Source organism: Macrotis lagotis, chromosome 4 (genome assembly GCF_037893015.1).
Source record: "Macrotis lagotis isolate mMagLag1 chromosome 4, bilby.v1.9.chrom.fasta, whole genome shotgun sequence".
NCBI classification, from domain to species: domain Eukaryota; kingdom Metazoa; phylum Chordata; class Mammalia; order Peramelemorphia; family Peramelidae; genus Macrotis; species Macrotis lagotis.
Window position 1 is genome coordinate 43,810,394 of NC_133661.1, and position 139,272 is coordinate 43,949,665.

General features: G+C 37.3%; 3 protein-coding genes across 9 annotated transcripts; 1 reads left to right on the forward strand and 2 right to left on the reverse strand.

Annotated features, from left to right (window-relative positions):
- Nucleotides 1-14,567: 14,567 nt before the first annotated feature.
- On the reverse strand, nt 14,568-24,082 carry LOC141520797 (uncharacterized). Of its 5 annotated transcripts, none has more exons than XM_074232638.1 (4): nt 23,905-24,082; nt 21,668-21,817; nt 19,461-19,562; nt 14,568-17,240 (listed from the first exon to the last, which is right to left on the reverse strand). In XM_074232638.1, the coding sequence occupies exon 4, from the start codon at nt 17,135-17,137 to the stop codon at nt 16,460-16,462; it is 678 nt and encodes a 225-aa protein (XP_074088739.1). In that variant the 5' UTR covers nt 17,138-17,240; nt 19,461-19,562; nt 21,668-21,817; nt 23,905-24,082; the 3' UTR covers nt 14,568-16,459. The 5 variants fall into 5 exon arrangements, with proteins under 5 accessions (XP_074088739.1, XP_074088743.1, XP_074088741.1 ...); XM_074232642.1 differs by having other exon boundaries at nt 14,568-17,385; XM_074232640.1 differs by lacking the exon at nt 23,905-24,082 and adding an exon at nt 23,465-23,615.
- Nucleotides 24,083-39,057: 14,975 nt separating this feature from the next.
- Nucleotides 39,058-111,675, reverse strand: RASSF4 (Ras association domain family member 4). 3 transcript variants are annotated; one of them, XM_074232649.1, is made up of 12 exons: nt 111,599-111,664; nt 88,891-89,017; nt 81,792-81,890; nt 80,509-80,584; nt 61,598-61,740; nt 59,448-59,536; nt 58,721-58,887; nt 47,744-47,845; nt 46,527-46,578; nt 45,107-45,228; nt 43,994-44,091; nt 39,060-42,549 (listed from the first exon to the last, which is right to left on the reverse strand). In XM_074232649.1, the coding sequence occupies exons 3-12, from the start codon at nt 81,851-81,853 to the stop codon at nt 42,480-42,482; spliced, it is 981 nt and encodes a 326-aa protein (XP_074088750.1). In that variant the 5' UTR covers nt 81,854-81,890; nt 88,891-89,017; nt 111,599-111,664; the 3' UTR covers nt 39,060-42,479. The 3 variants fall into 3 exon arrangements, with proteins under 3 accessions (XP_074088752.1, XP_074088751.1, XP_074088750.1); XM_074232651.1 differs by lacking the exon at nt 43,994-44,091 and having other exon boundaries at nt 39,058-42,549; XM_074232650.1 differs by lacking the exon at nt 88,891-89,017 and having other exon boundaries at nt 39,059-42,549; nt 111,599-111,675.
- DEPP1 (DEPP autophagy regulator 1) lies at nt 68,424-70,239 on the forward strand. The gene is made up of 2 exons (XM_074232652.1): nt 68,424-68,616; nt 69,519-70,239. The coding sequence occupies exon 2, from the start codon at nt 69,521-69,523 to the stop codon at nt 70,208-70,210; it is 690 nt and encodes a 229-aa protein (XP_074088753.1). The 5' UTR covers nt 68,424-68,616; nt 69,519-69,520; the 3' UTR covers nt 70,211-70,239.
- Nucleotides 111,676-139,272: the final 27,597 nt, after the last annotated feature.

The window sequence follows — 139,272 nt, forward strand, 5'->3', positions numbered from 1 at the left end:
GACAGTTTTTTTCTTTTGATCCTACTACTCATTCCCTTGAAAAAAATGCTTATTTCTGAACCTATTGCATCTACCCCAAGAGAAATTTAAGCTCCTTGATGACAAATATGAACTTTCATTTTATTATTCTTGTATCCCCAACATCTAAAATGGTGCTAAACATTTAGCAGGTGTTTAAGAGTATGTGTGTGTGTGCATGTTACTCCTTTCACTTTTTTCTTCCCCTACATGGTAGTATGGGAGAATAGGGCTTTAGCTAGTCTGTAGGAAACTAGGAGAAGATATAGCATTGTAACAGAAAATTGCTAACCTCAGTTCAGAAAGAACAAGATGCTGAAATTACCATGATAGAATTCCCACCCCGCACCTTGCTGAAGTTGATCCCTGAATCCACAAATGATGAACTAGCCATTACATAGTCATTAGATATTCCTACCAGAGACAGGGTATTGAATGGAAAAACATTGACCTTCAGATTTTCAAGTTTGACCAGATCTCAAATCCATGCCCAAAGCTGGCAGAGATGCTGAATTCTGAGTACCTGAGTCTTTATCGAAAACTGGTCATTGAATTATTACAGTGAGAAAATGAAGAAGAGAACTTGAAACTGAAGCTGAAAAATGAAATTTAAAAAATAATAAAGACTAGCCCTTCTGGGTGTGGGAGTTGAATTTCAGTTGCAATTTATCTCAGATTGTTAACTCTCCTTTGGTCAGTGTTAGGAGGAATAGTTGTGGGATGCTGAAGGAATCACTGAATTTAGAATTTAAGTAATCCCAGGGAACTGCCTGACCTCAGAGAGATTGGGATTGGAACAAAGATTCATGGTATTTAATTGTGTACTGATAGTTTATTATGTACTATTCATTGCATTCATTGATTATATCAGAAGAATAAAATAGTTGCATTCATTTGCACAAGTTTTCTCTCTTTCTTTAGGACATAATTGTTGTACTAATACATAACTAGAGCTTTAAAAAGTACAAGATAGAAAAAAGCCAGGGTCTTGGATAGCTGGGGTCTCAAGAGCTGACTCAGTGTGTGACAAAACAATCCACATAACAATAGAGTGGGTATGGCCACCCAGAGAGAAGTAATGCTGGATCAGAGGTCATCTATTCCTTGAGAACCAGAGAGTCCTGCATATTCCCACTATTCCAGATAGCAAATTATACTTATGAGAGAGAGAGAGAGAGAGAGAGAGAGAGAGAGAGAGAGAGAGAGAGAGGACAAGTATAGTTTTCAATGAAAATTCATTTAATAACTATCAATATCATCTGCTGGTTCAACCTGAACTGAAATGAACTAGATTGGACTGAACTGAGTAAAATTCAATTCTTCAGTATATGAGTAGACCCATTTTAAATGCCACAAATGCCCATAAAATAGAGATTATTCTATCATGAGAAGGAAAATAATTAGTCATCTTTGAAGTAAATACATTCTTTTTAGAGATTAATTAAAAGTTCATTGGTTCAGGAGGGAGAGGAATTCAGGGAAGCCTGGAGGGATTTGCATGAACTGATGCTGAGTGAGATGAGCAGAACCAGAAGAACACTGTACACTCAAACAGCAACACGGGGGCGATGATCAACTTTGATGGACATGCTTGTTTCATTAGTGCAACAATCAGGGACAATTTGGGGCTGTCTGCAATGGAGAACACCATCTGGATCCAGAGAAAGAACTGTGCAGTTTGAACAAAGTTCAAGGACTACTCCCTTTAATTTAGGAAAAAAACTGATCTCTTATTGTCTGATCTTGTTATCTCTTATACTTTATGTTTCTTCCTTAAGGATATGATTTCTCTCTCAACACACTCAATTTGGATCAATGTACAACATGGAAACAATGTAAAGAGTGACAAATTGCTTTCTTGGGGGGGAGGAAAGTAAGATGGGGAGAAAATTTGTAAAACTCAAAATAGATAAAATCTTTAATTAAAAAAAATAATGTAACTTCTGTAGTTTCCTAATTTTGTTCCTCCTTTTCTAGAGGACCACTGTCATTACAATCTGATGGGTGATAATTTGCCCAGGAATTGGATTTAATTGAGGCAAAGTTGCAGAGTCATCAGCCTGACTCTAACTTCCAGAATCATTGAAGTTCAATGAGATCAAAAGTGGATGAAAACCACTGAAAAGAGTAAGCCTTCATACCAAGAAAAAATAGGGGCAGCTAGGTGGCACAGTGGATAAAGCACCGGCCCTGGAGTCCGGAGTACCTGGGTTCAAATCCAGTCTCAGACACTTAATAATTACCTGGCTGTGTGGCCTTGGGCAAGCCACTTAACCCCATTTGCCTTGCAAAAACTTAAAAAAAAAAGAAAGTAAAAGGTGTAATGCAAGGGGAAAAAAATAACAGAGGATTGATGTATAGATAGCATCATGGAAACAGCAAACATGAACAGACTTTATGAGATAGTGGAGAATATGAGGGTCAGGTGTATTGTGAGTCGTGAAGCATTGGACATAACTAAATGAATAAACAACAACAAAGTACAATAGACCTGACCACCGGTATTTTTTTACTGTATGTTACCAGTAAGTGTTCTCAACTGCTAAACTTGAACTTTTCTCAGTTTTCTTTCTTATTAATCCCTTAATAGCTTTTTATAATTTTTACTATCCTTTCTTACTATAATTTTTTTTCTCTTTATTTCCCTTGGCATTGTATTCTTATGTCTAAATTGTCATTTATTGCAATAGTTTCAGTTACTCTAGTGGATTTTCTCTTCAAATCAATAATGTATTTAGTCATTTTAAAGAAATGTAATATCAGTGTTTTAAAAGCCAATAAAAATTGTGTCAATAATCACAAATTTGGGAAATTTTAAAAGATTATAATAATTTTGGAATTAGCTGATGGTTAAATATTTGCCAAAATGAAATTGAGAAATAAAGCAATTATTGTGATCTATTTTTACTTCTACACAAACATTAACTTCAAATTTATACATGTCTTGTTCAATTGGATCAATCAACACAATACAATTCATTTTTAGGCTGAAAGTAGCTGATAGTGATGGTGGTAATTCTTACCTACATCAAAATTCTACACTGACACAAATTTGCATTTGTGCATATCATATTAAGTAATAAATTGCTAAAATAACTATTAGTTGAATGAAGTCATAATATTATAATAACTTTTCTTACTGTTTATCTGAATTTTGTTTTCATGCGTAAAAGTGAATGTAAAAACATTGGGCAAAATTTTTTCAGTGTTTCTGGTCATTATCTCTTTTCCACCCCTGCAACCACAGTTTGTGGAGGCTATTCCATACATCAGTGGGTAGAAACCTTCAATAATTAATTCACAGAATATATATAATATATGTACACAAAGATACATCTATATCACATGTATACATATTATCTAAGTACATTATATGTATACAGAAACTCTCACACCAATGTGCTTGCATTCACCCATGTATGATGTATATCTATATGTGTGTATGTACTCATATATGATGCATACCTATACACATATACAGGTGTCCACTTCCATACAAACATGCCCACACAATTAGTTCAGACCTAAGATTTCCTTGGTATACAGAAGGAAACTCTATCTCATATTACAATGAAATATGACTCAACCAGGATAGAATAAAGTCAAAGCTTTAATCACGGCTTCCTATTCCTGAGATCAACTTACTAACTTCCATATCACATGGCCTTTCATTGAAGAGTCTCTGGGTAGTAACACATACCTATAATACATCTGTTATATTATAGGCAGTAATCTGATAGTACCAAAAATATATATACATGCCATAGGATGACAGAACTACAGAGTTTTAAAGAATTAGAAGTCTAGTCTAGTCCATTAATAAACAAGAATACACTCTACAACATAACTCAGAGTCTCTTCCAGCCTTTGATCTTCCTCTTTGAGGGGAAGGCACCAACTATTAAACTATGGAAAGCAGTTTATTCCCCTTTAGAAAAATTCTGATTATTAATTATTTTTTGCTTACTTCAAGTCTAAATTTGCCTCCTGCTACTAATTCTCCCCCTCCCCCCCCCCAGGAATAAACCCAAACTAATCCCAGTTCCATATGATAGCTCTTTAAACATTTGAAGGGAGTTATGAAGACTCCCCCTCTTCCCACAGTATTCCCTAAGTCAAAGTAATTTTTTTTTTTAGTTCTAGCAAGTAATACTAACATAAATCTCTAAGCACCACACCATCTGGTGAGTTTTCTTTGGATGGTCTCCTTCCTAAAATGTAATTCCCAGAATTAAATATAATACCCAAGATATGATCTGACAAGAACAGAGTTCAGTAAATCTATCTCTTCCTTAGCCCTGGATACTATGCTTGCCTTAATTTAGGTTAAGAAATTATCTGCATACAGAGAAAGAACTGAAAAATAGAAATAAGATATAATAATTTTATAAGTACATATATTTGTATCTAATGGTAACCATTTCAGGAATGGGTGGAAGGATTAAAAAAAAAAGAAAAAGAAGAAATTTACATACTAAATTTATTATATATTTAAAAGGAATAGAAAGTTATACCTAATAAATTTGCAGTTTCATGTGGACTTGCCTTACTATTTTACTATATTCTTAAAGGCTTGTTTTATTTCCTAAATTAAAAGAAAGTAAAGAAAAAGGAAAAAAAGAATATATTAGTTGGGACTAAGGGTAAAGCCAAGATGGCAGGGTAGAAAAAACATTTAACTAGCCTCTCTCAACATTCCCCTCCAAAGAGGGAGAAATAAATACATACTTTCTAGAGCAAAACAGATTTCAGAGGAGGGCAGGATAAAAAAAAGAAGATAAACAAAAGAAAATAGGATGGAGGGGAAGTCATGGTAGTCCTGAATGTAAATAGAATGAGCTTCTGTAAAACAGAACCAGATAGTAGAATGAATTAGAAACAGTAATTCAACAATTTCTCATTCACAAGAAATACATTTGAAACAGGGAGACACACACAGAGTTAAAATAAGGGAATGGAACAGAATCTATTATGCTTAGATGAAATAAAAAAAAGGCAAGAATAGTAATCTCAGACATGTAAAAACAAAAAATAGAACAAATTAAAAGTGATAAGGGAAACTAAATTTGCTAAAAGGCACCATAAATAATGAAATATCAAATAGTATTCTAAACACATATTCACAAATCTATCTATCTATCTATCTATATCTATATCTATATCTATATCTATATCTATATCTATATCTATATCTATATCTATATATATATATATATATATATATATTCAATCTCTGAAAGACATAACTATTGGGAAGAAAGCCCTAAGCCTCTGGATTTACACCTAGGAGTAGATTACTTCTGCTTAGAGTGTTAACAGCATCTAATCTGGATGATTTGTTACACCATTCATTGGAATTGAGAGTGACCCTATTTATTAACGAGAAAACCAACCAGAATGGTCTGAGTAGAGATGAATTTGTCTGCCTAGATTACTGAAGGTAACTGAATCTCATGACCAAGTCAAATTCTCAGCAGGAGGAGCTAAAGACCAGCTCCTGATTTTAAATGTCCATCAATCAGGATACATTTCTCTTGCCAGAGTCATTCTCTTTCAAAAAAAAATTGAGACACTCAGTGTTCTCTTTTTGTTTCTTTGGTATTAGTGAGAAACCACTGACTATCAATTTATTGATTTTAGCTACTGATTTAGCTGATTTTCATTTATTTTAAATTGATTGCCTTTCAAGTGGTAGTGGAAAGATGGCAAATAAGATAATTTGGAATTCAATTTGGGGGGGGGCAAGGCAAATGGGGTTAAGGGCTTGCCCAAGGCCACACAAGCTAGGTAATTATTAAATGTCTGAGGCTGGATTTGAACTCAGGTACTCCTGACTCCAGGGCCGGTGCTCTATCCATTGCGCCACCTAGCTGCCCCCTGAATTCAATTTTTTAAAAAAGAATATTTAAAAGTTTTTACTCCATTGTGAAATATTTAATGAAATAAAGTATATTTTTAAAACTCAATTTTTTTTTATTTTAGTTATGGCTTTATTGACTCTTTTTGAGCTTATAGATCACTAAAAACATCTGATACTTTCCCAAATAACTTGCCACACGTTCTTTATCTTGCACTAGAAAAGTTGACTTTTAAAAATACAATTACAAGATTTTACATATGTCCCTCTTAAATGCCATATCTTTTTTAAGATTGGCTCAGTTTCTAGGTCTGTCAGGATGGTTTTGGATACTTGGTTCTGCTTTTTGACTTTGTGTCATATTCAAATTTGATAATTAAGCCTTCTTTTATATCAAACCTTCAATAATTAATTCACAGAATATATATATATATATGCACAGATACATCTATATCACATACATACATGTTATCTAAGTACATATATTTTTGTACATATAAAACTCTCAACAAGGCCCCAAATCTGTAGAGATTTCAAATAGAAACAGCAAATTAACTACTTTTTGATTAACTATTCAATTAATTAATTAGTTAGGGGTATTCTATAGAATGCCAGCCCTTGAATAAGAAAGCCTCATCTTCATGAGTTCAAATTTGTTGTAAGACAATTACTAACTGTATGACCCTGGACAAGTTGCTTGACCCTGTTTACCTCAGCTTCTTCATCTGTAAAATGAAGTGGAAAAAAGAAATGGTAAACCAATCTGGCATTTTTGCAAAGAAAATATCAAATTGGGTCAAAAAGAATCAGACATGACTGAAATATGACTAAATAACAATTAGAGGCCATATTCCAAGATGTCATTGGTCCATAAATGACTACTCCTTAGACCCAGCCATTCAATACTTCTAAAGCCATTAGTTTATGGTATTATACATCATATATCTCTCCATCTTGTTGTTAAAAATGACAGGAAGCTTTGTCAAATATTTCTAAAATCTCAGTAAATTTTATCTGTAGCATTCACTAAAGTAATGCTTTAGTAATGCTAGGTGGCACAGTGGATAGAGCACCGGCCCTGGAGTCAGGTGTACCTGAGTTCAAATCCGGCCTCAGACGCTTAATAATTACCTAGCTGTGTAACCTTGGAGCAAGTCAGTTAACTCCATTGCCTTGCAAAAACTAAAAATAAATAAATAAACAAATAAACAAACAAACAAACAAACAAACAAACAAATAAATAAATAAATAAATAAATAAATAAATAAAACCTAAGAAATGGACTTGATCCTGCATGGCTTTTTTCTGATGAAGCTATACTCTATCTTTGTGGCTATTTATTCCTTTACAAATTATATATACATATATAATATATATATATATATATAATATATATATAATATATATATGTATATGTATATTCTAGAATTGTGCCAGAAATCAAGGACAAGCTCTTAGGCCTATAGTTTTCAAATGTCATCTTTTCAGTCGTATGACCCTTCTCCAACTTTTCATCAAACTTTAGTAATCACAGAGAGTAATTTAGTTATCAAACTGACAGTTCTTTGCACCCTATTTATCAGTTTATCTATCCCCAGTGAATAGATTGAGTGAAAAATATATCAAACTGGTTATTTGGAGATATATGCATCATAGATTTAAAAATGTTTAATGGAATTTTTGACTTTTTGTAAATAGAAATATAAAAGCTCTGAACATATTTTAGAAAGCTAAGCTGAATGTCAAATGAGAATTTCTTCCCATAATAATAATTGACTGATAAGATATTTTACAAATATTCATCTTTCTTGACTTAATAGTTTTATAAATATTTTATTAGTATTTATTAAATAACTGCAATGACTAGGCCAAAAATGAAACATTGCATATGTGTACATATATATGTGTATATACATATATATTTGGGCAAACAAAAATATTTAAATTCTACAGAAAACATCTTTCATTTAATAGAATTTTGCTATGCCAACATCATAATATTACAGAGCTGCAAGGATCCTTAGAGGCTATTTAGTTCAACTGGTTCATTTTATAAGCAAAGGAAATTGAGACTCAGCAAAGGTAAGGGAATTACCTAAGATTACAGAGGGAGTTAAAAGCAGTTTTGCTATCTTACAGGCCAGGGCTCTGTTAGTGAGAGAAATTTGACATAGATTAAGTCCATCTTGGATACTACATGATGGCCATTATTTATAGCCCAAAAATTTACATTATAAAATAATTTCAATAATAAGATTCTCCTCTGGTCTAGGATAGTGTTATACTGAAGGTAGAACCAAAGTATTTATTTCTTAACTTTCCTTAATTTTGAATAAGAATAGAGGAGATTCATAGAAGTAAAGAGGAAAGGTTTTGTTATGATCTCATGAAAGAGTATTTTTTCTCTCCCCCAAACATTCCATAAAAGGCATCCTGTGAGATAAGAACTCGGATGTAAGCTTTGAATATAGGAATATATTTGAGAATTGGACATAAGCCCAAAATGTCAAAGACAGACTGAAAGGTCTTATAAATGCCAAAATATTCATAGGGGCATTTATTTATGATATTAAAGAGAAAAAAAATGGGTTCTCTACTGTTTGGGGAATGGTTGAACAAATTTTGGCATATGACAGTAATGGAATATTATGACTCCATAGAGAAATATGGATAGTATTTAGCATAGGATAAAAGCTAACAAATACTGGTTGTAGTAGATTGAACTCTTAAGAGTTAATGCCAACTAAAGAAAAGAATCTGAAGAATAATTATACATATATATATATATATATATATATATATATATATATATATATATATATATAACTAATCAAGTAAATGAAATGACCTTAGAAGTCAAACTCAGATTAAAGACAATGAACATTATCTGTTCCAGATGACTTCTTTTTACTTAACAAGTTTTCTTTGTTATAATGTAGGTTTTCTTGCAAGGGAAGAGGAAGGGTATGTACTTCAAAAATTGTGACATGAAAATAAATATATTTTTGGAGCTCAAATCATGATAGCCAAGAAATACAGAATGAGTAAGCAGTTTCACACTGACCAATGTGTTGATTGATTTTGCAAAATTATCATAAATTTTAGGGGAGTGCTTCAATTTGGGGGGGGGTCCTGTGAGTAGTGAATGAAATAAAAAAATCAGTATAACATTTATAAAATACACAGGAAATATGTTTCTTTTTAAGGCATCTAATAGAACAATTTTGTCATGCTACCTTATTAATTTTTTTAAAGTTATATGTAAAAAATCTATTTGACACTACTTTTAGTCCCCTTTACTGCAGTTTTAGATGGTCTTGAGACCCTAGTCTGCTAGGAGGAAACCCACAATCCAAGACTGACCATTTAGATTTTAGTACCAGCTCAGTTAACTTTCAGGGTGACCTTGGTTAAGTCACTCCTTTCTCTATACTTCAATTTATTAAAAGAAAAGGATTGGATTAAATGATTCCTAGCATTTCTTTCAGCAATAATATCAGATTATTTTTTAAAATATTAAGATACCCTAAAACAAACTTTCATTTTATTCACTATTTTTTTCACTTAGTGGTAAAGATTCCGTTGTTTTTTGAACCTATAGAAGTGAATCATTTTAATATTCAAGATTCACTGGATCCTTGGGAAATTTTCCAGGGTAAACAGATAATGGTAAGCAAATGATTCTCTATCTGTTTAATTTGCCTTTTTCGCCATCTACTGGTCATTCCCATAAAAAGCAACCTTTAAAAAATTTCTAAAAGATTTTTAAGCTCATTTAGCAAATATTTGTGGAGTACCTGATAAGTTTCAACATTCAAACTAAGTTCATAGTCCTCGGATTTCAAATAAGGGCTAGGGACTTAAACTTTTGACCTATATCAGTCACAAAACCCATTATAATCAAGATCAATGATTAAACTCCCACTGGATGATGACATCTCTCTTGGGTATCAAAATACTTCAACATTTGTGATTTCATTATTGTGGTGTTTTTATTTTCTCAATTCTCAATTCACATCTCAGACTTGATGAGCTGCTGGTACAAAAAAAATTCAAAATTTGGTGATGATGGAAGTAAAGCTCATTATCAGCTGTCTTCTATTAATAAGCTTCCTCAATTTAGTCCTCAAAAAACAGACCCACTTATCTAGGCCTGTCGTCAAACTCTTGCCGAGCTTGGTAGGGCCTGTCTAAGCTTATGCTTAACCAGTACAACCTTCAAGAACTCAAGAATTGTAGATTGAAAAAGAGGAAACGGTTTAATTTTTAAGGGTAGAGGGAGGAAGAAGACGACAGGGTTGTCATACTACAAGTCAGTGTTATTGACTTCAATTCCCGGCAAAATTCCAAAAGATATTGTTGGTTTCTCTATATGTAATGGATTAAATAAATCACGGAGAACTAGCAAAACTTCATTAAAAACATGTCATGTCAAATCAATCTAATTAGGAGAAGATGGGAATAGTAAAAACCTGGATTTCCACAAAAACATTTGACAAGGTCTACTAAGCTACCCTTACTAACTACATATAGTATATATAAAGGACATATATTAACAATGTTTTCAAGCACTTTTTCAATACCTCATAAGCTAAGGAGTTAAAATTGCTATTTTAGATTTATATACACAAACTGATATTCTGAGTCAAATGATATGCCCATGAACATGCTGCCAGTGTCACCAGTCAGATTCAAAGTCAGGACTCTGGATTCTAGATGTCCTATCTATGACATCACACTTTTTTTTTTTAGATTTTTACAAGGCAATGGAGTTAAGTGGCTTGCTCAAGGCCATACAGCTAGGTAATTAATATTAAGTGTTTGAGGTCAGATTTGAACCCAGGTACTCCTGACTCCAAGGCCGGTGCTCCATCCACTGCACCACCTAGCTGCCCTGACATCACACTTTCTTAGAAGGAAATGTGAATTTTCTTACTGCTGAACATATTTTTCAAGATATTCTTTAATGAGAGACAGCCTCCCACCAGAGGAGACTCTCTCCATCCCATCCATTTCCATAGTACAGTGCAATTCAAAGTATAGGGTCATTGAGTTCTATAATCCATGGACATTTTTTCCTTAAATTCATCCCACCGATAGTTACTGGATACTTACTCTGTGCAAAGTTCACTATGAAACATTTTGGAAAACAGCAATAAATACTCTTTCAAGGCAGAAGTGGAGAAGGCAGATAGTGAATTTGATAGCCCAAAGTCAGACATCTCTGATGTTTATTTTTCTATGCATCTGAGGGCAAGCTATTAATTTCCTGGGGGCCTCTGTTTACTCTAGATGCCATGAGAAACTATTGGTGAAATTGTCTGGGCTTCTAAATACTACTGAGAACTTTTCACATAATAGTTTGACTTCTCCCATGAAAGTAAAAGACTGACTCGTAATTCACCCCAGACCTTCGGGTTCCTAAAGAGCAAGGTCCCCACACAACTTAGAAGCTCATCTGGCATTGGACTTCTTGGGAGAAACTTTTATTCTTTGATTGGCTATTTGTTAGGGTAGTAACGGATTTAATTTTTCTGGGGAAGGAGGTGGCAGTGGATATACTTTCCAAACTCATCACTATAGAAAAATGGACAAAGATAGAGATTGGTTAAGACTCTAATAGGGGCCAAATTTGCTAGAAGTTGGCAAATAGAAGTTTTATCTCTTTTTCTCCTTGATTCTTATTTTTAGCCTTTTCTACTCTCTCTCTAGGTGGCACAGTGGATAGCACTCCAGCCCTAGAGTCATGAGAACCTGAGTTCAAATTTGACTTGGACACCTGATACATGCTGAGCTTGTGTGACCTTGAGCAAGTCACTTGATCCCATTGCCTTGAAAAACAAACAAAAAAAAACAAAAAAAAAGGAAGAAAAAGGGGTTGTTCTCTTTACCCATCCCTTCTTCCAACAACTCACTACTTGTCTCAATATAGGATAAGTCTGGGAAAGACCTCAAGATCAAGGCAGTCTCCCTTTTTTGTTTCTTTTCTAGGTACATTATAGGAATGTTACTCCCACCCTAGAACTCTAATACTTACCATGGAAGTTTGAGAGTTATGAGATTTGAATTTTTTTCAAATCACAAGTCCTTAGATTTCCCCAATAGCATGACCCTCTGAGGGAGAAAACTAGGAGATAATCCTTCAATTAAAGGATTTTGAAATGGACACTGCAACAATACTGAACTTCCAGTAGATAGAGCACCAGTCCTGGAGTCAGGAGGACATGAGTTCAAATCGAGCCTCAGACACTTAATAATTTGCCTGTGTGATCTTGGGTAAGTCACTTAACCCCACTGCCTTAAAAAAAATTCAAAATTAAAAAATATATTGAACTTTATCACACCTATGAGAGAAAAATTGCACAAAAGATAATGAAAGGATGTTATCAATAATATGTATTTAATAATATAGAAGTAATATTAATACAGTAACCATCTACTCTCTTTGTCCAGATGAAAGAAAAGTCTGATGAGCTATTTGGGGGGGGGGGGGTTGCAAAGCAATGGGGTTAAGTGACTTGCCCAAGGTCACACAGCTAGGTAATTACTAAGTGTCTGAGGCTAGATTTGAACTCAGATCCTCATGGCCCCAGGACCGGTGCTCTATCCACTTCATCACCGAGCAGCTCCAAGAAATTTTTTAATACTTTGGTCATGAATGCCTGTGAATTCTTTATGTCAGTTAATGTGGTAAGACTTAAAGTTTGTCCCTATACTTACATCCTATATGAAACAGTACTTCTGTGGGAGCTAGGAACCCTGGTGCTCACTTTGAGGAAAATTTAAAACATAAGGCCTACCTGTCTTTTTTTTTCAGATATCCATGAAGTATTCAAGGTAGAAGGTGGAAAGAAATTGACCCTCTTAGCTCTTTTTTTTTTTTTGTGAACCCAAAGTCCAAGGGACTCCCTATAAGCTCCTTTACCACAGGAAATAGTTTTGGTTTTCATTTGGTTTTATTATTGTACCCACTTAGACTCATTTAAAGTCTATTAACCAATGGAAGGAAATGGACAGGCTAGTCTTTAAGTTCTTTCTAGTTGAGAATTTGTAATATGAATAAAATTTCCTTATGTGTATTATTTTGGGAATGAGTCAATCAACAAGTTATTGACAGTCTAGGAGAAAAAAAGGCAAAATAATTTGCATTATTGCAAGATTCGTATTCAGAACTCTGATTTAACATTTAAAAAATTAACTATAGAATTAGTTGGAAGGTGAGCAGAACTTTCCTATCATAGATTATTACCAAGTGGCATATCCCTGGGGTTTTGTACTTTAACGACATATAAAAATAGATAAGATATTCTAAGTTTTTTTTTTTCACATCCCACCCAATACAAAAACTATCTAACATGATTAAAAATAGTCATCTAGCTTAAAACTTTCAGATCAAGGGTGGCTAGGTGGCGCAGTGGATAGAGCACCAGCCCTGGAGTCAGGAGGACCTGAGTTCAAAATCCAGCCTTAGACATTTAATAATTACCTAGTTGTGTGGCCTTGGGCAAGCCACTTTAACCTCATTGCCTTGCAAAACCCTAAAAAAAAAAAACCTTCCATATCAAATATTCATTACTTTATACAAAATATCTTTTTCTTTGATCATTCATTTACCTTTGAAGGTCATGGCATCACGGAAACATCATGAGAATACTTTTTCTCAAAAATACTGAAACAAATGCTTATACTCATTGCTTGGGAGTCACATAAAGTTTGATAGGAAAAACAATCTCCAGGAAGATCTATGATCAAATATGATCACAGAATGTTAGATTTGTAATTGGGACTCTGAAAAGTAATCGAGTTCATTTGTTTTACAAATAAAATGACACTTTACCACATTGCATAAGAGGTAAATGGTAGAAACATAGTAGAAAGTGCATTAATTTAAAAACCCAGAGTCTGAATCTCAAATATGCCACTTACTGCTCATGTGGCCTTGGATAAGACATCTCATCTGTTTTCTCATCTGTAAAATGAGGGAGTTAGACTAGACGGCCTTAGATGCCTTATAGTGAAGGCTGACTTTGTCTTGACCTTAATTTTTATAAAAGGGGCTATTTACTAAACTTTAAGCAAGATGATGTCCAAGGTATGTTTTAGCTAAAACAATGATCTGTACTATACCATGCTGACCTTAGTGCTTTGGAGCTTTGTTTAGTTGTTTTACTCCCATTAGGCCTTTTCATTCCTATACCAACAGCAAAAACCGCATGATATTCACTTTTCAGAATAAATTTAAAACTTGTGCCATTCTTTATAAGGAATAGTTCTACTGAAATAACTGCACTATAGATCTCTGACTAGTTTCACTTTCTCCAGCAATCTACAAATATTATAGCTATATAATAAGAAATGGGTCATGCAGGGCAGTTTCTGATGCTAGTAGAGGACTATGGGGGGTGGGGGACAAGCAATTTTTCAAAACCTGAGAAAAGTACTCTGCATCTTAGAAAGTTTGTCTACAGTATATCTAAAACCTGTCAGTATGCCAAGTAACAATGCAGTGTGCACTATAAATGCTTGAAATTGAATAAAAGGACATAGTACCTAATGAGATATAGAAACTTCTAGATTTTTGTTTCCAAGTTTTGTTCTCCATTCATGTATTTAAGTTAATATAATTATTTTACTCTACTTAAAATTCCATTCCAATCTCATTTTGATGGAGTTAAGAGAACATGCCCAGAAATAAGATTGTGTACAACAGTACACACCCTAGATAAATTTGGAGAGTCCCTTCATCAGAATAGTGGAAGGGTCATGAATGCTGGCATCCCCAAAACTTTAAATCTATCAGTGGCACATACCTAAATAAAACTATATATACAATCTTGAAATAGAGAACTAGAGATTTCCTACTTTATCTTTTTAAAGGTACTTGGAATTCAAGTACAATGTAGACTTCCACTTACCCATCAAGTGAATGCAAGATGCAAGAGGTTGACTTTTATATTCAGTGAAATATGCCTTAGAATTCTCAAAAGAAATTTTTATAGCATTTCAATAGTGGCTCAGGAAAAGGCAACAAACTAGAACATGGAGATAGTTAACTTCATTTTTAGATGATTCAGAAAGATGAGGAGTTGGGAGAGAAGGGAACAATGACTACTGGATGGTGAATCAACTCAGTGGAAAAGGACTTAACTATAAACTTAAGTTAAAAAAAACACAAAGACTGGCATTGTACAAAATAGTTTTATTTCATATGGAGAACTGTCATTATTAGCACAGAAGGATATGAAAGGATTACAAAAGATAGAGAAAATTATGAGAATCTCGGCATCCAATAGGAACCAAAACCCTGAGCTTTAAAAGTTTGGCCAGGATGTCTGAAACATGACACTGTTCCCTCAGAAGGTTAGAAACAGGTTTTCCTGGACTTCTAAAATGTTAACTGTGATCTAGAAAGCAGGAAGGGGAGGGGAGGAACATTTCAAAGGAGGAGCCAAACTGCACACAAACTAAGTTAATGGCTTTTGCAGGCAAAAAAAACTTGCTTCAAGATCCAGGTTTCTAAAGTTCTCAAAGTTGAAGTCAAAAATCATATCTTTTTAATTAACAAGCATACAAGCTAATAATAGTTAATAGATCACATAAGAGCATAAGATATTTTGATATGCTATAATTTTTTTTTTACTTCAAGGAGCTCATGAGTTCAAATGGTTAGCTTAAAGTACATTATTGATGCCAAAACCATGTGTGCCAGTATATCTTCATTCTGTTCACAGGATATAGACTATAGTCACAACCCTGGTCTTGCAAATTCAAGATCATGGCCACACAGGAAGCAGAATAAATGCATCACCTCCCCTAGAAAAACTCATGATTTACTAATTTATAATTGCATTATCTTTGAATAAAAGGAAAAGCATGATTAGTTAGTAAAGCAATTTAAACACCCAAGTCCTAAGAATACTAATTCTCATTTCAGCTTTTTTTTTTTGCTGAAAATAGGAGAGCTCTTGAAGCTGATGAGAATTAGAGGGGTTCTATTATACTCTTGTATAAATAAATGATAAAAGAATAATAATGGAAAACTTTAATCCGACATGGATTAAATTGTTCTCCACCAATTAAAAATGAGCTTTAATCTATCTTTGTATCCATGATCAGGCTTTGTAATAAATCTTCTAAGTTTTAAGTCCTTGAAAAAATATCAAACACAACAGGAACAAAATCCATCCAATTGAAGTTAATCCATCAATTCTTTGAATGGAATTCACTTCCCTTCACTTCTACTTTATACAAAGCCAGATCAATTCTAAAACTCAATGACCACCTACTGACATTCGTGTACCCTTTTATTTCATCCTTAAAAGCACCACAGGGAAATTTATAGATGGGAAAGCCAGCAAATCAAAGGACATTGATAGAAGGAATCATAGTCTTTCACACTGATCAACAACTCACAATAAATCCAAGTGAAATTTAAATCATTTTCTCTGGAATGGAGGTAGGAAGGGGTGAAGTAAGAGAGATCTTGGAAAGGAGGTTGATGTCAAGGAGAGTAGGGGTGGGGACAAGAGTTGCAGTTTTTATTTTTATTTTTTCATTAAAGTAGGCCTGTGTGGTGTTTCTGGTTTAGCACAGCAAAGACACTGACTTCCTTCCTGTATGGATTCTCCAAGTTGATACTAAATGAGTTTTCCTTCTGGTATTTTTGCCACGGATTTTATGAGGTCTCTCTTCTCTATGCAGTTTCATATGTTGGCTAAGGTGAGAACTCTGGCTAAAGCACCTACCACATTCAATACACTGATAGGGTTTCTCTCCTGTGTGGGTTCTCTGATGTTGAATAAGATGGGAACTCTGACTGAAACATCTACCACATTCATCACACTGATAGGGCTTTTCTCCAGTATGAATTCTCTGATGTTGAATGAGATTTGAGCTCTGTTTAAATCCTTCCCCACACTCAGTACATTTATAGGGCTTTTCTCCAGTATGGACTCTTCGGTGCTGAATGAGGTTTGAGCTCTGAAAGAAGCTTTTGCCACAATCAGCACATTTATAGGATTTCTCTCCAGTGTGGATTTTTAAGTGCTGAAAAAGAGTTGAACTCTGACTGAAACTTTTCTCACATTGAGTACATTTATAGGGTTTCTCTTCCAAGCTGTTTCTAAATCTACTGAAACCTGTGTCATACTGGGAAGTCATTCCCCATCTCTTCCGTTGCTGTGCTGTCTTACACTGATTCTCAAAGGTTATTCCTTGGCCTGTGCTTCGGGAAATATTTCCTTTGGCTCTTCCTAACTGCATCCTGAAGAGTTTAAAAATAATCTTGCTGACTACTTTCTATTGTTTTTCTCTTTGATCCAATGCTGCTTCACTTTCTTTGTAGGAGAATAAATCCCATAATTTTCTAAAGAAAAAGAATATGCACATCTTAGTTAATTCCTTTGTCAGAAAGAGAGTTGGAAAAAAAAATCTGATAGTGAGTTTTCTTTAAGAATTCCATGGCATGGATCAATCCTATTTCAATGCCCAATCAGAACAACAAAACCTATCTGCAATGAAAGAAAAATATATTAGACATCAAAAATGCTAAGATAAATATATATAGATACATAGATATAGATATAGATATAGATATAGATATGGATATAGATATAGATATAAACATTTGTGAATTCTATACTCCCTGCCACTAGACAAAAATACTAAGAATTGAAATCTTACAGAGGAACACCATATCAAAATTCTAATTTCATTTGTAATTGTCTTTTTTTTTTATTCTGACAATATGGACACTTATAAATGAAGAAAATTGGGAAGGAAAATAAATCTGTCGATGGAATTGTTAACTGGTCCAAATATTCTAGAAAAGAATTTGAACTGTACTAAAAGTCACTAAGCTGATTCAACTCAAAAAGCGCAAAAAGTCACAGAAATGCCACTATGAGACCAAGACCCCAAAAGAAATCAAAGCCAGGGTGAAATAACTCATGTATAAAAATATTTTTAAGAGAGTTTGTTTGGTTTGAGAAAAGGATTTGAAAATAACTAAGTACCCACTCACTGGGAATTAGCTAAAGGAAATGTGGTATATTAATATAATTGACTATTATTTTGCCAAAAGAAATGCTAAATATAAAGAATTGAGAAACAAATGCAAATATAAAAAAAATGAGATTTAATTGGACTGATTTAGAGTGAACAGAACTAGGACAGTTTACACAATAACAAAAATAATATAAAGATGGCTTAGAAAAACATCAAGGGGACAGCTAGGTGGATAGAGCACTGATGATTTAGTCATAAGGATATGAAGTCAGGAGGTCTCAAATTCAGACTCAGGCACTATCTCTGTGATCTTGGGCAAGTCACTTAACCCCACTGCCTTAAATAAATGAAATTTTAAAAAAGGAAAACATCATGACACCCATCAGTGCAGTGACCAAATGAGGATACAAAAACACCAATAAAAAGGCAAGTATCCATTTCCTAATAAATGATGGCACAGAGATACACAATGTGACATATTTTAGTAAGGTGCAAATTATCTGGGATAAACTCATTATTTGTTTGGAGTTGGGAGAGAAAAGTGATGTGGTAGGAAGAAATATATATTTTTAAAAGTACAAACGAAATTTCTGAAGCACAAGAGGCAATCAAAAAGGGATAAAAAGCATGTGCTACAAATCATAAAAAATAAAAAAAACTTCAGAAATGCTGTTTCATATACGATCCTCTTTTTTGTTTTTCTTTACTCATTGTAATATTTGTATTAATGACCAAGATCATAAAAAATTATTTTACAAAAGGAAATAAGGAATAAAATTTAAATTACATTATGCCAAATAAATGGAATAGTAAAATGTAAAAACAAGAAAGAGGAAGATCTGTATTTTCTTGATGTGATTAAATTATTCTAAAAAAAAAATTAAATTCAAAATTTGAGCATTAAAGTATATTCAAAATTTGCCAGTGTTCATTCATGTAGTTACAAATAGGTATCCAATATTTATCCCTGACAGATTCTGACCTAGGTCTAGATTTCATCTTCACCTGGTAGAATGCATGTAACAAGTAACTGGATTAAAGGAGATCTCTGATGTTTCTATGTATACCCCAAAAAACCCAATCTTGTAAATCTAAATTAATAATTACATTAGAATACTTCACAAGAAGGGTTTAATGCTTAAATAAGTGTTCTATATCCTGGTAACATTTAGCAACCATTAGAAGTGAGTTTTGATTTTTTTTTTAATTTCTGGGTAAGAAAATAAAATAAATAATATATCAAAAAAACTGAAGTAATTCTTCTGGGGAGGAAAAAATATTCAAAAATTCTTTGCTCTTCAATGGAGTACTGGGTAGGAAAAAAGGTAATGGGAACAGTAATGGGAAGTAGGTGATGGTGAGGATAATGATGATGGTGGTGATATATCAAATTTACATATTACAAGCAGATCAAAGTTTGTAAAATATTGAGAATTCTCGAAATGTCAAGTCTTAAAATCCCTCAAAATATAAAATTTACAACTTTTATTTTACATTTTACAAAAAAGTCCTGATTTAGTTCAAAACAGTTGTCTTTATATACATTACTAATGGTGAGATTACATTAAATATTACTTACTTCATGTGGAATTGGTCTTCTTCCTGTTGTGTAAAATAATCTTCAATCAGGGTCCACACTATGAGCAGAGAACTATTCTGTGTCAGTCCAAATAAAAGAATCCTAGGAGAAGAAAATGAAATTATATATATATTACTTACTTCAGTTTCTTGATGCATTATTCCTAAAAAATGGACTCACCTATTATAAGTATCTTTTTAAAAACATGAAGGCTCTTGGTGGACATCTTCCCTCACATACACTGCCCCTTAGAATCCCTGGTCACCTTCAAAACTCACCTCAGCTCCTACTTCTTGAGAGTTTTTCCCAGTCTATCCAATTGTGAGTGCTTCTCTGTCTCAATCAAGTAGGTACTCATTTGTTTATTGAAATTTAGTGAGGGCTCCTCAAGGACAGGCTCTTATGCTGTCACTGTTAACTACAATCAATGCAAGACATCAAGCACTTAAAAACCTACTATGTGCTGGGTCCTGGAAATACAAAGATAGAGTAGGACAGATGATGATTTCAAATGTTTCCCGTCTTCTTGAAGAGATAGGAACTAATAGACACGGAATATAATAAAGCTAGATGTGATGAGGGAGAAATGCAGGCAAAGGTATCAAGGAAGCCTTCATCAAAAAAGTGCAAGAGTGAGTTCTGGACAATGTGAGTAGTCTATATAAATACATGGGGGAGGAGAAAGGAGTAAGATTATCCAGTGTTGAGAGTCATTGTAAGGGAAGTGTATAGCCTAGTAAGGAAATGCCTTGTGGAAAGCCCTCCAAGGTAAGGTTGAGGAATAAATACTTACTAAGATGCCATCATTTATTCCCTTTTTCACATGCTCCCCCATCACATTATTTCTTCTTGACCCCTCAATGAATCTAGCTTCTACTGCTGCTCTATCCATCAGCCCCTGATCCCAAATTTCAAGTTTAGGAATTGTCTGAGGCATTGAGAGATCAAGATGTAGCAGGAAAATTCTAGATACAGAGCTGTTCTTTGGGGGAAATTCAAACTCTATGACTTTTAGCCACACCCTTTGGGTTGGGAGAAAAGGCACAGTGAGGGTTGTATTAGCCACTCCTTGGGCACCAACCCTGTGATATGTGCATGGAAGAATGCCTGGAGCCAGAATGCTAAGTCCTTCTCTTTCTCTTCCTCTTTCCCTCCTTCCCTCCCTGTCTCTGTCTATCTCACGGGGTCTCTCTCTCCTTTTCTCTCCTGGACTCTTGCCTGGGTCTAAGCTGGGTTCATATATCCAGACCATGCTGCTGGAACAATATGGTCCCAACTCCATGCAACTGGATCTTTGTTACTCTAAATCTCTTTTTCCTTTTTTCTTTTCACTTGACTGGTCTTAACTTTATTACTTTCTCAAGAAACTACTATGCCCTTACAACTATCTCCTTTAAGATATTCACTACCTAACTACTCCCCTACAGGACCTAATTTGTGAACTTCTGTAGTATTTTGTGAAATTTGCATGAACCTGTGAAATTGGTAGCAACTTGCAAACTCTCCAGTAACCTACGAATTAAAGTCTATGCCTGTTCTTAACTCCCTGAGTCAGAGATTGGTTTTTCCTCAAAAAACAGACCCCCATAAATTGATATTTAAGCCTTTTCTCCCCAGTGCATTTCCTCCTGTCTTCAAAGGGATTTCCCCAATGTCATCCAGTTGAGATGGCAGAGGTAAAGCTTGAACCTGACTTTGAGGCTATCTCTCTGTCCTCCACATGGTTCTTCACTAGCAATGAGTAAATAAACCTAAAGAAATTCTGGACTGAATCATCCAATGACACTAGGTGATTCTCAGTTTCTTCTTCTACAATAGGACCATTCTTAACCTGAAGGAGGGGAGGACGTGAATTTGGAAGAGATAAAAAAATCCACATCTTTATTTTCTCTATCTTTAGTTCCTTGTAAAGTCCTCTACATTTTTTTATGCAATTAAAAAAATTATTGTGAGAAAGGCTCCAATGCCTCCCAAGGACACAAGAATGGGGAAGAGCTATAGTTCTTAAACACTAAGTTTGCCTCAAGTGCTACAAGTTGCCATATAAAGGCAAGAATAGTTAGCAGAGTACTCTAAGATAAGCAAACCTAGTCCACTCCCTCCACCCCCTTAAATATTACCTTCTTTCCTGGCAACAACATTGGGAGAATGGTGTCAGTCCAACATGTAGAGCTTTCCTTATCACAGAGGCATCAGAACAAGCTTACCTCAAATCCTAGAGCACTAACTTCACAGAGTGAAGATGAGAGAACCGAAGCACACTTTAGAACCATAAATCAATATTCCTTATCACTGCTCCAACCTCATCTGTCCCAGAAGGAAGCTCTTTCAAACCTTTTAAGTGGCCAGTGAAGACTCTGTTTAAATAGAATGGAGAAAAAAGCATGACTAAGGTCTAGAGCTAGATTCAAATCTAGTCTCAAGGCATGTAAAGGCTGCATGACTCCTGGACAAGTCACTTAACTGCCCTCTGCCTTAGATTTCCCAGCAGTAAAATAGGAATAGCTCTGGAGGAGAGACTGAGGCTGGTGACTTATCATAGCAACCCCTCATTCAAATCCAATTCATGTGCTTGTCATGGTACTACCACCCTGTCATGGCATCATGACACTTCATCACCCAGGATAATGATGTCTACCTCCCAGGTTTGTTGAGATCCTAAAGAAATAACATTTGCAAAGTAGAAAGTGAATTGCAAACTTTAAAGCCCTGTAAAAATGCTATTAGTTAATATTGATTTTATTGTTAATATTATTACTGTTACTCTTATTTCTATTACCTTTGTTACTGGTATTATTACTGCAAATATTTTCTGCTATTATTATTCCTATTTTAACCTAATATTGCTATTATTACTATTAAAATTATTGTCACTAATGTTAATAACGTTATTATCATTTTTATTATAATTGCTATTGTAGGGGTGGCTATAGCTATTACTATAAATGCTATTATAACTGCTACTGTAGGCGCAGTTAGGTGGCACAGTGGATAGAGCACCAGCCCTGGAGTCAGGAGGACCTAAGTTCAAATGTGACCTAAGACACTTAATAACTGCCTAGTTGTGTGGCCTTGGGCAAGCCCCTTAAAATTTTAAAAAGTAAAAAATATAATAAATATAACTGCTACTGTATCACTATTATTGTTGTCAATACTGCCATTGCTATTATTACCAGTGTGACTATAATTGCTATTGCATCACTATCACTGTTTTTGTTACTGCTGTCAGTCACCACTACTATCACTGTTACTAGCTATTACTAGTAGTGCTCAAACTGTCACTGGATCACTAATTGCTGGTATCACTATTACCACCGTGGCACCTGCTACTATTACTGCTATTCTAATTGCTGCTGTGCCATTATTCTCTTACTATTCTCATTCCTATTATTGCCATTGCTACTGTGTCACTATACTTATTCCTCTTACTGTTATCGCTACTGTTACCATGACTACTGTCAGACAGGTCACTGTGTCACTGTCACTAACATTACAACCGCCACTCTCACTGCCGCGGCGCCCCCGGCTCACTCTCACTGCTGTCACGTCCAGCGCTGCTACTGTGTCACTATACTTATTACTCTTACTGTTATCGCTACTGTTACCATGACTACTGTCAGACATGTCACTGTGTCACCGTCACTAACATTACAACTGCCACTCTCACTGCCGCGGCGCCCCCGGCTCACTCTCACTGCTGTCACGGCCAGAGCTGCTGCAGTGTCACTACACTTATTACCCTTACTGTTATCGCTACTGTTACCATGACTACTGTCAGACATGTCACTGTGTCACCGTCACTAACATTACAACCGCCACTCTCACTGCCGCGGCGCCCCCGGCTCACTCTCACTGCTGTCACGGCCAGAGCTGCTGCAGTGTCACTACACTTATTACCCTTACTGTTATCGCTACTGTTACCATGACTACTGTCAGACAGGTCACTGTGTCACCGTCACTAACATTCCAACCGCCACTCTCACTGCTGCGGCGCCCCGGCTCACTCTCGCCGCTGTCCGGGCCAGCGCTGCTGCAGCGTCACTACGGGTGCTGCCCCTCTTGGGGTCTCCCCGCCCGTTCCCCGGGCAGTCCTCCCGCGGTCACTGTTTTTCTTGCCCCGTTGCTCCGGGCGATACTGTTATTCAGGGCTCCGCTGGACATCAGCCCCCTTTCCCCCTTTTTTGGGGGGGTGGCACGGCACGTAAATGCCGGAACCTCTGTGCCACACCCCGCCCCCCCGCGGCCTTGGCAGGGTGTTTTCGGGCAGGGGAGGGCGCGCTGGGGGCGGGGCCCCCAGGCCCCCCATCTCTCGGGCTCCCCCGCCCCCAGGGCCGCGGGCCCAATTCGCGCGTGGCCCGCGGCCGTGGGTCGGGGCCGCCCAGCCGCCGGCAGCGGCCCCGAGAGGAGCCTGGCCCACGCGGGCCCGGGGAGGCCACGCACTTACCGCCCAGCAGCCGCGGCCTAGGGGGACGCGCCACGCCGCTCCCGCCGCCGGAAGTCCCGGAGAGGCGCGGCCACGCGACTTCCGCTGGGCGCCCTCTAGGACCCGGGAGGTTCGACTCGATGGTGTCCGGCCCGCTGAGCCGCCTGCTGGCGCTGGCCCGGCTCGTGGGCACGGGGGCGGGGCGCTGGAATCATGCCCCGGGGCCCCCCTTTCATTTGGGGCTGCCGACCCGCCTCCTAGGGGCGTAGTGAGGATCCGGTGAGGCCCGCGAGCCTAGCGGGGGAGCTGGAGGGCCTGGGAGGAGGCGGGACACTCACGGGCCTCCGGGGCCCTGCTGAGGGCACACCGCCCCCTTGGGTGGAGCGCAGGGGATTCTGGTCTTCCTTGGCGCCCTAACTGCAACTGCGCATGCTCCGCCTCAGCCGTCCGTGGAAGGGGCGGGGGAAGGAGGAGGGAGACACCTTCACCTTGACCTTGTTATTCCCTTCCAGCGATGCTCCATCCCTTTGTCGCTCCTTCCTTCCTCTGCTGAACCTCCAGAGCAAGAGTTCTTTACCTGGAATCCATAAACTTTTTTTTTCATCCATTGAGGACAGAATTTTAAAGTAAATGATTTGCCCTGGAGTCAGGAGTCCCTGAGTTCAAATTCAGCCTCAGACACTTAATAATGACCTAGTTGTGTGACCTTGGGCAAGCCACTTAACCCCATTGCCTTCAAAATTTAAAAAAAAAGTTAAAATAATTGATTTCCTTTGCATTTATTTCATGAATTCAAAATGTTATCTGAAGGAGTCCATACTCTTCACCATATTGCAAAAAGGGCTCATCCATGCCACAAAGAGGATTAAGATCTTTTCCTCTTATTGGAAGTTTCTGCACTCACTGAAACGCCACAGTCACCAATCAGCCCTTCTTTCTCAAAGAGGACCATAACATCAAGAAGATGACTTGCAAATGAATTGGATTTAGGGGAGGGGTGCTGTGCAAAGTCACCAACCTCAGTCTCTCCTCTGGAGTCATCTGGGTCTAGTGGCAAGATATACATCAGGATGATGGGAGATGGCACTGCCAGTCAATCACTAAACATTCAGTCCCTACTGGCGCCAGTAAGTAAGGAACAGGAGATATAAAGAAAGGCAAAAGACAGTTTCTGTCCTCGAGGTACCCACAGTCTAATGGGAAAGACAACTTGTAAACAACTTTGTACTTAAAAGATATGTTCAGTCCTTTTCAATTATGTCTGACTCATCATGATCCCACTTGGGACTTTCTTGAGCACTTTGCCATTTCCTTCTTCAGCTCATTTAACAATTAAGAGAACTGAGGCAAATTGAGTCAAGTGATTAGCCCTGGGTCACACAACTAGGAACTTTCTGATACACATGATATAAAGAGAATAAATAGAAAATAACCAAAATACTGTCTTAAACTGTAAAATCCAATGGCCTTTTGTTTAGAGCCCATTCTCCACACACACACACAAACACTGAGACTAGCTTCTCCTGGTTTTCCTCCTTCCTCTCTGACAATTTCCTCTCTACCTTCTTTATTTTTTCATCATCATCCATCTTCCAACTTCTAAGCTAAGCAAAGCCTTCCTCCTAGGCTCAGTCCTAGGTCCTCGTGTCTCATTTTGGGCCTCCTTTAGTGATTTAATTAGTTTCTCTATCTTTCTGAAAACTAAGCCCAAATACCACCTCCTCTATAAAGTGGTCCTCTTTTCTCATCTTGCCAAATGTCAGTGCTTTATCCCTCCTCAAATTAACTCATCACCATCTATATATAAATTCCTAGAGCATAGATTTGCAGCTGGAAGGAATCAGAGTGAATCTAGTCCAACCCCCTCATTTTACAAATGAGGAAACTGAAGTCTTTGTAAATTGTCCAAAGTGGTACAGCTAATAATTTTCAAAGTCAAAATTTTGAGTCCAAGTCCTGATTCTAAATCTAGTAGTCACTAACTCCATTGTACTAAGTTGTTTTTTTCTCCTACTTCCCTTCCCTTGTTTCTCTATTGCAAATAGTAGGTGCCTCATAAATGTTGATTGAAGCTGCCCTTTAATTATTCCAGATAAGAAAGTAATTGAGAACATTGTGTCTTTAGCACCAGAAATTTAAAAAGGGAGGAAGAAAGAGAAACTAAACATTCATTTAGAAGAATTTACTAAGTCAACACCATATGCCCATGCAATTTTGAGGGAGGAGACAGGAGAATGCTCATAAAATAGAGAAGACAAGAAACAGAGAACAGTAACATTAATCGGTACCTCCTTTAATAAATGTAAAAATGTAGCCTCAAAATTAAAACAACCTAATCACAAATGGAACATTTTCTTGGACCTCAGTTTCCTCATCTATAAAACAAGAGAATGAATTAGATGGAATCTATATTCCTTCTAGTTTTAAAATGACAAGTAATTCCTGTGTAGCATGAAGTTAAAAGGAAGTAAGGAATAATGGATGGAATACTTGGCCTAGATTTATAATCATGGACAAGTTGCTTCATAGTTCTTCCAATTTATCTCTCAAATAGAAATAAACATAGTACCTACTTAACAGGGTTATTTAAAGGGTTTAAATAATATGTGAAACATGCTTAACAGATGTTATATAAATGTGTTGCTATGAGTGAGGTTATAGGTGCCCTGCGTTTTAGCCCTGACTTTGCCAAATACTAGCAATATTAATATTTGCTTAATATTTGCAAGTCTAAGTAGCTTCATCTAAAAAAATTCCATCTTTAATGTCTTGTAAAGACCAAATGGGTATGGTAATAATTTTGAAAAATACAAAGCTTTGAATAACTTTCAAAAATTATGTGTACAAATGTAAGCTAAAATTATCATAATGCAAACATGTTTCTAAACTAGGGTAAAGATTCCTGGAACTCCCACAGCCCAAACCACTTCCAGCTAAATAGACAAGAAAATATCCTAAATATTGCACCGTAATCCATTGGAAATCAATTTTACCCCTAGGTAGTTAAGCATTCCATGGGGTAATTGACCCAGGGCTAGGGCAACCAGCTCTTAAGCATAGCATGCTTCCCTTGAGCTTTGGCAGTGATTTAGTCTAGGGTGGTGTTATTACTACCAAGAAAGCAAAGAATTGCTTCTTAATAAAAACTAATATGCTAAAATTGATCAAATCAGTGATTATTTTTTTACTTTAAAGGGGCATATATCACCTTTTCTCTATTATTACCTTGAACGACTGCAATAACATAATAAGAAGTATCCCCATCCCTACTAGGTCTTGCCTCTACTCCATTCTTTCTACTGCTGTGATATTAGTATCTTTTGAGCAAGAATATGGTCAGCTCACTTATCTCCTCAAAACCTTCAGTGTCTTCCTAGAACCTACTAGATCAATACCTACATTGGTCTCATTCTCAAGGCCTTCCACAAAATGGCACTATTCTAATTTTCTAACATTTTCTTGCTGCACTTCAAACATTCTATTGCCAGTTCAACTGTACACTATTCAGCATACCATGCTTCTCTTTTCTACTGTGGTTCCTGTCTTGCCAAGCAGCAAGTCTAGATCATTCCACCATCTCTGCCCTTTCTACACCAATTGGGGTCTTGGCAAACAATTATATTCTAAAAGAAGAGATAACATATATAAATATATATAGTAAAAATAGATAGGGAATCAATATAAAAAATATACAAAATAATTAAAACCAAAATAGTTGAGGGCAGAAGCTGTTGAGTGATCATGAAGCAGTTCATACAGAAGAAATCTTTAAAAAGAGAGGGCCTCTTTGAGGAAGAGGAGTAGAAAATAAAGTACATTCCAGAACTGAAGGATGTGCTAGTCACCGAGTAGAAGATGGAGTGTCATCTGAATTCCAGATAAATTAAGTGACTTAGTCAAGATCATCTAAGTTGTATCTGAGCTAGAATTCATATTCATGACCTCTGACTCAAAATTCATGGTCTTTCCATTGTACAACTATGACAATTGACACATTTACGAGGACTCTGGATGTTTTGGCTACTTTGGTGCTAATTCTTTATGATCAAATTATGAAGTTTTACCATAAAAAAAGTAATGTGATATTTTGGCAAGAGCAAGTCAGGATATAAGTGAATTCAAATTTTATCTCTTATCCTTATTGCCTATATGACCATGGTCAAAACACTTAACCTCTCTGAATTTCCTTCCCAAAAAATGGAAATAATAAATAGTTATAGTGCCTAGCTCAGACAGTGGCTATGAAAATGAAATGAAATAAAATAATGTTTTGTAAGGTGCTTTTGAATCCTTACTGTGCTATATAAAGCTCAGCGATTATTGCTACTTGCTGGAGCAACAAGCACTGGGAATGGAAGTCCTAAGGAAGGGGCCTTTAACAGAAGGACAATGTCACTTTCTTATAGTCTATTTATTCTTTCAACAGTTTAAAAAAAGAAGAAAAAAAAAGATAAGAAGCACCTCTGAACGTGAAAAGTGCTGCATAAGCAGTGAGAAGTGTTGTTATTTTGGTCTTGGGGGCTTTGTTTAAGAGGAAATGATTAAGAGATGAAGCCAGGCTTATGTGACCTCTCACATGTCTCCTGTACAAGCCTCTGACCCTTTTGCAATAAGAGCTTTTTTATTGTGTGAATCAAACCTCCCAGGACACACAATGTATTCTGTTCACCAAAGGCCCCAGGCCTTACTTTCTGTTTCCTTTGACTTCTCTGGGAAAGGAAGCCCTTGACATTCCCAGCCCTAAGTCTGGTAGAGCCCTGCCTTAAAACTGCCTACTAGCAAAGTCACTTGTTATAATCATAACAATAGCTCCTATTCACATAGAAATTGTATGCAATAGTATATGGATTATTTTCCCTGTGGAGACAATATCATGATTATTGTCTATGAAGACAATATCCCTCAGTTTTTTAAAATGTTGGTTATATAGCATATTAAGGTTTTAAAAGAACTTGGAACTCATTAGCTCATGTGTTGAGGTTTAGAAATGACAATAGATTTGCTCAAGATCACAAATTCAGATAGGTGACCTTAAATTCTAATGTTAGAATCAAAAATCAAATCCAGATCTTATGAGGCCACGTCCTTTTTCCTTTTCAGCACACTATACTGAAATGGTATTGGAACTTACACTAAGAGCCTGGATGGAATAGTGAGTAATGAGGTAGGAGGGAGTGATGAGACCATGAGTTCAACCCCTTCATTTTACAGATGGGGGAACTGAGACAGAGAAATTGAGTGATTTGCCTTTGCTCACATTGCTATTCAGTGTCTGAGGAAAGTTTTAGACATTCCTTGTGACACAAAATATGTGATATCTAAATATAGGTTCTTGTGCACATCTGACTGTTTACATGTCTTTAGGACTTTTTGGTCAAGGCAAAACAGCCTGTCCAATAAAAAATGAAAGGTGGAGGTTGAGCTACAATCCATCTGGTAAGGTTGTATAATGCTTCTTGCTACAGCTGCTTGGATATTTTCATCTAGCACATGAGTAAAATATTTTTGCCACGTGAAACATGTGCATGTGTGCCTGTGTGTGTGTGTGTGTGTGTGTGTGTGTGTGTGTGTGTGTGTGCACCCACACATGCACGCACTTTAGAGGGTCCACAGGAGAATTCCAGGAAGTTTTCTGGCATTGTGTCACTTACTGAGCTCGGGAATGGGAGGCAGGAAATCTGGGTTCAAATCCTAGCTCTGTCATTTAACTGATGTTTAGCAAATCACTTAACCTCTCAGCCTCAGTTTCCTCATCTTATATTCTCAAGTCATTTTAAGGAAAGTGTTTTATAAAAATGAACACATATAAATATGATTAATAATTATTATTCCTTTTGAATTCCATTGTATTTGACTTTTCATAATTCAATTATATGCTGACTTTAGATGGATTGTTCTTACGTTTGTCCTTCATTCTTGAAAAAGACCATGACAGCAGGTAGGTGATGTCATGACATGCATATGAATTGGATTTGAGTGAGGAGGTTTTGTGCTAAGTCATCGGCCTCGCTTTCTCCTCTGGAACCATGTAGATCCAGTAGCCAGATATGAATCAAAATGACTGGAGATGGCCCTAGAGGAGATCAGATAGATTGTTCAATAATCAGTTTGATTCATGTTGTAGGACTGTTTGCCCCTTAGCTGTTAATGATTCTACCATAATAATCATAATGGTGATGAAGCAAGGATCTCTTGGGGATAGAGAACAAAAATTAAGAACCTACTATCTCCTAGATACTGTGTTAAGCTAGGTGGTACAGTGAATTGGACTCTGAGTTCAAATCCAGTTTCAGACACTAGATGTGTGACTTTGAGCCAGTCATCTAACCTCAGTTTGCTTCAGTTTCCACATCTGTAAAATGGAGGGGAGGGAAAGATGGGGAAAATGAATGGCATCTATCTCAGAGTTTTTGTGAAGATCTATTGAAAAAATCATTGTCAAGTGCTTTACATAGTCCTTGTCACAGAGGAAGCACTATGTAAATATTAGCAACAGTGGGCAGTTAGGTGGTGCAGTGGAAAGAGCACTAGCCTTAGATTTAGGAGGACCTGAGTTCAAATCTGACCTCAGACACTTGATACTTAATAGCTGTGTGACCTTTGGCAAGTCACTTAACTTTGCTTCACATCCAGTGCCTTCTGCAATTGTCCTAGTTCATATCTGGCCACTGGATCCAGATGGCTCCAGAGGAGAAAGTGAGGCTGGTGACTGAGCAGAGCAGCCCTTCACTCATATCCAATTCACTTGCTGTCATGACTCTTAAGTACTCGGTGATGTCATGTTCTTCAGGAATGAAGGAGAAACTTCAGCAACACCATTTGCATCTCAAGCTGTTCAGTTGAAAGTTCACTTTGCATATACTTAGTAACTAAATATGTTTTTCCCCTTTAAATGTGAGCAAATCCATCCTTCAGATGGCTACTTTGGTGAATTTGGAAAAGTTTGATTTCATTTAGGCTAATTTCTGGTCTATTTATTGAAGATCAGCCTCCACCAGCAGTCACATATTCCTTTTGTTGATTTGAAGAAAGTCAACCTCGCCTACTTTTGTGGAAAGACTCAATAAGCTCAAACTGGGGCTGCTGCCATGGCCCCAGAGTATAGCACCATAAGAGAGGCCCTAACCTAAGTGTATGAAGAGAAGAAGGGGTTGAGGGTGGGGTGAGAGGAAAAGAAAGAAGGAATAGGCACTAAACAGTCCTAGGAACTGTGTTAAGCATTTTATAAATAATATTGCCTTTGATCTGCATTACATTCCTTAAGAAGCAGTGGATATTATTATTGCCATTTTACAATTGACAAAACTGAGGCAAATAAGCTGATTGACTTGCCCAGCATTACACAACTAGTAAATGCCTAAGTCCACATTTAATTTCCTGATTGCAGGCCTACCATTCTATTCATTTCACTAACTAGCTGCTTCTGGTAGATAGATAGGTAGGTAGGTAGGTAGATAGATAGATAGATAGATAGATAGATAGATAGATAGATAGATGGATAGATAGATAATTGATAGATAAACAGATAAATGATAGATGATTAATAGACAGGCAGATAGACAGGTAGCTGATAGAGAGTGGAGAGAGAGAGATTAATAATCAGATCAGTAGATAAATAGTCAGGTAGATGATAGATAGATAGATAGATAGATAGATAGATAGATAGATAGAGAAAGAAATGATTAATAGAAAGGCAGATAGACAAGTGGCAGAGAGAGAGAGAGAGAGAGAGACAGAGACAGAGACAGAGACAGAGAGACAGCGAGACAGAGAGAGACAGGGAGACTAGAGACTGACTTCTCTGCCTTCTGGTTTCCCTGGTTTCAAGACCTAAATAGAATTTCATCTTTCAGAGAAAGCCTTTCCCAATCTCTTTCAATTCTAGTGCTTTTTATTAATTTTTTTATATAACATATTTGTTTACTTGTTGTTAAATTGTAAACTTCTTGAGGGCAGAGATTGTCATGCTTCTTTTTGGGTCTCCAGCATGATTCCTGGAACACAATGGGGAGAAGGCAGAAATGGTGGTCTCAGTAGAGAAGTTATGGAGTAGCTGAAGATGCCAAAAGGAGGTGGGAATAGAGATGTTAACACATATTTTTATTCTCTCTTTCATATGAATCTGTTTCCCCAATCCTTCCTCTTTAAGAATTGGCTTATTTTCTGGCTTGGCATTTATTTTCTTTTTTTTTTTATTTCTTTTTTCAAGGCAATGGGGTTAAGTGGCTTGCCCAAGGACACATAGCTAGGTAATTATTAAGTGTCTGAGGCCAGATTTGAACTCAAGTACTCCTGACTCCAAGGCTGGTGCTCTATCCATTGTGCAACCTAGCTGCCCCAGCATTTATTTTCAAAGAAGCTATTTTTCTTAAGATAAGTGGGTGGAGTAGAAAAGAAAATATAGCCAGGAGAAAGGCTGTATAGTTGGTGACATACTTGGAGAAAGATTGGTATATTCTATTACCACTAGGAGAGATTCTTTGACATAAAATTGGAATTTCCAAACAACAAAAGATATCTGTCTATAAATATAATTATATTTACATGTACAAATGTATGTGTGTGTATATATATATATATATTTATGTAAAATAACTTTCTTGAAGCAGAGAGAACACATACAATTATTTCAATCCCTAGATCCAATGAACCTGAAATGCTTGTTGAGGGAAAAATTTGAAGATGAACTTGAGTAATCTTCTGAGGAAAGTTCATATCCAAATTCCCCTTTTTCCTTCCCGTAGTGAGTTGGAACAGTAAACTATTGCCATAAGGGACAGAGTTAAAGGCATTGACTAGAAGGAAAGTCATGCTTAAGGGGAGGAACTATGAAAGCATACTTGTGGTTATATGAGGTAGTCATCATACTTAGAAATATCATTTGTAGTTCGAAGGTAGTGCATGAGAAAGTTTGCTATACTCCCAAAAAATGTGTTGGATCCAGACTTATACTTTCATTCTAGATAAGTTTTTAGTATTACTGAAAGTATTACATCTCCATGCATCATCAGTTATTCTTCAGAGATGGTAATTTCATACACAGAACCAGCAGTCTCTAAGGACTCTGCTTAATAGGGTTTTACCGTTTCTAGTTGGGGATTTCCCATATGTCATGGTGTGAAATTTTGGGATGTCAAGTTTACAAAGAAGAACTTCCTGTCTAAATTAGGGTTTTATCTAATAAGTCAAGCTAAGGTCTTACTTATCCAATAAGACTGAATCATTCTAAATCTCACAAATTAAGGAGGCAACTTATAACATCAGTGATGACCAAAAAATGCACTGATATCACCAAAATACAGGAATTAAATATCTTGTGGGTCAGTTTAGGACCTCCTCCGGTTAAAGAAGATCAGCGGTTTTGAAGTTAAAGTAAGTATTTGCTGTAGCCAAATCATTCTGCCTCTCAAGAACGTCAGTCAGTCAGTCAATAAATAAAGAAATAAATTATCTAAATTTAAAAATGATAAAGAAAATGGTAATAATGTAGACTATGCTTCAAACTGTGCCCAGATTACATTTTTCTTTTGTTCTGGGGAACTGGCTGTTAAACATTTATTAGCATACTCTTGTTCAAAAGGGTCCTTAGAGATCATCCTGTTTGGTGGCTCTTATTTTTTTGTTCTCAGGACCCTTTTGTTTATGCAAACTATATGTATTGATAATTAGTGTATTAGAAATTAAGATTATGAAAATAGTTTTGACCTCACAAATCACCTGAAAGGGTCAGAGAGACCTCTAGAGGTCTGTGGATTACTCTTTGAGGACCACTGATCTAGTTCATCCCTCTGTTCCATAGATGAGCAACCTGGGTAATGGAAATGTTATATGACCTTTCCCAAGATGAGATACTCTGAAATTAAGAGCCAAGATTCAGTCCTAGATTCCTTTCACTCAGTATCTGGGACTCTTTCAAGTTTACTGGTTTCCACTTACATCTGAAGTTATGAAGATAATAGGCTGTACAAGAAGTAAGTGTGCTTTGAGAAAAGAAATTCATCAAAGTAAAACCTAAGACCATTGCCATCATCTGACATCAACATTGATTTTGAACATTCACATGTCTAGAAAACACTAAAATTGTTCTTGCGTGCTCAGATAACCAATGACGATGACTTTGGAACACTGTCAAGAGTCCCCACTGGTGGTTGTAACTTCACAATAGTAGGCAGCTCTAGTTGTGGAGTATCAGTAATATTTCTCCCACAATGTTATCTAGCAAAGGCCTTTTAATGAGGCCATTGTGTTCATCTTTCAGAATTTCAAAGGTTGGCCTACTGTTAGTAATCAGCTGACTCACATCTTCCTTAAGAGGGATACAAACTCAAAACAAACTAATGTGCTTTTAGTCTGTGCTCATAAAAACAATTTGTCCAGAACAGTGGAGGTAACAGGCAATGAGCTTTTGCCAACAGTCAGCAAAATACAGGAAGTGTACTGTGCTCTATTGGACATTGGACTCAATGAACTCTGCCGTCATCAGTCCATATCGGGAATATTGTATTCCCAGTATTTAAGAATATCCGAATTGGAAGTGTCTCAGAGACCATCTGGTCCAAACTATACACAGAAATCTCTTCCAAAGTAAAGTTTCAATATAGTCATTCAGGCTTACTGGAAGAAGGTATCTGTTTTCTCTTGAATCAATTCATACAACTTTCAGGTAACATTGATCATAAGGAAATTATTTCCTTTCCTCAAAATTAAATTTGTTTATAACCTCTACACATTTTTTTTATACTTTTGGATGCTACATTTTAGGAAGCAATATTTTAAATCTATGCAACAAACTAGGGATTCTTACCTGGGAGAATTGGCAGCATAGATTTAGAGCTATACTTTCTAGATACTCTAATCTAATCCCCTCATCTTAAAGATAAGGAAATAGTTTCAGAGAAGTACAAGGATTTGGTTGCACCTATTTTGTTCTTTTTGAATTACTCTAATTCATTATGAGGGAATTTTAAACTTTCTTACTGAAGTCATTCCAGACAATCCTGCACTAGAAAGACTCACTTCCATCCTGGTTAATAACCCACCCCCAGCCCCTGCCTCTTGCTTAGGCTGCTTGGCTTGGATGACATGGGAGTCAGGACCTCCATTCTTCCTATAAGATGGCAAGATGGCATGCAACCAGGTATAACCATCTGCCCTGACATCTCTTAATATCCTCAGGTCTTATCACCTGTCTTGCAGTTTCCTAGCATTATTAGTTCATCTATTTAGACAGTCTGGATTTCTGGGCCTTGCCCTGCTGAATTGTTGGTCTTCTCAGTTTCTTCACCTGTTCTATTGCTAAACTTTCTTTTATATTTTTCCACTAATTAAAGTTGAGTTTCTTGAGAACAGGGACTGTCCCAATTTTTTACCCTATTTTTAGCCCTAGCACTTAATAATGAACTTGGTACATAGTTTCTTGTTCTTAATTTGAAACAAATTGCAATGTGTCCAACTGTGACTGATGAGACCAGTATGAGCCCAGACTGTTCTACCATAGGTTAAGCACAAATAGTCCATATGAACACCAGGGGTGGTGAAGTTGAGATCTTCCCTATCAGACATCCAAGGAGGACAAGGATGTCCAGGGAGAAGGAACTTCTAGAGCACACTGAAATGAAGCACGATTGATCAAGACCTGTTCTAGGGCAAGGAGTGCTGGGGAACATTCCTAGTAAACATGTTTTGGCATCCACACCTGGGGACTTGGCCTGTCCCTGGGTGTTTATCACAAGACACCTGGAGAAAGTTATTGTATTCAGGATCTGAGGATATTTTGATTGAAACTCCCTGGATCACTGAGTTCAGTCTTATAAACCCTTGGACCTATGCCACTTTTGTGTGAGCACTAGAGGTTTTACTTGGAAAAATGGACTTTGGAAGTCCATTCCTTCAGAGAGGATGCTCTGCTGAAGGGATATTCCCAAATGAGACCCCTGGAGGCTCTGTCATGACATCTAGGGACTTCCCCAGCCAGATTTCCAGGTGTGTTGGAGCCTCCTCAATTGGGTAACTATTCTCTTCTTTTATCTTTTGTCTTTCCTTCCTTTTATCTATGATGATATTTTCCTTCATATATGCATATATGTAATTGTATATCTTTTGGGTAGTAAGTATAGTAATTATTAAATTCTCATTTGAATACTTAAGAGAGAGAGTGTGTATCATTGTGGGACAGATTTGAGATGACCAGATTAAAAGTATGTACTTTTAATTTGTCTGCACATAACCCTTTCTGCTATAGGTGGGTACTCTAAACTTACCTATGTCATATTTCCTTTAAGCTGTTTCAATTCTGCCTTCCTCTTAGAGCACAACAGCCTCATTGATGAGGACATGCCATGGTAGATGGTCCTGTCTTCCATGATGTATAATCAATTCTAAAGTTCTTTTGTTTTAGTTTTTTTTCAAGGCAATGGGGTTAAGTGATTTGCCCAGGATCATACAACTAGGTAATTATTAAGTGTCTGAGGTCGGATTTGAACTCAGATCTTCCTGACTCCAGGGCCAGTGCTCTATCCACTGCTCCAGCTAGCTGCCCCTCACTGTGCCACCTAGCTGCCCCCAAAGTTCTTAAGAGAGACCTTCCAGGGTGCACCAGTATCACTTCTTCTGACCCTCTTAGGAGCACTTGCCTTATGTGAGTTCTCCATTAAATAGCCTTTTTGGCAAGCCTGTATCTGGCATTCCAAAACATGACCAGTCCATTGTAAAGTTGGTAAAGTTGGAAGCTGGGCAGTTTAGCTTGAGAAAAGACCAGTGTCTGGAATCTTCTCCTGCCAAGTGATCTTCAGAATCTTCCTAAGATGATTTAAATGGAAACGATTCAGTTTCCTGACATGGCACTGGTTGACTGTTGAGGTTTCACAGGTATATAGGAATAAGATGAGTACAAATGCTTAGTTGACTTTTAGTTTGGTAGTTAGTCTAATACCTCTTCTCTCCCACACTTTGTTTCAGAACCTTCCAAATTACTCTGTCAAACTCATTGTCAATATGTACCTCCCTAAAAAGGACACTGCCAAGGTAAGTGAACTTTAAGGTACTCAAAACTTCTCCATTTGCTGTCACTGATGGTTCCACATATGGATGGTGTTGTACTAACTGATGGAACACCTGAGTTTTCTTGGTATTAATTGTTAAACTAAAATGAGCACAAGCAGCAGAGAATCGATGTATCCTTTGTTGCATCTTAGCTTCATAGGCTGAATTGAGGGCACCATCATCTGCAAACAGAAGGTATTGTGCCAATACTCCCTCCACTTTAGTCTTGGTGTGTTGTCTTTGCAAGTTGAAAAATTTTCCATCAGTGTGTTAGCTGACCTTGAAGCTGTGTTCATCTTCAGTGAAGGCATTTGATAATAAGGCTGGAAACATCATGCTAAAAAGTCTGGGAGCAAGGACACATCTTTGTTTCACTCCACTGGTGTCTGGCAAGTCTCAAGACCATCATCCACTATCCAGAACTTGGGTAAGCATGTCGTCATGAAGCTGATGTACAATACTAATTAACTTCTCCAAGGAACCAGGTTTTGACATAATTTTCCATATACCCTCACAACCGACAGTGTCAAAGGCCTTGCTCAGATCTACAAAATGCTGTATACAGACTTCTGATCCTGGCATTTCTTTGGAATTGTGGGACAGCAACCACCATATCAAGGTTCCTCTACCCTTTTGGAAGCCACAGTGGCTCTCAGGGAAGTAACCGTCTTCCAGGTGAAGGATGGAGGAGGATTCTGGCAAGAATCTTACCAGCAATGACTAAAAGAAAAAACCCTGTGATTGTCACAGGACAACCTATTCCCTTTACCTTTATAGAGATGTTACCATAGAGGTATCTTTGAATTCTTGGTGGTAACCTCTTCATGCCATATAATCTGGAAAATTTCAGTGAACTTTTGGTATATACTAAGCACTTAATAAATGCTTATTCACTCATATTGATAATAGCACATGTTTCTAATGTTATAAAGTGTTTTCAGTAACTGAGTATTGAAAGAACTTAATTCTTTAAAAATAAAGTCTAGTTGTGGAGGATTGCTACTGCATTAGTTAGAACATTACTTAACAAAAACATTACTCTATATGGTGATTGTTTGTGAATGTAATGTCCCTGTTCTAGACTAAGAATTCCAACAAGATGAGGACTGTCTTATCCAAACTTTGTGTCTCCTTCAGCACCTCGACATTCAAAAGGTCCTTAATAACTATCTGTTGAAAAACAAAATAAAACAAAGAAAAACCCACAGAATCTGAATGAATGCTATGTTCACCTTCTAAAAATTTCACTTGTGTTTTTCTTTCCTATTTCACAGTTTGCTTTCTTTTCCCTTAATCCTAATTAATGACTAATTTGTAAAAATGTTAAACATAAATGTATATGTACCATGTTGACCAGACTGTTTGCCACTGAGGGAAGGAAGGTGGGAAGGGACGGTGGAAGGAAATTATATGACTTTATGTGGATGAATGTTGAAAAATCTTCATAACATGTACTTGGGAAAATAAAATAAAATATCAATTGGCAAAAAATGAATATCTGTTGAATTGTGACATCATCTATACACAGTTGATCTGCCTTTGTGATCATTTTGCCAGTACTACTGTTGTATGAGGAAAGGGTAAGCTATTTTTCTAGTACCTGGGACCATGGAATGAAAATGCTGTAACTATTAAAACACCTTAGAAATGTGAATAAATAATATTGTGGATATTTACAAACAGATGAAATTCTCTTTAGGAAACAAAAAAAGTATGGTATTGGGCAAAAAATGCTAGACTTAAGGTCGGAAAGATCTAATTTGAAATCTGTCCTCCAGTTCTTACTGATGTAGGATACTTGATAAATCACTGAAGTTCTCCAGGTCTCAGTTTCATCTATAAAGTGAAGACAATATTAACAACTTAATCACCTATCCTTTTAATAGCTTCAAGTTGCACTAAAACTTTTGGGACATGCTGAAAAAAAAGATCTATATTACAATTAACTATTTCATTCTACTAGACTGCAACTCCCTAAGGGCAGGAACTTTCACTCATCCAAACTCTATTTTATCCAGGGCTTATCATGGTTTTTTGAGGGGTTTTTTTTGGTATAAAGTAGGAACCAGAATTTAGCTTGACACATTGACCTATAGGAAATTTAACATAAGTCTGTTGATTAATGTTTGTTCAATGAATATGTGTTAAATGGTTTGTGTTCAATTAGAAGGGCTTTTGAGAACCCAGGGCCACCTGTACTCCAAGAAGAGGCACTGCTTCAGAATCAAAGGGAATATGAGATTAACTTTAGCAAATAATGAATGAACCCTGGTCTTTTATCAACCAACAATGACCTTGGCTTTCTCTTCTATTCACAGAAGCTCCTATAGTTCTATTCATTCATTCATTTGGCATCTGCTTTGGATACATTGTGTCAGGCCCTGGTGGGGCTGTAAAGAGAAGAAGGAGATGTATGACCCTAGATATAGATTGGGTGGTGCCAATTCCCATAGTGCCAGTTTTCATTACCTTTCTATGACAGTCAATTAGCAAAGTCAGCTTCACACTGGGGTAACCTGCCAATAGTGGCAGCAAGGAAGAATGTTTCTTCTTGGCACAAGTTTAAACTTTCTAAAGTTTATAACTATTGGTTCCTGACATTGAAAATTCCCCACTAAACCAATGTTCTAGACCAAATATATGATTTAAATATTAGTCTGCCAAATATAGTTTAAATATTAGCCTCATATTTGATCAAAAATTTAATTAGTTCACCTCTAAAAAGCTCCTAGATTTATTGAATTTTGAGTCTCACCTGTGGCTGCCTTGGCAGTACTGGACCAAATGATTTTGCCAGTTTTATATAATCCATGGATCAGATGTTGCGTCCTTGCTTAAACAATGGCTATGTCTGCTTTACAAGAGGACTAGGGTGCAGAATGATGAGGGTGAGGGAAATAGGCAGGTGAAGTATTCTGGGATAGCCCCAGGGCTGGGTCCTCTCACTATTCACTACTACCAGGTTCCACAATATCACAGCAATTGCAGTGTTATCCAATATACTTCCACATACTAGAAAACCCATTAGCTGATTGAAGTTTGATGAGAAAGAGAATAAAAACTATTTTAGAAAAATATTGAAGTTTTATTTATATGTATGGAGTAAACAGTTGTATTCAAACACTCAGACTGGTAGAGGAAGAAAGTAATTCACTATTTGACTTTTCTCTTGGCTAATTTTTCTTAATTTTGGACAAATGGATTGTATGAAGTGGAAGAAAAAAGAGGAAAAATAAAAGAAATTAGAGGAAGACCCCAAATCCAAAGACTGATCTTTGCAATAGGCTTCCAATACCTGGAATCTCATAGGACACTTACCCTACAAATCATGGTTAATTCCAGTTACCTTCTCTCCAATATCTCTCAAATAAGACCTATAGATTCGATCTAACTGATAGAAATATGCATAGGCATTTAAAAAAGTTTGTATTTGATCTTTCATAGGGAGAAGAAATGGACTTAGCTGCCAAATATCATTGAACATCCATACCAAGGGGGTAACATGCACAAGCAAACAATAATTTTTAAAAAAGTATGTTCTCTTAACTATTATTTCTCCATATTTACTAAAAGAGATACTCATTCACAGCTTGCATAGATTGAGATCAGAACCAGTTTTCTGGGAAAAAGCTCTTGAAATAGTCTCAACATTTACTGGTTCAACATAACCAGAAGTGCTCCTCCCTATCAGCTACAGGGACACAGAGTTCAGAATGGAATGTTTATTTTACAAGTATTCATAGAAAGGCAATTATAGATGGTAAACTGACCCCAAGATCAAGAAGAATGGAGTTCAAGTCCAGATGCTAACATATTTTCTGTGGGAGCCCAGACAAGTAAACTGATATCTCAGTGACCCAGACAATAATTCCCTTAAATTATAACCTTAAAGGCAGCTACTTATCTGCCTTAGAAGAAGGAATTCACTACAGTGATGAAATCACATATCTGGTTTAAAAAAAAAGCCCTCATATTTTTCCTAAATCTCTTGAGGGCTTTGCCAGGACCAGTGAGTTTCAGATCATCTTGGCTTCTGCTTTCAGGAAAGTTATTTTTATATGTAAAGAAGACAACTACGGTTTTTAGGAGATCAATAAATGATTGTTGACTTTGAAACTCTCAGAAATCCATTTGCACCATATTTGTTGTTCACTTATTAGGGGGAAAGGGTTAGAAAATAGCTGGGGATCCAGGCTATGAGATTGTGGTCCCAAAAGGAGAATCTAGGCAACAGGTTTGATTATGTTTTGACTTAGCATTTCCAGTCGTTGTTCTTTGCATATTTTAGTAAAGGCCATTTCATTCTTGGAATTTTTCCTTAGCAGAAAAATACAAGATTTCTTCAGCGTTGTGTCTCCTGGGACCTTGAAGCCCTTTTCTCCCAATGTAAGCATTCATGGCTTGTAATCACTTTGAAGGAATTAACAAACATTCTACTTACTGATCCAGAGGTAGAAATAGTAGTTTCACACTCCTGGGAAAGTACCTTCTTTGCACTGGGGCCACACAAATGACTTTGTTTGTATCTCTCTGATACCCTTTCATTTAGTATTTTGTCTTTTGGCTATCTGGCCATATTGTGTAAACTGGTCCCTTGGACCTACAGCCAAGCTAGCATGGCATAACACCCCTTTAATGGTGGCGAAACAAGCTGGAAGTGTTCCCAGTATGAGTTGCTGGAAACATGTTTCACAAATCTTATTGTTTTTGTAAAGAGCCAGTACTGGAATGAGCATTTTTATGATTGACATTTTGGGGAGGGGGGAGTAGGGGACGAGAATTTAAATGATTTTGACTTTCAGGTTCATACTGAAGAGATTCGAGACAACCTTGTACTTAAGGCCAAAGCATATTGAAATAGTATTTTTACAAACAGCTGTATTGCAAAATTGACTCTGTCGACCTCTAGTGAGGTTGGTGTTGTTCAGCATGGTGGCACACCTGGACTGTGTGATTTATGGGAATTCATAGTCTGGAGGCAACAGGACAGAGCACAAATTGTGTGATGTAAACACCACTGTTTTTTTGATGACCAGAGGAACAGTGAGGATAGGTGATTCAGAGATATCACCCAAGGCAAAGAACAGATAGTCTGACCTAACACATGGCTACCTGCCATGACAATGGCAGCAAGGATGTGAGCTAGAGGTTCACATAGCTTCTATCAGGCCTCCCCACACCTACCACATGTCCTAGTCCAAATTTCACTACCAGGTAATCAGGAAAGCTGTGTCAAACTCTGAGGAATCCTCTTGCAAAAGCAAGATGCCAGTTGTATTTGCAAGTTCCCCTTACCCTAAGGTCTGATCTAGTTCCCACAGTGATGAGGGAATAACTTCAAGAGACTCCCAAGATATGGTTAATAGCAAGAGACAAGATATTAGTGCCAAACATATAAATAGTGTATCCATCCCCCAGGTGTTCTAGGGAGTTGGTTTAAATGACATTTAAAGGGTGAGTATCCAAAATCCCAGCTGATTGGCTTCAGGTGGTTGTATCCTGGCACCTTTTCACACCTCAACATTGCTATCTGTGGTCTTTCTGGAAACCAGATGCTACACCAGCTCTTCTGGCTCCGTCAGCTGCTCCAGACGCTGCAACATCATTAATCGGAGAGTTCGGAACCTTATGGGAGACACAATGCACAGATCTCACCCCACGGCTTGGCTAGACAGCATATATGCAATAGTGAATATGGGATCTTTGCCCAGGGGAAACCTAAATACTTTGTTATCATGAAAGGTCATGTGGCCCATGAAACTGGATCCTCAAACATTTGTAAATCTTGTCTTGTTTTAGGTTATGCCCTCAATTCTCTGAACTGTTTTCCTTCCCAATAACACCCTTATTTTTTCTGGAGGCTATGTCACAGAGACAAAAGAGAATCTATGATGATATAGGGAGCCTAAGAATTTTACTATATATTTTTTAAAGGCTGTACTATTTTTGTCAAAAAACAATAATGAGAAGATGTGATGAATCTCAAAACCCTTATCTCCAAGTGACTGGTGAATTTTCAACTCAGTTTTGTAAGCCAGGAGGAAAATGCTATTTTCTCTCTTTTACATGGTTTGGAGAGAGTTTTAATTTCAACTGAATCAATTATTTTTTTTAAATCACTACCATATGCAAGGCATTGTGCAAGCTTAATGAACATGGGTGTAGTTCTTCACAAAAATTAAGAAAAATTCAGAATTTTAGAATTTGAAAGGATGCTAAAGATCCTTTAGTCCAGTTCAAACATTCAGTTCAAACCATTTATTATATTCAAGGGACTGGGAAAGTGAAGGTGACTTACTCAAGAACCTATAGTTAGTTAGGGATTTCTAGATAGCTTATCCATCAGTCTGAATTATAAAAGCATTGAATGAACATTCCCCTTGAGTGATACCTATCTTTGGGTTAATATCTACTTAATTGATCTCACCTCACCTAACTTTGAACAAGTCTTTCTGATCACATCTGAAGTCAAATGAAACCAAAAAATTGGAAAATTTTATGTACCTGAGAGCAGTCAGCTAAAAACCTCATTACTTTTCCTTCCAGAAGCCTAAAAACACCATCTGGTGCAATCGGATTTCAACATTTGACTAGCTCCTTTTAAAATATCTATGCCGGAAGTAAGTAGCAGGCTTACAGTTCCTGTTGTTTAAAAATATCTCTTCCCTGGGCCTAACCTACACTTCACAAGAATTCTCATCCCATATTTTTTTCCATAAAGGTCTTTGAATATTTCAAGACTACCACTTTATCACATAATCAGTTTATAATGGGATTACAGAAAGACATAGGAATTTTTCCTCAAGTTCACATTTTCAGTAGCCTCTATTTCCCCTATACCATGTAGATGGGAGATCTGAGGGCTACTTTCCAACTAAAAATAAATGCCATGCAATGGAGCATGAAGGTGGGGGAGACCTAAAGACTCTTTAGGTTATTCTAAAGATTCTCTGGCCACAGAGAATAAAGAGAAAAGCATCTTTGCCATCCTAATGGATGATGCCCACTCTACTATCCATGTGGTGACCCTGATGGATAGCTGCTATATGGATTCTTTGGAGCTGCTTACTTCAGAGTCAGTTTGATTATTTCTCTTTCCTCCTCTTCTTTTAATTTTTCAACAAAACTGTCCAGCACCGGCATTTCAAACTTAATGTACTGAGCGACCTAGAAGATCCAAGAAGATTTAATATTTTTTAAAAATGTTCTTTAAATTATTTGTTTTTTGTTTTTCAAGTATGGCTTCATTGGCATTCCAATGCAAAAAGACATCCCAGTTACCTGTAAATGTTATTCCCCCCACTGGGCCCATGATAAAATCCCTAGGTATCAAGGAATTGAAGCTAAGTAGTGAATACAAAAGAAAAAAAAAATTAAAGGTCCCATTATTATTTGCAGAGAAGCTATTATCCATGAGAGGAAATATTAAACTGAAGACTAGGAAAAGCATTCAATAGTGAAATACACTCACACTGAAGTCTCTCATGGGGAGTGGTTTAAGTCCCATTCTCTTGAACAATGAGAGTTAAACTTGAAATAGCTCTCAGAAGAGTAATGGGGAGGGAGTGTAGTGCAGGGGAGATAGACAACATTTGAACAATTCTGTCTTGGGAATAGACTCTGTGGGATCTACAATCGCCTGATCTTTTTCCCACTGGTAATTTTGGAGATTTGCTAATCATTTGGCCACAAACCAGAATGACGGAGCTCTAATGAGAGCTGACTTGACCTTGACCTTGAGTCCCTTGTTAGCATAATCTTTCTGGGTCGTCCAAAAGAAAAACCCTTTAATTTCAAAGATGTTTTTTTTTAACCTGTGGGGGGCGGATTGAGGGAGGGGGAAAAAGTAAGGCAAAGACAATTTTCCTCCTACCTGGCTTCTTTGTGATACCAATTCTTAGCTGGAGTGGGGATTGGGAGGGTGGGGTAGAAAGTGAACACAACTAAAGAAGATAGCTGACCTATTTCAGGTTATAGAGATGGGGTGACCATAGATTTGAATCTATTCTGGCTGATGGGGTTTTCAAAGGAATATCGGGGGCACCAGTCAAAATATGAATTAGATGAAATGAGGAAGGCTTTTATCTGCTTTGCTCAACTGTCCCTATTGACAGAGAAACTAAGTATTTTTCCTTTTAATGACACATTCTCCTTAGTCGCTAAGTCCCTGACCCTCACTTACATCATAAGGAACTTCTTCTCCCAAGTCTTTTTCCATCAGAAATATTTTGGCAATTTTCTCACACGGTCCATGCAGGATTCTTGAGATCAGTGGATATTCACAGTCTTTTAATTTTGTCCGTTCTGAAGGAAGGAAGGTATGTAAGTTCTAGATGTGATATTTTTTGTTTTGAAAGACCTTCTTTACATGACAAATATTGAAGGGAATGAAGAAAAACAGGCATATTGATGCTCTGTTGGTGCAGCTCTAAATTGGTCCCTCCAGTCTGGGAAACAATTTGGATCTGGTCCCCAAAGCAATGAAACTATAAGTATCCTTTAACTCAGAAATATCAACATAAGGGCTATGTCTCCAAAGAAATAAAAAGAAATTTGTGTGTGTGTGTGTGTGTGTGTGTGTGTGTGTGTGTGTGTGTGTGTAGCAGCAGTTTTTGCATTGCCAAACAACTAGAACTAGAAACTAAAGCTATGAACACCCATGAATTAGTGAATGTTTGAACAAAATATATTTGAAAATCATAGAATATTATTATGTGCTTTAAGAAATGGGATAAGGGTAGCTAGGTGGCACAGTGAATAGAGCACCGGCCCTGGAGTCAGGAGGACCTGAGTTCAAATCCAACCTCAGACACTTAATAATTACCTAGCTGTGTGGCCTTGGGCAAGCCACTTAACCTCAGTGCCTTGCAAAAACCAAAAACCAAACAAACAAAAGAAACGGGATAAAATAAACAAACCTTTGTAACTTTTCAATACAGTTAAACAAAACAAAAATAGTTCTTTTCCTAGACTATAGTACTTCAATCCAGGACAGAAAAATCTGGGAAACTGCCCACCAAGGGAGGTTGGGATCACAACAGGACAAGATAGACATGTATTGAGAGGCTCAGAAAATAGATAGAGATTAAGCAAGCTGACCTCTGTGATTTCTTTGAGGGTAGATTGCATTAAGAGAAACAAAACCCTGAGGTACTACAAAAAGCATGGGAGCTCTTTTTAAATATACACAATCAATCTCTTAGAAATGGATCATCTCAACCTTGATGGACTGGATCATTCCATCAGTGCAACAATTAGGGACAATTTGGGGCTTTCTGCAAAGAAGAATACCATCTGTATCCAGAGAAAGAACTGTGGAGTTCGAACAAAGACCAAGACTATCACCTTTAATTTAGAAAAAAAAATCTGATATCTTTTTGTCTGATCTTGCTATCTCTTATACTTTATGTTTCTTCCTAAAGGATGTGATTTCTCTCTCATCACATTCAATTTGGATCAATGTATACCATGGAAACAATGTAAAGACTGGCAAATTGCCTTCTGTGGGGGGTGAGGGAAGGGAAGTAAGATTAGGGGGAAAATTGTAAAACTCAAAATAAATAAAATCTTAAAAAAGAAAAGAAGGAATGCTTGAAACTTACCCCCTGATTCATGAACTACATAGAGTGCAAACTCACTAGGGCCATTTTCAACCTGCAACATTCAAAACAAAATATTAGCACCAAGACTAAGAAATAACTCATTATAGTATAGGACTTAGTATGATTCCTGGTTTATCACTTCCTTGGTCCTTGACATACCTGTTTTTCCTTCTGGTTCTAGTATTTCTCTAAATTTCATAACCACTTTCATCATCCAAGCATAAAATGGGATCATCTTTGATTTCTTTCCTCTCCCTGGTTCCCAATATCCAAATAACTGCTAAGTTTTGATGATCTAAAACTCCTCTCTACTCTTCCTTTGTAGTCTCACAGCCCCCACTTGACATCAGGTTCCCAATACCTCTCACCTGGTTTGTTGCAGTAGGTTTACTAACTGGTCTGACCTTTCCAAACCATCAAATCCATACATCATACTAAACTATAATTGAGATCACATTTCCTCTATATAAGCATCAAAGAGGCTCATACAGACATGAGTTCTAAGTTGCTTAGTCTAGCATTCAAAGTATTCCATGAGCTCAGTCCAATCTATAGTTTCAATTTTATATCACTCAAATACCACTCTCTTAAAGTGGAATTAAACCAAGACATGTCTGCAGAGCTAGGGCTATTTCATTGCAAAATGGTGCCTTCTCAAGGGCAGAGATCATTGTCTTATTCATTTCCATTTCTCTTTTTGCTGTTCTATCCTTCATAAGACCTTGGACATATGCTCTTGATAAATGTGGCCAAATGAATTGATTAAAAGTATAGGATGTGCCTTCCCTCTTGTACAACCTACCAACACATAAACTAGCTCATTCACCCTGTTCTAAAATCTTGACTTGGCTTTGCGTTCTTCTCCTAAAATAGAGGTGGGCAAACTATGATTCAAGGGTCAAATCTAGCCCACCACCTATATTTGTACAGTAAGCTAAAAATGGTTTTTTATGTTTTTAAATAAAGTTTCATTGAACTTTTCTATTTTATGTGTTTAAAATACACAAAGATTCTTAGCTTACAAGTATGAGATCCAGCCCTGGCTTATAGTTTGTGGACCCTCCTGCCTTAAAAGAACAAGGTTGTCACTACCCTGACAGGGTCCAGATTATAAAACCTCATAAGCCCTAACAAGAGTATGTCTGCACAGACCCAGAATTTTCACAAGCTTTTCCCCTCAGTAGATGTGAACCATGCTTTCGCCCACTCTGGCTTACCCTAAACTTGTTCAGAAGCAGGGTCAACACTTGGACAGTTGTCATGGTGCTGTTGACTCTCACATTGGTCACGGAGCCATAGGCAGGAGTAAACACTGAGGTCTGAGAGAGAGAGAGAGAGAGAGAGAAAGAGAGAGAGAGAGAGAGAGAGAGACAAGAAGTGCTGATTAGATAGAGTAGAAGCCAGATCCATGCTCCTGTCATGGCTCCAACTTACCTTCAGCATGCCACTCTCACATGGGCATCTCTGGAAAATAGGGAGGAAGCTAGAGGCTCATTCACTGTGCACATGGAACAACTATGGACATTTGCTACTAACCTGCTAGAGCACAATCTCTGTACCAACCCCTCTCCCCCTATTCTTCAGATAAACTCAGGTTGTAAGACCTGTAACTGTGGAATTTATATTAAATCTTTTAACCTATTAGACGAACCAGTAGAGAGGCAATAGTGATTTAATGGAGAGAATGTTGACCTTGGACTCAGGAAGATCTGGTTTCAAGTCCAGCTTCTGATTTCAATTTATTTAACCTCTCACTGCCCCAGGCATCTCTCCAGGATTAGAAATTTTCCCGATAGAGAAGTGTCTTCATTTGGAGCTCCATATACTTTTGGAGTTACAGTTTCATGGAATTCTCAGTACTAAAGAAGAAATCTCCCACCAAGGCTAAGTCTAATTTTAACAAAAACAATTGATTGATTCAATCACTCTCCTCTGGATGAGAGAATCCACTGAACACTATCCTTAAGTATCTAAGGTCCTAATAGGAATGCTTCAGAATGGACAATTGAATGAATGAAAAGCATTCATTAAGTCATTATTATGTATTAGACACTGGAGATGAAAACAGATGGTCAGTTTTAATCATTTCACTAACTTTAACCAAATTTCTAGTGCAGAATCCCTAGAACAAGGTATAACAGGCCAAGAAGTAAAACAAAGGAGCAAAGGGACCATTATCATCTCATTGTTAAACAGAAAACTTACAACAGTAGCAGTGGGGGATACAAACAAGAATTATAGTATTATTAAAAACAACAAGCAACATTTCCACCTCTCTATTTTCCTATGTATCTCTGCCTCGCTCTGTCTTTGCCTGCCTGTCTCTCTCCAGCTCTCTCTGCTTCTCTACTTCTGCCTGTTTCTATTCTCTACTTCTGTCTCTAATATATGGCTGTTTATATCTATATTTTCCTATCTAATATATCTCACATTATAGGTGAGACTTGAATTCAGAGTATTCCTATATTATACCAATTATAACCTTGACCACACTGGTCCATTACTTGACATCAAACTGAATACTAGAGAGATGTCAAGGTAATGACCATCCCACTAAAGAAGGTTCCAGGATCCTGATAAAATAAATGAAGTCTCAAAATGTTTATAATTTAGCATCACATCAACCTTGATGGACTTGCTCATTCCATCAGTGCAACAATCAGGGACAATTTGGGGCTGTCTGCAAAGGAGAATACCAACTGTATCCAGAGAAAGAATTGTGGCGTTTGAACAAAGTCCAAGGACTATTCCCTTTAATTCAGAAAAAGAAAAACAGATATCTTATTGTCTGATCTTGTTATCTCTTATACTTTATGCTTCTTCCTTAAGGATATGATTTCTCTCTCATCACATTTAATTTGGATCAATGTACAACATGGAAACAATGTAAAGACTGGCAAATTGCCTTCTGTGGGGGGGTGGGGGGAAGGAAGTAAGATTAGGGGAAAAATTGTAAAACTCAAAATAAATAAAATCTTTAACAGCCAAAAAAAATTAAAAAATAATTTAGCATCACATTGAGCTTGGATTCTGAGATGAATTGGATTCTAAAACATAAAATCTCTCTGTAATTTCAAGATAATTATGTAAAACATGTCACAATATATAGAAGAATGGATTGAATTTCAATTTGGATACTGAAATCTATGATCAGTAATATTATTTTGTTTTGTAGATGTATCATCATCTCCAGCATCTCCAACATCTCACAAATTGCTTCATTAGGAATATTTGGTAACTTCAACAAGGTTTCCTCAGATATTTATTTTTTTTTCTTTTATTGACTGCAGTGGACAGAGCATTAAACCTGGAATCTGGAAGTTTGTAAGTTCAAATCTAGCTTCAAATACTGACTAGCTAGGTGATTCTGGACAAATCTTTGTTTGCTTTAGCTTCATTCACTGTAAAATGGCAATAATCGCATTTACCTCATAGTGCTCTTATGACAATCAAATGATATAATTTGAAGAACTTAAGACTGGGCCTGGCCCATAAGAGGTACCAGTGGTGCTTTTCTCAGATGGAAGTGAGCATCAGCATCCTAAAATAAATACCATGAGCCAGATTTTCAATTTTATTAAAAGTCTTAGTTTTACACAGACATATTTTAGGGGATTGGTCTAATTTTCCTCCACTATTCACTGAGGTACCTTGTTTATCTGCATATGAGGAAGAAATGATTTTCTTGAGCTCAAAAGGTATCAAAGTTTAAACTACATTTGGACCTTGTTCTTCCACATTTGAGGTCAAAACTCTAATCCAGTGGATGTTCTTGTATGGGTAAATAAAAGGAGGCCTAAACAGCTTTATTTCCTGCTGTTTTGTAGTTCTCTCCCTTAACATTTTAGGGGAGAAAGGTTAAAGGTAAAAATCAGAAACCCAAGAGTTCCAACTGTCAAATTCACAAATATTTATTGAGAACCTACCTATTATGTGCCAGAAATTATACTAACTCACCTTTGTCCCTGTTGAACACTAAAAATTCACGGACTAAATCTAAGAGATTCATGTTTAGGTCTACTGGGCTAGAAATCTATTGAGGTCATTTTTTTCAAGATTTAAAATTCTAGGATTCTCTGACAAGGTCATTTTGCCTCTGTCAATTTATATCCTCTCCAAACCAAATTTAGTGTGCAGCTCTGCAGTGCAGTACAGTGAAAACTCTGTGGGAGACCTGACATTTACACAGATTAGTAAATGGAGATCATTTGAGAAAGATAACCACACTTATAGTCAGAGGAATCAGGAAAGGCATCTCCTGGGAGATAGCAACTGCCCCAGGGTTGAATGGTGAAAGAAAACGTAAATTCAAAGTGGGAGTATAGCCTATCTACCAAGAATAGAAGGCTAAAAGGGGATATTAAGGTATAGTTGGATTATCATTAATTGAGAATGCACAAAGGGTGCATAGTACAAGAAATCAGGAGATAGAGTCCAAAGCTCTATTTTTTCAAATGGAGATCATTTAGGAACCTGATTACTATGATCAAAGGAAATGACTTAGAAATGACCAGACCCTTGAATGTACAGAATAAATTAGGTGAATTAGAGAAGGTTTAAGAGTTTTTTTAAAACAAAATTGCTGTGGGAAAGAACTGGGAAGATAGTTTCCTAATATAGCATATGGATATATAGTATACTCTAGTAATAATAATACTATTATAGTATATGAATGAGATGGAATATTATGTGTCAGGAAGCAATGAAAGGAATGGTATCAGAAAACTTGTATGAACTGATGTAGAATGAAATGAGCAGGATCAATAAATCGATTTATACAATAACCAATATATTACTATATATAATATATTATATATATAATATATATAATACAATCTTACTTCCAAGACTTTGAAAGAATTTAATGACAGGCAGAGGACTCATGATGAAACAGGTTGCCCATATTCTGTCAGAGAGATGATAAGTTTAGAGAGTAGAATGAACAATATTTAATGTTGGACATGGTCAATAAGGGAAAATTCTTTTGCTTGATTTTTTTTTCTTAAGGAAGAGGTAGAGGGAGTAAAAAGCAAAGCAATGGATTCTTATTGACTGAAAAAAATGAAATTAAAAATTTAAAGTAAAATCCAATAAAATTAGAGAAAAGTCATTGCAAAAAAGGCATTAACACTGAAGAACAAAGCCATGAAAATGAGACACCCATGCTCAAACAGTGAGGCTGTTCTGCTTTGTAAGAAGAAAGTTCTTTGGCATGAAATATGTTACCGTTATTATTGTTTTCATGTTGCTCTCACATCTAGCTTTAGGAATGATACTTAAATGAGTATTGCCAAAATTAACGTGACAGATTTTCCAGCCAAGACTAGGAAGTGGCACCCAGCTGGATCTATCAGGCAAGGTCAAAGCAGTCGGCTAAGTCACAAACCTTTGCCGATTCTGGAAATTAAATCACCTTTCCTGTTATAAAAATAGTGTTTGGATAAATCTCTGCGTGAGTGAAAGCAGGTCCTACCACTATTATGAAAAAACAAATTACTGAACAAAGATGATTGTAATGTTCTATACTTTCCAAGAATGTCAATTCAAGGGTGATCTCCTAGTGTGAAAGCTCAACAAAACCTATCTATTGTTATATCCTAGGCACCCTCTTACTTGGCTGATAATGGGTGCTGATGCCTAGGTACAAAATGACATGAGAAACAGGCCTTTTTTATGGTATCCACAATGCTCTTCAGGAAAATATTATTCTAGGGAAGTGGTTTAACCCTTCAAAACTCTAGTTCAATTTCCTGGAGAAATTTATTCACCAAAAGGTAACCTGAACGACTCCAATCTCCATTCCATAGGTGAACCTGTAATGCACAGTAATTTATTCACTGTAAAAATTAGGCTCCATAGTAACTATCATTCTACTTAAATAAACTGCTGATCACATTCATGTGAGTGTTTCCCCTCCATTGATGTATGGGTGCTTATCCTGTACAATAGGTTTCCTTGTACCATCATCAGTTGATCATCGGATCACACAGTATCCTACTTCCCTTCTGGTTTTCACTTGATATCACAAAGAAATCAAGAATTGTCTATCATCCTCACTGTTATCATAGGACTAGTCCATCCTCTTTTTGAAACATATCTTTCTTTGGTGATAGTCCTTACACAGTGCCCAGGCATAGTAAGTAAATGTTTGCTGACATTCTTTATTCTATTTCACTTTGTAGTTCCTTATTTGTATGTGATATGGCCTGTTCCCAACCACCACACACCTCTACTGGAACATTTTTGTTTTCAATTCCTTGGAGACTTTGGTACTCAATGTTTCACAATGATATGTTTCACAATGTCTAGCTCATATGATAAAAACAATTTGACAGATGGCAAGCTGAACACTGAATTTCTAAAGCATTTACTTGTCATAATGCTCAAGATTAGATAAATCAAAAATCATTACATCTTGTTCAGTTCACTATGCAGAACTGATTATTATCATAAAAATTCAAGAAATGGATCCAAGGTCCACATAGCCCAAGAATGTACCTATCACAATAGTAAAGGAGACAATAAAAAATGTTGGGGAAGGACACAATTGTCCTCTGATATCAATGAAAGGGATTTAGAACCTAAAATGAATATTGGCATCAAGGCTCAAGCTAAGACTGAAGTCTAGGCACCATTCAGTCTCTCCCAGACAGACGAATCATGACTGATAAAAGATCAATGCCATGTGCTAGTTTTTTAAAGGTAGACCCAGGGATTTGCTGAGTCAAAGCAGGCTGGATAGATTCATTACACTCCTGAAAGATGGCAGGTTTTTAGTTCTGTTGTACAAAGCCTTTGTTTAAGAGTGGTGAACCTCATTTTCTATTGAGAGAGACGGTGCTGTGTCCTTGGAGCTATGGCCTCAAGAATTTTGCTGGGGCTGAGATAGATGGGCATAGGATCCTGATTGCTCCTGAGACTAATCCTAATTATTCCACTAGAACTGAGTCTCAAGCAATAGAACACTGTCCAGGTATCTGAAAATCACAGTCCCTATTCTTTTTTTTTTAAGGTTTTTTTTTTTGGTAAGGCAAATGGGGTTAAGTGGCTTGCCCAAGGCCACAGGGCTAGGTAATTATTAAGTGTCTGAGACCATATTTGAACCCAGGTACTCCTGACTCCAGGGCCGGTGCTTTATCCATTGCACCACCTAGCTGCCCCCAACACAGTCCCTATTCTTGATTGTTCCAATTTAGCTCCTGCCACACATATCTTACTTCTCCAAACAACAGGGTGATGTAGAAGAGAAAACTTTAAATGAATCCCAAAGCAATTGGCTTCCTAAACTATTGCCTTTCCTAGGGCCCAAAATAATCAATAGATATATGTACTAGTTAACTGAATCTTTTAATAATTGTTAACATTTATAGAGAAGTAACTAAGTGTTGAAGCAGACAGAGTGCTGAACCTAGAGTCAAAAAGATTCAGCTTCCTGAGTTCAAATCTGACCTAGATACTAGCTGTTTGACTCTAGGCAAGTCACTTAATGTCATTTGCCTCAGTATTCACATTTGTAAAATGCACTAGAGAAGAAAATGATAAACTACTCTAAGAAAAACCCCATAAGGGGCCATGAAAAGTAAAACATAACTAAAAATGATCAAACAACAATAATATTTTAAATAATACTTTTAAGTTTTGCAAAGTGTTTTACAAAGTTCATCTCATTTTATCCTCTCAGCAACTTGTGAGGAAGCCAGTATGATTTTTCTCATTTAACATTTGAGGACACTGAGGCAAAAAAAGGTTAAATGACTTGTCCAGGGTCATGCTATTAAATGGAAATATCTGAGACAGAATTTGATCTCAGAACTTCCAAATCCCCATCCCCAACTCTCCAACTGCCAGATGTAAACTTCTCAATTAAACTCCTTGGCTCCTTAAAATAGATAGGACAGCTATTCAAGCTGGAAGCATTTTCATTAGGCAATTTTTGCCACAAAATTCAAAATAGCCTTCACCTATGCCCTTATCTTCTGTCTCCTCATTCTATTTATAGTCACATTTGCTTCCCTTTAATAGTTCTGTTGACCAAATGATGCAATCTGCTGAGGTCAGTGGAACATGTCTCAAATTAATCTATTCAATTTACAGAAAGGGTAATGATGGATGACTTTGATATGGCATTCAAGCAAATAATCAACTTGGTTGCTATAGTAACCTCATATAAAATAATCACTTCAATTATAAATCAATTTAGTGTTCACAGATATGGGAGGAGAGAGTAATAAAACACTGAGAGCTTGGAACTCAGAGTACCTAAAACTTGAAGAAATAAAGGTTAAGGAACATAAGGGTTGTTCCAGTGACTTACTGGATGGTTCTGTTTGTATTCCTCTTGGAAGCAATGGTAAACACTGGATAAAATGCAAATTGAATGGCCTACTAGAAGAAATAGCTTATGAATTTGAGGGATACTTCTCCTTGCTGAGGCAAACTAAGTGAAAAGTTAAGAAGAATGATTGGACATGATGAGAGGAGTGAACCAAAAAAGAAAAAAAAGGAAAAAAACTAAGAAGAAAAAATGTTTGGAGAAGGTAATGGAGAATCAAAAAATTATCAACAGCACTGGTGATTAGAAAATTTTAAAAAATTAAAAAAGAAGAAAGGGAATAGCACCCTCTCAAATATAACTTCTATGAAAAATATGAATCCCCATAACTCAATGGATAGCTCTAGATGTTGGGACAAAAAATATTGCTCAATATTTTTTGGTTTAAGAGAAAAGATCCATAGGTACCATCTGGAAAGTGAGATTAAAGAAATTTATGTTTGTCAATCATTATTAAATTCTACTGAATTGTGTGGAGACAAATGAGACTATAAGAGAATAACTATAAATTAATTCTGGGAAATATTGAGTCCTCAACAGACAAGTGAAGACTTGGTGAGACACATGGCCTTCTTACCACATTTTCCAATTAAAGATTGGGATTTTAGAAGAGAAATAATAATATCTAGAAAGCGAATAGCTGGCTAAGACTGTGGAAGAATAGAAATGTGGCTTTTATTGTCCCTTACACTTTATTTTTTTTTGCAAGGCAGTGGGGTTGTGACTTTCCCAAGGTCACACATCCCTTACACTTTAAAACTCTATATTACAAGCGGTGATAGCTTATATTAATATAGCTCTTTAGTTAATGTAAAACACTTTATATACTTACATCTCAACTAAGCTCCACAAGAATGCTTTGGATTTTAAACAATCAATGTTAAGTGACTTGCCCAAGGTCACATTAGCTAGCAAGTGTCTGAGGTCAAATTTGAATTCAAGTTCTCTTGACTTCAGGGCCAGTACTGTTCAAATGAGTCATGTGCAAGAAGTGGAGAATTCCTGATTCAGATCACCAAATGGCAACCAAAATAAAGAATCTCAACTACTGTGATAGCTACTGGATATATCTTTCCTTTAAAAGGAAAATGTGAAAAAAAATCTTGATTTGATGAAAATTTCATCTTTCAGAGAGCAGTTGGGATAACTGAGACCACTGATTGATGGGAATAAATGATTCAGTTGAAATAAAAAGAACTAGAAACTTGGAAGAATGTGATAATATAATTATAGAATATATTGTAACTGATGAGACTTGATGACCATAGTTTGAATTTTTGTAAAGGAAGTTTCAAAAGAATCCAGGAATAAGAGAGTTATGAAATTACAATGGGGGGGGGAGACTTAAGAGGATCTCAAGAATTAAATTATCAGGAAAGAATTGAGAATTTTAACTAATGAGGAAGAAAAGATAAAATTAATAGAGTATAATATACCTATATAAGAAGCTCTGTGAATTAGAGTATAGGAAACCAAGATGGAAATATGAACAAGTTACAATAAACCATAAAGTTTCTAGAAAAGTTAACCATGCGATGACTTAAGGCTTATAAAAAAAAAACTAAACAACAAATTCAGGGATGAGAAAGAAGACTTCTAGGACACAGAGTATTAGGAAAGAGTTAATGTTTTATCCTCAATTGGTATAGGGTAGGTGGGATAAGGCAGAGTTTTCAAAGTGAAGCTTAAGAACAAAGAATGGATAAGCAGGAACTATTTCCTGATTGCTTCTAGGACCAGGATGAGGAAAAAAGTTTAATAATGAGGTTCAACTAGATAAACAGTATGAGTTAATTAGCTGGAAATGACATGAATTTGAAAAGAATTTGACCTTTAAAGTGTAAATGGAGTTAACAGAAAAAAGGGGGTTGTAGAAAGGAAGGATGAAAGGTCACCAGTAGGAGCAGCACACATTCACTCTCTCCCTTGGTAAATTGCACATCTACACAAAATGTTTATATGCTTAATTTGGTTATTATGGTCTTCAGGGAGGATCATGGCAATGGAAGAGCATAGAAGAAAGATGCCAAAAAATAAAAAATAAAAACTTGATCAGGGTAAAGGTCAGACCTGTATGAAGCCAATAGGCTTCTGAAAATGGCTAACCAAAAGGAGAAGAAACAATAACCTCCATCTTGTGCTGGGTCTGACTTCATTAGTTTAGAAAATTCCTTCTAGTAAGATCAAAATTGTTCTGTAATATATAGTCTTAAGAAAGAAGTGTAACCATTCGATTCTGATCTATGCAATTATGATCTATCATAGATGCAAATGTAAAGACTATATCAGATTGCCTTCTTTTGGGGGTGGGGGGAGGGAAGGAAGGGAGGGAGGGAGAAAAAATTGTAAAACTGAAAACTTCGCAAAAAGGACTGGTAGAAAGTACTGTTGTATATAATTGGAAAACAAATAAAATATTTATATAATAAAAATAAAAATAAATAAGAAGTTTGAGAATCACAAAAAAAGAGAAAGAAGTATAACTCTGACACCTAAAATGATTTGCCCAGAGTTGAACAGCTTAGATATGTCAAAGGCAAGACCTGAATTCAAGTCTATCTGACTCCCTAGCTTGAGGAACCTGAAGTCATAAAGAGGTTGGATCACCTACCCAAGACCACAGGAATAGAGAAGAGCTGGATTAAAGCCCAGATGCTACAAATCACTTCACTAATGCAACCATTTTACTTATACATCTCTCCATCATTAGGAGCCAGGGTAAGATCATTATGAGTAAACTATGATAGACAAACTACATTTCCTTTTTTTTTTGGCCAAGAGTAGTTTGCAAGCAGATTTGAGAAATGTTGAGTTAAGTCTGGATTCAGGAGACATCTGACCAAGTTACAGTATTTTTGTCAACAAAAGGAAGTGGTTTGGACTAGACAACAGTGCAGTTAGGTGGATTTGCACCTGGTGAATGATAACACACAATGAGTTTTGCTAATGGATCATAGGACTTCAGTTCTGGTTCTTAGAGGTCAGCTAGTCCAACTGTTCCTAAACAAAAGTTCCTTTTCTACAATATTCTCAACCAGTGATCGACCACCCTGAGAAGAGAAATTTCTTGTCTTTCTTGATAGAGATATCTAGAGCATTGTGGCCTGACCTTGTCATAGGCCACCTCCATTTCATATTTTGATGACTTAGATGGAATCATAAAAGGCAATACCTGATATCTTTTCAGATTACATAAAGTTGACACAGGGGATAATAAAATCAATGTTCAAAAGATCACAAGAAGATGAAATATAATAGGAGTAATTGTATAATGGATTGGAAAAATCAAATACATAAGCACGTGGCCAAAATGGCCAAGTCACATCTTTGGTACATTACCAGAACCATGATATCTACAATTGTGTTGTGTCCATATGCATTAATGGGGAGAATATTCACACCAATGAAGTCATTAGCTCATTGAAATATTAGAGTCTATGTCAGTTGGAAGAGGAATTGACCTCTTTTTAAGAAGTTTTTAAGGGAGCGATTTAGGATGAATGCATCAAATTTATAGGGAGGTTGATTTTGGTTCAATATGAGGAAGATTTTCTAACAATATGGTACCTCATAATGTATTGCCCATATGAGAAGTATACTTTCAGGAATAGGGTCTTACTACCCACTTGTTAGAGTTGCCATAGAAAGGGCTCATACACCAGGCAGCAAATTACACTAAACATTCCTTCCAATCCTAAGATTCTACACACAGTGTTAAAAAAAAATCCTTTTTTAATAATTGACTCTCACAACAATGAACAGATTATATAGTGACATGACCATGTTTTCTTGGTTTCAAATGCTCATTTGTAATGTAAATGGGTTAAATGTATTACAAGAATTTCTGATCCTGAGAGATTACCTTGTGATTATAGAAATGTCCATTGATTGAGAATCTATGCCGCTTTATCTTCTGAGCTTCTCCGAGGGTGCGGCATTTTGATCTGTGCTGAATCATGCAACTTGCATCACTTTTTGTTCGCATGAGCTGTGGTGTCTCCTCTTCACCATTTACAGAATCTGCTGATGCTGGAAGTAAACAAAAACATGAAGATATTGAAAAAATGATGGGTGACAACAAAAAGGATGATACTCTAAATTGTATTTATGAACAAAATGGCATTACGAACTTGTGTGTGTGGAATCATTAAGTACTCCCTTCATTTTTATTAATAAAATTGAATTTAATAATTTTTTGTACAAGAAACTAGGGCACTACTTCTCTTATTTCTGTATTCAAATAGGTAGATTAAGAGACAAAGGTTAAGAGAAATAATTTATACAGTATTGCAGCAATTAGTTCCAGAAGCCCATGTCCACTGGAGATTGCCGGATTTCTGCCCCATCAGAAAGTTATTGACATTTACTGAGTGACCTTTAGTGGGTACTGTGCAAGGAGATATAAATAGAATAGAAACACTTTTTGGGGAGCTCTTGAAGATTAAAGAAGAGAAAAATGAGACTCCAAGTGGCTTGATTGAAGTGATGTCACACTTCTCTCTGTAATTTAAAGGGAGATGTTACATAATATTTTCATGTATCTTTCTTTTCCTGGTTTAGATTGTGTAGATAGGAGGAGCTCTACTTACTTGAGTCAGTGCCAGAGCTTTCCGAGTTCACCACAGCATGAGGGCTTGACTCCTCAACGGTCTCTCTGGCATCTGGATGAAGTCCCTTTCTGAAAACATAGTGACCATGTTAATGCTTTCTGTTATTTGAAAGAGGTCCCTCAGTCTCAAAGAGGCTAAGCTAGGTGGCTTCTCATGTTAGTGACAAAAGAAGGGATTTAAGACAATAGATGCTGACATTTTATAACAGGAAAAATGGAAAGATAAGAGGCCCATAAAGGATGACAGAAATATTATTTGTCTATCTATTCATCTTTCTTTCTTTCTTTCTTTCTTTCTTTCTTTCTTTCTTTCTTTCTTTCTTTTTTTCCTTCCTTCCTTCCTTCCGTCCTTCCTTCCTTCCTTCCTTCCTTCCTTCCTTCCTTCCTTCCATCCATCCTTCTTTTCTCAATAGACTGATACACATGTCCCATAATTTAGGATTCATATAACCTATTTTAGATGAACAAAAAAAGAAAAGAAAATTCAGCTGCATTAATTAACAGCTTGGCAAACAATTCTTGGCAAATTACTTTTCATGCTCCTTTACTAGGAGGCCCAGTGAACAGAGTCAGAAAGACTCAAGTTCAAATTCAGCTTCAGATATTCCATAACTATGTGACCCTGGGCAAGTTATATAACTCCTATTTGCCTCAGTTTACCCATCTGTAAAACAGAGATGATAATCACCCATATCCCGGATTGTTTTAAGCATCAAATGAGGCATTTGTAGAGAGGTGAATCTCAATACATAACAGGCTTTATATTAATGTTATCTATTATTATTTTGATTTTGGAAGAATCAAGGTACTTAACTTGGTCATCATTTAAAGATCAGAATGGTAGGTTTCTGAAACTGTGATGACAAACTTTTCAACCTGATAGCGAGGACACTGGTAGGTCAAGGGAACAGAAAACAGCTTCAGAAAGAAGGTTGTGGCTGCCCCAGGTTAGGGAACCCCAAAGCCTTTGAGGCCATACCTCAGCCCCAGGAGGGAAAACATCCACCTAAGGAAGAGCAATGATGGCTCACCTTTCTGTAGTGTTTTGTTGACAAAGCACATGAAGGTACTACAGAACCCAGAGAATATTTTCTTATTGTTCCTAACATACAACATTCTGTCTCAGAGAGCTGGCTCTTTGGCCTCTCAACTCCACATAGATGCAATGCCCTCCATTCTCACTATCACCTCCTGGCTTGGGTGGGGTATCAACTCTTCCTACACACACAGCCTTTTCTGTTTTCAAGCCCAGAAATTCTCAACCCAGGTACAAGGGAATACTTTTTTAAATTTGAAAACTATGTGATTTCCTTTAGAATCCTAAGCATTTAAAAACATTATTTTTTAGAAGAGGTCTGAAGACTTAGGCTACTGAAGGGATGCATGTTAAGAAAAAAAAGGTTAAAAGTTCTATTTGCTGGTGCCCCCCCCTCAACTCCTGATTCTGTAAATCATCTGGTCTTTATCTTGAACATACTTCTATGTGTGAATATTGCCTCTTCCTATAATAGGATGTGAGCTACTGGATATCTGGGACTATTTCTTTCCTTTCTTTTTATCCCCTGCTGCTTCTACAATGTCCAATATATTGTATGCTAATTGTTTTTGTCATCCTGTGAGGTAGGTAGCATATTTTATTCCATTTTATAAATTGGAAACTGAAGCTTAAATAGGGAGACTCCTGGTCAAGTCTCAAGAAGGGGCATAATGGTAGCATAGATTTGGAATCGAGGAATTGGATTTGAATCCTTTCTCTGTTGATACACATAGTCTGTAAACAAGTCATTTAAGGAGACTAAGCACCAATAAGGATGGGACTATGAGAAGCCTGAGGGCAGAGGGCTATTGCATCTCCAGGGCCTAGCATGATGCTAGGGAACACAGAAAACCCCTGATACATGGTTGCTGAATTGGAATAAATAGTAGACTTTCCTATCACTTTAGGGAAATATGTTTTTTTTTTTTTTAGTTTTCCCAATATATTCTGTTAATTTCCTTTGACTTCTGCAGGTTCTTTCCCCATTTCTACTCTAGCCTCCATCAAGGGAACTGAGCAGATGTCTAAGGTTAACATGTCCCAAGGGACATCTGGAGGGCTTAGGGGTGCTCCCTCTCCCTTGGAACACTCACTGGCTTATGCTAGGCAGGTCTTTCTTCCATGGGGTTGTAGAGAGGTGAATTCTCTCATAATCGTCCTGCATCTGGAGCCGGATGGGTCGCCTCAGTCCCCAGGATATGTTGAGTAGCCCTTCGATGATCAGCTCTCCTTCTTCCTGAAGTGGGAGGTGGGGGAACAAAATATGGATACATTCAAGGTCTGCCTTACCCAGCTTAAAGGGTGGTCTCAGGGCCCAACCAGCGCCACGTGCTGTATGGCATTTGGTACGTGAGAGGACCTAGCAAGAGGAAGCGTGAGCTGTGAACTCTCACATCTCATCCCACCCAAACTTGGCAAGAAAAAAGCGGTACAAGGGAATGAATCTGATGAGTCAGAATTAATTCAGGAACATAGCCGAGGTATAGTCAGTCACGTACAACTTAGGCTGTGAGGAAATAGAAGTCTCAAGGTAGAAGTGTTCCTACACACATGTCCACACTTCCCCTTCCGACCTTGTGAGTGCTCTAATGAGTTACTATTAATGGATTTTAAGCTGACTTCTATTTCCTATGTATGGTCAGTTCAGTTATCTACAAGTGAAATGCCCTCTCCTCCATTTGTTAGTCTAAGAGCAAAACCAAACATGAAAGAGTGACAAGATGAGACCCTAGAGGATGGGTGTAACTGTGCATTAGTATCTGGGTCTGAACAAATCTCTAACCTACGATGTAAAGGCAAGTTACTCAAAGCATGCCTCTGCCCTTAAGTATCAGGGCAAATAATTCGATTTTAACATTACTAAGTTTTATGAGGTCTAAATAATATTTGAAAAATAGGTCACTGAAAGCAATAGGATGAGAACTAATGAATCAATCAACTACCTTATTGTCAGATCCCACAAAGAGATTCTTTTTTTTTTTAAGGTTTTTGCAAGGCAAACAGGGTTAAGTGGCTTGACCAAGGCCACACAGCTAGGTAATTATTAAGTGTCTAAGACCGGATTTGAACCCAGGTATTCCTGACTCCAGGGCTGGTGCTTTATCCACTACGCACTACGCCACCTAGCCGCCCCAAGAGATTCTTTTTCTTAGAAAGATTTTTTAAATTAATTTTCCCCAAAATTTCACTTAATTCATCATCCCCCACTCCATTTTGAAAAAGTAAGAAAAACAAAAACTCTGTTACAATCAAATTCTCTCATTAACCATGTCATAAACACACACACACACACACACACACACACAGATACATATACATAGTCTCAATTTGTACTTTTGAGAAAATCACCTATCAGGTGGGAGATTATAGTATTTCATGTGATGAGCTTTCCAAAGGTAAATCATTCCAGGTTAAAAGTAAAGATTTTCAAAAATGATTTCATTCCCTTCACTTAGCCATCCATCACTTTCCTCGAATTCTGGCACACCCACATCACACCTCAAATGGTAAAAAATTATTTCTTAACTATAATGAGTCTTTTTTTTTTTTTTTACTAGATTTTTCTTTGTTGACTAACTGGGTCTCTTAGAAATCTCCCTTATTAGGGCAATTGACTTTTCTTATCATTTGTTGTGAGTCAGGCTGCTTGGCCCTAGACTGACTCTATTTCATCTTTCCAAAGACCAAATTTAGGAAATATTTTGGGTATTTCATGAATGAACAATTAATTGCCTTCTAAAATACTCAGAATACTGATTGTTCTGTTCAGTCTATTCTGTTCTTCCCTTCCCCTATGCACATTTTGTCCTATTGACTAGTTTCACTTTCTAGGAATTTTCTCATTATAGAAGATGATCAAATAGCCATTAAGAAATTACTGAAAATTGCTATTGTACTACTACTATAAGGAAGAGAGATGATGTTGTAGAAAGAACACTAGGTTTTGAACACCTAACAAGGAGTGGAAACTCATGCTGTTTACTATTTCTGGGCTGATAACTAAGTACTTAATTTTCCAGGGCTTCATTTTCCTCAACTGTAAACAAGGCGGGCACTGAATTAAGTCAAATATTCTTAACCTTTTTGTGTCCTAAACCCTTCTGGCAGAATCATGTTTGGCACCTACATTCATAATTGAAGGAAATGCTTCATTTCAATTAAAGGTTAATGAGAATAAATATATAAATTTTCCTTCCTCCAAGTTCTACCCCAGCATAAAAGATATCACTTGAGTACAGTTTTATCGGAAATAAGGTATTCTTAGAAGTAGACATGAGAGACTGGAGATGCATTATAAAAATGGGGGACATTTGATGCAAAAATGTAGATGTGGGAGAGGAAATCTGAGTGGCATTTTAGATCAATCATACTCTGGATCTAAACTCCCATTGGATTTAGTCAGAAGGGTTTTTGAGATCATCTAATCTAACCTTCATAAGGCAACTAAATCCCACATAGTAAGCTTTAAACAATCTTTCTTTCTTTCTTTCTTTCTTTCTTTCTTTCTTTCTTTCTTTCTTTCTTTCTTTCTTTCTTTCTTTCTTTCTTTCTATATCTATTTGCTTTTCCATGCATCCATTCATCCATCCATGAGTGCAAATGTCTTGGGAATAAATGATTTCTTCTTACTAGAGATTTTCAAGTAAAAGGTTGAATAACCATTTGTTGGGGATGGTGCAGGAGTTTTGTATTTAGTTATTGTTTGGAATAAATGATGTGAAGTCCATTCACCAAATCGCCATCAGAGTCCTATCCTCCACAAAAAGTGCCCCCAATGACTTTTCTGACCTGGTAGAATGTAAGATTTGGTTAATAAAAGGAAGGGACCCTTTTTCCAGTGCCTAACATATAATAGATGTTTATTAATATTGATGGATCTTATTTTCCTCAACATAACTGAAAACAAATAAACAAATAAAACCCTGATTGGATCCAACAGGAAACAGTTCATATTTTTTGGACAACATGACATTTGTCCTAATTAACAAGGTTTCATTGTGTGATTCACTCAGTTCTCTAGTCTGTGAATCAGAGAGATGAGGCTAGCGTAAACTTGCAGCAAGATGCCCTATGTGAATTGATGGATGAGTCAAAACATGAACTTTTCACATGCTCATGTCCACAAGTTGCCAATGGTACCCTGCTCACTCTTGGTTAACCAAAAGTATTTTTTAAATACCCTTTTTGGGGCATATAGGTGACACAGAGAATAGTGTACCAGGGCAGGAGGATGTGCGTTCAAATCCAGCCTCAGATTCTTGAAACTAGCTGTGTGACCTTGCACAAGTCATTTAACAGCATTGCCATAATAATAATAATAATAATAATAATAATAATAATTGCTCTTCTTTTCTTAAGGAGGTGTCTTAGAAAATGACTAGACTCAATTGTAAGCTGTCACTAAAATCTAGCTGTTCTCTATCTGAAACAGGAATCCCCTCTGTACAGTATTTCTGAAAAAAGGGCCAGTTCATACTTGAAACTTCTAGTGACAGGAAATTTACTATATGAGGCAGACAACTCCATTTAAAAGATCACTTGAATTACTAGAAACATATCCTCATATTGTATTCAGATCTGCTTCTTTGCTATTTCTAGCTATTAGTCTTTGCTATGTCCTGTAGGACAAGAAAAGCTACACTTGAAAAATCTGGAAGATTTCTATCATTTCTTTCTTTCCCCATCTTTCCATCCCCTTCCCCAACTAAGTTTGTTCTTCTTGAGGTTGTCAGTTCTCTTTTCCACAGTACCACAATCCCCTATTATTCCTTTTATATCAGTCACCTTCCTCTGGACCTTCCCAATATCTTTCCCAATATGTGAAACTCGGAGTCAAACACAACAATGCAGATATAGTCTGATTAGAAACAACAGCCTCACTCCTTTTAGAAAGACACTAAGTAAAGAAGTAATGTGCAAACAGTATGGCAAGTCAATGAAAGACTTGGAGAGAATTCAGAATTTTTGTTTCCTCACTTACAACTTTCTGCTCAAGGTATTTTTTTTTAAAGAACAAGTGTTTTCTGGCTAGTCCCATCCTGAACCTTGAATGCAAGCCCAGTACTGAATATACTTGAAATACAAAGTCAGTAGTAAGTTTGATGACAGATTAATGGGAAGCCTTGCACAAGAGAACAGTAATGGAACAATAATGGAATAACACAGCATGGACCGAGATGGTTCCTGAAATCCACATTTTGCCAAAGGCTTAAAGCTAGGTATTAATGTAGATACCATGTTCAAAAAAGGTTTGGATATTAGAATAGAAATATTGCTTTTTTTAGAGTTATTGTCGATAGATAGAAAGATAGATAAATAGACAGATGATAGATGATAAAGAGAAAGGAAAAAAAGATGATAAATAGAACGATAGACAGATAATAGAAAGAAAGAAAGAAAGAGAGAGAGAAAGAAGAAAGAAAGGAAGGAAAGGAAGGAAGGAAGGAAGAAGAAAATAAAGAAAGAAAGAAAGAAAGAAAGAAAGAAAGAAAGAAAGAAAAGAAAGGCAAATGATAAATAAAAAGAGATGGACAGATAGATGATAGAAAGAAAGATAAAGAGAAAAATAGATTATAGATAGATAGACAGATAGATAAGAAATAGAAAGGGAGAAAGAAAGAATGAAAGAAAGAAAAAAGATGATAAATAGAAAGATAGGCATAGATGTTAGAAAGATAAAGATAGAAAGATAGATTGTAGAAAGAAAAAAGACGAATGATAAATAGAAAGAAAAACAAATGATAAATGGAAGGAAAGAGGTGGACAGATAGATGATAGAAAGATAAAGATAGAAAAATAGATGATAGATAGACAGACATGCAGACATATAGATGATAAATACAAAGGAAGAAAGACAAATGATAATTAGAAAGAAAGAGATGGACAGATATATGATAGAAAGATAAAGGTAGAAAAATATATAGATGATAGACAGACAGATGATAAGTAGAAAGGAAGAGAGAGAAAGAGAAAGGAAGAAAAATATAGAAAGAAAAAGAGAAAGAAAGTTGATAAATAGAAAAAGACAAATAGATAATAGAAAGATAAAGATGGGAAAATGATAGATAGATGACAGAAAGAAAGATAAATGATATATAGAAAGAAAGATGGACAGATAGATGATAGAACGATAAGAGAAAAATAGATGGATGATAAACAAAAAGAAGAAAGGAAGGAAGGAAGGAAGGAAGGAAGGAAGGAAAGAAGGAAGGAAGGAAGGAAGATGATGGATGAATGAATGAATGGACAGATGGATGAATAGACAGATATAAAAGATAGATAGATAGATAGATAGATAGATAGATAGATAGATAGATAGTTGGGGTGTAGCCTAAAGCATGGAGACTCAAGGATTGCTATTCCTTGACCTAGGAAGGAGAAAAACACTTAACTTTATGCCCATGGGCTCCTTCTTTATCCTCCTAGATCCAAATGTTTGTTCTCTAGGGTGAAATGTGTGGGTGGATCATTGTGACTCTGATTCTCTTGAACACAGGACTCTAGCTCCCATTTCTATGCCTTTCCACACTTGAATCTCTCCTTTTGAATCTCTCCCTCTTATGTTCTTGAACTTCATTTAAGACTCAACTTCCCATAGAAGGACTCTCCCAAGCGCCCTAACTTTCTAAGCCTATCCTCCATATATTTGGCATGTGACTTATAGGTGGCGCAGTGGATAAAGCACCAGCCCTGGAGTCAGGAGTACCTGGGTTCAAATCTGGTCTCAGACACTTAATAATTACCTAGTTGTGTGGCCTTGGGCAAGCCACTTAACCCCGTTTGCCTTGCAAAAAACCTAAAAAAAAAAACAACAGGCAATTTCTTTTTTTAAAATGCTCTCTGTCTGTCTCTCTGTCTCTCTTCCTCTCTCTCTCTCTGCCTCTCTCTCTCTCTCTCTCTCTCTCTCTCTCTCTCTCTCTCTCTCTCTATCTCACTTTGTCAGAGAGGTTGATCAGAAAAAAGATCTTTGGCAGCTAGGTAGATGGCACAGTGGATAGAATTCCAGGTCTGGAGTCAGGAAGATCTGAGTTCAAATCCCACCTCAAACACTCATTGGCTGTGGGGGTCTAGGCAATTAATTCACTTCAGCTCTGTTTACCTCAGTTTCTTCAACTATGAAATTCCTCACAGAGTGCATCTCTCTGGGTTATTGTGAAGATCACTAAGATACTGTCTGGAAATTCCTGGAAATAGTAGGCACTTAATAAATGCCTCTTCTCCTCCCTAGGCAGGACCTTCTAATTCAGACATTCTGTAGAATATCTAGCAAGATTTGAGGGAAAAGGGCTGGAAGTCCAGAAGGAGAAACTGCCTTAAGACAATATCATCCAAACCATCTTTAAAAATAAGAACTGATTCAGGAAAGTTGTTTTTCCACACCAGCTGGAGCCACTGCCCTGTCCTTCTGGTGCCCGGTCCTGAGATCCATAGGGGGCAACCCACCACCGTGTGACCAGCTACCAAGGCCTGGGTCCCCCAGCCACCTGACAGGTGCAGGGTGCAGGGTGCAGGGGGACTTGGCTTGGAAACTGGCCCCAAAAGAGCTTTGTTTCTGTGGGAAAGCAGTACATGGGAACAATGGAAATCAGTTTTTAGCCTATTGGCGGAAAAGCTTTCATGAGCCCTTTGCTCTAGTAGGGGCTGGAGCAGCCTGTGCACAAGCAAGTGAGCCAAGGGCCCAAGGAGCAGAGCCTCCTCCCCCACTCCACCCCCCCAGCAAGATAAACAATGGCTGAATCATTGGGGAAATGAATCTGAAAGACAAACATTGACTGAGAGGTTAGTGAAAGGACCAAACCCAGGCCAGTTCCAGCCTGTTTTTCCTCGTAGAGTCTTCCTGAGTGTGGCTATTTTTAGGCCCCAGCTGACAGTTCTCCAGGACCAGGGGATGGTATAAGAGGCAGCCCGGCAGCCCAGCTCACTCAGACAGCTCCCTGGTCAGCAGGCAGCAACAGCAGCTCCAGGCCCTGTCTTGGCCCTTGGCGCTCGGCCTGGCCCCCCGGGACCTCGGCCTCTTGGTGCTGGCCCAGCCCAGCCGGGGAAGACGATTCCCTTTCAGTTCGTGTTTAGCAACCTCAGACAGAGCTTCACCGACCAGTCTCTGCAGCTGCAGGTGAGAGCATATACTCTATGTACCTTGGCTTGGGTGTGTGTGTGTGTGTGTGTGTGTGTGTGTGTGTGTGTGCACATGTGTGTGTGCTTTAATTTATTAAAAATTACTTTCAATGGGCTCAAAAGACCAGTTAGAGAAGCTAGTTGACTTGCAACTGAGGAAGGCATTGAAGTTTGTCTTAAACATTCCTGTATCCTGCTTTTAGCATGGAAGGAAATTTGAAATTCAAGTCTAGCTATGAATTCATAGAAAATGAGGATGCCTATCTACCTCCCTGGGCCTCCAAGGTGCCTAGCTTGAGAAAGGGGAAGCTAAGAAGCTAATTCTATTTTTTCCCCCATTATAAGTAGCCATGGGATTAATTATAGTAAGGATCAGAGACTTTGAGGCCAGGAAATGACTTGTCAGTACAAGTATCTGAGGCAGGTTCCACAAATGGGGGATATACAGGATAGAGTTCTGGGTTCAGTGTCAGGAAGATCTGAATTCAAATTCTGTCTCTGACATTAACCAGATATAGAGCAATGAATAAGTTACTTAACATCACTGTCTCGGTTTCCTCATCTGTAAAATGGGGATGATAGCAGGACCCACCTCACAGTATCTTAGAAAGATTAAATGATAAAAATGCAATGTATTCTGCAAATCAAAAAGTGCTTTATATAAATGCTCTTATTATTGCCTACCAAAAAAAAAACAATGAATGTCTAGCTAGAAAAGGAAAGTTTTACTAAATTCAACATTGTCTTTGCTCATCCTTCATCTCTTCTAACAGAGAGGGTTGTTAGGGTCATTGATATGCCTCAGGAACTTTTAAATGTTAAATAAGAATGAAAATTGCTTGCATATTAGGCTCTAACATTTCCCACAACTAATAGCTTGATTTTCCCCCCGAAATCAAGGTATGAGGTCCAGGCTTCTGATTTCAGTGGCCCTCCTGCCAACCATAAGTGAGACCTCAGAGATGATGATGCTGGGAGGCACCCAGACCAAAGATGAGCTGCAAAGTGATCTTCTCTCATCACAAAGCCTTGACGACTATGTGAAATCCATCTGTCAGCTAGCCCAGCCCACTTCTGTGCTCGATGGGGCCCAACGTCTACCCTACAACAGACCACGAAAGCCATGCAGAATCAGAGGAAAGACCTCCAATGATGTGGTTTCAGCTTCACTCAATGAGAAATCAACTCCAACTTCATCCCTGCAGGACATTACTGCCCACTTCAGTGGCCAGCAACCTGCATTGACTCTGGGCAGCAACACCGACCCTCTAGACTGGCTTTTTGGGGAATCTCAACCAAAACGACAGAGCTGGAAGGATGCCCTGAGGAGGACCAGCTTAACCACTGACCCTTCACCTCTGCATAAACAGACTGAAACAGGGAAGTCCAGGGTTGCCCGCCGAAACAGAGTCTGTGAAGCAAAGATTCCTGGGGGTCCCCCGACAAAACTGTCCAGTGAGTGGGGTAAGGCTTTGGAGAAAAGAATTCAGCCCTCCATGTTGAACACTGCCTTGGAACATTCCAGGAGTTCCCACCAGGGCAGGATATCCCGGTCTTTGAACTCAAATCTCCCAGTCATTTATGAACTGTGAACTCACAAATAAAGTTTTTCTATAAATAACCTTCTGTTCTGGTGTTTTCCTGCATTACTGGTTTCTCATCTTAAAGAGAAAGATGCATATTCTGCCATTGCTCTCATATTGTCCTCCAGTCCATGCCATGCTGGAGAGTGCTAATGAAGGGAAGAATTTTTCCTTGCTTTCTTTCAATAACCAATTGAAGTAGATAAGATAGACTTTCCAGTTGGATAAACAACAAAGGTAATGATACATCTTAACTATAACTACCATATTGCAAATAGTTACTGTGCTTATTAGAAGGGGAAACTGAGGTTTAAAACTAAGAATCAAAACAAAACAGCCAGGGGATACCATTTTAGGTTGTGTTAATGGACACATGGCAGAAAGGGAGTCTAAGAAAATAGGGATAATCATTCCCAATCGGTCAAGTCATATCTTTTTGGTTTTATGCAAAGATCTGAATATATATAAGATGGGACTGTATATAAATTGTATGATTATGGTTATTAATAGTTGTTAATACCAAGAAAAATATTGAAAATAAGATTAATAATCTAGGAATTAAAAAGAGAAATATAATCAAGGCATAACTGAAGGCAAAATAATAGACTCCCAATGGATTTAAATGTTGTAAACTTGAAAAATTTCAAAAATGTTAAGGAGGAGCTTTGAGCCCAAATTCTTGGTAATTAATCAATAAACCTTTAGTTAGCACTTTCCATATGAGAAGTACTGATTTAGCCAGAGGAGATAGAAATGAAAAAGTGAGATAGTCCCTGCCTTTAGGGAACTAACATTCTACCAGGAAAAACTCACAGATAAAGATATATGTGTGTGTATAGGCACACACACACACAGACACACAGACACACACATACATACACACATATACATAGGTAAATATGTTGATATTTTCTATATATAATATGTATACATACATCCCTATATATAAATAAATATACATATATGATATCAACAAAAGCTTGATTGGTGGAGGTGGGTCAGGCAATAATAGCTAAGGAAATCAGAGAAGGCCTCATGAAGGAGATGGCACTTGAATTAAACCTTGAAGGGAGTTGGATATGAATCACAACTTTGATAACTCCAAAACTCTGAACTTTCTTAATTTTCTTCCTAATTCCTTGACCCAGTAAATAGTATTTTCTAAAGTTGTCAGATTGGACTCTAGGAATTGGGTTCTAACAGTCACAGTCTAGAATCTCATCATATATATGAAGGTTTTCTCTCACTGGTGTTATGCTTCTTTAAAGGGAGGAACTCCCCTGAGAAGTGATACGTAGAAACTATGGGGACAATGTCAACTTTTGGAAACCAGGTCCATTTCTTATTCACTTTAGTCTCTCTCTTGGGAAACTGTGGCTATAGATCAAGAACCAGCCTCAGAATCAGGAATACCAGGGTCAAATCCCAAGTCTGACACATGCTTACTTATGTGATCCTGGGCAAGTTACTTGGTCTTAAAAGGCCTAACCACTTAGAGGTGATCAGGTATAGAAAAAAATGCTAACCTGTATCGGTAGGGGCAGCTTCTTCAATCATGAAGTTTCTGGTACTAATGAAATCATAGTTCTAGTCTTTATATCTTGTCCAGTCATATTTTACTAACTGACACCTTGTTCAATCTCCTGAAATTTCCATTCAAAGCAATCTTATGGAGACTTTGGAAAGGAAGATAAAAAGGAAATGAAGGAAGAAAAGATTCCCTACTCTATCCTTCCCACCATCAGTATGTATCCTCTGCACAGAAAGGGATTTCAGGCAGAATCATGTTATCCAAGAAATGGAAGGAACTTTAAAGGTCATCCAAAATCTTGTCTCTATCCAAAGCAAGACTTCCTTTTGAATTCTTGTCCTGCCAATAATAGGTCCTCTGTACTCTGTTTAAAGATATGTAGTGAAATGACCCATCCCATTCTTGGACAGTTCTGCTGGTTAGGTATTTTCTTAGCATCTGTCATTTCACTGGTATAGAAAATTGCTGGCTGAACACAACCTGCCTATAAGGACAGGTTGATACATTCTTTGTACCTTATAATCTTAGAGCGATGTCTAGAATAGAGAGGTCCAACATGTAGCACAGACCCCCAACAATTTCGACTCTAGTCAGAACCAGATTAAAATGTAATTGGGAAATATTCAGCAAAGTAAGTAAGAATAGGCAAAACCTAATGCTAATTTGTCATTTTCTAAGTCAATATGCTGGCCACATGAATCTTAGATTTGGTTTGTAACTCCCATTTATATTTGAGTTTGACATTACTGTTCTAGAAGTTCTGAGAGTTTAAGGAACTAGACATAGCCAGTATGCACCTATTAGTCAATCAATAAACATTAATTAATAATCTACTATTTTCTGAATACAATGTGAAATTCTGGAGAATCAAAGAGACAAAAGATAGTCCCTATCTCTGCTCTCAAACAACTCACATTCAGAGGTGGGCCTGAATTTAGGTCTTCCTGGGCTATGTATTCTTTCATATTTCTCAATAATTTATTACAGTATTATTTATTTTATTATTCTAAATGGGAAACTGTCTTCTTGCAAATCTCTATCCATCGATTCAGTAATCTGTGCTCTGGAGACATGAAGAATGAGTCTCAGCCCTCTTTCACATAATAGCCATAGAGATATATGCAGACTACCATCACATGTTGGCCTGTCCCCCACTGATAATCATGATCATTTCTTCAGTTTTCATGCAACATAGTTTAGAATTCCCTTATCCATCTGGTTGCCCTTCTTTGAGAACACTGCACCCTGCGCATGTCTTTCCAAAATGTAGCCCCCCAAATTGGATACAATAAACCAAACGTGGTCTGACCAGTTCAGAGTAAAGTAGGACGAGCCCTCACTCCCCATTCTCTCCTCCAACTCTCCTTCCCTTAATTATTTAGTTTTTTAGAAGCCATGTCACATTATTGAATAATGCTTATTTTACAATCTTCCATAATTCCTTTTTTTACTGGGACAAGGCTGGCTACCGAGAGTGAATATTTACATTGTTATTAATAGGCTACGGTGATGAACCAATGAAATGCAATAATCATGTGGCCTGATAGTGGAGTGAGCCATGAGAACCAGTTCCTGGGCACATGCTGACCTCAGAGATGTCGGTTTTCTGTTCTTTGCCTTTGCCCAGAGAAGCTGAAGCAGTGTGTTCCCCACCCCCTCACCCCTCATTCACAAGAAGAAAGGGGAGAAATATGATCTCTAACCTTCCTTCCTGGCCTAAATTTCAATTAGTCATTGATTTTATCTTCATGAATTGCTTTCCATTGCCTGAGGAATGGTGTTAAAGAAATACTGTGGTGCATAGATCACAAGTCAAATATGTATACATGATCATATCCTTTTGGAATTTTCAATAGGGGGAGAATCTCCCTTCAATGGTTATCTAAAATTTACCCAGTACATATTCTATTCATCTAAAATGTCATTCTGAGAAGGGGTCCTTGGTACAGTGCCAGGGACAGGACAACAGGGATACATCTCAACCTCTTCCCCCATGGTTTTTCTTATCTTCTTCTAGGTCCCTTTATTTCCAAAATACTTTATTCCATATGGTTTAGAGATGATAAGCCTTTAGCATGGCGACACTATTCAAAATGTTTTTTAAGTTTTTTTATGGATCAATGTACTGTGGAGGTGATCATGGCCATCAGTACGAGACATAGCAAGCTGGTTCCATTGTGATTTACTGATTGAATTATCCAGGCTATTATGAAGTCTGCTTTTGTTACATTTAGATTTTTTCCACTGGTGGATGAGGAAAGAAGGGAAGGTTTTGATATATGATTCTAGCCAACATGTCATGCCTGGTGCTTTTATTACCATTATTAACAATATTATATTTTATATTATTAAAGAAGCACATAAGATGGAAAAGGAGAGAAAGTAGCTAATATTCTAAAGTTAATGTCTGTTGCTCCCTTCCAGCCCAATAACAAAATAGCTTTGTGGCCAGCAGATGGCAGACTAAGGAAGGAGAAGTCCTTCCCAGCCTAGGACACTGCAGTCCTAATGACTCCAAAGTCCAGGGCCCTGTTTCCTTGCTTCCCCTAAATAAGCAAATTAATGAAACTTTTGCTGTAGTTTTTTCAAGGAAAAGTAAATAAAATCAATCATTTATAGTTAATTATAAATTAAGGAAGCAGTCAAGTGGCTCAGTGGATAGAGCACCAGACTGGTGTGAGAAAGATTCATATTCCTGAGTTCAAATCCAGCCACAGACATTCACTAGATTTATGATCCTGAGCAAATCACTTCACCCTGTTTGCCTCAGTTTCCTCATCTGTAAAATTAGTTGGAGAAGGAAATGGCCAACAAATTCAATGTCTTTGCCAAGAAAATCCCAAATGGAATCACAAAGAATCAGATACGACTGAACAACAAATACATTTAAGAAAGAGAACATCATTATGTGTAGTGGGTAGACATCAAGAAGACAGTATGTTCAAATTAACACAGATTAGTTGTGTGGCCCTCAGCAAACTGCTCAATAATGTCTCAATAATGCCCTGGGGAACTCTGTCAGAGTAAATAGCAAATAAACTATTCATATGTAGCAGGAGGAGAAATTTTCACACAGGGAGTATACCAAGTAGAAATAACAGTATAACAGTTCTGGATAGAAAAAAGCAAAGAGTTGATATTATTTTATAGAAAACTGCCCTTCCAAAGCTCCCTCCTCCCATTTCCAAATTCAAGACATCTCCCCATCTTCTACTAAAGATTTGAGCCAAGTTGCAGTTTAATTCTCTCTCCAAAGTAGGCTGTGTGTGTGTGTGTGTGTGTGTGTGTGTGTGTGTGTGTGTGTGTGTGTGGACAGAATCAGGGAGTAGGAAAGCAAATAAAGCAAATCCTGTACAGGAAACTGCCTTGAGGCCTCATCAGGATGATTCCGGACCAGCTGGCCCAAACAATAGAAGTCATCAAATCAAGGGACCTCTGCAAAGCTCAGGCCAGGCCTCCTAACTCACTCCTAAAAGCATTCTGTGGTTCACAACTTGCATTTCCCCAGAGCATAACGATCACTGATACTTACTTTTAAGTCTATTATCATTCTTACAATGAGTCTAAACACATATTTTAAAGGGAGAGAGCATTTTATGTTAGAGGAAGACTAGAAACTGGAAATGGCCTCAGAGATTTGAGAATATGAGGAAGCAGTAAAAGTCAGTTAAGACCTTTGACTCTAAGAAGAAGCCTGCCTAGGAAGATTTATAGAGGAATATTGCTCTTGAGGGCTTCAGTATATAAAATAAATTTGATGTTCCTCAAATAGATTGCTTTGTTGTTGAATAATTTCTGTCATGTCTGTCTCTTTTGGGACCTCATTTGGGATTTACTTGGTAAAGACCCCCTTCTCCAGCTCATTTTACAGATGAGTAAACTGAGGCAAGCAGGATTAAATGACCTGCCCAGGGTCACACAGCTAGGAAGTATCTCAAACCAGATTAAGACCAGTGACTTCCTGGTACTCTATTTCCTATGGCACCACCTAGCTGCCCTAATTAGAATGTAACAATTATTAACTGTGTCTATGAGCTCCCCTCTCCAGTTTTAGAGCTTTGAGCATAGGACATGTTGAGTAATGTGAATGCCAAGACAAAAACAATGATTAAATGATTAATGATTAAATGATTAAAAATTAAAATGATTAAATGATTAAAAATTAAAATTAAAACTCTCCTATGAAGCAGCTAGGTGGCGCAGTGGATAGAGCACTGGCCCTGGAGTCAGGAGTACCTGAGTTCAAATGGGCCCTCAGACACTTAATAATGACCTAGCTCTGTGGCCTTGGGCAAACCACTTAACCCCATTTGCCTTACAAAAACTAAAAATAAAATAACATAAAACAACAATTAAAATATTCCACCATGAATGGGAAATTCAGCCACAAGCCCCATTTAGCAAGCAGAACCACATTTAAAAAAATACATTTACATTGAAAACTTCCTGATTTGAAATCAGAGATAAATTCCTTTTATTTATTTTTTTTGATCATGTGCAGAATATCTACAAAAAGAGAAAAATAGCTAATCCTGAAAGGCTGCTGGTCACTGTCCATTATCATATTTTATCCTAAAGGTATATTTATTGATCTATTTAACTAACTGCTTTGATCAAATTAACTAAATAACTGATTACTAAAAAGAAATGATTATTTTCAAGTATGTACAATGCTCTGGACATCAGGAATTTTTTAAAAATGATAATTGTTTGTTTTTTTCAAAGGCAATAGGGTTAAGTGACTTGCCCAAGGTCACACAGCTTAGTAATTATTAAGTGTCTGAGGTTGGATTTGAACTCAGGTCCTCCTGACTCCAGGGTCAGTGCTCTATCTACTGCATCACCTAGCTGCCCCTAAAAATGATAATAACACTGCTCTCAAACTAAAAATAATTTTTTAAAAATCTGTATAGATAAAGCTATGGTTTTTCTAGTAGTAATATATGGCTACGAAAGTTGAACTATCAGAAAAGTTGAACACTTTCAAATTGGTCCTTTTGAATTGTGATGCTGGAGAAGTCTTTGGAGAGTCCCTTAGTCAACAAGGAAATTAAATCAATCAATACTTAAAGAAATTAATTCAGGCTATTCATTGGAAGGTCAAATATTGAACCTGAAGCTTAAATACTTTGGCCACATAATGAGAAGATGGCACTCATTGGAAAAGACCCTGATGTTGGGAAAGATTGAAGGCAATAGGAAAAAAGGACAGCAGAAGATATGGTTAGATAGCATCATGGAAGCAATGAACACAAGCTTGGACAGACTTTGAGAGATGATGGAAGATAGAAAGGTGTGGTGTGGTGTGCTTTGATCCATGGGTCACAGAGAGATGGGCACATCTGCATAATATGAACAACAAATATGACACTTTATTAAAACTAAAATGTTTTCCCATTAATTAGTAAAATAAAATATTTTAAAAACATTTATTTTAGCTTTATCTCATACTTTCTGGATGTCTGAATTTAGTGCATGCTTATGATGCATAACAATTAGCACAAAAGTATGTATATGCAAATTATAAATCACTAAATGCACCAAAATAAGGCAGGCATGCTCATTTTTTTTATTAATGGGCCTGTATGATCATAACAACAACCCCTTCACTTTACAGATAAGCAAATTGAGGCCCAGAGAATATGAATAACTTGGCTAAGGTCACAACAGGTAACTCCTTTCCTTCATAAATAAAACTCTAAAAGAGGGGGTGGGAACTTTACTGGTGATTTGTAGTTTGTGACACATAAGGGTAAGAAAGAAAAAGAGAGAATGGATGGAGGATCTTGCATCCAGCTACATAATTCAGACAAGTAATCATCCAGACTCTGCTTGAATAGCTCCAGGGATAGTCAAATCAATCTCATGAGAAAGTCTATTTTAGGGGCGGCTAGGTGGCACAGTGGATAAAGCACTGGCCCTGGAGTCAGGAGTAACTGGGTTCAAATCCGGCCTCAGACACTTAATAATTACCTAGCTGTGTGGCCTTGGGCAAGCCACTTAACCCCATTTGCCTGGAAAAAGCTAAAAAAAAAGTCTATTTTATTTTATTGTGGGTTTAATGATTAGGACCTATTGAGTCCTATCTTAGAGTCAACCTAAATCTATCTCTTTTTAACTATGACATATTGAAAGTTCCTCAAGGACGACATCTATCCATTCATTCAATCCATTAGACACTTCTTGGGGGTCTTACTGCATGCAATGGAGAATTTCAAAGGTAATTAAGACATAGTTTTGGGCAGCTATTTAGCTCTTTGGACTTTAGTTCCTATTTCTGTTATGAAGACCATGTATTCTTGTCCCCTCCAGTGTTATGCAAACAATAAACAGTAAATAGTGTCTGGGTGATTAAAAGTCCAACTAAACATCTGTTGTTTGGATCAGAAGCTAGAAATAGACTTTATTGCAAAACATTGGCTCTTGCTGATTTAAAAAAAATCAACATATTCAGACAGAAAGGGTCCAGTTCTTCAGCAACCAAGATGGAGGGAGGGATTTATTTTTAGCATATAAGTCAGGTTAGCTCTCAAACACAGTGTGCAACTATAGACAAAAAAGAACCACAAAAGGTTGGGCTATAAGCCACAGAGACTTCTCCAAAAGTGTCTAGGGTATTATGATCAGAAATTGGATATTGGGTTAGAAAAGAAGGATTCATATTTCAGAAATCCTGGGGGAAAAATGAGATGCTAAGGACAGATGGAAGCATCATCTATTGGAATAATCACTGAGCTTCAAGGTTAAACTATCTGAGTTTGAGGCCTCAATCTATAGCTAGCTAGAGTAATTTGGGGAACTCCATCTCAATCTCAATCTCTCATCTCTAAGATGGAAAGAATAATGACTGTACCAAAAGAAATACAGAAGTATTATGAGGAAAGCTCTTTGTCAACTCTATGTCACCATACAAATGTAAGCTAATAATAATAGTAATAAAATTAGCATGAATATTCTGATTATATGTGTCAGATTTAACAGGGTGCAATGAAGGGACCTGTCTTGGAATTGGAGGGACCTGAATTCAAGTCCTGCCTCTGATATTAACTCACTGAGTTGACCCTTTGCAAGTTAACTTAACCATCCCCTGAATTAAATCTCTTAAGATTAAATTTCAGAGGTGTTGACAATTCTGGTAGAGAGAATTTCCTCAGCTGTTAGTTCTCCAAACCAATGAAATCACAGGAAACAATGAGAACTTCTTTTTTTTTTTTTGCAAGGCAATGAGGTTAAGTGACTTGCCCAAGGTCACATAACTAGGTAATTATTACATGTCTGAGGCTTGATTTGAACTCAGGTCCTCCTACCTTCAGGGTCAGTGCTCTATCTACTGCGCCACCTAGTTGCCCTTACAATGAGGGATTCTTTACCTAAGAACTACATATCTTTGAAGACTTTATGGATAGATTTTAGGGAAATGAACCTAAATGGGGGAAAATATCTTTGTTTTCACTAATCTCAAATAGATATAAACATTTTTCAATTATTAATGTAATCAATAAAGCATGAATTCAAGAAAGAATTCATAGATTTCACCAAACTACCAAAGAAGTCTATGAAATAGAAATGGGTTAGTATTTTTTTTTTGCAAGGCAATGGGGTTAAGTGGCTTGGCCAAGGCCACACAGCTAGGTAATTATTAAGTGTCTGAGTCTGGATTTGAACTCAAGTCCTCCTGAGTCCAGGGTCAGTGATCTATCCACTGTGCCACCTAGCTACCCCGAAGTCTATGAAACAGAAATGATGAAAACCCTCTTATCTAGACAACCCCTATTCTATACATATACCTCTTAATTACTATTCTAGATTGCAAGCTCCCTGAGGGCAGCAACCATATTTTCTTAATTACATAATGTCTAGATATAACACAACATTTGCATACAGTACCCACTATATGTTTTTTTAAAAATTCCAACAGTTGTCTACTAGACCCCCATATTTTGAGGAAGATGGGGAGCAGTAATTATCATTGGAATAGAGTAGCTATTGGAATGACTCAGGACAACTTAGAAGGGTAGAAGCAAGATCAGCTGTTCTAAGAGAAAAATATGAATCACTGTGGCTGCTTCTTCCTCCCTCCACCCCTTCCTTTCCAACATCCTCCTCAAATTGCAGGTTTCCTTCTCTTCCCCTTCTAGAATATTCTCTCCAAGATAATTTTAACTGTTTTTAAAGCTTTGCAAACCATTGTTGGTAACTCCAGTCATATATTCTTGAGGATGTCATTTGAACTTTTTATGATTTAGTTTACTAAACTATAAAATGAGAGGGTAAGAGGGGATAGGGATCCTTAGCTCATTTTATTTCTGGATCTCCTTAGCAGTCTAGTGAGTCCTCTGAATCCCTTTGCAGAATCATGTTTTTAAATGCACAAAATAAAATATATAAAATTATATAGGCAACCAATTTTAGTGAAATTGTTTTTCTATCTATCTATCTATCTATCTATCTATCTATCTATCTATCTATCTAATTTCAGTTCACAGACCCCAGTTTAAGAACCACTGGTATAGCCATTTTTCTAAGGTCTATTTCAACTTTACTATGCTATGAGACCATAAGATTTTATCTAAAAAAATAAGTGTAATATTGGGGTGAATAAGGAGCATGCAATGTGGCTGACCATAGACCCCGATCTCCAGTCATGGTGGTTCTCTACCTTAGCACAGTTTGTAACTGAGTCCAAGCAAGTCCTTAGTCAGAATATCTGGATTTTCTCCGGGGAATTTTGCTTACTTAGCCAAAATCCTTTTTCAACGTTAAACCAAAATCTTACCTCTCGGTGTCTCAGCTGGAAACTTCTTCCTTCATGATAACAATTGTATGTTTTTAGTAAAGATAAGAGTTCTGATCTGCAAGGGTCAAAACATAAATTTAGGCATGTGACATGAAGCTGACAATACTGGACTAGGAATCAGGAGACTGAAAATAAATAATTTGCTATGTGATGTTGGAGAAGTTAAAATGTTCTGTGTCATAGAGAACATTTGTAAAAAAGAGGCAACCAGGGTCTGAGCTACTGCTTCATAGGCTCAAATGGGATAACAGATCTAACTACTTGGAGAAAGTTCTAAATATGATTAAAAACCCAAGGCATTTCTGTATCAAATGATCTCTCTCTCTCTCTCTCTCTCTCAGAGAGAGAGAGAGAGAGAGAGAGAGAGAGAGAGAGAGAGAGAGAGAGAGCTGGGAATAACTATCATCAGTAGCCAAATCCTTTCCACACATTTTCTAGTTTATCCATTCACATTATTAACTTTTATATTTTTCACAATAAAGAGGATTCTGTGGGCATGTATACATGCAAATTATTTATGAGTAAAAAAGAATTTAAAATGTTGGGATGGAATGGTAGGATTGGTCACAAAAAAAATGGTAAAGAAAAAAAGATCACTAAAAGCAATGAGAGCATTTCTGCCACTTTTTTGCTTCAAGGTTACTTCCTCAGGTCCAACCCCAGACTGGTCCCCTCATTCTCCACCCAAGAACCTTCATAGGTTAATAGATGTAAAACTTGAAGAGACTTTGAAGGTCATCTAGTCTAACATTTTCATTGTACAGTCTAAGAATCTGAGACCCAAAGCAGTTAAGTCAGGCAAATCCTTCATCTCAATTCTATGGAGGTAATCACTTGAAAGGCTTGCCCAAAAAAGACTGGTATAGTTGGTACAGTGTTTGGATTATTATACTTAATAGAATCACAAACTGTCAGGATCAGAAGGAAACTTTGGTGGGTTCTAGTCATCCCCTTCCTCATTTTATAGATGGGGAAACTGAACATCGAAGAGGTTAAGTGACTGGCCCTAGGTCACAGCATTAATATATAGCAGAGAGGAAATTTGAACCCAGGTCTTCTTATCTCCAAGACAATCTCCAAGATAACTTTTCCTCACTTTATAGACAATTCCTAAGATTGGTTATTGCTAGAAGACACAAAATAACCCTTCAAATCTTAATTAAGCTCCTTCCAATGAGTGCAGTAAAGCAATTAGCGCAGAGGACAACTAATGCCCCTCCCATTCCATTACTTTTCCCTTGGTGGAAGAATGAAGCACCTACTTCAGAATTGATTTACTGTCACTGATGAGCACATGTAAATTGGGTAGCAGCTCTTCATCCATCCTGGTCAGCAGAACTGGGGAGGATCTGTGAGTCAATCTGCCAAGAAACCAAAAAGGGCTTCAAAACATAACTTCAAGTATTCAGGTGACCCAAGGGTTATCTGTCCCAATCATTAGAATATTATATTGCCTTCTATCTCTTGTATACATTGTGAAGGAATAATTGCCTGCATGCTGTTTACTCCATTAGGATAAGAGATACTTGAGGGCTGGTCCTATAGTTTTGCATTTCTTTATATCCCAAATCCTTAACCTAGGGCCTGGTCCACAGTCAACAGTAAGTGTTTAATAAGACTGATAGCAAGAGTCAGAATTTCTGAGTGGGGAAAAATGTTTAGGAAGTCATTTAATTCATTCTCCTATCCCAAGAGAAAGCAAGAGATTGTCTTTTATGGAGGACACCAAAAACAAAACCACCATCAAATAGATTAATCAATAAACATTGATTAAGCAACTACTGTATGCCAAGCACTATAGATACAAAGACAGAGGTGAAACAGTACCTGCTCTTATAAGTTTAGGATACAAACAAGCACATATGTAACTATATGCAAAACATACAAAGTAATATATGTTAACATTTTCTAAACAAACAGCAGCTGTGCAGAGGAAGGAGGTATTAATAAAGACTCCAAGCAAGAGGTGGCATTTGAACCAAGCTTTAAAAGAATCTAGGAATTCTTAGAGGCAAAGGTGAAGATGATCATATTTAGCATATGAAGAATGTAATTTAACCAGTAAAAGCAAAATGCTGGCAAAATTCACTGCTTACCATACTCCATGAAACATGTCAACTGGTCTCTTCCTTTCTATAAGCTCCATCCCAGCACTAAACAATGGAACCACATTTCTATCTCCCCAGAACTCCTATAATTAGCCATGTTTCACTCCTTCAGCTCTCATGATTAAATAAACTCTAAGGTTGTTCCTAGAAGTATGCAAATATACTCAAAAAATGAAACTATTCACCTTGTTGGTAAGCTGTCCAACTCAAAGCACCCCATTTAGAACACTCCTCTCATTTAAGTCATAATATAGAAAGAGAATATAGATATAATTTTATATGAAATATAGTATACATGTTATATTAGAATGCATATAGAATATTCTCTTTTGAAATATTAATGAGTTTATATATACATTTTTGTCTATTTGTGTATATAGATATATAAACATATACATATGTGCGTGTATCTGTGTGTATGGAGAGAGAGAGAGAGAGTCAGAGAGACAGAGAGAGAGAGAGAGAGAGAGAGACTCTATTTGAATGTAAGTTCCTAGATGGGAGATACCTTTTTCTTTGCATTTGTATTCCCCATGTTTAGTACAGTGCTTAGCATATAGAAATTACTCAAGAAATACTTTTTATTTTAGTTTTTTTTTGTAAGGCAATGGAGTTAAGTGGCTTGCCCAAAGCCACACAGCTAGGTCATTATTAAGTGTCTGAGGTCAGATTTGAACTCAGGTACTCCTGACTCCAGGGCTGGTGCTCTATCCACTGTGCCACCTAGCCATCCCAAGAAATACTTTTTCACTCATTTAATCATTCATTCATATTCATCTTCATGTCTACCTTCAACATTTTCCACACAGCATAGAACCATGATCACTGGTCTTACCAGAGCCAGTACCACTCCTATCTGACTTCCCCAATATGAAATTGTCCTTTAGGGATTTGCTTTATGTAGGAAAGCTTTATACTCTTTAGAATGAGATTTGTAGATAAGATTATTCTTTCTGTATACTGGAAAAAACTTTTAATGGAATTGGATACTCTCCTGGTATCTGAGATTCAAGTGAATTTGAGTTTGCAGAAAGAGCAAACTATCTTGATCAAGGAGAAAGATTAAGCAAATCCTAAATTGGCCTAGTGGGGGAAGTGATGGTGAGTGCCAATGACAGCATTTGGGAATAGATCAGGAAGTGGGTTAGCCTGGCATGGCAACTTGTCCTTGATGAACCCCTGTTGGCCCTTTTCAATCCTTGCTTGATTGTCTTTGGAAATGCTTACAAATTAGTCCTCTAATAATAAGTTTGAGAACGTGAGCAGTATTCAAAATCTCGAAGCCTAAAGTTTGAAGACATCATCTCTCTTCACTCCCCACTTTTTTTTGGAAAAATTGAAACATTACAATTTTTTTAAAGATCATGAAATATTTAGTTTCCATCAAGAGCAATCATTAATAGCAGCCACTCTCTGGGGACCTGAAATCATGAGAGGAATGAAAGACAGAAGAGTGAGTCCACAAGGGGAATTTTAGCAAAATTATAGAATCATAGATTTTTGACCTGTGAAATACCTTAGAAATTACCCAGTCCAACCCAGTCCTATGACTTTTTAAAGGAGGAAATGAAGTTCCTGTAATTATACAGGAGAGCTAAGTAATGCCACAACCACAACCCCCATCTCCTGACATTTAGTCTACTGTTCTTTCCAAACCACAATACTGAAGGAAGAGCTGCTATATCTCATTGCTGATCTACTGAGTTTGTAGTCCACCAAATGAAGAGAGTTTTTTTCCCCAAATTTATCTTATGATGCTTCTCCCTCCCATTCTTGTATAAATGTATTCAATAGCTTTTTCAAATCCAGGTGTATAATTTTACATTTACACTTCTTCAACTTCATCAAATATGAATTAATAAATAATAGCAATAATAATAGCTCATATTTATATAGTGAATTAAAGTTTGCAATGAGATAGGCACTATTATTTATGTTTTACAATTGGGGAAACTGAGGCAGAGATCTTGTGATTAGTCCAGGACCACCAAAATGATAAATTATAGGAATGTATATTGTGGTGTCATCTTCAGACTCTAAGTGTCTCCAGATCAAGGGAAGAGCATTGATTTGGGGGGTTACTTCCAGTGGACTCTGTTCTTTAAAGAAGACAGGGTCCTTGAGCTTGATGAGGCTGGGGATTTATATAGAGCACTTTGCTGATAAGCTCTGTGGACCTGGTCCAAACCAAGATCCCTGATCATGGAGGCAAAATGAAGCTATGAATATGGCTGAGCATAATGCAAACAGAAAGTGAGAAGTCAAAGGAGGAATACGTTTTAGAGAAACTTGACACACTCCGCTTTGAACATATTCACTTTAAGATGCTGGCAAGGAAGGGAAGACATCTGGTCAATTGACAGAAATGTGTGTTCAGAACTCAGGAAAGAGGTTGTGGCTGGAAATGAAAATGTGGGAATCATTTGCATAGATGTGACTTTTGGGGACTACCAAAGATCAGAGAGTAAAGAAGGGAAAGAGACCAAGGACAGAATTTTGGGGAATGCCTGCATTTAAAAGGAAAGTGACACATAATAAGAATTAATAAAGAAAAGGAGCAGTCAGTAAAATGGGAGAACCAAGAGAGAGTAGTCATGAAAGCCAAATGAAGAGAGATTATTAAGGAAAAAGAGAAATTTAGTGAACATCAAAAGCTACTGACTAATCAAGGTGAAAGGGGACTGACAAAAAGCTGTTGGATTTGAGTATTGGGAAGTCAGTCACAACCTTGGAAAGCAGTTTCAAGAGAGTGACAGAGATTTTTAAAAAATGTTTCATTGATTAATAAATTGAAAAAAAAGAGAGTGACAGAGATTACAGTCATAATACAATAAATTAGAGGGAATGACAAAAGCAGAATAGGAGAAGGGTAGCCCATGTGTACCAGGAACACCCTTGGACAGACAATTCAGCCTCTGGGCTTCACTTCTGCAATACAAGCTCCTAGAGGAGGGTGATTCCATCTTATTCAAAAATTCAATTCTTTTCTTTACAGTTATATTGATTTTGAAATAAAGTTTCAATTCCCTGTGGTAACTTACTTAAGTCCATTTCAGATTCTGTATTGGTTTGAGGTGAAAAAAAAAAGTTTTCAATATCATTTTCCCCTCTATTTCTAAATGTTTTCTTAATGCTTTGGGATCTTTTAAGACTACTTTAAGACTGGTAAGAAAGACAGGAAAATAGTTATAGTGATAAAAAGGTGAATTTCCTAATCTATGGTTCCCAAGGGCTCACAGTAAACTTTAAGCAAGCCTCAAATATAAATGTTGAATTTCCATACAAACTGATATTCTTCTGGTCTCCAGTTTTAAGGAGGACCCCACCATTCTTCTAGTTAATAGCTTAAATTTAGTTTCACTAGTCCCCAATTCAGATGCAAAAGTTTGATTCTATTAAACCCTTCTATTCCCTTCTCTTATTCATAGTCATCACTTAAGTATAAGTCCTTATCACAACTTGACTAAATTATTGCTATAGTTATTAAATAGTTTCCCTGAATCTGAAGCAGAGGAAATATTGGGCAGAGAAATGTTTTATAACGAATCTGTTCCCTCTGTACTGACCATGTCTCTTACATTTAATATTGCATAAAGCAATATAAACCTCTACCCCATCCCATTATCTAAGTTATTGAAATGAGGTCAACAAGCTTTTAATTAAGAACCTTGCCCCTCCCTGGCAAAGACAAGCCCCTATCAACTAAACAAGGAATCCCTGGCCAAGCTGAAAGGATTAAATCTTTGAGCTACTCCCACTCATCAATAGTTCCCTCATTACCTTTCAGTTAGCTGCTCTTTCCTTACTTTTCCCTATGTATCCCTTAAAAACTCACCCTTTAGGGGAGGCTAGGTGGCACAGCAGATAGAGCATCAACCCTGGAGTCAGGAGTACCTGAGTTCAAATCCAGCCTCAGTCACTTAATAATTACCTAGCTGTGTGGCCTTGGGCAAGCCACTTAACCCCACTGCCTTGCAAAAACCTAAAAAAAATGAAGGACAAAAACTCACCCTTTAGAAAGTTGAGTCACTCATCTTCTGGGGAGTTTGCCTGCTCTTGGGGAGAGTGATCCCCCAGATAGCTTTTCATGCTCCTATACCTTTTCTTACTTCTTATCCTCTCATAGTAGCTTATGTTACTGCTGCTTCTGTTGCTTCTGCTGCTGCTAATTCCTTTAGGGGATCAGTGATTTCCAACTGTTTTTACTCTTTCTTCCCCTTAGCTTCTGCTAACCATAGTAAGACTAATATAAATTTTTCTGTCTCTAAATTTCTTCTGGTTCAGAGTTGGTCTTTTAAATGAATTCTTTCATGTTTGCCCAAATCTTTAGCCAGCTATATTTTCTCTGGTATCAAATCTAATCTGTCCATTCTCCACTTCAAACTTTACACAGTGGCTTCATTTACCGTTCTATAGAATGTGTGTGACCAGCTAGGTGGTGCAGTAGATAGAGAAGTCAAGAAGACCTGAGTTCCAATCTGTCCTCAGACATTTATCTCATTTTAGTATGTCATTCTCTTTAAATATCACTCCCACCTGTGCCTCCCATGTGCCAATCTGGTTCTCTTAATTTAGTTTATGTGATATTTAGAGTTACATGGCATAGAGTAAAGAAAGGGGGAAATCTCTCTCATCTGAAACTTAAGATGCCTGGGAAGAAAATGCTAGAAGGGAGGAGGTACTAATGTTGGGACAAAGAGCTCCTAGTCCAGTCCTTGTGCTCTCCATTGCCTATGTTGTGGCTGGGAAAGCAGAGATATAGGAATGGCCACAAGACCACTGGTCTAGACTAGTGGTGTAGACTTCTAATGCAAAAGCTGATGCAGTTGAAATGTGATGCAACACAAGAGAGAAAGGAAATTGAATAAGTTCGTGGAGTGAAAGTAAAGCAAGCCAGATTTATTGAGGGGAAACCTAATAGGAGGGGATGGTCAAAGAGATGGAAGCAAGTCAGGTCCACCAGTGTTCTAGTTAGAAAGGGGTCCAAAGTCAGGTGGGTTTTTAGAGAGTTTTTGCCTAAGTCAAATAAAACTAGGCACTGGGGGTGTAGGACAGGAGTCTGGACCAAAGTATTGGCTAACGGATCCTCAGATTTCCCCCTCACCCCAGAAAAGGAGTTTTGGTCTTGACTGCAGATTTTACTTTTAATGGGGTGACTCAAGGGATTTGAACTTCCTTAGTGGCTTCTTCTGAGCAAGGCAGGAAGATCATTTGTTGTTTCCCATACATGATATTTTTCTCTTTGCCTGACTTTTAGAACTAATTATCTTTAAGGTTCGACAACTATATATAGTCTTTATATTTATTCTATGTGACATCATATATAATTATTATATTTATAATGTATATAACATCATGTTGTTATAATACAATATATAGTTGTGCTATATAATCTACATAGTATATATATATATGTATATGTATATATATATATATATATATACTTGTCTTCCCCATTAAAATATGAGTGCTTTGTGATAAGAAATTGTTTCATTCTTTTTTATTGGCAAGGTAATGGGCTTAAGTGACTTGTCCAAGGCCACATAGCTAGGTAATTATTAAGTGTCTGAGGCCAGATTTGAACTCAGATACTCCTGACTCCAGGGTCGGTGCTCTATCCACTGAGCCACCCAGCTGCCCTGTTTCATTCTTTATATTTGTAAACTCAGCATGGACCAGCAAATCTTGAATTTAGTGGGTTGTCAGCATGTGTTGTTGACTGAAAACTGCAAGTAAGTCATCTAGAAGAGGTGAATGGCAGAACTGAGATTAAACTGAGGCCCTGACTCCTGACTATTTTTGCTATACCCTCCTGTTCACTAGGTTTCATCTATTCCCCCTAAACTCAAAGTCTTTAAGGCATATTATTTTGTGTTTAGCACAGGGTCTGGCTATACAGTAGGTCCTTAATATATGCTTATTGACTTGAGTCGACTAACATTTTTATACTGGAGGAAATTTCTTTTTGAGGAAGAACCAAGAATGGCATGGGGGATTTTTTTAATCTCAAAATTAGAGGGAACAAAAGATTATCCCAGTAAGATCCAGTATAGAATTTCAAAGTACAGGTTCATAGAATTTAGAACTGGAGATTATCTCAATTCTAATCTAATCCTCTAATTTTACGGGTATAAAGGCAGGGTTGATTCATTATATACACCACTCCCACCCCCAGAATTAAAGGAAGCTAATTGTTCTAAAAGGTTGCAATATCAATAAGGAGGTTGAAGCCTAGAAAAGTTGAATGACTTACCCAAAGTTAAATGGGAATAGATTGTAGAACTGGTGTCTGGAGTCAGGAGACCTGGGTTCAAATTCTGGCTCTGTCACTGATTAGTTGGACAACTTCAGTCTTATCATGGCACTTCTAACTTCTTCACCTGTATAAGAAGAGTATGGAGCCCATGTTCACTAAGTTCCCTGCAAGCCCCAGAATCTAGCCACCTCTATGGTTTGTGTCTATCACATTTGCTCAGATTTCCCAACTTCTAGGCAAGTTCTGCTTTCTATTTGAGTGCCATTAATTAGCCTTTCCACTCAGTCTAATAGGCAAAATGGTAGTAAATCTATGCTGTGAATGTTGAGCTCCATTCAACAGGCTCTCCCCAGCTTCCCTTCTGTCAGTGCCTTTCCTTTTGGGGGAATCCAAGGTAAAAAAATAGTGAGGAGAAACCTGGATTTGAATCGTTTCTCTAATGCTTACAAGCAATATAGCCATGAGTAGATCTAATGGCTGATTCTTAGCTGCCTCAGAATATTACTATGCAGTAAAACCCTCAAAGGATGACTGTAAGGATCAAATGAAATGATCAAAAAACACTGATTGAATGGCTACTATAAGCAAGACAGGGGAGGTAGGTGATGCAGTGAATAGAGCACTGACCCTAGAGTCAGGAGGACCTGAGTTCAAACCAAGTCTCAGATTGACACTAGTTGTGTGACCTTGGGCAAGTCACTTAATACTAATTGATTCACATGCAGGGCCATCTCTAGTCATCCTGATTCCCAGATGGTTCCAGAGGAGAAAGTGAGGCTGGTGACTCAGCACAGCGCCCCCTCACTTAGGACCAATTTACATGCTTGCCATGGCATCACCTCCCTGATGTCATGGTCTTCTCTGAAGACATGTCAGACACTGTAGTAAATGTTGGGGACAAAAGTCCCTGAATTCAAGGTGGTTACCATCTAATTTATAAGGAAACAGAAAAGGGGAAGGGGAAAAGGTATCCCTCCTATTTTCCACATAGGGGAGGATGATAGAGAAATAACCCAAACAAACACAAAGAAATGAGGAGATGCTGATCTGGGCATACTTCTTAAGTGGAGGTTTGAGGTTGAGTTCTCCAATCAGATGGTGGTAGAGTGGGGAAGGGAAGGCAGTTGGAAAGAGGGTGCTGACATCAAGGTTAATGTGAAATTGTAGGCATTCCATTGATGTGATGGGGAAGTCCTAAGGAGTTAAGTGAAATAGGAATGTAAAGGGCTAAGAGGGTTATAGAAAGAAATGTCAGTTTTAACCCAACTGATACGACCTTTCATATCAGAGAAGAGAGATTTTTAGGAACTTTATGTACAAAGGCATATGAAGGAAGATGCTATCTGCATCTAGAGAAAGAATTGATAAATAGAAGCACATATGGAATGATTTTACATATACAGATATATGCAAATACATATATAACTATATATACATATACATGTATTTATTTTTGGCTAATGGTAGTCATCTCTCAGGTGAGGGGAGAAGATAAAAGGGGGTAAAAGAGAAAAAAGAAGAAAAAAGGGAAAAAACTTAGTTATATATTTGAAAAGAATAGCAAGTTATAAATAAGAGATTTGCAGTTTCTTGTGCAATTATCTTTTTATTATATTATAGTGGAATGATTGCTTTATTCTGTAAATTAAAGTAACTCTGTTTTTAAAGAAAAGAAAGGATAGTGAAAGCCAGATAGTATACACTTTAAAGGTCAAAGAAAAAATCCTTTCCCACAGGCTCATCATTAATAATGGATTTCTAGAAGTAAGGGCATTTCTATCTTCTCTCAAACTGCAAATACTGCTGAGTGAATATATTGAAATAGATAAATTCGATCAGAAAAATCAGTTGTCAAGGGAAATGATATGATACAAGAAAGAAACATTTTAAGGGAATAGGGGAAAAAATTGTTCTGGCCAAGAAACAGCCAGCTGGGGTATCAGTGTGAGATCCCGGAAAGCCAAGAGACAACATGGAATTGTAGAGTTAGAAGGATCTCAGGCTTGATCTGTTTCAATTCCTTTGAAAGAGGAGGAAGACAACAACTATGGACACAGCACCCCCTGTCTGCCACCTAGCTGCATGGCCTCCATCCTTTTTCTTAAGATGTATCACATGGACCTAGTAAATTCCTCAATTTGGGGGCATCGGTTTCATCATCTATAAAGTGAGGATAATACCATGACATCTAAGCCAGGAAATTTGTGACACTCCAATGAAATGATGTATGCAAAGCAATTTGTAAGTGCCATAAAGGTAGATGGTAGATAAGTAGTGCTATGAATAGAATACCTAGAGGACCTGAGTTCAAATCTGCATCAGACACTTTACTAGTTGTGTAAACCTGGGGAAGTGAAAAGGAAAAAAAGCAAGAAAGCAAGAAAGCAAGGAAGGATGGAAGGAAGGAAAAGAGAGAGAGAGAGAGAGAGAGAGAGAGAGAGAGAGAGAGAGAGAGAGAGAGAGAGAGAGAGAGAGAGAAGGAAAGAAAGGGAAAAAAAGAAGAAATAGAATATATAGAAATCCAAGTCTTCTATAATTAGTCTTTTCCCCACTACACCAAATTATGATCTTGGTCAAGTCATTTCTCTGAGTCTAATATTTGCCCTTAAGATGATGATCTTGAAGTTCTCTTTTTAATCCAGATCTGGGTTTTTACTTTTCCCCCTTTTTTAAGTTAAAAAAAAATGTCAGTTTGGCTAAGTTAAATAAATACACTCCAAATAATGTTTCCATGACAGCTACTGCATGAATAGCTCATCCTTGTCTTCACTTTTCGAAGAAATGGTTTTCAGCTTCTCCAAATTTGCCAACTTTCTGCCCAACCCATTTGTTAAGCCCAGCAGATGTTACAACCAACTCTCCAACCCTGCTCCTATGCAATCATTTCCAAAGAGTTCAGTCCAATAGAATTTCACGCATTTCTACACCTTTCAAAAGACTGGCCAGGAAAGATGGGGAAGTTGAAGCCAGCATTTAGCTCAAGGCAGAAGCTTTCATACAGTGAGTGCCCTGCCAACTCAAAGGAAGGGCAAGCAGCAAAACAAGAGAGAAAAGGAGCCTCTTAAGAGGCTATACAGATCAGTGCCACTGAAGTGAGAGTTTGGCTTTAATTCAAACTCCTGCTTAGTTAATCTCTCCCTCCCTCTGCCAAAGGACCATTTGCTTCAGTCTTTCTCCAAAGGGCATCTTAAAAGCAGAGAACCACATTTAGTAGCTGAAACAGCAGCCATCTCCTTGCAGGAAGATAGGTTAATAGACAGGCAGCATGCCAAAGGGAAAAGTGCTGAGCTTGGAGATGGAAAATCTCAGGTCAAGTTCCATCCATCCCTGCCTCTTATTAGTTGGATCAGAAAGCTGAGCTATAAGAGGCAGTCTCACCTATTCTGCCTCATATTGTCTATTTGTCCATACTAGCTAGATATTTCAGAGGAGTTCCAGATAGACAAACAGTTCTAGTGGGAAGGAAAGGATGAGCATCCTCAGAGTTGAGTATAAATTGAATGATCAGATTTTGAGTCTGAGTCACGTAGGAGGATATAATGATAGCTGGTGTGACATAAAACATGGATTTGAACTCTGATCTTCCTGACTCCCAAATCTGTCATTCTGACCCATCATGCCATCAGAATAGGCCTCTTTTTTCCCTTAATTTTCAAAGTGTTGTTTATAGCCTCTCCTATTCCAAAGTTTTCCTTGTACTGTGGCTTTTGTGTGTGTGTCTCTACAGATGGTTCTTTAGAAAAGGGACTCTTAAAATTCTGCATTGAGTTCTGAGACCACAAACCAGAGGATCAGTGAAAGCCCAATAAGTGTTTGCTGAATTAACCCTTCCACGTGTGGAAGCACAGTAAAAATCTCTTTTGTATTTCAATTGAAAAAAATTAAAATAATAAATACAGTGATATTGAACCTGTAATACCTCCTCTCAAAAGTTCTTTTCAGACTTACCTGAAGGGAGAAAATTTTATTAGTAGTTAATCAAAAGTTTTAGGGAATAAAACCCTTCAATAAAATCCTTTCTCTCAGTTCATAAACTCTTTCTTTTGATAAATGCTTACTGAATTGAATTTTAGGAAGGTGTGTAAAAGGTCAAGCACAAAAACCTGGCCCAGAAAATGGAAAAGTATAAGTAAACTTAAGAAGGAATATTTCCGGATTAGGGTGTGATCTTGGTCCTCCCTATCCCCAGAAAGGATGACAGGACCCACCTAAAGCAGTATCCTCAATTCTATTCCTAAGGAAATATTCATTAGAGGGAGGAAGGAAGTCCTTCTGATTACTTTGGGAGTGGTTAAAGAGGGATGAAGAATTTTTCTCCAGGGATGTTCAGGAAAGATTAGGTGACTTTTTTCCCCCATTACTAGGAGAAATGTGTTTTATGATATTATAACATTTTCCTGGTTCCATATTCTTTCAAAATGTTGTGTCAGAGAGATATCCAAGAGCATGCATGGACTTTATCAGTTTGAGCCTTTCTCTTCAAGAAAGACAACACTAGACCCTAAAATAATGCTCAGTGAATACAGTTTATGATAGTTCTGTGACCAAAACAGAGAAATATGGTCACCTTTTTTTCCTTCTTCAGCACTTGTAAGGACAACTGACAGCATATGCAGATACACATTCTGGAAGACATTATTTCAAATTTTTACTTTGGAATGTCTAGTGGGAACCACACAGCAGCTTGTAGATGGCCCTTGTAAATAATGCTGTTTTTCAGAGAGGCAGGAAGGGCAGGCCTGGGGACAGAACAATCTTTTAGGACATTACAAATGTTGGTTGCCCTTGAAGAGCCTCAATTGTGGTCATCTCCCCACTGCCCACCTGTCCAATCCCATCATGCCATTAGTCCAGAACTTTTCCAGCAGCTGAAAACAAATGTGCCAGACTAATGTCATCATGTTTAAACAGTCATCTGCACCAAGTTCCATCTTGGAACTACTTCATCTTGATAATTGGAGCATAATAGCTCCTAATAACAGATACTCTAGAGTAGTAGGTAGATGACCTCAAGACCCTGGAAGACTTTTGCTCACTCAATCAATCCATAACCACTTATTAAGCACCTATTAACCACTGTACTATGCTCTGAGTAACCCCTGAACATCGTCTTTGGAGTCAGATATCCTGAGTTCAAATTCTGTCTTCATCCTTTATTATTTTAACCTTGACTTGCTAAAATTACAGTAGATGGGGCGGCCAGGTGGAGCAGTGGATAGAGCACTGGCCCTGGAGTCAGGAGTACTTGAGTTCAAATCAGGCCTCAGACACTTAACAATTACCTAGCTGTGTGGCCTTGGGCAAGTCACTTAACCTCACTGCCTAGCAAAAACCTAAAAAAAAAATTAAATTACAGTAGATAGAGTCAACTCTGGAGTCGGAAAGTCTCCTCTTTCTGAGTTCAAATAGTCTCAAATACTTATGACCCTAGGCAAGTCATTTCACCCTGTTTGCCTCAGTTTTCTCATTTGTAAAATGAGCTAGAAAAGGAAATGGCATACCATTCCAGTATCTTTGCCAAGAAAACCTCAAATGGGGTCACAGAGAGTCAGACAAGACTGAGAAACAACTAAGCAATTAAACAAGTTAACTATAATGGACCTAAGTTTCATTAACTGTTCAATGAAAATTGTACTGGATGGCCTTTAAGTTTCTTACCCATTATAAATCTATGGTGAGAATATGCTATTTTGTGGTCCACATAGTATTTAGCCTCTCAGGATACACAGGAGTCATTGTTAAAATGATTTTTATGGCATGGCTAAAATCTAATAGTTAACATTTGACAAAGAAATGCAAGTTCCTTAAGAAAATTAAAATGTGAAATAAAAATTCCATGTTTCCTCTGCTTGCCAGTCTTCCCACTTACATTTCTTTGTTTATATAGTTACTTCCTCTTGGAACTTCCATACCATGTCACAAATAATTGCCTGTTCAAATCTGATCTTCATTTGGAAATTTATTGATTTTGAGGATGAAGCAGGAAGATTTAAGGATAATTGAGAATGTGATTCTAGGTTACCAGAATGATGCTGGCATTTTCAGCAAAGAGAAGTTTTAATTAAGGGTACCTTTGTAGGGCTGGAAGTGGGAAGGAGGCATAATAATACATTCTATTATAGGTACATTAAGTTAAGATCTGGGAGTTTCCCAGATGGATGTATTCAGTAGGTAGCAAGGGACATATGGATAGGGATATATGGAGAACAGCTAAGTGGTACAATGGATAGAGCATTGGTTTTGGAGTCAGGAGAACAGGAATTGGAATCTGGCCTCAGACACTTGACACTAACTAGCTGTGTGACCTTGGACAAGTCACTTAACCCTCATTGCCTTACATCTCCAGTTGTCCCGATTCCTATCTGGTCACTGGATCCAGATGGCTCTAGAAGAGAAAGTGAGGTTGGTGGCTTAGTGTAGCCCCCTTTACTCAAATCCAATTCATGTGCTTGTCATGGCATCACCTCCCTGATGTCATGGTCTTCTTCAAGAATGAAGGACATGGGGAGGCTAGGTGGTGCAATGGATAGAGCACCAGCCCTGGAGTCAGGAGTACTTGAGTTCAAATCTGGCCTCAGACATTTAATAATTATCTAGTTATGTGGCCTTGGGCAAACCTCTTAACCACATTGCCTTGCAAAATCCTTAAAAAAATGAAGGACAAATATTAAAAGGGCTAGTGGAACTGGTGCTCAGGCAGGAGAAATGCTAGAACTAAATATTTCATGAAATTGAAGGAGTCACATGTAAAAATAGCAATTTATAGAATGTCAGCCTGTCATAGAGAGGGGAGGATGGATTAGGAATCAGGTCAACCTGAACCCAAATATTTGCTATCACATTAATTATGTGGTACTGGACAAGTCACTAAACTTCATATTTTAGTTTCTTCATCTGCAAAATTGTGATAATAATACCTGTAATTTTAGCTGCTCTGTATGTGTTATAACTCTCCACTTTTTATCTGTAGCTTCACTTGGTTTGAACTCCATTGAACATGATGCCCCTCCCAGGAAAACACTGCTATAACCTGAAATATCATTGTCATGCCCTTTCCAGATAAGTGGATGGTACAATGGATAGAGTACTGGGCTTAGAATCTGGAAATTCATCTTCCTGAATTCAACTATGGCCTCAAACACTAGTTGTGTGACCCTGGGCAAGTCACTAAACCCTATTTATCTCAGTTTTCCTTTCTGTAAAATGAACTGAACTGCTCAGGTAGCTGTTCCAAGAAAATCCTAAATGTGATTCTGAAGAGTCATACATGACTGAAATGACTCAATAACAATAATAAATTAAGCTTTGAAAACTTAACACTTTCCTAAGTTTTTTTTTCAGCTTCCTCTCTACTCTGATGGAAGAACTAGAAAATGGTGCATTAAACTCCTCCCAAAGTTTTCCTTCATAGAGGGCACGGATTTAATTCTCTATCTGTATATGAGGTTCTACTGGGTTTGAATTCCATGAAACAAGATTCCCCACAAGTCAGATATCTCCTGGTATCCATTATTCCTCATTTACCAACTCCAGCTTTCTTTTGTGTGTGTGGTCTTCTTCCATTAGATTGCATGCTCCTGAAGGGCAGGAATGATCTTTCTTTCTCTTATTTATATACCCAGTACTTATCATTTTGCCTAGAACACAGTAGCTGTTTAACAAAAATTTCTTGGATTGAATTGAAGTCTTTCCCCCATTGGATTGTGAGCTCTCAGAAGGACGGGATTATCTTTCTGGATGCTATTTGAATCATTGGTGCTTAGCACAGTGTTCAACCCTTCATGTTGTTATATAGTTGTAGCAGTATCCAAATCTTTGTGACATTGAGGTCTATTTGGACCATAGGGTTTTCTTGGCAGAGAGAGTGATGTGATTTGCATTTCCTTCTCCAGCGCATAAAAGAAAACAGGCTAAATAACTGACCCAGGGTCACATAGACACTAAATGTCTGAGGCTGAATTTGGACTCATCTACTTGATGCTGAGCCTTGCACTCAATCCACTGGGCCATCTAATTGCTTCCTTCAATACGTAGCAAGTGCTTGGATAAATATTTTATCCACCCATCCAACTTTATCCATCTCTTGATCGCTTCATCCACCCATCCATCCATGAATCCATTCATCCTTTGGTACCTTAACTTATAGAATTGGTTTGAGGAACAAATAAGAGAGTATCCCAGAGAAAAGAAGATGAACAGAATCTATGAGATTTAGCAATTGAAGGATTTTTGTTAGCCTTAAAGAGAATAGTTTTGAGTGTTGGAGTTAGAATCTTGAATGTCAGAGGTGATGAATGAATAGGTAGGGAGGCAGAAGAAGCAGAAGCAGAAGCAGACAAGCTATTTTGAGGAGCCAGGCTTTGAAAGGAGGAGATGGGCAGCTTGTTCAGATCAATTACTCCAACAGTTGAAATGTTCAGATCAATTCAATATTCAGACTTACAATAGTTGCAGAAGGACTAATATTAGTCTAAAAAAGGTTCAGGCAAAACAGGGCATGAGAATAAAACTGAACAAAGCAAAAAATAGGTAGAGTTTCAGCTAGTTCCATTAGCAATTCCTTCTAAATCTTAAGTTCTCTTCTTCTCTTCCTTCCCTGAATTGGGAGACCCACAAGAAAATAACCTTTTATAACCAATATATATATAGATGAGATAAATTAAAAATATCAATATAGGGGTGGTTTTAGCATTAAGGGATATGAGGGAGTAGGATTTTATCTGGGACTTGAAGGAAGCCTGGGATGTGGGAACATATCCCAGGTATGGGAGACCGCAGGGCACACACTCAGAGGTGGGGGATTAGGTTTTGCTAGAGGAACAGCAAGAAGGTCAGTGTCCCTTGGTGGGGGGTGGGGAGCTTTGGGGAGAGTGAGAAGATTGGAAAGGTGGGAAAGAGTCATAGCGTGAAGGGTTCTGAATGATAAACAGAGAATTTTATATTTGATTCTAGAAGTGATGGGAAGCCACTGAACCTTACTGAATGGATGGTGACATGTCAGGTTTACACTTTAAAAAGATTAATTTGACAGTTCAATAGAGGATGATTGATTGAGTGAGGGAGAAAGGTCAACCAGATAAGTATCAAAAAATTAGCAAAGTTGGGGATCAACAATCTCTGCCTTCAAAGAACTCATGAGGCAAACTAGATTCAAATCCTACCTCAGATACTTACAAGCTGGATGACTGTAAACAAGCTAGTAAACCTCTGACTGCCTCAGTTTCCTCAATTGTAAAATGGGATTCATAACAGTATCTACTTCACAGGGTTTTGGAGAGGTATGAAAATATTTAGCGCAACACCTAGAATACAGTATATGCTTAATAGATGCTTGTTCCTTCTCCTGGATCTCACCTTTCCTTATTATTTCAACTCTTCTTCCTCTTATATAACCTAATGGACTCTAAGTCTTCCTGTTTCTCTATGGAGTTGGTGTCCCATCCATTCAAGTGAGGTGAAGAACAAAGACATTACAGACATTTTAGAAGCAAAGTCTCTGAGAGTCATTCCCTAGAAATCACATCCTCCTTTGCATCATAATTGATCACAGGTACAGTCTCTTCTAGTAAACTCTAAAATTCTTGAAGGTGGGAAGACTGACAAATGCATCCCTTTTACAATGAGATCATCCACACTATTGAGCTTTTTGTTTTATCTAGACTAGACTTAGAACACTTTATTACACTAAGAATATCACTATGTTCTCCATGCCAAGTGGGTACTTCCACTTTCCTCCTGCCCATTTCAGAAAATGAAAACCCCACTAACACAATCATTCCTGTCAAGGCTCTCTCAGTCAAGTACCTTATTATTTGAATCACCCTTCTCTCTCCTTTCCAAAGCACCAGATACCACTCTGCATACATGCCATCTTTCTCTATTAGAATCTATGTTTCTTAAGGGCAGGCGACTATTTTCCTCGCTTTTATTTGTATGTCTTGTACACTGTATCTGATATATAATAAGGACTTAACAAATGATTGTTTATTCAGTCATTCATTCATAGGATTGTAGATATGGAGCCAGAAGATACTTTAGGAGTCATCTAATCTAAAACCCTTATTTTATGGATGAGGTAAAACATGGTTTGTTTAAAGTTACTAGCTTTCAAATTCAAAATGTCTAAAACTGAATTTCTCATTCTTCTCTCAAAAACTGTCTCCCTATTTCCCTATCTCTTCAGTGTTTAAACCTCTTTAGGGTTTAGTGACTCTTTCCCTCTACCTTCACTACCTTTGGGCTTTCAATTGCAAAATCCTGTGGAGTCTATTTCCCCAATATCTCTTGCTTCCTCTATTTATTCCTCTTTCTACCATTCTAATTCAAGTACTAATTCAAACACTTTAACATAGCTTTCAACTTCCCTCTCCTCAAAAAAAACAATCTGGTTAAAATTCACATTTCTGTTTTGGAAAGAAAGACCATTCTTTACAACTTAGGTACAAAATAATAAAAGACTTTAATTCTATCTATTTTCACAAGCTAAGGCAAGGAAAAGCATCATTTGGACCACTGAGAATGGAAATCTCCAATGGGGCCAGTGTGCTTCAATGGCAAACTGCAATGGAAGAAGAAGCAATGGATTTAAAGTGAAAAAAACACAGATTCAAATCCTACATTTGTCACTTACTATCTCTATGACCTTTGAACCAGTCTTTTACCATCATGGGTTTCCATTACATCACCTATAGAATGAAGAAGTTGAAATAGATGACCTCAGAATTGCTTTCCATTTATGGATGATTTTGTGATCTTATGTTTCTGTATAATTATATACAAAATGCAATCCTGGTGGATTCATAAGTAGACATGAATACAGACCTTGGGGGACTCAACATTGGTAGCATATATGTGTATATAGATAGATATGTATGTGTGTGTGTGTGTGCATGTATGTTTCAGGGAACATGTCCTAATCTGCTAGTCTGTCAGCTTTGAAGATGGGACACAAAGTGGACTTTGTTGATTTGTCTTTTGGTTGTATGTGATGAAGAACTGAGATCAAAGAAGGCAAAAAAATAGGGGTTAGATATGACTGAACATTTACAATGAAATGGAGACATTCTAAAATCACATTCCTTGTGTTGAAAAAGAGAAAATGGAATGCTTCCCTTCCCCCAAACACAGCTCCCATTCCTCCACCCCTTCATATATTATGCTGCTGACAAACAAGACTAGTCACTGTTTTGGATCTTGCTCTTTACAGTCTTGCCTTTCTGCATTTATAGATGTCATCCCTTCGCTGGCCTCCACCCATAGCTATTAAAATTCTCTTCCTTCAAAACTCAACCTGGGTCCCACACTTCTCTATGAAGACTTCCCTGATGAGGGAGTGGTACCTCCCTCCTTTATCTATCTTTTCTTTTTTATCTTTCCTATGTACTACATTGTATTCCAACACATTATAAGTCTAATGTATGCATCCTTATGAAATGTTATGGAAATAGGGGTAGATTTGGAATAAAAGTACCTGGACTTGCATTCTAGCTTTTTCTTTTTTTTTTACTTCCTTCCTGCATGACACTGGTCAAGCCATCTCAGGTTTGCAGACCTCAGTTCCTTTTTTATGAACTGCTGAAGTAAGACTGGATGATGTCTAAGGCCCCTTCTAGTTTTGAATCTATGTTTCCATAACAGATTTGTATGTTCCTATGACTTTTCCAGAGATTTTGCTTCTTGATGACAGAGATATTATCTTTGTTTTTCCTATTTTTATCTATGATATCAGCAGAATGCCTTGTCTTTCATAAATGCTTACTGAATTATTGAATTGAAATGAATCGAACTGGGACCCAGCAAGCAACAATTCTCATAACTTGGGTCAACTCATAACATGCCTCTGGGGGTCAGCTGGGAAGGAAGATGGAGAGAATCAACAAAGTGTTACAGATCTAGGCCCTGAGGCAGAAACAAGAGGAGACAGTAACCTATTGTATCATCACTAGTGTGGATGCTCTGTGCTCTGTGACAGCAACACAGACATGAACTACCTACAGTCTAAATTAGACAAAAAAACAAAGGGAAGGCAGGATCTCTAATGCTAAGGTAGGGAGCACCTGAGCATCATGGTCTACTATATGAATGAAAAGGAACTGGAAGTTGGGAGACCTGAATGATAGTCTCACCTCTTCTCATTGAAAGTAGCTTCTCTTGGTCTCTGTTTCCCCATCTGTAAAATGAATGATTGGACAACATGATCTTTTTCATTCCCTCTTGCTTTAAAACACTGCAGTTCTCTGATTTTATGAGGCATTCTTTCAGAAAAAAACATCTGGGGGAGATGCCAAAAGATTTTCTCTAGTTCTGTAACAAATTAAGAGGAATGAAGGAGAAATATGCTTTTCCTTATCAATGAAGCCATGCCACAATTATGATAAATTATCAAAATTCCTTAAAGTTTTTGAGCATCTATTATTTTCCTCCTTAATTCCTTCAGTTTTTAATTTTTTTGTTTATTGTCTTCTGTTGATGTTTTACTTTTCCAAATACATGTTAAGTTTTATATTAATATTCATCCGTATGCCTAAGCATATTTCTAAGTTACAAAATTTCCTTCCACCCTCCCTTCCCAGCCCCCTCCCCTCAGTGGCAAAGTCAGATTAATACTGTACTTATACATTTTTGTTAAGCATGTTTACAGGTTAGCTGTTTTGGGTATAAGGAATTAGGATTAAGGGAAAGAAATGCATGAGACTTTTTTTTAAAAGTGAAAGAACTGTTGCTCAGATTCTGAAAAATTTTGTTTCGTATTGTTTTTCTTCCTCTGGATAGGGATAGCTTTATCCATAAAAGGTCTCCTAGGGTTGTCCTAGCTTGGGGTACTGATGACAGCAGCTGCATCCATCATGGTTGATCATCTCACAATGTTGTTGTTAATGTGTCCTGTGTTCTCTTAGTAAGTCATCAAAATTTAAAAGGAGAATTAAAGTACAATTCCTCCAGTAAAAGTGGAAATGTCTGATCTCATAAAACTCACTAAATCCAATATAAATGGATTTTCCCCTAGGTCCTTATCATTTGCCTTTCATTGTTATCAGAACTACTCTGAACCCTGCCAATTCCATAACTATAGACAAACAAGTCACTTTTTTTGGGTTTCAGACACTTCAGAGGCTGTGAGATCTATGTGGGCTTTCTGATAGATGTCAGGAGACAAAGAATAGAGAAAGCAGAATTCTCCTGTTACCTAATATTAACTCTTAGGAACTCAAGTCATCACAATGAGTATTGGAGCCTGGGAAAGACAGGAGACAAAGAATAGAGAAAGTAGAATTCTTCTGTTACCTACAACTCTTAGGAACTCAAATCATCACAGTGAGATTTGGAGCCTGGGAAAGACTAAATGAGATGATGCTGGATCTTTTATTATTGTCTTTTAGGGGGAAACTACATTTTAGTTACCAAATCCAATTTAGTAACAATGTACTACGTACTTCTTTTTTTGTGTTTTGTTTTGTTTGTTCGTTTTTGCAAGGCAATGGAATTAAATGACTTATTCAAGGTCACACAGCTAGGTGTCTGAGGCTGGATTTGAATTTAGGTACTCCAGACTCCAGGGCTAGAACTCTATCCATTGTGCTACTTAGCCGCCCCTGTATTCTTTCAGGTGTTGGTAATATAAAATAATCAGTGCCTGCTCCCTAGGAGCTCAGAGCATAGAAGGAGAAAAGAAGCCATTAATACAACTTTTACAAAAAGATTTAGGAATTCAGAGTCAGAAGGAATCTTTGACTGTCAGTCCACAATTTAAGCAAATCATCTCTCTCCTATCTTACATGGCAGTCTGTTCCATTTCTTTTTTAAATAGCTCTGATGTGTGTGTGTGTGTGTGTGTGTGTGTGTATGTGTGTGTACATGCACACATACCTTCCCTAATGAACAAAAATATATCTCTAACCTACACCTATTGGTCTTAATTCTCCCTCAGAGACTATACTGAATATGTTGAATCTTTATTCCTTAAGAAGCCCTTTCAAGAGTTTGAAGATGACTCTCATGTCTTTAGCAGATCTTTTCCCTTAGACTAAGCCTCCCCAGTTCCTTCGGTCACATAGATCTCCCCTCCATTTCCTTCCCTATCCCCAAATAGCCACCACTATCATCCACCTCTAGGCTGTGCTTTTCTAACAGCCTCCTCATTGATCATACTGAATCCAGACTCTTCCTCCTCCATATTTTAAAGCAGAAGTACAACCAAATCACTCCCATACTTAAGAAATGCCCTTTCACCTCAAAGACTACTCTGTTTAGCAACAAAAGCCCAATCTGGTCACACTATACATTTTCAGACAAATGAAACATTAGTTATTACTCTACCTCATAAACTCTGTTCCAGACAAAATGCTGTTTCCCATTAATGATCTGTTTCTGGCCCCTGGACATTTGACCAGACTGTCTTGGAGCTGTCTATTCAAAGAAACGGAATTTAATTGAATGAATCTGGAATGGGTATGGAGTCTAACACATTCAAGGTTCAGCTCAAGCATCACTTCTTGCAAGAGTCCTCACCTAATATTCCCATTGCTACTGCTTCCACAGCACCAGAAATTATTCAGTATATATTTTTTCATTTAATGAGTTAACATTTATATAGCATTTGAAGGCTGGAAAATGTTTCACAAAAATTACCTCATTTGATCCTTATACCTGGAGGCTAAGAAGAGCCACTATATTATCCTTGTTTAATTGATGAGAAAAGCAAGGTGACTTGCCCCAGGGTCAAAGAGCAAGCAAGTATCTGGGGTTGGCTTAGAGATGATGGTCATAACTCTATCCACCAAGTCATCTAGCAGCCTGGAATGACACCAAGGTCCATTTCAGTTCTAACAATTTGTGACTTTTTCTTCTACAAGCTCAATGTCATCAGTTCCTTCATCATTGCTTGAACAATAAGTTTACCTGGAGGACCTCTGACCCTGCTGGATATATATAGCCCTTCAGATGCATTTCAGTTTGGTTATATAAATCCGAAAACTATGGTAACCAGAAAACCCTCCAAATGCAGTCTGAGCAGGGAAGAATACAATGGAACCATTCCCTTTCTTGTTCAGGATATTATTTTTCTTTTAATGTAACCTAAGATCAAATTCACTTTTTTTTCCTTTTTGCAGACACATCAGAATTTTCAGCTCCTTTTCTCATGTTCAACTGTACTAATGCATGTTCAATTGTCCTAATGCATAGATCTCAATATGTCACTTATCTGCCATAAAAGATTCAGTCTCTCCCCATTGCCCCTGGGATAATGGCTATATGTGAAATGCTGAGCTAAAGAGCCTGAATGTACTAGTCACCATCTCCTTCCCTCCCTCCCTACCCCATTATATTTTGGAATTAGGTTTTTGGTTTTTTTTTTTTTGGAAATGAAATGCAGGATTTTACATTTAGGTTTATTACATGTGTATGTTGTTAGATGCAGCCCATTCATCATTCCAGTCTGTGAAAATATTTCTAGGGTCTGATTATGTGATCTCTTTCAGAGGGTTATCTGTCATAAAAACTAGTACAAAGCAGTCTGTGTGTGTGTGTGTGTGTGTGTGTGTGTGTGTGTGTGTGTGTGTGTGTGTGTAAGCAATCTCCTCTTTATACTAAACACTATACCAAAAATCATAGATTTATAACATTAGTGACCTACTCCAACCGTTACATCTTAAAGAGGAGGAACATGCAGACCAAAGACTGTTATCTACAGTCTCAGAATGAATTTAGAGCAAAATCTGAATCCAGGTCCAATTTTTTGGTTTGTTTTAAAATTCCACTGTAGTTTTCTGTCTCCACATTGTTGAATTCATTCATCTGCCAGGTCTACCACTTCACAATCCCATTTTGGGCTTTCTTGGCAAAGATACTGGAACAATTTGCCATTTACTTCTCCAGTTCATTTTGCAGATAAGGAAACTGAGGCAAAAAGACTGATTGGTCCAGTTTCACACAGCTAATAAGTATCAGAAGCAAGATTTAAAGTCAGAAAGATGAGTAGTTTTAGTTCCAAGCCCAGTGCTCTATTCATTTTGCTATTTGGTTTCCTCTCATCCTCATATTAGGATTCAAATAATAATCAATCTGACATGAGAATAATATACATGGGTAACCTACCAGCTGCCATTTATATAAAGCTAGGGACCGAACCTGTGATTTCAGTGACAGTGGAGTCAAATTCAAATAGAAAGGAATTCCTGCTGGATTGCTTATTGACTTGAAAAACACCAATTAACTCTCTGTGTTAATCAGTAGTTTTATTTATTTGTTCCAATTTACATTGCAATCTGGTTCAGGTCTCAGGCCATTGTGAGTTTGATACCTCTTCCACCACCAGCTACAGATCAGCAACTGCTCCTCAATGTATAGTCTAGACAAAACATTGGGAAGTTTTAGGTGACTTGTCCAAGGTCACATAGGCAGCATTATCTCAGAGACAGGACTGAATTCCACATTTTCCTGGCTCTCAGACTACCTCTTTATAGAGATAAGTATTAAGTAACAGAGATAAGTAATAAGAAATAGTAAGTATTTCTTATTACTTAGAGCTTAGAGCTGCCATCAGTGAAATCTGCCTAGAAAAGTCAAGGTAGGATTTGAGTTGGACACCAAGAATCAGTTGGGGGAGAGAGAGAGAGAGAGAAAGAAAGAAAGAAAAAGAAGAAACAACAAAGAAAACAAATTAATAGGGTCATACATTTAGAACTTTTATATTAGGAGACAAGTCCACAAAACATAAATGACTTATTACAAGCACTACAAAATCCTACACAACTTCTATAACTAGGCACTGAACTCACATCCTCTGACTTCAGATCTAGGCAAGTAAACAAATTGGCCTAGAGGGGAAAAAAGAGAAAAGAAATGAGACTAAGATAAAATAGGATTAATAATGTTTGTCCTTCATTCTCAAAGAAGATCATGATATCAGGGAAGTGATGCCATGACAAGCACATGATTTGGATTTGAGGGGTTGGAGAAGCAAGGGGCTGTGCTAAGTATCACCAACTTCACTTTTTCCTCCAGTCATCTAGATCCAATGGTCAGAGAGGAATTGGGTCAACTGGAAATGACCCTGGATGTGGGGCAATCAGGGTCAAATGACTTGTCCAGGGTCACACAGCTAGTAAGTATCAAGTAAATGAAGCTGGATTCAAATTTCCATCCTCCTGACTCCAAGGTCAGTGTTCTATCCAGTGCATCACCTAGCTGCCCTAAATTAGAAAGTCAAGTCAGAGCAGGGCTTCCTAACTTGGGATTTGCAGAACACAGATTTCAGGTGGTCCACAATTTAGATGGAGAAATTTTGCATGTTCATTTCCACTAACCTCTAACTGAAATTTAGCATTTTTCAATTTATGAATGTAGGCAAGAAAACAATATTTTGAAGGGTCTATAGACTTCAGCAGACTTCCAAAAAGGAACATGACACAAAAAAGTGAAGAACCCTTGAGTTCAATCAAGATTTCAGAATTTGCAAAATGTTTTGGACTCATTTTTTGAGGAGGGATCTTCCTTCTTCCCTTGCTCCCATCTCTAATCTATCCTCCACATACCTGCCAAATTAATTTTCCCAAGGTACAAGGCTACGTTACTCACCTGCTCAAAAATCTTCACTGAGTCCCTATTGTGTCTCAGATACAAAACAAATTCCCCAATCTGACATTTAAAATCCATCATAATCAGATACTAAGCTACCTTTCCAGATTTAATTTGTATTACCCCTCATCATACAAATTAAGCTGGACCCAAACAGGTTTGCTGGCAGCTGTTTCCCAAGTTCCATTTCTTCCTTGTCTTTGCCTTTGGGAATCTGGACCTTCCTTTAAGCCACAGCTGTTTCCTTCTGCCAAATTATGTTCTGATGATGTTCACCCAGACAGTTTGTTTTCTCTCACTCCTCAAGTGAACTTGCATTTCTCTGCATACTTGCTGATTCTCCTTCCCTTTCCCAGTGACATGAAGGCTCTTGAAGTCAGGGACTATTTTTTTGTATCATCAGTGACTAGCTCAGGTGCCTTATACAAAGCAGGAAGTTTTTGTATTGATTTTTTTTCTTAATGTATTTGTTTTCCCTATCACATATAAAAAACAAGTTCTCCCCCTCTCTCTGCTTCCTTACCCCTTTCCTTGATAAGACAAGGAATTTGATGTTATATATGTGTAATTATGTAAAACTTATTTCCATATTAATCATATCACAAAGGAAAACATGGAAGACCTCCCTCCTCCCCCTCCCCAAATAAAAGAAAGTCAAAAATTATTCTTTGATCTACATTCAGATTCCATCAGTTCTTTCTTTGGAGAAGAATAATATTTTTATCTTAATTCCTTTGGAATTGTCTTAGATAGTTTTATTGTTGAGAATAAATGTTGTTAAGTCATTCACAGATGATCATCATCTAGTATTGCTGTTACTATTTATAATGTTCTCCTGATTTTACTCATTTAGCTTTGTCTCATTTCACATGCATCTTCCCAGATTTCTCTGGAGACATCCTGTTTATTATTTCTTTTAGCACAATAGTATTTCATCACAATCATATACCACAACCTGTTCATTCATTCCTCAATGATAGGCATCCTTTCAATTTCCAATCTGTTTTACCATCACAAAATGCTGCTATAAATGTTTTGGTATATAACCTTTCTTTCCCCTTTTCTTTAACCTCTTTTGGACAGACCTAGTAATGGGTATTGTTGGATTCATAGTTTTAGAACTCTTTGGGCATAGTTCCAGATTGCTCTCCAGAATAGTTGGGTTAGTTCATAATTCTAACAACAGTATATTAGTATCCCCCATTTTTCCACCTCCCCTCCAAAATTTGTTCTTTTCCTTTTCAATCATATTAATTAATCTGACAGGTATGAAATGGTACTTATTATTGTAATGTGAATTTCTCTAATCTATAGTGATTTAGAACTTTTTTTATATGACTACAGATAACTGGTTTCGTTCTCAGAAAACTACTTCTTCAAATGCTTTAACCATTCCTTGATTGGAGAATGACTCATATTCTTATATATTTGACTCAGTTTTCTCTATACTTGAGAAATTAGACTTTTACCAAAGATATCATTGTAAAATTTCACCTAGTTTTCTTCTAATTAAAGCAGGAGATAATAAAAAATTTATTGAATTTTGCTAAATAGAAAAAGAACCTGAATTTGTCAGATGAACCTCAGCTAGAACCCTAAATCTAACCAGTTTGATCTTGAGTCTCACTTTGGTTTTTTGTAAAATAGGAGCAATACCATTTCCCTTGGTCTAACTGAGAGTTGTTGTGTGGATCAACGAGAGCATAGGGAGGAAGACATATTTAAAATTTTGATGTGGTACATATAAATGCACTTTTTTATTATAGGAAGGATCCAATCCATTTGCTATATTAGGAAAACTGATTTGGTAGTTTGTGATGGATGGAATGGGGAAATATATTTTTGTATAACCCAAGTCCAGGAGAGAAATATTGAGGGTCTGAGCTAACATGAATAGAGGCATTTGAGAATGTCATTCACAGATGTTATAAAGGAATATTGCTACATTTGGTGGATAAACCAGAAGTGGGAAGCATGAGAGGGGAAATAGTAAAAGATGACTCAAGTTTCAAGTGTGAGTGACTGGCAGAATGCAAGTACCATTAATAGATTATGGGGAAGTAAGGAAGAGGAACAAGCTTTGGGTGAAAACTGATTTTTGCTTGAGATATATTGAGTTTGAGGTTCTGGCAGAGATATGGAGACATCAAGTCACTGTTGGAAATGTGGCTCTGCCACTCAGGTGGGACTGACAAAGGAAATAAAGATTTGAGAGTGATTCAGAGAGATCATACTTAAGTTCATGGTAGCAGATAAGCCTTGCAAAGAAAAAAGTTCAGGGACAGATGGTAGAGAGTAAAAAGAAAGATTAAAGAACCTAGGCAGGATTTTGGGAAAGGGGGAAGAAGAGAAGGCAAAGAGAGATACAGAGAGAAGAAAAGGTGGTGGTTGAGAAAAACTAGTAAAGCCAGCTATTTCTAAGAGCAGATGAAGTGGACAGCTTCATGGACAATTCAGAGTTGTCGAGGAGATCCACTGAGAAAAGACCACTGAATTTGCTTAACTAGGAAATGAGAGCAATAAAGGAATCAGAATTACAAGTGTTGATGATAGATATGTGAAGTAAATGATTGAACCCAACTTCCTAGAAGTTTGGTAATGAAAGAATAAAATGTGATAGACTTTAGCAAGGGAAGGAATCTTTTTAAGGTTAGGGGAAATTTTGTGTATATTTTTACCAAGAAGAGAAGGAACTAGAGTAAAATGATAACCTGGGCAGGAAAATAAGGAATGATTAATGAAGCATGATTCTGAAGGATAAGGAAAAAGAACTTTAGGACACAGGTGAAACCATAAAGAGATTTTGAAAAATAGGTGAACAATAATAATATTATCTCTTATCCTATATTATAAATTATTTTATATTAGTATATAATGGTCTTTGCCATCTGCCCTATAATTTAACTTTCTTTCCCATAACTACAGAAGGAGTTCTTTGAGAAGAGGCACTATTTCATTGTTTTTGTTTGCATCACCAATGTTTGGTACATAAAAAGCACTTTTAAGAAGCATTTCTCTCTCTCTCTCTCTCTCTCTCTCTCTCTCTCTCTCTCTCTCTCTCTCTCTCTCTCTCTCTCTCTCTCCTATATACCAGACATCCTGAAGATTCAAATACAAAAACAAAACAAATTTTACCCTGCCTTACATTCTTTGAGGGGATATAATGTATATACATAAGAGAAAATGCCAAATATGTACAAAATAAATACAGGGTCACTGAATGGGGAGGCCCCAGCCACTGGCTCAACACTCTATCTTGGTGGTGGCCTGTTGGTAGACAATGAGCTGAGTCAAGAACCAAATGAGAGGAGGAAATCAAGCTAGTCAACAAATGGGGAATTGTCAAATACTTTCAATGATTGCAATTCATTTCCTATTACAATGATCCATCTATTTTTTTTACAATGACATTCTCCTGATGATGCTGTAGGACTAAGCATTCTTTTTTTTTATTTTGAGTACCAAACTTCCTTCTTCCTTCCCACCTACAATGCAGGCAAGAAATGTCCCTATTCTTTATTATGACCTAATTACTTCTTTAGAGTAATCCTTACTATAGAATTATTATAATAGATTATAAACATATTGAGAGTAAAAGCCAGGTCACATATATCTTCATTTCCTCCCATGGCACCTACACACACACACACACAAAACAGAATAATACTATTCTTGTTGCCGGTTGTTATTAAATGTCCAGAAATCTGAAACAAGGCAAAGTAAACCAAATGACATCATCTGCTTTCCTGAGTAAACTCAACCAAAAACCTGCATTAATCATTCAATCTCAACATTTATTTCCCCCACTAAAATTCAAGTTTTGTTCTTCTCCATTGTTAATTTAAAGTATTTATTTAGTTCAGTGTGTATCCGTCCATAACATGAAGTTCAGCCTAACAGAGCTCCATCATTCCCCTAATATGCAGGAAGCACTGTGCTAGACTCCAGTTCACAAGCAAAACCAATACATGATATCACTGGCGTTGCTGCCATTAGGAACAAACCCAGGTAAAAGTGGGCTTAGCGGACATTCGTGGAGTGCTTTTTTACAGTAACCGCTTAAAAAGTAAGCAAGCTCTTCCGGGAGCCCTGTCCAACGGGCTCCTGCATTGGCTCAGCAGTGAGTCCAGTCTGAATTCCATAGGCCTAGAATAGTGTTCTGGATGTGACAGCAGGGGAGGGGCCGAGAGAGGCCGGAGATTTGGTCCTCATGGGAGGATCTGTATCCCTTCGCTAAACAAGTGTTTCGGTGTGGCCTGGGGTTGGCTTGGGTGTTTCAAGGGCTGGCACGTACCTCAGAGTTTACTAAAAAGGAACGAGACGGTGTGCAGAGCTCTAAGAGCTGGTAGAGGCCCAGGCTCCCCTCCACGGCCACTTCTCCAACCCCCAGGCTGGCTCAGTCCAGAGAAGGCATCTTGAGAAGCTGCTGGCTAGAACTGGCCTGGGAAGGGAGGCGAGGTTCCCGCTTCGCCCACCCACGCCACTCACTTTCAGGTCCAAGGTGCTGAAGTGGCTCTTTCTCAAAAACCTGAGCCTTCCCTAGGCAGGTGGGGCAAGGCGGGCGGACCAGGTAGGCTACCTGCCAGTCAAGCGTACATACAAGCCCCGTGGGAGAATACACGTGCAAGTCCCGGGAGGGTGTGTGTGCGGGGGGGGGGGGGCAGGTCTTTCTGTGCCCCCGCCATGGGGACACCCGGGATCCCCGCCCCCGGGACGCAGAGACAGGCTCAACGGAGGGGCCCGTGCCAGTCGGCACCAAGGTGGCACCTGTCTTCTCCACATAACCCCCCCCCCCCCCAAGGAGAAGCACGCTCTGCCTTCCGGCAATAGATTCAGCTAATGTGAAGGGGGCAGTGGAGAAGGTGGGGGGCCGGGGTGACCCTCAAGGGGAGCACCTCGGGAAGGAGTGCTGCTGGCGTGGGGCCCGGGGGGCGCAGAGAGGAGAGCCGGCTCCCCCGAGGTGGGGCGGGCAAGAAGTGGGAAGGGCCTGGGCGTGGCGTCGCCTGGGGATCAGTAAGTGCCCCCATCCCCAGGGCAGGGCAGGCTAGCTCAGGAGAAGCTCCGCGCTCCCTCCCGGGCTCCCGGGGAGCCGGGGGTGACTGGGGGGTGGGGGCTGCCCATCACTCACCCCTCGCTCTCCCCGGCCCGGAGCGCCCTCTTCGCCCTGCGCGTGGCCGGCTCGGCTCCCAGCAGCAGCCCGGGCACTGCCCCCCTCCGCTCCGCTCCGGGGCCCGCCCCCGACCGGGCAGCCGCCAATCCCTGCAGCCCCGGCGCCTGCCGGCCCCGCCTCCCCAGCGCCCCGCGGGCGTGGCAAAGGAGAGGGGGACCCAGAACCCCAGGAAAGGGGGAGCCCCGGGACTTCGGGGGCGAAGCCTTCAGCCTCAGCCCTCCGGCCGTGTGCTGCAGCCGCCAGAACTGAATCCGGCAGGCCTGGGGGCTGGCAAAGGTGCCCATCCCGCCCATGGAGCAGAAGGCAGCCAGGGAGAGGCAAGAGGGGGCTGTGGCGCTGGAGCTGAAGGGCAAGGGGTCGAATGGAGCCTGGGTGAAGTGCACATCACCCCTCTCAGTTTCCTCAGTTTCCTCATCTGTAAAATGGAAAGGCTGATAGCCTCTCTCCTCTCATTCCTATTGTCCTCCAAATCCATCCTCCTAGGCAATCAGGGTTATGTGACTTGCCCAAGGTCACACTGAGGCTGGGTTCGAACTCCCTTCCTCCTGACTCCACCAGACTAGTGCTCTACCCAGTGCATCACCCCTGGGCGGTGGACTTAGCTCTGGAGCAGAGAGTGAGGCTGATAACACAGCATCCCTCACCCAAATCCAGCTCACACACTTGTCATGGCATCACCTCCCCGATGGCATGGTCTTCTTCGAGACTGAAGGAGAAACGGCCACATGTGCTTCCGGGTGGCACAGTGGATAGAGTGCTTGGCCTTGGAGTCAGGAGGATGGAAGTTTGAATCCAGCCTCAGACACTGGCCTCTTATTAGTTATCTTGGCCCAGTCACCACCCTGATTGCCCCACATCCAGGGATTCTCCAGGCTTCCTGATTCCTATGTGGCCACTGGACCCAGAGGACTCTGGAGGAGAAAGTGAGGCTGGTGACGTAGTACAGCACCCCCTCATTCAAATCCAATTCATGTGCTTGTCAGGGAATCACCTCCCTGAGGTCATGATCTTCTACCAGAACAAAGGACAATTATCAACATATCCTTAAAAATAAAATAAAATAATGAAATAAAATAAAATAAAATGAAAAATCCTTGATAGAAAAAGACACTGCTTGTTAGGTTTTTGGCCATCCATGGACTTCCCAGGGTTCTTATGAGAATTAAATGAAGCAATACATGTTAGGAGACTTGAACATTTCAGGAGCTATCTAAATGTTAGCTACTGTGGACAATAATATTAATATTGATGGAAGTTTAGCATTCTCAGCAGGCCACTGCTATACTGAAAAGAGCTCTAGACCCAAAACTCAGATAATGGTTTTGCTACTAATTAGCTGTGAGTTTTTTGATGAGTCCCCTGTGACTATTCGGGTCTTACCTTCCTCAAATGTATTATTAGGACGTTCAGCATCAAGCCTTAGGATCATACACTGGAGCTGGGGCTAGAAAGCATTTCAGTGTTGTCCAAATCTGAACACCTCATTTACAGAAAAGGAAACGAAGACCCAGAAAGGTGAAGTTATTTGGCCAACATCACCTCAGTTATGGTGGAAGAACTGGGATATTTCTCTAGAGAAGTTATGAAAGGTCACAGATATTTCCTTGAGTTCAAGTTAAATTTTCTAGTTTTTAATTTCACTTCCTTTTTACTGTCATACTGTCTTTGAGCTAGTCCAAGATAGTCCCTGCCCTTATGAGAATTCACAGCCTAGGAAACTAAATAACCCCATCCTAAAGAATGAGTGATTCAAACAACAAATCATGGAAACAATCAATAATTTCAACCCAGAGAATGGCGACAATGAGACAACATACCAAAACGTATGGGATGCAGTGAAAGCAGTCCTTAGGGGAAATTTTATATATGTAAATGCAAGTATCTACATTAGAGAAAGAAGAGATCAATGAATTGCCATGCAATTAAAAAAGCTAGAAAAATAGCAAATTAAAAATCCCCAATTAAATATGAAATTAGAATTCTTGAATATCAAAGGAGAGGTTAATCAAATTGAAAGTAAGAAAGCCATTGAATTAGCAAATAAAATGAAGAGTTGATTCTAGGGTGAAAACAAAATAATAGATGAACCTTTGTTTAATTTGATTTTAAAAAAAGAAAATTCACAGCTTAGTGGTCAAATAGGTCTAAGATACTTCATCTCCCATCTCTAAATTTATACTGAGAAATTCCCATGCCTGGAATGCTCCTGTTTATCATCATATCTTCAATGTTAATATGCTGAGCACTTTTTAAAGATTATCTACTTTATTCCTCACAATAATCCTAGGAGGCAGATGCTAAGACTATCTCCATTTTACAGAAGTCAGCAGTAAAATGACTTGCCCAAGATCACATAGCTAGGAAGTTTCTGAGGCTGAATTCGAACTCAGGTCTTCCTGATTCCATGTCCATTATACTCTATATTGTGCCTCTTGGTTTTCCCAGATTTCCTTTCCAAGTCTTTTCTGATCCCCAACAATTCTACTGTCTTCCTTCAGTTGATTATTTCTACTAAGTCAATAAACATTTATTTAGCACCTACTATATTAACCTATCTGGCACTATGCTAAGTACTGGGAGTTACAAATAAGAAAAGAACAGTCCCTCAAAAAGGTTGCAATCTAATAGGAGAAGACAATACACTAAAGGAAGCTGAAAAGTGAGGAAACCATCAGAGATTATCTGCAGGTGAAAATAAGATGTTCTTTTGGCCAAACCCAGCAGAGCAGCCAATGAGAAATGAAGTTACTAAAAAAATTTAGAACCTTCTACAAAGGGAGGCCAAATTATCCTTCATCTGGCTTGTTTGTACATCACTATTCACATTTTGTCTTTCCCATTAGATGTGAGCTTCTTGAGAGCAGGACTGTTTTTTGTCTTTCTTTATATCCCCAGCTTAACAAAGTGATTGGCATATAGTAAGTATTCACTAAATGGTTATTTACTAAGTTCAATTTGTGGATCTGCCACTTGCCTATCAGCTCTGTATAGCCTTGAATAAATCATTCCCCAGCTTTCAAAACGAGTTTCTGCTTTAAAAAGCAATACGGTAGGGGCGGCTAGGTGGTGCAGTGGATAGGGCACCAGCCCTGGAGTCAGGAGAACCTGAGTTGAAATCTGGCCTCAGACACTTAATAATTACCTAGCTGTGTGGCCTTGGGCAAGCCACTTAACCCCATTTGCCTTGAAAAAACTTTAAAAAAATTAAAAATAAAAATAAAGCAATATGGTAGAGCCGCATCATGAAGACACAGATTCAAATTCTGACTGACACGAGTCAACTGCCTTTTGACAATCACATCTTCAAGTTTTCTCATCCAAAAACGAATCTGCAGGTAGGAGGGAAGGAGGGAGGGAAGAGAAGAAATGGGTGACAACATTTGCAAGTTTTTTCTCATAAATATTTTATGAGGAAAAGTACCTAGTAAATTTTCACATGTTTTATAAATAATAATTATTTTTAGAGGTGTATGGTATGGAGAAAATCATGCTGGATATTAAAGGAGAAAAAATCTATATCTACACACTATAATTAGTATATATTGAGATATCTTTAAATCCACACAATTCTTAGTGTAGATGGGACTACAGTGGACTCTAGATGTGAAGTCAGGTCAATCTGAGGTCAAATTCAGCCTCAGACACTTCAGGATTTAACCTCCATCTACCTCAATTTCTTCAGGTATAAGATGAAGATAATCATAGTTTCTACCTCTAAAGGGTTTCTTGAGGATAAAATGGAATAATATTTTAAAATATTTTGCAAACTTTAAAGCACTGTCTGTGGGTGGGGTAGGGGGAGGGAAACAAGAAACTTCAAAGCATTGTATAATTCTAGCTGTGACGATGATAATACTATAGCTGCTTGATTTTCATTTAGGAAGCTTAAGGTCTATGTTTTAGGACAAGTCATTTCTGCCCTTAGGTACATCATTTTCCTCAGTGGGAAAATGAACTAGATGTCCATGAAGGCCTCTTCTAAGATTTAGAGGTTTTTCTGATATTTTGTCAAAAAAAAGAGCAACAAGCTACATCTTCTCTATGAAGAGTTTCTTCCTCTCAGCCCCTAGGCAAGGAAATTTGAAGCCAAATACATGAAGAGAAGAAAAAATTTTTTACTTCCATTGGAAATGGCAACTCTAGGGACTTACATCTCTTTTTTTTTAGTAGAGGAAATCTTACAAAATTTTCACACTGAATGAGATTCCATATATTCTCTAATTTCATTGCTATAATTTCAATATTTTAAAATATCAGGATATTTCCCTCCTAGCCTCAGTAGATTATCAGCTCCTTAAAGGTAAGGACTGTGTTATGTTTCATTTCTGTATCCCCAAAATGGATGGATGGATGGATGAAATGAATGAGATCTAAGATTTTGTATACAAGTGCTTAAGAGATGATAGTTGAATAAAAAATCATGGAGTCTATTCAAAATACAAAATGAAAACGGATGAGGCTTTTGTGATCTCAGTCATAAAAATGCTTTAATGCATCAGCTTTTATATTTCCATTACCTGCTTTAATAGCCTTCTTGCTAGACAAGGTCAAAACAAGTTTAACTTGATATTCCTAGCATGTGTATTTGTTGGGTTAGAGCATAGTGTCCATTGTTTCCAAAGTGAGCTTTGAGCATATGTGACCTATTCAAGTTTGCAAGAGAGATTTTTTAAAAATTCAAGGTTTAAGACTATTTTGGCAAAAGATTTGAGATTAGAAGATAGTGATCAAGCAGAATCTGAGCGAACATCCAAACTCTTTTCCAAGGATATTTCTGAATTTCCTCTTCCTGACCCCTGGTGAATACTGTCCTTTTATATGAACCATGAAGGAAAACAACTCATTAATTACCTTGCTTCTTTTCAGGTATTCTATATACCAGAAAGCTACATTAGAGATAAAGGTTTCCAAAATTCTTTTGAGAAGGAGATATTTTAAATCAAATCTGTAATGTCCTGGAATGCCCATAAATAGGAAAATGGTATTGGATGTGATAGAAAATGGTTAGGAAATAGAGGGACTATAAAGATGGTGTTATGTTTCATTGGTAAGTGAGGGAATGCAATGAAACATATGGGCCATGTAACATTACATCTGTTTATTGGTTACCTACAGCAAAGTTCTGATTGGTGCAAATAATGATACTTTGAAGTGGTCACATTCTTTGCATTTATAATTATATGAAATATGGTCATTGGTTCCATCTCAAAGGAAATATGCAGTGAGAATTTGAATTTAGAGTATGGATAAACTTGAGGGAGGATCATGGATTAAGACCAAAAAAGAAATTAAGGATCATCTAGCTCAATGCCATATTCACTTCAAAAGGATTAATTATTTGGTACTAATAAGCATCTTAATTAGGAGGTCTATTATTAGGTCCTACTTAGGACTTAATTTTGTGACTATACAATCACAAAAAGGATTCTAAATTGGTTTCATACTCCTAAAATAATGATTTAAAAATAGCTGATTTTTTAAAGTGAAGGATTTGTTGTCATGTGTCTCAGATTGAATATGCAACATGAAGAGGTGGAAAATTGTAAAGGAAGTTTTTGGACAATACTATATAGAGTTAGCAGTGTGAGGTAGATGGAGTGGCTTTGGAGTCAGGGCAAACTGCCTTGAGTTATATTTTGACACACATGACTGTGTGACTCTAGACAGTCCTTTAATATCTAAATACTTGGGGCAAAATCTAGTGGCATTTACCTCTTACGGTTGTTGTGAGGTTCAAATGAGAAAATATTTATAAAATCCTGGGAAAAGTTACCAGAACATAGTAGGTACTCAATAAGGGTGTTCTTCCTTCTTTTTTGGTTTGCTTCTGTTTGTTTCTTTGTTTCTTTCATTTCTTCCTTCCTTCCTTCCTTCCTTCCTTCCTTCCTTCCTTCCTTCCTTCCTTCCTTCCTTCCTTCCTTCCTTCCTTCCTCTCTAAAAACTATAACAGAGACTGTGTTAACTTCCATTGATTAGAGAATATTTCTTTTCAAAAGGTCCTCTGCACCAATGAGGTCTTTTTTGTATACCTTAAAAGTGAGTGTCATTTTATCAAGTGATTTCCAAAAACTGTTAGACTTCAGTTTGTTAAAGAAAGGGGTATTCCTGCTTTTCTATTGGCATACCCAAAGCCTACATAGTTTCTGGTACAAAGTAGGAGATACTTAAGAAAAACTTGTTGATTTATTGATTTTGAAGAATTATTTTGTTTTAAGTTTGGTTGTTTACCAATAGTTATTCAAAGATGACTTTGTCAGTACCTATAATAATTAGAGTAAGAGCTGACTTTTATCTTTTGAACACTTGGATTGCATTCAATAACCCTGTGAAATAGGTTGCATGTGTATTATACCCTTTTTACCATCAACAAAATTGAAATGTAGGACAATAAACGATTTCCCATTACATAATTTACTTACTTTTTCATCTTCTAAAAACAGTTTAAGTGTGGTTCCACAATTATCACTGGGATTCTTTGAATTTGGAAAATAGATTTGGATGATGAGTCAGGGAAAATAATTTTTAAGAAAATGGTTTTATTGGACATCTTGGGCTCCATCTGTATGCTTTGCTTAGTAATGATCCTAGCTAATTCAAAGAGCTACATTGCATGCCTCTATAGACTTTTAGAGGAATGATCTCATCATGTTATGTCTGCTTAAAATACAGAAGTTGTTCATATGATTTAACAAGAAGATTTTAACTTTTTTATCAAACTTCCTAACATAGCCTGCTTTCTTACATGGGAGTTTTTCCATCTGGTTTAGATATTTATGGTCCTTGGGTAGATAGGCATAGCTTCCAAATCTACTCTAGAGACAGGTCATCAATTATCATTTTTCCCCATACACACATCAATTACTATGATCTATAGCAGGTAAGAGCCTTCACTTCCAATATATTCTTTCCCCTCTAGGTTCATGCTTGGGAAGAGAAAGATATTTTTTGTCACCCATCCAGAGGAAGAGGAATTTCCCTTGACTGTGGGGTTTCCTCGGAGGAAGGCAGCTGGGGTTTGCAAGAGGATGTAACTATGATGTAAGGGAGCTGAAAATAATCACAAAAGCTACTGTTTGTGGGAAAGCACTCCATGGAAACATCTCTGCCCAGTCTACGGAAGCTCCAACTTCTTGCTCCTGAGCCATGGATGTCAAAATCAAAACAAGGTCTATTTGGAAGATAAAATCCAAAGATTTATTTTGATAAGCCCTAAAACTTGCTGTCTTGCAACAATATAAATCTTTATTTGTAAATAAGTTATCAAATTACTCTCTACTCATTTCTCTCCCCCCTCTCCCTTTCACAAAAATTAAGAAGAATGAATAGTGGAAAATTTTTGAAGAGATTTAAGTGGAGGTGTGACAGCCAGGTGCCTGTCACAGTGGAGAAAAGTGGCGGATTTGGAATTTCAGGACTGCCACTTTAATCCCTGTCTTGCTACCTAATACTATACTTGTGTGGTACAAGACATTTCTCTTAGCTTCTTTAGGTCATCTGTAAAATAATGGTCTTGGGACAATCCTTGAGTTCTCCTTGAAGGTTAAATCTGTGATCTTCTCTCTAGTCTTTCCAAACTCCAATCTATTCTTACCACAGTTGGCATCACCCTAAAGTATGTCTGACCATGTCACTCCTCTGCCCAGTGAACTCCAGTGGCCTACTATGGTTGTTGTTCAGTCAATTTTAGTCATATCTGACATTAGATGCACATACACATAAGATTAGTGGTGTCACCAAATGAAACTACATTAAAATTATTGCTAATCGCAAATAATTGATAACCTACTATAGATGCCTCTTGATTGATTGATTGACATTATGCATAAGGAGAATTTTTGTCAGTGGTGTGGATAGGAGGGAGAAAGTGAAAGTAGGAAAACAAGAAAGAAAGTAACAGACCAAAGTGGTGGCTTTGTATACTGAGCATGGATGAATACAGGATAAAATGTAGGATAGAGAAATCAAGGTAAAGGAAAGAGAAAAACAATGCCAAATAACCCCCCTTCCACATGAAGGAGGAATATCAGGGCCACCAACAGAAATGGTAAAATTAGATGAAGAAACAGATTTGGGGGGTGGGGTAATATTTCCTAGTAAGCCTACACATTTCTTTTGAAAATTAATTTTTTTTCCTTCTCAGGCATTTATTTTTTCTTCCTGTTACCTCCTCCTTAAGCACATTTTTTTAAATTAAAATCTTCTTGGAACAAATATGCATTGTCAAGTAAAATAAATCCCCATTCTGTCAATGTCCAAAAATATGTGTCATTCTTTATGTTAGCCAGACACCTCTTTGTCCAGAACTGGGTAACATTCTTCATCCTTGGTCTTCTGGAATCATGATGGATCATTTGGTTGATCAGAGTTCTTAAGTCTTTCTGTGTTGTTTTTTGTATAGTGTCATTGTTATTATATAAACTATTCTTCTAATTTTGTTTACTTCCCTCTGCCTCAGTCCATGCAGTTTCTATAGTTCTCTGAAACTGTCTATCTTGTCATTTCTTAACAACACAACTATATTTCATCATACTCATATGCCATAATTTGTTCAACCAATTATGGGTATAAACTTAGCTTTAAATTTTTGCCATTTATATTTATTTACATAATAAATATTTTGCCTCCTATGAATAAAAGACCATTTCTTCTCTCTCTAATCCCCCTAGATTAGATTTCTTTAAAAAGCAAGGCCATCTTCTCTGCAGGTTCTAACACAAAGCAGGCACTTAGTATTTAAAAACAATCTTAGATTCAGCTGATATCTCAGATCACTTTCAAGGCCTCAGGGAGTGATAATTCTCTTCACAGTGAGGTGGATGGTAAGAAGATATGATCATGCCCCACTATGTCACTGGAAAAAATGAAGCAATCAAAAGTGAAAAGAATGCATGCCATATTATATAGCATGCTAGATGTAGAACTAGGGTCGATAATAGAATTTAGATATGAAGGTCTATAAACACCTTATAGGCATTATCTCATGATCCTTGCTATAATCCAATAGAGTTGTAGCATTATTACTTTCATTTTGCCCATGAGAAAAATGAGATAGACTTAGATTAAGTAAACTGCTCAGGTTCATACAGTGAGTATCCCAAAAGGATTTGAAGTTAGATCTTCCTGGCCCCAGCTCCAGCTCTGAGTGACCTAGGTGCCTATTATAATAATAGTAAGTAATTTTATATCGTGCATTATGATTTACAAAGTACTTTGTATTGATCCTCCCAATGCTGTGAGGTAGGTATTCCCATTTCATAAATGAGGAAACTGAGGCAGAGAGAAGTTAAGGGACTTGCACAGAATCATAGTTAGTTAAGTATCTGAGGCTAGATTTGAATCCAGACTTTCCTAACTCTAAATTCAGTCCTTTATCAACTGGACTTCCAAACTAAACTGTTATATCAAGTCAGATTAGACTAGAACTGAGTTCTTTTGATTATTAATTCTCTGGTCTAACTGTTCAAGTGCATTTTTATCTCTTTTAGCATTTTAAAAGACTTCTCAACCAAATAAAAATGTATTGGTTGTCCTAACTTCAGTTGTACTGAAGAAATTTCAAAGGTCAAACAAGATCTTTTCCAGGATCACATAAGAAATGGACAAAACAAACTCTCAACTTTTGAAATCAGATTTTGAAGGACATTAAGGTGGTGGGGTATATTCCAAGCCAATCTTTGAACTCAACAGTTCTTAAAGGAGTCATAGTTCTTCAAGGGTCAGAACTAACCTCTATTCATGGGGTACTTTGTTTTCTAGGGAAGTTAATTGGAGAAAATAAAAAAAAATGAAAATCCTGCAACTTTATCATCTGAAAGATGCAGTTTTACTCGGGGTGGCAGACAGTTCAAATCCTCCTCAAATAATTCCTATCTGACCCTGGACAAATCACTTAAACTTAACCTTCTTTTAGTTCCCTCATCTAAAGGGATGGTTATAGCACCTACTTCCCTGGATTGTTGAGGGGATCACCTAAGATAATTTTTTGGGAATGTTGGAAAACTTCCCTGGATTGTTGAGGGGATCACCTAAAATAATTTTTTGGGAATGTCTGAAAACTTTAAAGCACTGTTATTATATTACGATTATTACTTGTACCTAAGGCACTTTAGTTTGTATTTGTACTGATAAATGTGAGCAGAGAAACTGAAACAAGTAAATGTCTGTGGAAGATCAAGTACTATGGGTCTATTTTATCCAAATTTGCATATCTACATTTAACAGTCAGTGAATTAGCATTTATTTTAAGTGCCTACTATGTGAGATAGTGTGCTAAAAGGTGGGGATTCAAAGGAAAATCAGTCTTTGCTCTCAAGGAAACCATTACATCCTTGAAATCTCCTGAAGCTGGGGGCAGGAGGGAAAGATATAGAAAGGTGTAGGTTAGCCCCACACCCAGCTTTAGTGTAGATTTAACCACACCATTGAGAGAATGGATAGTTAAGAGGTATTAGGACCCATCAATTGGGGAATGGTTAAAGAAGTTATGGTACACAAATATGGAATACTATTGTTCTATAAGAAACCATAAAAGGTCAGACTCTAGAAAAGTGAATTATAGGAACTGATGCTGAGCAAAGGGAGCAGAGCAAGAGAACAATGTACACATTAACAACAGCATTGTGAGATGTTCAACCCTGATGGATGCAGCTTCTCTCAGCAGTTCAGAGATGGACAACCATATTAGATTGGCTACTAGACAATGCTATCCCAGTCCAGAAGCAAAAAAACAAGACAAAGTGAAACAAAATGAACCAAAAAAGTGTCCTTCAGAATCTGATGAACACTATATTTACTTTCCCCCCAGTCTTTTTATCTTTATTTATTTATTTGTTTTTGAATTTTACAATTTTTCTCATAATCCTACTTCCCTCCCCTATCCCCACAGAAGGCAGTCTATTAGTCTTTACATTGATTCCATGCTATACATTGATCTCAGTTGAATGTGTTGAAAGAGAAATCATATCCTTAAGGAAAAAATAAAATATAAGAGATAGCAAAATTAAATAATAATATAAGGGTCCTTTTTAAATTAAAAGCATTAGCCTTTTGTCCTTTTTAGAACTCCACAATTCATTTTCTAGATGCAGATGGTATTCTCCATCACAGATTTCCCAAAATTGTCCCTGATTGTTGCACTGATGGAATGAGCAAGTCCATTAAGATTGATTATCAACCTCATATTGCTGTTAGGGTGTACAATGTTCTTCTGGTTCTGCTCATCTCTCTCAGCATCAGTTCATGCAAATTCTTTGAGGCTTCTCTGAATTCCCATCCTTCCTGGTTTCTAATAGAACAATAGTATTCCATAACATACATGTAACACATTTTGGTTCACCCATTCCCCAATTGGTGGACATTTACTCAATTTCCATTTCTTTGCTAACACAAACAGAACCACTATGAATATTTTTGCACAAGTGATATTTTCACCCTTTTTCAGGATGTCTTCAAGGTATAGACCCAAAAATGGTATTGCTGGATCAAAGGATATGGACGTTTTTATTGTCTTTTGGGTGTAATTCCAAATTGCTCCCCAGAAAGGTTGGATGAGTTCACAGCTCCACAAACATGTATTAGTGTCCCAGATTTCCCACATCCCTTCCAACATTGATCATTGTCCTTTATTGCCATATTGGCCAGTCTGAGAGGTATGAGATGATACCTCAGAGATGCTTTAATTTGCATTTCTCTAATCAGTAAAGATTTAGAGCAATTTTTTTCATATGACTATGGATGGCTTTGATTTCCTCATCTGTAAATTGCCTCAGTATATCCTTTGATCATTGGTCAACTGGGGAATGGATTTTTTTTATAAACTTGACTCATTTCTCAATATATTTTAGAAATGAGTTCTTTATCAGAAATACTAGCTGTAAAAATTGTTTTCCAATTTACTACATTTCTTTTGAGCTTGGTTACAAGCCTGCGCAAAAGTTTATTAATTTAATGTAATCAAAATTACCTAGTTTGTTTTTAATGATGTTCTCTATCTCTGTCTTGGGCATAAACTGCTTCCCTTTCCATGGATCTGATGGGTAAACTATTCCTTGATTTCCTAGTTTGCTTTTAATATTGCCTTTTATATCTACATCCTGAATCCATTTTGACCTTATCTTGGTATTGGGTGTGAGGTGTTGGTCTAATCCAAGTTTCTTCCATAATAATTTTCAATTTTCCCAAAATATTTTATTGCAGAGAGAGTGTTTTACCCCAGAAGCTAGATTCTTTGAGTTTCTCAAACAGCAGATTACTATAATCATTTCCTGCTATCTCTTTTGCACCTAGTCTATTACACTGATCCACCAGTCTATTTCTTAGCCAATACCAGACAGTTTTGATGACTGATGCTTTATAATATAATTTTAGATCTGGTAGGGCTAAGCCACCTTCTTTTGCACTTTTTTTCCCCATCCCTGGAAATTCTTGACTTTTTATTTCTCCATATGAATTTACTGACAATTTTTTTCTAACTCATTAAAGTAATTTTTTTAGAATTTTGATTAGTAGGGCACTAAATAAGTAGTTCAATTTATATAGAATTGTCATTTTTTATTATATTACCTTGGCCTATCTATTGGAAGCCAGGGTCTCTAAGCTGTTTGACACAGTCACAGCAAGAAGACTCAAGGCAGTCACACTGCCTGATGGAACATTTCCTTCTTCAATATATATAGGGATTTCATGCATACCAATATTTATAGGTTTATTATTGATTACAATATTTACTCACCCTAATACTGGAATGACTATAAAGGAAGGATTTCAGAAAAATTCCTTGAATAAAACAGATTGTAAACTCTGTCCAAATTTAACAGGACTGCCTCTCCCCGAGGCATACAAAAGGCTTCAACATTATGAAATCTCTGGAAAACCCAACACCGGGAATCCCAAGGAGATGCCAGAATATATACAGGGAAAACAGATACAAGATGGGTCAGATAGAATTCCGGGCAAATTAATAGTTTTGCCCCCCCCTTTACCAAACACAGGAATATATGAAAAAGATGGTGAGAAAATAGTTAGTACAGGTGACCGATATGTGAACGCCAGTGGCCTTAGTTTCATGGGAAAGAATTAAAAAAGTCACAGAAGCTGTGGTTTCTACCAAGGCCTGAAAGAAAAATTGGTTATTGTAAGAGTTAATGGATGGGTGGACAAGCATAAAGACTCACACTATAGATTGTTAAGGGAGTGTATCAAAAACGTTACTTACACAGAAAATATAAAAAACTTTCCATTAAAAGAATTGCTTAATTAATAACTTTAAATGAATTAACAATTATACAATGCAGTAATAAATAAAGTAACAGACAGGTTAAGGTCATCTTGGTTTGAGTAGGGATAAGAAATCAATTAACTATACTATTATTACTTAAACTTGTAATCACATGATTAAAACCTGTAACCATATGAACTATATGATTGATGATGAAAATTGTACACTTTTGTAACCAAGGAAATGATCTTAGCTTGCTTGCTTGAAACATACATGATTCTGAGACTATAAAAATAAATCCAAGCAGCTGACAGTCAGTCAACCTGCTCCTGCCTTTACCCACTTGTTGACTCAACTCATTTCACCGACTCTATCCCTCCTGTCAGGTTCCAAGGACCCCGCGGAGGCTGGACCCCCGCACCTATCCATGAGCAGTTGATATTTTTCTAGTTATTTAAATCTGATTTTATTTATGTGAGAAGTGTTTTGAATTGTTTTCAAAAAAGTTTCTGAGTCTGCCTTGGCAGGTAGACTCTCAAGTATTTTATATTGTCTGAAGTTGCTTTGAATGGGATTTCTCTTTCTAGCTCGTTCTGCTGTATCTTGCTAGTTATATATAGAAATATTGAGAATTTATGAGGGTTTATTTTATATCCTGCGACTTTGCTAAAGTTGTTACTTGTTTCTAGTAGTTTTTAGATGATTCTTTGGATATTCTCTAGGTATATCATCACATCATCTGCAAAGAGTGAGAGTTTTGTCTCTTCCTTCCCAATTCTAATTCCTTCAATTTCTTTTTCTTCTCTTATTGCTGAAGTTAACATTTCTAATACAATATTGAACAGTACTGGGATAATGGGCATGTTTCACCCCTGATCTTCTTGGGAATGCCTCTAGCCTATCCTCATTGCATATAATACTTGTTGATTGTTTCAGATAGAAACTGCTTTTTATTCTAAGGAATAATTCATTTATTCCTATACTATCTAGTCTTTTCAGTAGGAATGGGTGCTATATTTTGTTAAAGGCTTTTTCAGCATCTATTGATAATAATCATATGATTTCTGATAGATTTGTTATTGATATAATTAATTATACTAATAGTTTTCCTAATATTGAACCAACCCTGTATTCCTGGGATAAATCCTACTTGATCCTATTGTATTATCCTAGTGATAACTTGCTATAATCATTCTGCTAAGATTGTATTTCAGATTTTCACATCTATATTTATCAGGGAAATAGTTCTATATTTTCCTTCTCTGTTTTAACTCTTCCTGGGTTAGCAGCTCCATATTGGTGTCATAGAAAGAATTAGGCAGAGTTCCGTCTTCACTTATTTTTCCAAAGAGTTTATATAGAATTGGAACCAATTGTTCCTTAAATGTTTAATAGAATTCACCTGTGATTCCATCTGGCCCTGGAGATTTTTTTCATAGGGATTCAATAATGGCTTGTTGAATTTCTTTTTTCTGAGATGGGGTTATTTAAGTTTTTAATTTACTCTTCATTTAATCTGGGCAATTTATGTTTTTTTTGTAAATATTCATCCATTTCACTTAGATTGTCTAATTTATTGGCATAGAGTTGGGCAAAAATAATTTCAAATTATCACTTTAATTTCCTCCTCATTCGTGGTGAGTTCACATTTTTCATTTATGATACTGGCAATTTGGTTTTCTTCTTTCTTTATTTTTTTAAATCAAAATGATCAGTGGTTTATCAATTTTATTTTTTTTTAATAAAACAGCTATTCTTTTATTTATTAGTTCAATAGTTTCCTTGTTTTTGGTTTTATTAATTTCTCTTTCAATTTTTAGAATTTCTAATTTTGTATTTATTTGAGGGGGGTTCAATTTGTTCTTTCTCTTTTGATGTCCAAATTTTCTATTTAGCTCTGGTCTTTTCATCAGGAAAATTTCATATTGAGTTCATTGACTTCCTCTTTCTCTGATTTATTTATGTAAGCATTTAAAGATATAATATATTGCTGACAGCTGCCTTGAGTGTATCCCATAGGTTTTTGTACTTTGTTGCATTACTGTCATTATTTAGGATGAAATAATTCTTTCTATAATTTGTTACTAGATCCACTCATTCTTTAAAATGAGGTTATTTAGTTTTCAATTAGCTCTAGGTCCCTTGGCCTAGTATTGCATATGATTTTTATCGTGTTATGATCTGAAAAAGATGTATTCACTTTCTGCCTTTCTGCAATTGATCATTAGGTTTTTATGCCCCAGTACATGATCAATTTTTGTCTAAGTGCCATGTCCTACAGAAAAGAAAGTATGTTCGTTTCTAGCCCCATTCCATTTTCTTCATATTATATTTAGGTTTTCTAACAATCTATTTACCTCCTTAACTTTCTTCTTGTTTATTTTATGATTAGATTCATCTAAATCTGAGGGCAGGAGGTTCAGGTCTCCTACTAGTAGAGTTTTGCGGTCTATGTCTTCCTGTAGCTCTTTCAACTTCTCCTCTAAGAATTTGGATGATATACCATTGGGTACATACATATTTAGTATTGAAATTACTTCATTGTCTATGGTACCTTTTAGGAGGATATAATTTCCTTCCTTACCTCTTTTAACAAGATCGATTTTTGCAGCTGCTTTGTCTGAGATAAGGATTGCTACCCCTGCTTTTTTCACTTCAGCTTAAGTAAAATATATTTTGCTCCAGCATTTTACCTTTAATGTATATTTATCTCTCTGCTTCAAATGAGTTTCTTGTAAGCAACATATTGTAGGATTCTGGTTTTTAATCCATTCTGCCATTCCATTACATTTTAAGGGAGAGTTCATCCCATTCACATTCAAAATCATAATTACTAATGCTTTATTGTTGCCCTCCATGGTATCTTCCCTCTGTTTGTATTTTTCCCCTTTATCCATATTCTCCTGTGTTTTAATTCAGAATACCACCACCTGCAATGGTTTGCCCTCCTATATCAAACCCTTTCCCCTTTCTTTCCCCTTTCCTTTTCCTCTTCTTTCTTCCCTTCCTTCTGTTAGTTGAGCCTTTTCTCCCCCTCCCCTCCCCCTCCCCCTCCCCTTTTTTACCTTTTAATACTTGAAAGTTAAGACAAGTTTCTTAACTTAACTGAGTGTGTGTAAGTTAAGCCAAGTCTGATGAGATGAAGATTCAGGTGGTTCTCTCCTGCTCCCTTCTTCCCCTCTATTACAATAGGTCTTTAGTACCTCTTAATGTAATGAGATTTACCCCCATTCAATCTCCTCCATCCTCCTATCTCCTTACTGTCCCCCTTTTTAAGGAGGTATTGTTTTTTAAATCATTCCATCTGAGTCACAGAAAAGTTATATGTGTCCATCACTTCTGGCTAAGTATATTCTCTCTAATAGAGTTACAATTCTTGAGAGCTATTAGAGTGATTCTTCCAGGTAGGAATTTAGCCAGTTTCATCTTACTGGATAACAGTCTCATGCATAAGTCATGAGTGACCACCACTTCTGATTAAGTATTCTTTCTAATGGAGTTGCAATTCTCAAGAATTATGAGAATCTTTCTCCCAAGTGGGGATGTAGCCAGTTTCATCTTATTGGATAGCAGTTTTTTCTTTTACACCCCCCCCACCTTTTTAACCTTTTCATGTGTTTCTTGAGCCTCCTGTTTGCTGTCCATATTTTCTACTGGTCTTTTCATCAAGAAATGTTGGAAGTCTCCTGTTTCACTAAATGTCTATGTTTTCCCCTGGAAGAGAAGGCTCAGCTTTGCTGGATAATGGATCCTTGGCTGCATTCCAAGCTCCCTTGCTCTTTGGAATATCTCATTCCAGGACCTCTGAACCCTTAATGTTGATGTAGCCAGGTCCTGTGCAATCCTTACTGTGACTCCTTGGTGTCTAAATTGTTTCTTTCTGACTGCTTGCAAGATTTTCTCTTTTATTTGATATTTCTGGAATTTGGCCACAACATTCCTTGGTGTTTTCATTTTAGGATCTCTTTCTGGAGAGGATTGATATATTTTTTAAATAATTATTTTGCCTTCTGGTTCCATGATATCAAGGCAATTTTGCATCAGTCCTGTAATATGAAGTCCAGACATTTTTTCTCTTCAATATTTTCAGGGAACCCAATGATTCTTAAGTTGTCTTCTGGATCTATTCTAAAGGTCAGTGGTTTTGTTGATAAGGTATTTTACATTTTCTTGATGTCTCATGAAGCAATTCATTTCCACAGACTGCATTCTTTTTTTAGAGAAGAGTTTTCTTCATTTAACATTTGCAACTCCTTTTCCAATCAACCAGTTCTATTTCTGAAGGAGTTTTCCATTTCTCCAATTAAGGTTTTGAAAGAATTATTATCTTTTTGCATTTGACCAATTGAGGTTTTGAGAGAACTATTTTCTTTTTTGCATTTGTCCAATTGTATTTTCCAAGATTTGTTTTCTTGTTGCAAGGTGTTCATTTTTTCTTGGGTTTCTTTCCCCAAATTTTCCAACTGATTTTTAAACTCCTTCCTGATTTCTTTCAAGGAAGTCTTTCTGGGATAGAGACCAAATCATATTCCCCTCAGAGTTCTATATATCTCTGAGTTAGGGTCTTTAACTTCTAGGAATTTTACTATGGACTCCCCCTTTTGCTGACCTTTCTTCATTTTCCTAAGATCTTGTGTGTGGTGGCTAGGGGCTGATTCACAAAGGTTTGGTGTTGAGATCCTAGAGACTTTGCTCACTGGGTTTGGTAACTCCAAGTGGGCTGACCAGTAGGGGGGTGCTGGCTGTTTTCTCTAGAGTGTCTGTGATCTTGATTTGAGGCCCTCTCCCTAGGCCTGGAGGAAGTGGGGGTGCTGCTGAATACTTTTATCCTTGAACAATGTGCATTGTGCCCTGGGGCAAGGTGGTTAATCTCCCTATTCAGCTCAGGGAGCTCTGCTGCTCATGCCTGAGACTGGGGTGGTTACTGGGCTGTTCCTGTGTTTGTTCTGGGAAGAGGATTCCACTGAAGTGAAAGTTTGGGCTCTGCAGTGCTCCAGACCAACTGAGCCCAGTTAATCCATGTCCAGTCACACTTTGCAATTCGCTGTGCCAGAATTCTCCTTCCAGCCCCGTTGGAGCACCCCAGACCACCACTCCCACTGTCAAATCTCCATGGCTGATCTTAGGTTAGTCTGGCTCTTACCCCACCCCTGCTGGCTCTCAGATCTCTGCCCCTGGCTCACCCACAATCCCAGGAGACAGACCTTGTTGGTAGATGTTCTTCTCCTAGCTTCTTTTTCTGGGTTTTCTCCATCGAATTTCTGTTAAGAGGTTTGTTTCATATTATATATGAGGGAAGACCAGGAGACCTTAGCACAGTGCCTGTCTTCTCTCCACCATCTTGGTCGGAAGTTGAGATCTCTTCTACATTCACTTACTTAAAAATATGTCTTGTGTATTTCTTTCCCTTAATCTTCATACTGAAAATAATAATCTGTAAACATGTTTAACACAAATGTGTTCATATAATATTAACCTGACTGTTTGTCGCTGGGGGGAGGTGAAGGAAATTTTTTCACCTAAAATATTCATATGCATATGGTTGAATGTTGAAAAAAAACTTTCTTAGCATGTATTTGGGAAAAATAAAATATCAATAAAGAAGAAATAAATATCCAGCATAAAAAAGATATTTGGGTGTCATCTAAAGAATCCTGGGGCAAATTGATACATAATAGGATAAAGTACCAGATCTGGAGGCAGGAAGACCTGAGTTCAAATTTGACCTCAAGCACTAGCTGTATGACCCATGACAAGTCACTTTTACCATGTTTTTATCTGTTTGCTCATCTGTCAAATCAACTGCAGAAGAAAATGGTATTCCATTCCAGTATCTTTACCAAGAAAACCCCAAATTGGGTCATGGAGAATCAAACTTGATTGAAAAATGAAAGAACAATGACAACTAAAGAATGTGGGACCAGAGAAAAGAAAAGTTTGGTTGAATGGCACCCTTTGCAGCCATGTGGCCTTGGGCAAATCACTTTTCTGAGCCCTAGCATGTTTCCTTAACTGTAAAATATAGAGAATAACAAATAATGCATCTGTGTCTTAAATAAGATAGTATATGTTGAAGTTGGAGAGAGAAATGGCAAACTATTCTAATATCTTTGCCAAGTAAATCCCAAATGTAGTCACAAAGAGTTGCACACAATTGAAAAATGATTCAACAACAAAATATATTACAGTGGTTTGTTGAACTGAAAATATGACATAAATATTAATTTGTGTGACAGGGATGATCAAGGAGATCCTTGTTTTGTGATACTGTGGCACCTTCCTTGGAGCTGACCTCTCTCTGTGACTTCCTTTAGGGAGTGCTCTGTTCCAGCTAATTAAGAGTTACATTCTTTATTTTTTTATTAATTTCTGCTCCCTACATTCAGTGAAGTGGGTGAAGTCTTCTGGTTGTGAGCTGCCACTCTGTTCTAGTTATGGGACTTGCAAGGGCTTATAAATGACCCCAAAACCATGAATTTGCTTTGCTAGCAATGGATGGAACCTTAAGTCAGCAAAGGGACTAGGAGAGAGAAATTCTTCTTAGCAACAGGTGTGATTGGATTAGTGTATTCACAATGGACATTCAGCAATGCTCTCCAGCTGCTGCTCCCTGGGAGCTCAAAAACCAGTACCTCTGGCTCTTTTCCAGTGGAATGTGAATGCAAACGTTGTTTCTATTGACCTACCCTGGGAAGGATGTTCATTATGAGCTGATTCCTCAGCAGAGATGAGGAGCTGACTGTGTTGAGTTATCAGTAACTTTACTCTGTGGTAACCAAGCTTATCTCATAACTGGGGAAAATCTATGACTTGATCTTTAAATAGGGAATAGCTTTGATCTGCTGGAAACTCATAGATATCTTTAGGGATGATGATGAAGATGATAATGATGATGATTTTGATGATGATGATAGTTTTATGGTATTATGAAAAACACACCAGCCCTGTACACTAAGCTTACTAAAGTGTCTAGTACATAGTAGGTGCTTAAAAATGATTAACTTCTTGACTGCAGTTTGTCAGTGGTCCTGGGTTCAAATCTCATGTCTACCACTTATTATGTGCATGACATTGGACAACTTTTTTTAATTTCTTAATTTCTTCATCTACAAAATGGGGGAGTTGAGTTAGTTGACTTCTTAACTCAAAATCTATGATCTTGGAAATTATAACTGCTATATTAATACTTGAAAATCATCTTGTGACTTGGGAGAGTCATTCAATATCCTTGAGTCTCAGTTTTCCCCTTTGAAAAATGAGTAAATAGATTAGGCTAGATGGTCTGAGGTCTTCTGAGTTCCCTTCTACCTCTAAATTTTTGATTCTAGGACCTTGAGATCCATTCCTAGTAATAAGGGTTGAGCAAAGCTGCAATCCTAGGGATTATATTTCCTTAAAATGATAATAAAATTATTATTATTATTATTATTATTATTATAACAATTCATTTCTATGTAACCTTTAAAATTTGCATGCTTAATATGCATTATCTCACTGATCATCATAAGATAAAGTAAATGTTATATAATGCTATATAAAGTGTTGGATTTGGAAGAAACCTCAGTCACTTATTCTCTGTGTGAACCCAGGCAGGTAACTTATTCCATTTTCCTCATCTGAAAAGTGAGGGTCATAGTATCACCTTATTTCATAGAAGTATTTTGAGTATTAAATAGGAAAATATGTGTGCAGTGCTCTGAAAATCTTATATGCTAGTTATCATCATCATCACCGCCACCACCCCATTTTAGAGTTTAGGAAACTGATTCTAAGAGAAATTAGGTGACTTGCTTAAAGGTCACAGGTCGGTCTGCAAATATTGAAACAAATACTAGATGAGAAGATATGGTTTCTGGGATCATAGCCGTAGAAATGGAAAAAAACCTTAGAGTTTTAGGAGTCGAACTTCTTCATTTTTACAGATGAGAAAATTGAGGCTGAGAGAAATTCACTTACCTGAGGTTTCACAGCAAATAAATAAGACTGAATTTAAACCATATTGACTCTAAGAAACAATTTATACAATTTCCATATTCTATTTCATTTCAATTCTGTTAGTACTCTACTGATCAAGTTTCACTTGTTAAACATGTTGCAGCACCTTCCCTCCCCTTGGACTGACTCCCCAATCCTAATTATCCATTCATGGCCTAAATTAAAAGTGATCTTTTGCTACTGCTTTCTCCATAGCATTCATCTCTATTCCAACAAGTCTAATTCCTCCTGTGAATTTGTCTACCTTGTGGGCCACCACCTGGTGTTTTCTAATTGTCAGACTTTATCCTTGAACTTTTCAACTTACTTTCCTTTTTCTTTCTTATTCTGATGAAAATCTGGTTCTTCCCTGTTAATGTCAAATCTCTTGCTATTTTTCTCACCTGGAGGCCTCAATTTCTCCCCTTGTCCCACCTCCCAGGATCAGGAAGAAGGGTAGGAATTGTTCTTTGCTGCTTGCTGCTGTTTTCACACCATCTTTTCACCATTGTCCTTCTAGAACTACCTATCCTATCTAGCCACTTTTTTGAGTGGAGAGGAATTTTGAGCTACTGTTTAAAATAATTGTAAGATGCACAAAATTGGAAACATTTCCACTGCAAATGCTCAGGTAAATGATTTGCGCCTGTCCTGTGGTAGAGTCTTCTAAGATCATATTGCTCTGATCAGTCACAGTCAAATGCATTGTACCTTGACTCCAATGTAATGATGTCATTTTGGTACTCTTCTAGAACTAAGGACAGCAATCACCCAACCCACCTGTCCAAGAGTAGTATGAGTGCTTGAGAAAGTCATATTTCTCATATCCCCTCTATTCCTCACTGAAGATCTTTAAACAGAGGTTTGATCACCACTTAGAGGGTATTTTCTTTGTCCTTAACAAAAGTTATAGGATTGAGAGGGGGAATTACAAAAGACTCTTATAGTCTAGTGATGCATAAACTATAGATTCTTTCATTATGGCAGCTTTAATTCATTAAAGCAGAAGCTATAGGTCTAAATCAAAACATCTTGAAGTTTGTGGGAAGAAGGGAAGAGGAATTATATTGGAACAGGGGAAATGAGGAAAGAGGGATCTTAGAGCAAAAGATAGATAGGTCTCAGTCATTGGATGGTATGGATACAATTTGAGTTAATGGAGGAAATCAGTCATTGTATCCTTGGGTGAGATAAAATTTATGATGAAGCAGAAAGAGGAATGGGAGTGATAAATAGTCCTCTGGAGAGACTGTTCTCAGATCTGCCACATTAAGGAACTGAATGTTTCCTTGGTGGGTTGTCGTACCTCGTAAGAAAAGCAGCCTTTCATTTATAATGACTGTGGCTTTTTAAAGTATAATATGGAGTTCAAACCTGCTACTTTTGTAAAGGACTCTTTTCATTGGTGGAGCAAAAAAATATTTGAAGCAGCTCTGCCAACATGAGAGTGGAGCTTACAAGAGCTTAGGAGCTAAACCTTTCAGTTTTGAAAAGGGCACATTCAGTTTTAGACTATCTCTTCAGAGAGAGTACTAGAGAGAGAGAGAAAGGCTCTTGGGAAGCAGAAGAATCATGGAGGAGCTGGTGCCCTGACACATTCATTTGGAACTCAAGTAATGGTTGCCTCAGGCAGCAATATGAGTGGCAGAAAATTTCTCTGACTTATGTGACTGTGTTCATCTTTGGCTTGGAGAGTTTGTCTTTCCAGTCAGGGAAATACATTTTATTTGCATTTTTCCCTTTTAATAGGAAAGAGATTTTTGATTGTTGTTTTTTTTTTTTGAGGCACATATAATTTTATTTCTTCCTGGTTGTGTTCTGAAATTGCTTTTTTTAACTGTAATTTTTCCTTTTTCTTTTATTTCAATTTCTTTGAAACTGAAATGAATATATCCACATTAACTTCCTATCATTCTTAGCTCATGTTAGCATGAAAATATTGTTATAGCATTATTAAAATTATTAAAATCTTTTATCTTTTGTTTTTCTTTTCATCCTCAGTTTTTATAACAGTGCTTGGCACATAGTAGACGTTTAGTAGATTCTTGATAATACGATTTGAAAAAATTGAACTCAGCTTTATGTATTGCTCATTGCCATATGATGATACATGAGAAAGTCATTGGCACGGTGTTCATGATTTAAATTTGCCTCTTGCCATGTTATGGTGTTGTTTAAGTTCAGAATGTTAATCCAATGGAACAATTGTGCCATAATATTGTATATTTATTATTTGCGTTAATGTTTAAATATTAATATGAGCACACATGAAGAAATCTAAAAAATATGAAAAGGAATAAATGAATCATTTATTAGTGCTTACTAATGGCAAAATACCATGTCAAAAAATAGAAAAGTAAGATAAAAAAGTCTTTGCTTTTAAGGAGCTCACATTTTAGTGGGGGAAAAACATACATGGAAAATTTCAGCTTCAAGTCAGACAATAGGCAGCATTTATCTAAAACTTTAAGGTTTGCAAAGTGCTTTACAAATATAGTGTTTTATCTTCACAACTCTATGAAGAGGATGCTACAAACATACTTTTTTACAGATGAGGAAATTGAAAGAAAATATCCAGGGTCATATAGCTAGTAAGATCCTGAGGCTAGATTCAAATTCAAGTCTTCCTGATTCCAGGTTCATGGAGCAAAAGCCAGATGGTCAAGTCCAATGATTCTTAGGGAGCACTTGCAGAACAGGTGCTAATGCTCTCCTGTAATATTATTCTTATTGATAAATATTTTCTAATATTAATAAATAGCTTCTGATATTAAACTATTTGATTTGATTGGTCAGAGACTTTGATGGAAAGAACTTTAATTTCTGGGTATCAATAGCTGGGGTCTTAGAACATTATAAGGGCAGTTGGCAGACTCCATCTTCTCAGGTCTTGTGTCCCATGATCATAGCTGAATATCATCAAGGAATTAAGGCAGTTAAGTGGTTGTCTTTTATTTGAAAGTGAAAGGCATCAAGGTCTAATATCAGGAACAAGAGACATTTGAAGGATATTGGGCAGAATTGCATAATTATGGTCACTAAGATTAAGATCGAAGAGACAGTTTGACAGTATGATATTTAATCATATCTGAGAATCTTGATGATGGAGTTGTGCCTTAAGGATTGACATTAGAGAATTACTCCTAGAAATTTTGTACTAGACTAGCCTTTGAAGAATTATTGCTTAAAAAAAGTAAGAGACAGTCCTACGTAGAAACAATTAAATAAGAAATTAAATGAGAAATTATACTTGATTTATGAATAGTTGGCATTTTGTCTGGATATGATACCTGTTTCTTAAGAAAACAACATTGGAAGACTTGGTTTGGATAGGGAAGAGTGAGACTGAAACCTTTGAAGGCCTCTGAGACAGACTAAATTATGAGGCTGATCGAGAGTCTGGAGAGGGTGAACCATAATGACACTGGCTAAGAATTCAACTCTATTTCTCTTTAATGAAGCATATTTCATGAACATTTTTATGTAATATATCATATTGTTGGCTCATACCAAAACTCACAGTTCTTTTTTAGGCAAATTGCTATTTATACAAGTCTTTCTCTTCTTACATTTGTTAATGTGTGTTTTATGAATCCAAGTACAAGTCTTCATTGTGGTAGAGTGAACCATGAATTTGGAATCAGGAAATCTGAATTCAGGTCCAAGTTCTCCTTATATTATTTCCTAATTAAACTTCCCAAGCAATACTTTTTTTCATCTATACAATGAGAAAGTTGTAATTGATGTCCCCAAAAGTTTGAAATTGGTGATCCTCTGGACTTATATTTATCCCTATAACATTTCATATGTTAAGATTTGTCTAGGAGTGAGGTACTCGTATCTTATAAGGTGTATCTTGCAAGGTTTGTGACTAAAATGTACAATTTTCTCTCTCAAAAAAAAGATTTGAACCAGCATTTGAGATCCTGGAGGACTCTCTGATTTTGCCAGAATGCCAACTGTTTCTCCTAATTTGTCATTATTAACAAGTTTGATAAGCAGGTCATCCAGCCCTTTGTCTAAGTCAGTGATAAAAATTCTAAACTGTACAGGATGGAGCAAAGTGTTCTACAACATTATAGTAGCCATCCTTCCAAGATGATATCAGCTCATTAATGGTTACTCTCTGGGTACTCTCAACCAGATTCACTAAATTGTGAAGTAGCCCACATCTTCTCTACAGGAATGAAATGAGGGAATTTGGCACATACTGTCCTGATATCTCGGCATACAATGTCTACAATGTTGCCCAGATCTACCAGTCTAATAACTGTCAAAAAAAGATAGGCAGATGGGCTTGAATGGTGTGTTCTGGATGGAATTATGCTGTTTTTCTGATCCTTGTTTCATATTCTACATATTCATCTCTTTGATATTATATTCTTGAATTTTTCTAGCAACCAATCAAAATTGATGACCTATACAGACTATGAACTCCATTATCTTTTTTGCTCCAATTTAAACCTGAGAATCTGTTGCTTTTTCTATTTCTAGTCCTGCAATGTAACTCCTGTTTTTCATAATCTTTTAAAGATCAGTGTCAGTGGCTCAGTCATATCCTCCAATCCGTTCTACCAGTCCAGGGAATGGTGGCAAAACAGATAATGAAACTTCTTTCATGTAATTTCCATTGATATTTAATATATTTGGAAATAGTCATTTGAGTTTAATAATTAAGGAAACAACAAGATGTAGGCAAATCTTTTCTCAGAGGATGGTTGGGCTGTAACAGAAGTGAATAATTTTTTTTTTCATTTTTACAAGGCAGTAGATTTAAGTGACTTGCCCAAGGCCACACAGTTAGGTAATTATTAAGTGTCTGAGGTCAGATTTGAACTCAGGTCCTCCTGACTCCAGGGCTGGTGCTCCAATCCCTACACCATCTAGCTGCCCCCAAGAAGTGAATAATCTTGAATGAGAGGATACCATTGATCTTATTCTTTTTCACTAGAATTAGCAATTTTCCATAGAAGAGCTGTGATTCAAGAGTCACTCTCACAATGATATGAATATCATAGAAACAAAGTCACGAAACACATACCAGCTTATAACCTTCTTATCCTCCCCCTCATGGAAGGAGAACTAGATCTGGTTGTACAGACAAATACTTCTTAGATGAAATAACAACAAAGCTACACAAATGGGCCCCATATCTCAAGAATTTTTCCTACAGCAGTGGGAGAAATGATTGGATGTTACTCCTAGAAATTGAAATAACACCCCTTGAAAAGTTCTGCCAAATTGAAAAGGAAAGAACCCTTTGGTATTGAAAATATAAAAGGTGAAGGAACCCAAGTTCCAGAATCCATAAAGGACCTATCTTATGAGAGTTTCAAACAAATTACTTTGCCTGTCTTTCCTCATTTTCCATGTTACCTCTTTCTCTGTCTCTTAAATCTCTCTCTCAAATTTGTTCTTTTCCTTCTCCAAATGCCCCTTATGGAGAAGTGGAAGATGAGAGAGAAAATGGAGAGCAAAAAGAGAGAAGGCTGGAAAAAACAGAGAAGAAAATTTGTGATGGAAACTGGTTGGGGCACATGAGCCATTTTCACATTTTGTGAAAGACTATTAGATAGAAAGAAGCATGAACTTATTAACTTCAGAGGACAATCTTATGGTAGTTTTTAAAAAAAACATTTTCTTTTTTGAATCTAGGTGCAAGTTTTCAGTATGGTAGAATTAGACATTGATTGGAATTAGATGAGGATTTTTACTGTAGTCTTTAAATAATACATTATTTCTATTTATAGATTCTAAGTCTAATATTGTTGGACAGAGGAATATAGCTATGGGTTGGGATCAACTTTTGAGTTCATAATAGATTTTAAGCCAGAAGGAACTCACCTCCTTCCTCTTACAGTTGAGGAAACTGAGGTTATAACTTGTCCAAGGTCACGCAAGTACTATGCTTCAGAAAGAGGATTTGATCCCAGATTGGCTGACTCCAAATCCAACACACTTTGCACTACACCCAACTATCTTCTATCTCAGAACTTCTTAGATTCTTATTTTTCTATATAGTTTGCAATGGTGCCCTCCACATTTCCCAAAGTCATCCTTTGTCAGTTTTAACAATACCCATTTCCTAAAATTGTTCATTATACCCCCAAAGTGATGGCTTGATATGGTAGAGTAATAGCCTCAAAGAACAGAAGACTTCACTTCAAGTCCATTTCTGGCCTATACTGGCTATGTGATTTGGGGCAAATTACTTGATCCCTGAGTGTCCTAGGCAACTCACTAAGATTCTGCTAGAGGGAAAGGAAGAGATGGAAGAAATGGGGAGGTAAATAGGGAGAGAGGAAGAGAAAGGAGGAAGAAGGAAAGCAGCAAGAGAGGAAGGGAGGAGGGGGAAGGGAAGGGAAGGAAGGAAAAAAGATGGGGAAGAGTTTGGGGAGGGAGGTAAGAGAGAGACAGACAGAGAGAGTCAGAGACAGAGAGA

Coding starts and splice junctions, on each gene's coding strand:
- RASSF4 (XM_074232650.1), bottom strand. CDS start 81,853: ATGGATGAAGAGCTGCTACCCAATTTACATGTGCTCATCAGTGACAGT. Junction 59,537..61,597: donor GACCTGCCTAGCATAAGCCA/GTGAGTGTTCCA, acceptor CTATGTTTTCAG/AAAGGGACTTCATCCAGATG. Junction 45,229..46,526: donor TGTAGTTCATGAATCAGGGG/GTAAGTTTCAAG, acceptor TCCTTCCTTCAG/AACGGACAAAATTAAAAGAC.
- LOC141520797 (XM_074232638.1), bottom strand. CDS start 17,137: ATGCAGTTAGGAAGAGCCAAAGGAAATATTTCCCGAAGCACAGGCCAA.
- DEPP1 (XM_074232652.1), top strand. CDS start 69,521: ATGAGGTCCAGGCTTCTGATTTCAGTGGCCCTCCTGCCAACCATAAGT.